The sequence below is a fragment of the Lygodium microphyllum genome, chromosome 7, assembly GCF_053477565.2.
Source record: "Lygodium microphyllum isolate KBCC chromosome 7, Lygodium_microphyllum_v1.1.10, whole genome shotgun sequence".
NCBI lineage: Eukaryota > Viridiplantae > Streptophyta > Polypodiopsida > Schizaeales > Lygodiaceae > Lygodium > Lygodium microphyllum.
In genome coordinates this window covers 152,879,819-153,023,997 of record NC_141141.1, presented here as the reverse complement: position 1 = coordinate 153,023,997, position 144,179 = coordinate 152,879,819, and the positions used below count along the sequence as shown (strand labels likewise).

The window sequence follows — 144,179 nt, the reverse complement described above, 5'->3', positions numbered from 1 at the left end:
TCCTGCTCACTAAGTTTCACTATAATCAGAGATTGTAGCCTTGCCAACCTTAGAAGCCTATGTTGAGAGTGGAAAAAGATTGAATTTTTGACTGATTTTTGTTGTTTTTGAGGTTTGAATGATTAATTTTTGATGGATTTAGAGTGATGTATGTTGTTAATGAAAGTATTTGAGAGTGTTTTGGATGATATTGATTATGTTTTGGAAGTTCATGATGATTCTCAATAGAGATATGAAGCTCTATGATGTTCTGATTGGTTCTGTATATCTTCTATATAGCTTCTGTTTTGTTCTAATTTTCTTCTGTATGAAGCATGTATTGATGATTGATGAAGATTGAGATCTTTTGGAAGCTTATTGAATAGTTTTTGATAGTTTGAAATGATTTGAGTATGAGTTATGAGGTTCTGATGACCTTCTGTAACCCTCTGTAAAGCCTCAGTCGCTGCTCAGTCTCTGTACTGCTCTGGTACTGTACTGTAACTGTTTTGTAGACCTTTTGTAAGTGTTTTTTAGAATGTATGTGTGACTTTGGGAAAGTTTTATAACTTTTGGAAAGGATGAATCTAAGTTCAAAAGAGCTAAAACAAGTGGAAGAAGCAGCTGCTGAAGACTGAAGAGAAGACTAAGTGACAATGACAGTAGTGAGTTATGAAAAGACACTGTAGTGGCTCTGGTGACTCTTCATATTAGACATACCTCTTGGGAGGTGCATCCACGACCTAAGAAGGATTATTGAGAGTTATTATAAGAGTATTGTAGTGAGGAGATGATGTACTATTGATGGAGAGAGAGAGAGAGAGCTAGAGATAGCCAATTCTATCAAAACAGTGTAACTGTATATGAGAGATTGAGAGAGAGAACTATAAAGACATTGAAGATGAATATTATGTGATTGATTTCCATTCAAAGATGGTTTATTCCTTTGTGTTCTTTGTTATATTGATGGATTTTATGAAGATGTTGAAGATTATGGTTGATTCTATCAAATCCGTGGGAGATATCTACTATGATGCTGCGTGAAGAATTGCTGTTTTCTTTGTTTTGGTCATCAAAAGAATGAAATAAAAGCTTGCTGATATTATAAGATAGATTTTCTTGCAAGAGAATTCCCTTTTCCTTGGTGTTCCTCTTGGAGCTCCATGTTTTTGGTGCGCAGCTGGGGAAACTTGCCATCAACAAGCATTAGAAGAGGCTGAAAATGAAGGAAATGGCATTGTCAAGAAGAGGAGAATTCAATGGATGTTTGCAAAGTTCCTTCTTCCACTAAAGAGTTGGAATTTCTCATTATCAAAGCCACTTTTCACAAGAAGTTCATCCCACAATGGTGGAAATATATCACCATCATGATGCATGCTCTATGTGGAGGACTGTTTCCTCTTCCTGTTGAAGCAGCAGAAACTTGCATCTTGGTGGCAAACTATTTGGGAACAAACTGAAGAGCAGAAACAGAGAGAATGACCATCCATGGAAGATTTGGCATTCATTGAGAAGTTTCCAGACATCATCAAGTGGGAGATTATGAAGAAGCTTCAGGAGTCTTGGTCTGTGGAGGTTCACGAAGACAAGAAGGAAAAGAGTGGGAATTTGTTCGTGGATGCTCAATAGCAAGATACATGGGATGCTTGGTGCACTGATAATCTTCTGTTTGTCCAATTAACAACCCACTGGAAGTTGGTAGACAGAGTGTTTTTCACAACATACACTGTTGAAACCCTCAGAAGCTGGCATTATTATAATGACTCAACAACAATCCTAAGAAGAATGAGTTTCGATACTTTCAGAACAGAATATCTTTCCCTCTGTAGTGGTTTGAAAGCTGAGTTCAGAAATGTTGAAAAGAAGTAGAAGAGATGTTGGCCAGAAAATCCCTCAGAGACTGAAGCCCTCTCTGATACTATCCTGTTGAGTCCAGACCAACTAGTTGAAGCCAACCCCCTGATGAATGACACAATAAAGAGGCAAGCATTAGAACGAGTCCAAAGGTACGTGAGAAGAGAGAAGGCAAAAATTAAAGCTGAGAACGAGCTTGCAACAGAAGCCTCCTTTGACGTCCTAAAAGCACTCTTTACAGAAGTCCCCATGGCGACTCAAGGTCCCCTTCCTAGTCAGATTCGTCCTAGAAATATTGATGATAGGTCAACAAATGTAGTCCCATTGCCAGTTTTTAAGGGAGAGTACAATGAAGACCCTGATCTTCATGTAGCAGAGTTCATAGTAGCATGTGTGGCTAACAATGCTAGAACCCCTGAGCATTGGTTAGCAATATTTCTCGCCACTTTTAAGGGCGCGGCATTTCAGTGGTATGAGAGACAAGGAGCAGGAACTGTTGGCACTTGGGACGATCTGAAGTTGGCCTTCCTCACTAAATTCAGGCGTGAAGGTTTTGAAGAGCGGATACGAGAGGAGTTCATGAACCTAAGTCAGTCCTCTAGAGAAAGAGTAGAAGCTTATGTCTCGCGAATGGAATCCATCCTGAAGAGATGGACTAACCATCATTGGATGAAGGAATCCAAAAAGGAGTGTTTCTTAGGGATTTACAACTAAAAGTTTGCAAATTCGTGGAATTGAGAAGACCAGTCAATCTGCAAGCTGCAGTGGAACGTGCAAGATTGTATGACGAAGTGAAGCAAGGCTGTCAATGACTCAGGAAGAGGAGTCTTACCTCCTCCCATGCCAGGAATAGTATACCCACCAAATGCAGTCCCAAGGACAGTTCCCTACCCCTATCCCCAGATGCAAATAGTGTCGCAGTATAATGCACCTAATCGAGTGTGGTCACCACAGACGATAGTGCCTCAAATGATGGTTCAACCACAACAACAGTGGCCTCAAACAGTTCCTCCAATGGCGACTCAACAATAGTGGAATCCTACCAACTGGAATCAACAATCCCAAGTCTTAGCAGGAGCTCTGAATCAGAGCCAGAACAGAGGACCTTCTGGATCGACCCAACCAGTGTATGCAGTAATTACAGACGCTTCCCAAAATCCCACTACACGTACTTCAGGAGGTGAAAATCTAAAGGACTACTTATCCAACTCAATTGCAAGTATCAAGAAAGAGCTTATGGATGTGATTATAGAGCAACTACAGACACTGAAGGTGAATACCGCCAATATATCCACTCTTGCCGGAGTTGGAAGAGATGTGATGCGCTTTAATACATGGTGTGAAAAGTGTCATCAAGCGGGACATTTAGCCATTGAAGGTACCCGAAAACCAACCATTCCTGGAGCCTGTTGTTCCTACTGTTTGCGCAAGAACCATACAGAGGATATTTGCTCTCTGAAAGAGATGCATGAACGAAGACAGAAGGATGAAAATGCAAGATTCAACTTGTTGGAATCCAAAATGACAACACAGGATATTGGACCAAAGCCTAGAGAGTTTGGTCCTAATTTCGATCCAAGGAGGTTTCCCTCTCAAAGTTACAGAGGATGACAGTCTGGCGGTGGTTAGAGATCAGAGGTGGAATGTTGTAAGTGTGGAGAAAAGGGACATATCTCTCCAAATTGTCCAAATCCTAGATGATTTGTGGATTACAAGCCCTTATGCAGTTAATACAAAGGTGAAGGCCACACTGCAAAGGACTGTCCAAGTCCAGCCCGTGTAAAGGCCAATGCCACTAATAGCCAATAGAAGGTACAAGAGCCTGCCTCCAACTTGGTAGAGTTGGAAGTTGTTGCTGTTATGCGCACCAAGAAGAAAGAAACAGTGGTTCAGGATGAAAATAACTCTCCTGCCAAGACCGTGAAGTTCAATCTGCCAATAGAGAGGCAGAGCAGTACAGAATAGAACAGTGCAGTACAAAGCACTGCAGTGCCATAGAGAGTTACAGAGACAGGACCAGAGGCCCAGGAGATAGATGATACAGAAGCACTTCCAGAAACAGACAAAGGACTGTCCAAGTCCAGCCCGTGTAAAGGCCAATGCCACTAATAGCCAACAGAAGGTACAAGAGTCTGCCTCCAACTTGGTAGACTTGGAAGTTACTGCTGTTACGCGCACCAAGAAGAAAGAAACAGTGGTTCAGGATGAAAATAACTCTCCTGCCAAGACTGTGAAGTTCAATCTACCAACAGAGGGATAGAGCAGTACAGAACAGAACAGTGCAGTACAGAGCACTGCAGTGTCACAGAGAGTTACAGAGACAGTTCTAGAGACAGGACCAAAGGCCCAGGAGATAGATGATACAGAAGCACTTCCAAAAATAGAAGAACTACCGATGCTGCAATTGTTAGAAGAAAAAGGAAAGATGAAAATGGGTGTAGCCCCTCCCAAACTTAACATTCCGACAGTTGTTGATGCTATCTCCCAGCTGTCGAAAGAAATTCAAAAGCATCTTAACAAGAAGACGTGAACTACGGATTGCTCCTTCAACAGTGACCAAGAGCAATAAGGCCCCAGAGCCTGTAAAGGAAGTAGATGTGGCTAATGCCTTCTGAGATCCTGGAACCCCAGAGATTAGTGTATGGATAGAAGGATGCTTTATTTCAGATGCATTGATTGATGGAGGCTCATCAGTAAACATAATGATGGATGTGACAATGAAGGACTTAGGGTTGCAAGGAATTCAACCTACACAGTGGCTTATCAGATTGACAGAACAAAGCAGAGTCAAGTCGTTGGGCATCCTCCCATACGTAAAAACAATCCTTGCAGGAAGAGACTATTGGCTAACATACCTGGTGGTCAAACCAAATTCTTATGGAACCTCATATCCTCTGCTGTTAGGAAGACCTTGGCTTTTTGAAGCAAGAGCCAGGACAGACTGGTTCAAAGAACCCTAACCCTAGGCAGAGGACCCAACAAAGAGGTGTTAAAGCTGTATGGATAGCAAAAAGGTAATGGATCCACATCCATTGAAGTCATAACTGACTCCTCTAGCAAGGTAACCGATGGTACATCAGGAGATGAAGAGGCTGTAAAGCAAATCTTTCCTAAGAAAATAGAGGCACAGTCCCTAACAGTGGGCACTGTCAGCCAACTGCCAAGGGAAGCAAAATCCTTATCCATGGGTAAATACCTCCTGCCTCAACTAGAATTAACTTCTGAAACCACCTCTGACAGTGAAATAGAAGCATGGATGTACTGTTCTCCCTGTTACATGACAGTCGTAGAGACAAAGTAGAGACAGTACAGTTACAGAGCAGAGATAGTACAGAGACAGTACAGTTACAGAGCAGAGTCAAAGTGTATACAGAGACAATTACAGAGACAGTAATAGATACAGAGCCAGAGCCAGAGCCAAAAGCAGAGTCAGAAGCTTTGACAAGAGCAGAAGCAAATGGAGAGATAGAAGATCTGTTCTTCTCCTACAGAACCTCTACAGAAACAGAGGCAGAGCCTCCAAAGGAAGAGGATGAAAATGATGAGGAAGAAAATGAAGCAGGTTATGAAAGTGCAGATGAAGAATAACTCTGATAGAGGATGATCTTGTTGATGTCCTTATAGAGACCTCAGAGGCCGAAGATCTCAAGGTGTTGGATGGAATGACTATGGTTCCGTTTGGGTTGATCAATGGACCACAAAGTATGCAGAATCTGTATAAGCAATGGATTAAAAGCATAAAAATTAAGTTCACCGATAGCTCTTGTCGCCCTAACTGTTCAGTCCAAAGAAAAGATGATGATGATACCCCCTGGCAACAGAAGCTAGAGCCATCAGTGCCTCGACCTCTAGCAAGTCCGTGCTATGTGACATTCCTGGACGCATCCTCTGAAGATGAATCCCTAAGTCCAGAAGAAATCATTACTCACACAGAAGCAGACAAAGCTCTGATACCCTTCCGACAATCTAAACAGACGAATGAGTCATCTATACAGAAGGAGGACACTGGTTCTAGTGGAACATCAGACAAGGATACTACTCTCCTGAAAGAGTCAAACCTCTACCCAGAAGCAATCCGTGGGACATTTATCCGCGAAGTGGAAGATGAAAGACAAGTAACATTCTTGGATACTGAGGTACTGAACGTCACCTGAAAGTGGGTCTCAATCTTCCAGAAGAAGAACTAGTGGTCCTGCGAGACCTACTCAAAGAGAACTTAGATGTGTTTGCTTGGTCCTATAAAGACCTAAAGGGGATTGATCCCACAGTATGCCAACATCACATTGATCTAGAGCTTGATGCCAAACTGGTAAGGCAAAGACAAAGGCGTATGAATCCTAATTACTCTGTTCTAGTGAATGCCGAATTATTGAAACTTCTTGAAGTAGGGTTCATTTATCCCGTGGCTAACAGTGAATGGGTTTCGCCCATTGTGGTAGTACCCAAGAAGAACGGGAAACTTCGAATATGCGTCGACTTTCAAAAGCTCAATTCGAAGACGAAGAAGGATCATTTTCCTATCCCTTTTACAAACCAACTGTTGGACACAGTGGCAGGCCATGAGCTGTATTCCCTCTTGGATGGATTCAGCGGATATAACCAAGTCCAAATCGCAGAAGAGGATCAATCTAAAACAACCTTCACCACAGAATGGGGGACCTATGCTTATAGAGTGATGCCATTTGGGCTTTGTAATGCTCTTGCCACCTTCCAATGAGTTATGATTGTTGCCTTCTAGAATCATTTGCATGATTTCATTGAGGTGTATCTTGATGACTTTTGTGTCTATAGCTTGATCCGTGAGCACTGGGACACCTAGAGCAATGTTTTGACAGATGTCGCGAGTATGGGATTTCTCTCAACCCCAACAAATGTGTCTTTGGCATCTCCTCGGGAGTTCTGTTGGGCCATATTGTCTCTGCACAAGGGATTGCAACAGACTTGGCAAAGATTGAAAAGATTGCCACCTTAATAGCACCAACAAACCTCAAGCAATTGAGAGGATTTCTTAGCCATGTGGGCTACTACAAAAGATTTATTGCACATTTTGCAACCAAGGTAGCCCCTCTGCACAAGCTCCTAAGGAAAGAGGTGGACTTCCTTTGGACTGATGATTATGAAGAAGCCTTTAATACCCTAAAATAGTGCCTGATCCAAGCACCTATTTTACAACCTTCTGACTGGATGAAGGAGTTCCATGTGCACACAGAGGCATCAGTTAAAGGGCTAGGTGCTGTCCTATGTCAAAAGGGCCCCTCTAAATTAGATCAACCAATATATTATACAAGCCAAAAAGTCACTGATAGAGAATGGAACTACATAGTGAACAGAGCTTTAGTGCTTGGCAATGGTGTTCGCACTAGAGAAGTTTTGACACTATCTATTGTCAACACATTTTAAGTTCTATGTGGATCATGAAGCCCTGTCATTCTTGATAAACAAAGCATATGTTAAAGGACGATTGATGAGATGGTTGCTACTATTCTAGGAGTTCGACTTCGAAGTGGTAAGTAAGCCTGGCCGTTCCCATGTCCTAGTTGATCATCTATCACGGATCCCTCAATCAGAAGCAAAGGAACATGAGGATCCAGACCTTCTTGATGCTTCCTTGTTTCTAGTTGAAACAGTTACCCCCTAGTATGCAGACATAGCCAACCTCTTGGCAACTCAATAGTATCCTCCTGGCATCTCAATCCGTGAGAAGAAGAAGCTTCCCTACACCTTGCTAGGCGGAGCCTTGTACAAGAAAAGCAAAGATAAAGTGCTGTGAAGATGTGTTGCAGAGGATGAAATCGGCATAGTATTGAAAGTATGCCATGACGAACCATGTGGTAGACACTTTGCAGGAGAAGCAACAGCCATGAAGGCTCTGTTAGCAGGATACTGGTGGCTGACCCTCCACATGCATGATTACTATAAAATATGTGATGCTTGTTAGCAAATGGGAAAACCCACCAAAACAAGTGCCATGCCATTGCAACCCATTCTTCCCCTAAAGCCGTTCGAGAAGTGGGGGATTGATTTTGTGGGTCCCATTGATCCACCTACTAGACGGAAGCAGACAGATACATCTTAGTATGTACGGATTATGTCACAAAGTGGTGTGAAGCTAAAGCCTTGAAGCGGGATGATGGTAACATCGTAGCCCTGTTCATGTATAGTGAGAATATTATCACCCATTTTGGCAGTCCCCTTGAGCTGGTAAGTGACAGAGGTACTCATTTCCTTAACAAAATTATGGAGGAGTTGACGGAGCTGTATAAGATCTGCCATCGCAAGTCCACTCCCTATTACCCTAGAGCCAACGGCCAAGTTGAAGTCAGCAATCGCATCCTTTGCTCGATTCTGATAAGAACGATTGCTGCACATCGTCGTGACTGGGACGATCGACTTATAGAGTCCCTCTGGGCGTACAGAACCTCCCATAAGGCAGCTACAGGACAGACCCCTTTCCATCTAGTGTATGGTATAGAAGTTGTCTTCCCTGTTGAGCTGGAATTGCCCTCTTTGCGAGTGGCAGTTAAAGAATGCTTGGGAGATGATGAGTCACTTCAATGTCGTCTCCTGCACTTGGAATGCTTGGATGAGATACGGCGAATGGCCTTACAGTGCATGGAAACCACTTAAGCGAGACGCAAAAGGAGTTCAAAGAAGGTGATCTTGTTCTAGCCTATGATTCAAGATTTGGCAAGTTTCCTGGCAAGCTCCAACAACGGTGGATGGGCCCGTACAAGGTACTGGCCGTTAATCCTAACGGCTCTGTTCAGGTACAGACTATTGATGCCTCTAATGATCCTTTCCTCATCAATGGCTATCGCCTGAAGAAGTACTTCCCTCCCTGGGATCTTGACAATCACAGTTGGCCTACCCCTTCCCTTTTGGGCATCGCACTGCCCTTCTTGTCATGCTTCTGATAGCCATCATGATTCTCCTCATGAGGGGGTTTCATTCTACTAGCCCCTCGCAGAAACATCTCAATCCGACATTGTTCTCTTCTCGTCTGATCCAACAACGGTGGCGAGGTTGGTCCTGACATATGGTATTTCTACCATTTTCTTTCTTAATGAGAAAAAAAAGAAAAAAAGAAAACAAAAGAAAACAAAAGAAAACAAAAGAAAAGAAAAGAAAAGAAAAGAAAAGAAAAGAAACAAACAAACTGTTATGGGAGAAAATGAAGAAATTTCCTGTCATAACAGGCCTCGTTCCAAGAAAAGATGGAAACACCCTTGGGCGGGAAGCTGACTGTGGAAAAGGTGGCAACACCCTACAGTTCAGGATAGCTGACTCACCAGCAGAATCTCTTCAGCAAATAATTTGAAGCCACCTCCCTTGGTGTGTTGTCTCTACAATATCAGTCCGTCTGCCCTTGTTAACAGATGACTCTTTTTACAAATCATTGAAGTATGAGATTTGTAGGCTGGCTCCCTGGGTATGCCTCGTCTTCAAGATCCTGACGACAACAACATCTGACATGACCTTCATCATCAACCCCTGGAGTGATGTGAGCTTTCATCCTAACAGGATAGGGATGTGTGTATGGGCTGCCCTCTGTATCTATCAAAGAGTGAGACAGAGAGTGGGGGGAGTGACCAGTTTTTCCCTTCCAATCAAATGAGAGGTGAGATGTGTGAACAGAGTGTTGCACCCATCTCAATGCACAAAGCACGATCTGTTTTGGTGCACTGCACTACAAGGCTCCCTGGCCTTCCTTCTTGCACTGTATGCCGGCACAGGGTGGGATACACAGTTGCACCATCAATTGCGTACAAGGCATACAGCCTCTGCACAAGTGACCGTGAGGATTACATCAATGGGTTTCAGGAATGGGCTGCCCCCTGTATCTTTTAATAGAGCGCCAGACAGAGGGTGGGCTGAGTGTGATTGGTGTTTCTTCAATCACTTATTGAGAGGTGAGGATTGAGAGATGTTACGATCTTTGGAGTTAGATACGTTCCTGTTTTCCTATGCACCCACGGGCTGGGTTTCTGCCATCATCACATGACACATCACTCTGTTCTATCCACTGCACTACAAGGCTCCCTGGCCTTCCTCCTTGCACTTATGCCAGACGGGGTTGGACGCACTGATGCACCATCAATTGTGCACCCTGGCATACTCTCTCTGCACCATTCCTTTGTTGATTTCTAAACCGGGTGTGAGCTATGGGTTTCATCATTATTTTCTCGAGTGATGTTAGTCATGGGGCGAGTGATTGCTCTTTCAATCCATTTGAGTGATCGTGAGTTGAGTGCAATATCCCTCGCCATCAATGAATTTCCTGTGATTCCTTCAACCAGCTACCTCCTTAGGTGTTGCTACGTGGTCCTTGCCACAAAGGACGTTGGACGAGTGCTGTAAAGATACCTTGTTACCTCCTGCAGCCGATGACGACGACAGACGCAACCTCAATAGTTAACATTCCTCCTCGGCAATATGGGCCAAGTTTTTCTAACCCTACACCTTTTGTTTCTCAGTCCGGTTATGTCTTAAGTGTGGGGACGTTGTGGTTGGTCTGATGTGAGGTACTAGGTTCTTGATGTTGGGTTTACCCTTCCTGTTAAGGTCTTAAGTGTGGGGACGCATCCCTGTGTGTCCAAGTTGCATTTCCCTATGCATATGCCCTGTTACGATCATGCATCTATGCCATGACTTCATTTTACCTTGACGGGATCCCTTCCCCACCCTTCCGTTCTATTTCACCCTGTCCCCGAGGTTTTTCCTTGACCATTTATTTGCCCTTATTCTTGGTTTTGCGCTTCTTTCATATAAACGGATCCTATGTTCACCAGAATCCCAATTCAACCTTACAGCCCTGTTCATCCCTTTGAATAGCCTATTTTTCCTTTTTATCGACCCCTGTTCCCACATACAGTTTTTAAGTTATTAATTTTTGAAACAATTCCCGTAAATGGGATGGTTTCCCATGTGAACACATCTTTATTGCTTCAGAACCCTGATTTGATGTGTCAGGTCTGTCCTACCCATTTCCCTTGATATTTTTTCTTTTTACTCCGTGTCCTTTTAATGCACGGTTGATCCGTTGTTAAATTTTACAGGTTTTCGGGCCTTTTTCGTGCTTATTTTTCATATTTTTCCATGTGAACTTGCCCTATTTTCACGGAAATTCCATTTTAATTTGACAGTCGTGTCTTGCCAGCTTTTTCCCCACTTTTTCCTTTTTCCTCCCCCCTCGTTCGACTATTGTATTTTTAGTTATTAATTTTTTCGAGTGTTTTTGGATATATTTTTCGTGTTTTTTTCCACGTGAAGCCATCCAACTTTCCCCCAAACTGAGTTTTAATGCGCCAACCCTGTGAATTCCTTTTTTTGGACATTTTTCCTTTTTACTGTCCTCTCTTTCGATGTACCATTTTTTCCATATTAATTTTTGAGTCCATTTTCGAGCCCATTTTTGGGGTTTTTTCCGATGTGAACGCGTTCTATCTCAATTGGAACTATCATTTGTCGTGATCAAGTTGTCGGACACATTATTCTGCACACTTTTCCTTCTTTTCACATTTCCTTCCGATGCGCGGATTTTCCGATATTAATACACATATGTGTTTTTGGGTTTTTTTTTGCGTTTTTTCCATGTGAACACCCTGATTTTTCCCGGGATCCCATCTTGCCTGTTTCCATCATTTTCCCCTCGTCTCTCAGCACATTTTTCCTTTTTATGGATTTTTGATCCGACGAACAGTTTGGATTTTATTAATTTTTCTTCATTTTCCCCCCGTGACCGTGTTTCTCGCCTCGCGCGTGAACGCATTTGTTTTCAGTTTTATGCGCCTCGGGATGCCCCCGCGGTGTTCGTGGCTTGTGCGTCACCGTCCCTACCCGTTTGACTCCGTCACTGCAAATTTTTTTACCCCTACCTGTGCATGCGCACGGGCCAGGGGTGTGTTTCCTGCCCCTCTAGTTTCCTTTTTCTTATTATGTATTTATTTTCCACTAAAAAATAAAAAACAAATACAACCACAAAAAAAAACCCAAAAAAAAACAACACACCAACACAACCTAATCCTTTAAAAAAAACACACAACAAACAGAAGAAAAAGAAAAAGAAAAAAGCAAAAGAAGAAGAAATAAAGAAAAAGAAAAGAGAAAAAAAAAAACCCTACCTGTGCCAATTGCAAACCGCCACCTCCTTCCAACTTCCCCCTCCTCCTCCTCCTCTCCTTCCTCCTTCCTTTCTCCTCCTCCCCTTTCTTTTTCTTCTCCTCCTCCTCATCCTTCTTCTCTCCCCCTGCCGTTGGATGCCGACCGCCGCCGCCGCTAAAGGGAGTTGACACCGCCCGTACTGCCTGCGACACCTCCTCCTCCAACCGCTTATGGCCACTGCCTCCTCCTCCAGCTGCTCCACTTCTTCCTCATCCCCACCCTCCCCTCGGATGCTACCTCCTCCTCCAACAGCCGCCTCTTTCATCCCCACCCTCCCCCTCCACCACCACCCCTTCCCGCGGCCGCCGCCTCTCCCCTCGGCCGCTTCCTCCACCTCTTCTTCCTCCTCCCCACCCTCCCCCTCCACCACCACCCCTTCCCTTGGCCGCCGCCTCTTCCATCCTCCCCCTCCACCTCTTTCTCCACCTCCTCCTCCTCCTCCTCCTGCCCCACCACCACCCTGGTTAGTCCATTACTCTAACCCTGGTTAGTTACTAATTAACTAGGGTTAGAATTAACAAGGTTTAGCTACTAATTAACTAGGGTTAGCTACTAGTTAACTAGGGTTAGTTCCTTAACCACTAACCTAACTAGGGTTAGTTCCCTAACCACTAATATAACTAGGGTTAGTTCCCTAACCACTAACCTAACTCGGGTTAGTTCCCTAACCACTAACCTAACTAGGGTTAGTTCCCACCACCACTAACCTCCCTAGGGTTAGTTGACCCCTAACCTTACCCCAGTTAGTTCACCCTACTAACTTAACCCCTAGTTAGTTTACGCCCCACTAACTGAACCATGGTTAGTTGACTACCCCCTAACTAACCTTGGTTAGTTAGTCTAATCACATCTAGTTAGAACTTGATTGACTACCCTGACTAGACTAACTAAACTAGACTAACCTAACTTACCTAAACTCACTAGACTAGACTAGACTAACTCAGACTAACCTAATCAACCCTGACTAACCTAACCAGACCATACTTGACTTACCCCAACTTAACTGACCTACCTAGACTAACCTGCCTTAATTGACCTGACTTGATCTCACTTAACCAACTACCTTGATTTACCTCATTTAATTGATTTAGTTTACTCCACAAATTCATTTAACATCAGAAAAAATTACAATTTTTTTGAAAATTTACCAACATTTTTTAAATTATTTGAAATATTTTTAAGGTGAAAATTAAAACAAATAAATTACAAAAAAATTTAAAATCTGAAAATTCATTCAAAATTACATGAAAAATGAGTAAAATTCATAAAAATTTATAAAATTCAGAAATAAATTAAAAAAATTCAAAAATTTTCACAAACCCCTACCCCTTTTTCACTAATTTCTCAATTAAAAATATATCCATAAAAGGTAAAAATATTCTTTGAAGCCAAAAAAACCCTAATTTTAATATTACACATCATAAAAATTTCATTTTAAATCCTACAAATCATATGAAAATCATGGTTGAATTAACATACATTGTGGACACTTCCTAAATAGCTGAAATTTCATTCTTCCACTTTATAACATCTCCCTATGTCATATATACTTATTTAATTATTATTAAAAAACAAACAAAAAACACACAACTGAATAACGAAAAAAATATATAATAACAAACCAAATTAACCAAACCAAACAATATACACAAAATAAACACACCTAAAATAAAAAACAAACAAAATACAAAATAATAAAATAAAATAAAAATAAACCACAAACACTAAGGTGCTTTATTTTTTGTTCAGTCAGTGGTCTTTGATTTTGTTTGATTGGATTCATTGCTTTTGGGGGGACTACTCCGTGTGCCATCAGTCCCTTGCATACACACCCCTACTAGGCATTTATTTTATGAGTTTTATTCATAATCATTACCCCTTAACCACAATTAATTGCTAAAATAAACTATTTATTCACCCACCTTTTCCAGGTGCATTCATGCTAAACACACAATTTAATAATTTTAAAATCAATCAGCTATTCACTTTGCACGCATTACGTGCGCTTAAGAGACACCTTAATTGTTAATAAAAATGAACCAGCCGTCACAAAAAAGCACGCGTTGGCAAAAAAGCGCCCCACACCACTATAAAGTTTTAATTAAGGAATTTGCATTTAGAGACCCAGTCTAGGAATTGTAGTCCGGGTTTCGATAAAGCACCGTTTCATCCTAATAATTTGTAAATAAAATTTTAAGAAGGAATCGCCGTTTTCTTATTAAGGTTTATAACCTAATATCACCCATTGTTAATAATTTCTTAACATGAACCCTTCATTAAAATAATTCCACCTCACTGCACTTTTTCTCCCTTTTTAATAAACACGCTTCGTGGGATGGGCGCGTACATGTCTTTTAGTTGAAACTAATGGGGTCAAGGTTATGGTTCGGTCTTCAAGTACATTTTTATGGTATTATGATTTGTCTATGTGCTACAATTACGGTACGCTGTGAAGTTCTTTCTTTCTTGCCTGATACGGGGATTTGGGTGCCTGTTTGTTGCATCGCATGAAGTTTTCAGTCGCATACGTGTAGAGGTCATGCCGATTTTTTTCTAGGATGTGGATTGTTTGGGGTGGTAAATGGGTTAGTTACGTCTATGTATGTATGTCCTTTTTTATTGATTTCTTTTTTATAGCCCTTTGGTTGTTTTGCAGGCATTCTTTGTGATTGTCTGTGTTGTAATGTGTGTGTTTACCATCTGAATGGCGCCTCACGCTCCTCCTCCTATCCACTATGTCCCGCTGGTTAGTAGGGATTACTCTTCCCTACTGGATTTTGAGCCTATAGAGAAAGCAGGACTTGCGACTTTCGTGGCTGCTTCATTCCCCTTGATTCCAGAAGATCCATCCATGTGTAATGAGTTCCTTGCCTCATACAGCAAGAAGTCGGGACTGGTCCATGGTGCTTCCATGACACTGACACCCTGAGGGTTAGGGAAGGCCCTGTCTCTTCCCTACAAAGGAGAGCCCTTTGTTACAACTAGACAATTATTCTCCACTGATGAGATTTTCAAGCTGTTACAGAAGCAGACCAAGGAAATTTTGGATGTCAAGAAAGTGATCAACACTTCAGGAGTCTCTTTTTCCATGATCACTGATCCTATGTGGAAGTTGGTCTGCCAATTTCTCCAAGACAGGTTTATGCCTACCAAAACACCATCCCATTACTTGTCAAAAGAGCTCTTTACAGCTTCTAGGATGGTGTTAAAAGGAGCGGCTATTGATTGCAGCACTTACCTACTCACAAAGATAGATCAACATTTCGTCAAAGTAACCAGAGGAAATGTCACAAACGTCACATATGGATCCTACTTGTATGCTTTCTTGACATACTCAGGCTTAAAGAAGGGTGTGCTACCACCTCCTCCATCTGATCCAGTATCTCCTCCACCACCTTCAGAAGAGTCAGAACCTATTGATATAGAGGATCTTGATTCTCCTCCTCCACTGGTCATTCAGTGAAAGCGCTTGAAGCGTGTGGCAGATAAAGCTCATTCAATTCTTCCTTCAGTTACAATTCCTGCTACATCTGGTAGTGACCTCCCTACTTATCTCACATATAACAACCTATTCAGAGCACATAGAGAGGGTTCCTTGGACATATCAGTCCCTTCATTGAACAGTCTAGTGTCGAGAGATGCCATTCCATTTCTCTGTAAAGATATCCAGAGTTGGATTGAGCTTTCAGTGACAGCTTGTACTCAACAGCTGTATGCTTCCTTTTATGAAGAACTGATGCAGTCTAAAGACCAGTTCCATAAGGCAACATCAGAGTTAGCCTCTGCTAAAGACACATTTGCAGATCTATTTAAGTAGATGGAGCAACAAACCCAAATGATTGAAACCCAAAGAGAAGAGATATCTTCTTTGAAGATTCACTTATTAATAGAGGCTCAATCAGAGGTCACTAAAATCTCAGAGGAGAAGGAGAGGATGTCCAAAGAAGCGCAAGAGTTTCAAACTCTTTTAGATGCAAAACTCTCAGCCTTACAGACTGCTCATGACACATGGAATCACAAGCTTTCCAAATCAAGCAGTTGCAAGACCAACTGACACAATTACGGTCTGTTCCTCCAAGCCCTAATGTTCCATTGATCCCTTCTCTCTCAAAGTAGGACTTGGCAGCTCTCCAGAGACAGGCTACCTTGTGTCCTTTATTCCAAGATAAAGTGGAAAGATTGCAGCCTAGAATGGATTTGCTATGGTCTACATTTGAGCATTACCAGGAATATGTTCCTCTGGACCATTCTTTCTTTGTCCACTATCAATTGCAAAAGTTTGCCTTTTACATGAAGCTTTCAACGATGGATCTTCCTCTTCCTGAGGATGGTTAGAGTGGGGCTTGGTCTCCTGAGTTACTGACAGAAGTGGTCCGTATGGTGCTTGAAGATTCTGTGACGACGGATACCATGTTGCTGTCATATATGTATCTCCGAGGTGATCTATTGATTCCAGATGAAGTAGATATGGCCTGGTATGTGGGGGATGTGGTTTACCAAGCTGTTTTATATGTCAACTATTTGGAGTTGCGGATAGATGACATGTTCCAGAGCTACTCTTCAAAAGTGGCTACTTGCCCTGATAATTCCTGGCACTCAATGATTGATTCTGTGGTCCTGAATCAACATCAGAACACAGCTTCTACCTATGTACAGAGCACTAACCAACTAAGGGTGAATCTCTTAGCTCACCTTTCTAAAAACCATCCATTTGATTCAACCTTTTTTGATACTTATCAAAGAAGATCTATCTTAGGTCCCTCTAGCCTACTGTACTACTAACAAATGGCTCACGGTTATGATACCTATTTTTTCCTTTATCAAACCAATTCAACCGCAATCTTACCCCTTCTCTTTCAACCTCAATGTTTTCCTAAAATTCCCATATTTACCTATTGTTCTTTTATCGAAGATAGAGTATTTTCTCCTTCTCCACCATGTCCTTCTCCATCTATCCATATACCTTCTACCTTTCCTATTTATCAATTGACACATTTCCTAACTAATTCCCTAAAATTTTCAGCCACTCTTTCTTTAACTTATTCCTTCTTTTATGATTTTGCCTACCCCTCTCTTCATCCACTTTTACTTATTCCACTTCCATCTCCTACCACTTCTATTTCTCAACCCCCTCAGTTGGTTAGTGAATATGAAGGGTTTGATCAACAAATTCCCAGAAGAAGAGGATGGAGCTCGACTGATTCTCTTACAGGACCTTAGATAAATTGGCCAATAATTCCAGGGGATTGGATAACTGCCAATCAAGCATACCATAACTACCTTCATTTTCCTCACCAATATTCACAATCTCTAGATCCTTCGGTGAGATTGACAACTCATTTTGCTTGGTATCTAGCATACATGCATAGGCATTCCCATAATGATCAAAAGGCCATTCCAAAGCTTTGTATGAATGTCAATGTGAACATTGACTCCCACCAGTTGGATGTCCTGTATTTTCATGCCCTATGTCTACCTAGCAGATACCTTGTTTTGCTAGAAAGGATGTGCTACCTGCAGTTTTTTCGAAATCCTCCAAAGACATTTGTAGATGAATCCTTCTCCATGGATCGTTTTCGAAACCACCAAGCCTTCAAAATGGATCATCTTCATTGATGTCTTTGCAATGTATCTTGGATGATTCTTAATGATATATCTCTTTTTGGAGGTGTCATTCAGATGGTTGTGTTTGTGTGTGTGTGTGTGTGTGTGTGTGTGTGTGTGTGTGTGTGTGTATTGTAATAATTGTATGTGATGAGTTCGTGCTGATTGAGAATAATTTGTTCGAGAGCTCTTTTCAAGATATTGATGGTGGATGGACAGCCTATGGTGGAAAGCTAACGAGAACCTCTCATATCCTTTACAAATTTGTTATGGCTTTTAAATGATTAATCAGATGAGTTAATGAATAACGAAAGTTTTACTTTAGCAGTTTTTTCTATCAGATACATGTAATAAGTTGGGGTCTTGGTTTGGCAAGATTATTGAAGATCCTACGAAAGATAAAATTGAGCTCTTTAATGAACTTATATTATTCTTTTCCTTAGGTCGCGAGGACGCTTCCTTTCTAAGTGTGGGGATATGTTGAGAGTGGAAAAAGACTGAATTTTTGACTGATTTTTGTTGTTTTTGAGGTCTAAATGATTGATTTTTGATGGATTTAGAGTGATGTATGGTTGTTAATGGAAGTATTTGAGAGTGTTTTGGATGATATTGATTATGTTTTGGAAGTTCATGATGATTCTCAATAGAGATATGAAGCTCTATGATGTTCTGATTGGTTCTATATATCTTCTGTATAGCTTCTATTTTGTTCTAATTTTCTTCTGTATGAAGCATGGATTGATGATTGATGAAGATTGAGATCTTTTGGAAGCTTATTGAATAGTTTTTGATAGTTTGAAATGATTTGAGTATGAGTTATGAGGTTCTGATGACCTTCTATAACCCTCTGTAGAGCCTCTGTCTCTGCTCTGTCTCTGTATTGTAACTGTACTGTAACTGCTCTGGTACTGTACTGTAACTGTTTTGTAGACCTTCTGTAAGTGTTTTGTAGAATGTATGTGTGAATTTGAAAAAGTTTTATAACTTTTGGAAAGGATGAATCTAAGTTCAAAAGAGCTAAAACAAGTGGAAGAAGCAGTTGCTGAAGACTGAAGAAAAGTAAGTGATAGTGACAGTAGTGAGCTGTGAAAAGACACTGTAGTGGCTCTGGTGACTCTTCATATCAGACATACCTCTTGGGAGGTGCATCCACGACCTAAGAAGGATTATTGAGAGTTATTATAAGAGTATTGTAGTGAGGAGATGATGTACTATTGATGGAGAGAGAGAGAGAGAGAGAGAGAGAGAGAGAGAGAGAGAGCCAGAGATAGCCAATTTTATCAAAATAGTGTAACTGTATATGAGAGATTGAGAGAGAGAACTATGAAGACATTGAAGATGAATATTATGTGATTGATTTCCATTCAAAGATGGTGTATTCCTTTGTGTTCTTTGTTATATTGATGGATTCTATGAAGATATTGAAGATTATGGTTGATTCTATCAAATCCGTGGGGGATATCTACTATGATGCTGCATGAAGAATTGCTGTTTTCTTTGTTTTGGTTATCAAAAGAGTGAAATAAAAGCTTGTTGATGTTACAAGATAGATTTTCCTGCAAGAGAATTCCCTTTTCCTTGGTGTTCCTCTTGGGGCTCCAACCTCCTACGGGCAAATCAAGCAAGGTGGAAGAGCTTTTTACCCATTGCTTGCTTTCATGTTCCAACACCTTTACCTCAGCCTTCAATCAATCTTTGCGTGGCCATGGGATGGCTCTGATATATAAAAATAGAGAAGAGGAGGGAGAGTAAAGCACCCAAGAGTACACATACGTACAAAATCAATTGAGACTTGAGAACATAGAGAGATAGGGGTGAAATCTTCTTTTTCCTATTTCTTCTTCTTCCACACAAAAGAACTAAGTCTATAACATGATAAAAGACTAATATGAAAGTACAATAATGTATGTATATGCAGTCATTAAGTGTGAATCCACTAGGAAAGAATAGGTGGCACAATAAATGTGCCATCACCAAGGATGGGCTACACAATCACTAATGTATCCTCATGTTGGTCAACTAACACTCTAGTGAAAAATATCATGCTACATCACCAAGGCACATAATGGATGCTAGCTCATATAAAGCTTGACATCTCAACAACACTCTCTCCCTCTCACTCTCGACAATGGAGAAAAGATGCCTAAATAGAATAAGTGAATGATTGCTCAATTTTTGCATTGATAGAACTTTTTGCATCAAATGACTAATTACAACAAAGGCTTTCCACATGTTAGAAGTATAGCATGAGAACCCTATGTAAGCAGGGGTGCATGAGGGAAGGTGAGGTATGAATAGACTAGAGGGATATGGGAAACCCTAACCCTAGCTCTTTCAGAGGCTATATACACATGACCAAAGGTCACTCTCAGTAGATAAGAGAGTGTACCAATTGTACTTTCATGAGCAACTGAATAAGCAAGATCTTCTTCTTGTACTTTGTGAGCTCTCTTCTCTCTCTTGTGTACACTCTTCCATGTTGCAATTCTGATATTTTAACTGATATCCGAGCCATCTCTAATTCATTGAACTTCCCCTAGCTTTATCTCAACCTAAGTGCACATGAGAGTTTCATTTTTCCTCTTATCCTCTCAACCTCCATAGCTAGTTCTATACCTGCAGACCTTGGAGAAATTAGTGTAGCCAAAGGAGGCATTTCAGCTTATGGTCTCTTCTAGAGTCTTCTTCTCTATCTTAGGGTGTAGCATTCTATCACCTAAAACCTTGGCATTGGCAATGTAGGAGCCCGACATTATGGGATTCATAGATTTAGCACAATTTGGAATAGCATGATACTTCTCTACTGCTCATGGCTTGGACAAGGCACAATAGTGGTAGCTACCATAGGACTTTGGTAGCCCCCCAAGAGGGCTAACTCGACCTCTAAGAGGATTTGCCAAAATTCCTTCTTTATTGCTCACACTATGTGAAACCCTAACTATCAATCTTCACAGCAACCATAGCCAAGAAGCTTCATGCTCACTTCTTTCAACCTTAATCATCCTGGTTGACACTAACAATGATTCTAGTCACTTATTAACCTTATCTAGAGTGCATTGAAAATCTAAAAGCTCCATCTCTAGACTAAATGCACTTGGTGGACATCATTATGCTAACATTTCACATCTTGAGTGAGGCATAAACTGTGAGATGAGTACTTGTAAGCACCAATGCTATATTTCTCAGTAATTACTTGTGATGAAATCTGAATGTTAAGTCTGAGATATGAACTCCATTTAGACCACCATTAAGTGCTTATCTCACTAAGTGACACTCTAAGGCTATGTGTAAGACTATAATGTCACTCCTCCTCTCCAAATGTTACCTTACTAATTTTTTAATCAAAATTTAAATCACTTTTAGCTTGTTACTTGTTTGATTTAAGCATCATTTCATTTGCTTTGCTCTTGTTGCTTGCTTTGTAAAGGATTAAACACTATCCTTTCCTTGTGCAATCGGTAATACCTTCTATCATAGCCTATGTTGATGTAAAATCTCAAATCTGCTAGTTTGATGGGAGAGATTTCCATCCATGGTAGGTTTTAGTGAAATATAAAATGATGGAGAGGGGTTATTGAACCTTTATTAAAGGAACCAAGTCCATTGACCCATCCAACCCTATAGATGTAGAAGATGATGAAAGAGCCCAAGCTTTAATAATGTTGTACCTAGATGAATCATTGATCCACCACATTTATCAACTTGCAAGTGCAAAGGAGAAGTGTGTTAACCCCAACACGAAGAAAGCAAAAGGAAATAAAAAAGACGTAGGGCAAAGGCGGAAAAAAGGTAGCTCGACTGAAGAAAGAAGATGAGAAAAGGCAAAAAGTGCAAGGGCAACCTTAAAAAGTCCAAGGCAAATGCAAAAGGGGAAATGTGCATTTTAAAATACAAAAGCACACCCTAAAATCTTGTAAAAGAGCACCGGGCTCTTACTCGTGCAATTTGTAAATGTAGACGGGCGATGGAAAGGAAGCTAGGAAGATAGAAGGACAATGGGAAAAAGGACCTAATCCGGCCATGTAAAAAAGGGGAAAAGGGGATGACCGCCCAAAACGGGATTTAGGGTTTTGTATATAAAGTTGAAAAGTGAATGAGAAGCTCATTCTGGTGTGTGGCCAAAAGTAGCTCTCCTCTTCTTCTTCTTCTTCTTCTTCTTGCTTGCTTGAGCTTGTGCTTGAGAGAGGGAGTGAGTGTGTGAGGGTAAAGGACCGGGGAGGAGAAGCTCTCCATCAAAGCTAAAACAAGGAAATAGGGGCACAGATCCTTGGAGTGCTGTTTGATTCGAGCACCATAGTGATTCCATGCATGTCTAGCATTCCCTTGTAGTGTCTTGCACCTATTTGGAAGGCGTTGGACGATTCGGTGTAGTAGACGTCAGCCTAGAGGGATCGCGTGCAACTCGCGGGCCATCGGCCGCATAGAACCAGCTCGTCCGAGCCCCAAAATCGGAACAGTCCATAATCAGACCAGTCCAAAATCGGAACAGTCCTAGAATCAGACCGTTCGACTACTAGAATCGGACCACCCTGTCCGATCCAATTCCCAAAATCATACCAGTCCCAGATTCGGACCGTCCGACTACTAAAATCGGACCATCCTGTCCGATCCGATTCCCAGAATCGAACCAGTTTCAGAATTGGATCGTCCGACTACTAAAATCAAACCACCCTGTCCGATCCGATTCTTAGAATCGGACCAGTCCCAGAATCGAACCGTCCGACTACTAAAATTAGACCACTTTTTCTATTCGATTCCCAGAATCGGACGTGACTAAAATCGGACCACTGGGTCGATCGGACCAACCCAAAATCGGACGTCCGATTTTGATAATCGAACTCCTGAAAATCGGACATCTGAGAATCGAACAAAAAACTGTCAAAACGTCCGATTTTGATAATCGAACTCCTGAAAATCGGACATCTGAGAATCGAACAAAAAACTGTCAAAATCGGACAGGTATCTAGAACACAAATTTTGACGCATCTAAACCCCGAAATCGACCCCAAAGGCTACGTAGAGCTAAAGGCACATCACAGATCTGTCATTGGGCTGAAACTTAGAGCAAATAGCTCAAAATTTGGCTATAAACGGTCCTCCAAATTGCACATAGTGTTTACCATAACGGCCCTGCGGGCCGGGGGGGACTGCCCCCCCGGACCCCCGCAGAGGGGGCTCTGCCCCCTTTGCACCTCCCCCAAGTAGGTTGAAGGAAAAACGCGCATCGTTGACAGGTCCTCCAAATTAGACCCTAGTGTAGTAATGGCTCTACATGAGTATGGATCCTCACTTGTAAAAGAGCAACCAAAAGCCCATACCCGAACAGAGAGAAACAGAGACCCTAGAACCTCAACGGGCCAATCTAGCCATCTAGGGAAAAAAGGCCACACCACAAGAACACATGTACATTGTGTTCAAACTACGTCTAGTCTAAGCAGAATGCAACATCATCAAGCTATCAATGCGAGGATGACTAGACATGACAGTCTTGACGATAGATGTACCTTGAGCAGCGCTGCACAAACGACCCAAGACCTCAATAGAGAATCCACGTCTGACTGTGCAGTTAGGGACTCTAAGGCATTTGTCAGAAGGCTTAAATTTACAAGCCAAGACCCGAAAGATGAAGACATAGTACCACCTACTTATCTTAGGGTCAAACTCATCGCGAAAAGAGAGCATACTATTGATGCTCTGATTGATGAAGGAGCAGATTTTAACATCTTGACCTATGAATCATGGACTCTAGTAGGCCAACCAGAGCTCACACCGACTAGTGTAACTCTTAGCCCTTATGGGGGACACCCAAAGCACTCATAGGGAAGTGCAAAATCCTTGCGACAATTGAAACGGAAAGCTTGCCTATCCTATTTCATGTTCCTCCAAATAGTACTAGCTGCGGGAAAGAAACCCTCCTAGGAAGACCCTTCAAAAGGGCGACCAAGTGTGAGGCTGACTATGTAGCACAGAGGATACACCTGACACTACAGGGTGTGAGGATAGTCACAACCTTTAGCAAGGGTGACCTCATCAAACCTCAAGCGAAAGGCTAGCAAGGTGCTGACATAACAGTCAAGCTTGCCGACGAGAGAAAGGACTTGTTGGAAGAGTTAATACAAGCACAGGTCGAACAACGAGAACCAGTGAGTGAGGCCATGCCTGAAACAAGAAGGTCAAGAGACAATGCCAAGGACGGGCTTTGGACTTACAAATATCGTAGAAGACCCCAAAAGAAGCCCAAGCCTTATAGACGAAGGCATCGATGGAGGGACAGCACAACGCCTCGATGGATATCCAAAGCGTTGCTACGTGCTCAAGGGTATTACGCAGGTAACCCATGGATTTGGGTACCAAAATCCCCTACTAAACCATCTCTATCAGCTGAAGGCAAGATTGCATCAAAAGCAACGAAGCACAGGAGGAAATCTAAGAGAAACTCTAGGTCTCGAGGCAAGAAACCAGACATGAGTGTTCGAAAGAAAGAGCCTCAGCCTAGCATGCTTAATAAGCAGATGTCATATGTAGCCATTGAGCATGCACAAAAATCATTAGTGCCCAAAGAGCCTTTGATTTCCCAAGGGGAGAACAAGCATCATAGGCACAACATTGCTCATGGCAAGGCTGCTTGCTCAACAAAGCAAATGGCACAATAGTCTAATAGTCTTGAGCAAATCATTCAGCTAGTGCCATGCCCACCTATGAGTCCTAGATCTCCTATGCCCTCTTTTCCCAAACAGACACAGGAAGCACTACAGCAGTTGTCAAGGGCGACTGCTCAATTCCAATCTCTATCTCCATCTAAGCTTCCAAATTTCCAAGAGGAGGGACATGATGCCATCTGTAGCTCTCGACCCAAGGATATGCCTGAGCAACCTAATGTGACTAGATCAACTCATGCTCGATCTACACAGATGAGTGCTCAAAGGGCAACAAAAGACACGACCACTTCCGATCGCCCCAGGGACTTGACACCGCAAACCACCAAGGGTAGCCAGCCCACTAAACTCTCTGCTACTACTTCCAATCAGGGATCACAGCAGTCACAGCCCTTGGCCGTGACAATGCCCCTTGTAGAACGTGTCCTTAGCAGTTTACCTGTGGAGGAGGTGTTGCAACCAACTTCATTGACAACTCCAACACTTCCAAAGCGCCTAAAGCCTAGGCTAGAGGAGTTAAACAGAAGGGAAGAGCTAGACTCTCCAAAAAGGGAGGCAGTTGTATCGTCACAATCTAGCGAGGCTATTCAGTAGGCCACGGCTATGTCCCATAAGGACACACTAGAGAAAGAGAATGCTGAGGCCCAACCAAGCACATCAATGGTTGACCGAGTCCAGGATCCTGAGTCATTGAGAGATGCACCTTCACTGACCAAGAAAAAGAGGAGAAAATAGCAAAAACAACAACAGTTGCAGGTGATTGTGGACCCCAAGAACATTGAGACGAAGAGCGCTGGAGAGCTGATGAATAAAGCATCGAGTCCATACACCAATGAACCCATTGATGCCTCTCCTAATAGTGGTGAAACCTCAGACACATCCTTGTGCTCTGAAAAATCAAAGCAGCCGTTGCCATCAATAGTTGCTTTCAACACTCGATCCATCGACAATAGAACTCGCGTCGACCAATCAAGAGTGGATACAACACTGTCACAACAGGATTCTAAGACCACACCGGTCACATCCGAGGAGAACCATGACACAACTACCATAAAGCCTCATGAGAAACATGAAAACCTCGAAGGCATAAGCAATCCTGGCATTAATCAATCTTGCTCATCTAGGCCTGAGCCCCCAGCTATGCTAAAGCCTAAGGAAACCCTTAGAACTTTGCATGAGATAGCAACCGAGCAAGCCCTCATAGAACATAGAGATGTCGTAGAGTGCTTGACCGAGTGGGACACTAAACTGAAATTATTCGCACGTGTCTATGTTCATGCAGACATGGGCACATTCCCTAGGGAGTAGCTTGAGGAATATTTGCCTTATCCGCTATCGTGGGAAGAGCAAGAATATCTTGACGAACATTATGACAAGATCTTACATGAACGCATGCGACTCATCTCTGATGAGGAGGCTGACGAACTACGCTTAACCGTGACATTTAATGAAATGCTTTGCTAGCCAAATCTCTTAAAGATAGAGCAACTAAAGCGACAATTAGAGGGTGGAAGCCAATTTGAAAAACGTTGGTTTGAAAACCGCGCTACAATGGCCGAACTTGGAGCCCAAATCATGACAGTCTCAGAGGAGCGACTGGCCAAATAGCGGTGGTCCCAAAGAGACCCGACCTATGTGGCACCAACTTCATTTCGAGTTCTAGCTATAGTTCAAGGTATGGACCTAGCTGGAATTAGCCTAGAGAGCCCTTTGATTGATAAAGTTCTCACTAACGAGGAGCTACATGTTTCCAGTAGACTCGGACAAGGCACCATGCTACTCGATGTTGCCAAATATTTATTATTGCTGAGTAGGCTACCACAGAAGCTAGATATGTGTGCCACACTCGAGTACAATCTTGATTTCTACAATTGGTTTTTATCCTCACGAAGTGACATGGTTTCATGAACATGTATATAAATAAACAACGTGTTTTGTGACTGTGTAAATAATACCAAAAGAAGCAAAGGCCAACACACCCCATGAGCAATGATGGGCACCTAGGGGTCCTGAAATTAGGTACATCCAGTGACCTTGGTTGGCTGGCTCCGTCCCTAATCCCCTAGCCCTTTGTACATCCCCCACAATTGTTCAGGGCACATTAAGGGCATGACATACCTAGGAGCTCGCCTCGCCTATGGTTAGACCTATCACCCTGAACCACTTGCACAATTCTTTTGCACTCCATCTCAATGCCATTACAATCAACAGTGGTAAGCAAGGCATGAAAGGCAATGGAAAAGTACACCATACTTTTCAAGCACTACAAGTAGCTACTAGCTACCAAAAGCTAAGACATCAAGGAGCTCAATTATGCTACATTGCCTTGACAAGACCATAATGATGTCTCAAGCAATCTTCAAGTGTACTCCCCGTCTTCATCAACAAATTTTTCCATCACCTTAGCCCCTTGCTTCACTGACCCATTGCTATACAAGGAACTAGGCCGACAGTCTTCTAACTAAGTAATACCTAAATACGCACGTGTACTCACTTAATATTCACACTATAACCTATACATGGTTTGGGTCCTCAAGTGCAGGACAATACTCCAGGCTTGCTGAGAGTTTGACCTATCTCCCAAACTAATCAAAATTGTCTTGTGCACAATAAAGAAGACTAGCACTACCCTTAGGGAGAGACCACATGGGAGGTTTTTCAATTGCAGGTATTGACGACTCCAATGAAGGTGCCGTTCGCTCTTCATCAACACTCAACTCTGAATTCCTATCCTTATCACCCTGTAAGCCTGCCAATAATCATCATACACTAAATCCCCAACAAACCGCACCTTGTACTCCGTCAGTGCAACCCCCCCAAAAGAACAGCCCTACCACCAACTCCCATTGCCCTCCCACCTACCACTTAACCCACCAACGTGCCTCCAACGACCTTCCTTCCTACCACTACCAACACTCTGCCATGGCAACCTTAGACGTCCTTGCCACCCACGTCTTTGGTGCATGCTAAAGCCTGCTACCTACGACGGTGAGTGCCATGGTAATGGCACTCATCTAGGAGGGGGGTAATGTTAACCCCAACACGAAGAAAGCAAAAGGAAATAAAAAAGACGCAGGGCAAAGGTGGAAAAAAGTTAGCTCGATTGAAGAAAGAAGAGGAGAAAAGGCCAAAAGTGCAAGGGCAATCTTAAAAAGTCCAAGGCAAATGCAAAAGGGAAAATGTGCATTTTAAAATACAAAGGCACACCCTGAAATCTTGTAAAAGAGCTCCGGGCTCTCACCCATGCAATTTGTAAATGTAGACGGTCGATGGAAAGGAAGCTAGGAAGATAGAAGAACAATGGGAAAAAGGGCCTAGTTCGGCCATGTAAAAAAGGGGATGACCGCCCAAAAAGGGATTTAGGGTTTTGTATATAAAGTTGAAAAGTGAATGAGAAGCTCATTCTAGTGTGTGGCCAAAAGTAGCTCTCCTCCTCCTCCTCTTCTTCTTCTTCTTCTTCTTCTTGTTCTTGCTTGCTTGAGCTTGTGCTTGAGAGAGGGAGTGTGAGAGTGTGAGGGAGTGAGTGTGTGAGGGTGAGGGACCGGGGAGGAGAAGCTATCCATCTTCTCCTTTCTTCTTCTCTTCTCTTCTCTTCTCTTATCTTGCTCGCGGCAATGGAGCTTGGAGCGTGGAGCTTGGGGATGGAGCTTGCTTGAAGCTTGCACTTGGATCGTGGAGCTACCGGAGTGCGCGAGAGAGGAGGTAACTCAATCGGCATGGAGGTAAGCTCACTACACCTGTAGATATGGATGGTGCATCGGCTACGTGAGAGGTAGCCATTAGTGCTCGGCTTGGAACGCTTGAACAATAAGCGGTCCGTGGGTCTCGGCAGTTGAGTGAAAGCTCCCACAAAGTGGGATGAGCTCTAGAAATTGTATGGTGCAAGAGGAAATAAATCAAAAATCTTCCTCAAAATGAAGTTCTTCAACTTGGAATACAAGCAAGGAGAAGACTTGGGAAAGTTCATTTCCCACATGAAGGGGCTAATGGCCCAACTAGCTTTAGTACAAGCTTAAGTTGCTGAAAAAGATGCCATTGCAATACTTTTAAAGACTGTAAGAAAAGTCTTAGCCAACTCTTGTAACTACTCTAGCAAATATACCAAATCCTATACTTGAAGGTATCATTCAGTCTTATGTGGATGAGGAGAAAAGAAATCAAAAGGAAGATAGCACTAGTTTAGCATCTACCTCAATAATCCATAATCAACTCTTAGTTCATACCATTACCACTAAATGTTTATTTTGCAATAAAAAGAGACATCCCAACAAGATGAAGTGCAACAAATGTAAGCAAACAGGATATATCACCAACAAATGTCCTAACTCCATTGAAGCTCTAAAAGAATTGGAGGCCAACTGTGTCTCCAAAGCACCGAATGACTATCTTTTCTAGTATTTTTGTATCATATTTCCATAAATATCATTGTAGCCTACTTTATAAAGGCATCCCACTGATTGATTGAGAGAGGAAACATTTCCATGTTATCTAATCCAATGCCACCTTGGCATTGTGGGGGGTGTTAGAAGTATAGCACGTGAACCCTATGTAAGCAAGGGTGCATGAGAAAAGGTGAGGCGTGAATAGATTAGAGGACAAGGAAAACTGTAACCCAATTCACTCAAAGGCTATATAAACATGGCCAAACATCACTCTAAGTAGATGAGAGTGTGTACTAATTATACTTTCATGAGCAGTTGAATAAGCAAGATCTTCTTCTTGTACAATATTGTGGGCTCTCTTCTCCCTCTTGTGCACACTCTTCCATGCTGCAACTCTAATATTTCAACACTAGCACTATATAGATCAATATTAGGTTATGGTTAATTTTCTTCTCCAAGATGGCACCCCATTTACATTTCAGTGTTCACACCCCTTTTGTGTTTTAGAGTTTGTCTTTCTTTTGCATTTTAGGATTTCCACAACTATGATTAGAATCTACACCATTTGTTGGGTACCCTATCCACTTTGTGGGCTATAGATTGATCATTTTTTGAAGGATGCTTGTGCCTTACCCTAAGTAGATCTAGCCAATAGTATTACAATTACATATTCATGTGCACAACCCACGCAAAAGTTGCAGATGCAACAAATACAACTACTAGAGATAATCCAAATTGTATAGATGTAGTGACAAAATAACACAATCAAAATAATGGTGTATCCATGAAGTACAAAGACCAATACAAGTGCCCAAAAATGTACTAAAGCACTCCAAAAAATAATATCCTTTTAGCATTGTTGTTCATAAAACTATAGTAAATGACCATACATCTATAGAAATGACCAAAGGAGTAAGCTCTAACTGCTAGGAATATTCGGGTAGCAACCGAGATATATAAATTGCAACTAGTAGTATAGCAACCAAGAATAAAAATTTGTCAAAAAATACAAGGTGTTAGATACATACATGCACACAACAATGAGTATCAAGCATGTATGCACCACTAACAATGATAGATATAAGGTATCAAAGCTCAAAAGCAAATCAACCCACAATCACAAATCTCTGCAATGAACAATGTAGCATAAATCAAAAGAGCATAAATAGTCTCCCATTGACTCAAAGAACCAAGTGATGCAATATAAATACAAGTGTGTCCCACAAGAAGTGAATTTGAAATTCCCAAGAGAGCACAACAAATCTTCAATACATCAAGCATATAACATCTAGGAAGCCTAAGCACATCAATGATATTTTGATGAGCATATGCATCCACTATGTCTTCAATTTGCAAGTGAAGAATCACTGAAGCAAATCGCTAACACCCAAATACATCCAATGAAGCTCAAATCCAAGCTTCAAAGTCACCATATACATATCTAGGTATAAAGATCAATGTTGAGAATTAGTATAAGCATATGGAAGACCTAAATAACATGTAGGCATGTAATACATAAAGCTTTGTAACATGTAAGCTTATTGTCCAAACCAAAATTATTTATTCTACGTAAAATAGAGAATTAAAGACTGTACAAAATCAACTATGTGAGTACTTAAACCCAAAGTTCTAATCACACTCTCTCATTCCTAGCTATAGGTTTTCTTTATCCGATATCATATACAAAAGGATGGTTAAAATATAAAACTGTTGTCAAGCTACTATAGCTATCCATGACTTCTATAGCATGCTCTATATCCACTCAAAAAATGATGGACTCGCTACATCTTAGCTAAGTAAGCACTCAACAAGGCTCAACTAAGCCATGTGAAGCTCCTCAACTAGGTTGGAATAAGTATTAAATGTAGAGAAGCTAATGCATGCCTCAAATGGACTCAAATAGGGTTGCCATGAAAGCTATAAGTCAAGCTCTCTTCTCAGGTTGAATGTAATATCAATCAATCTCCTCGAATACCCAATGTAATACCAATTGAAAGGTGGAGTAAGAGTGGAAGTAGAAGAAGAAGCAAAAAAGAAGCAAGAGCTATAGAGGTTCAAGCAAAAGAGAGTAAGACAGTATGTGGAAACTCCAATAGGTTGAATATGTGACTTACCTTCCCTTATTCTATTGTCATAGTAAAAATAAAGAATAAAGTGACAATGACGAGTGGTCATCACCTACAATATATAGGTGTGCAAGCAATAAATACAAATAAATGTAAGTGGCTAGGCATGGGTGGCCTTTAATTCCCATCACTTCATATGTCACTCAACCTCAAAAGAAACCATTCAAAGAAGAGGGCTTGCATGAAGTGATCATAAGCACCTAGAATTTATGGTTCTTGGGTGAGTCAAAAGACATATATAATGGCATAAGACATCATGATGTCTTATCCCAACCAACTAGCAACATGTATCTCTAGGGTCCTTCAAAATAATTTTTTTGCATAATGGATATTTTTAAGCTAGTTCAACAAAGTTTGAAACCATAGATAGTCACAAGAGTACTCTCACAGAGGTGGGGGCTACATATGTCGAATTATGTAGTAAAGTCCAAAGCATCTTTCTTTGCTCAACACTAGTCATTAGGTGATTGTTAATTCTAGCTATTAAACATCAGTTAGCATACCATTTTTGTTCAAATATACTTTGTTCTTCTCTTTGATTGCCTTGCAATGCTTGATGGAGAGTACGGGGATCAAATTAAGCTCTTCATTTTAATTTTGGGGATCTACTTTCATAACTTCTCCCATAGTTGTTGGATAATGTGAATAAAGATTCTATTGTTCTTCCTAGGTCAATGGCTTTCATAAGAGCTTCGTATGTGCTTTTGTTATTGTTCCCATCTTGGAATGTACATATGCACAAGCAAATGATATCATTGTGTCATCCAATTCCTAGTGGCATTTAATTAGTAATTGATCCACTTTTTATGCTCTATCTTGTGCCATCTCCACAAGGGATCTCTTGATCAACTTAGGCTTCAAATTCACTAAAGCTTTTGATCAAGAAGAACATGTCTTGTGAATCATCATATTCATTGTACTCTTTGTTGTAGAGCTCATATTTGATTATGATCCTAAAGTACTAGAGGCTTGTTCCTTAGTAGGAGTGATAGGCTTTGGTCACAAATCAAGGTTGTGAGTATGTGAATTCCACTTCAAAATTGGAAGTAGTAACTATTAATTTAGTGGATGGGTGAATTTTGGCAGTTGAAGGTGACTACACACTTGGATCCTTGGACTGATTTGAGGTAATCTCACTGTTAGCATTCCCAATTGTGTTTGTGGCAATGCTCTTAGAGGGAGGTCATTGATCCTTAGGAGTTTTCATGGTTATCCCTTGTGGATCCTTTTTCTTCAATTGAGCAATTGCTACTACATTGCTTATTTTATCTTAGGTGATAAAGGTTCTTTTCTTTTTAGATCATTTGGATGGACTAGCAACTTCCTTGGGTTGTTGCTTGTCAACACTTGATAGCTCTATTGTATTCTTCCTCCTTTGACCTTCCCTTTTAGCTTGATAGCTCTATTGTATTCTTCCTCCTTAGACCTTCCCTTTTAGCTTGAGTATCCTTACAAGGATGTGGCTGCTTCATGTCCTCCTCTTGGGTTAATGTCATTTTAGATACTACATGTTCCTCTTCTAGATTAACAAAACTGGATCAAGCTATTGCACTTCAGAGATTGTAGGCTTAAGTGCCTTTTTGTGATAGTCAAGTTTTGCTAGTTTAGCCTCTAAGACTAGCTTCTCAACATCTAAGTGGGCTGATTTTGTCTCTTCATTGGACTTGATAGTTAGAGAGACAGCAGTACAGAATAGAACAGTGTAGTACAGAGCACTGTAGTGCCACAGAGCGTCACAGAGACAATCCTAGAGACAGGACCAGATTGATACTACAGAAGCACCTCCAAAAACAAAGGAAGTGCCGATGTTGCAATTGCTAGAAAAAAAAAGGAAAGATGAAAATGGGTGTAGCCCCATTCCCCAGCTGGCTGGAGAAGCTTGTGGATCCTATCAAAGATTATGACTTGGTCAATGACCTAGATACCTTTAAACCAAACCTAACATTCCAGCAATTGTTGATGGTGTCTCCCAGCTGTCGAAAGAAATTCAAAAGCATCTTGACAAGAAGACGTGGACTAAGGATTGTTCCTTCAACAGTGACCAAGTCCAATAAGGCCCCAGATCTTGTAAAGGAAGTAGATGTGGCTAATGCCTTCCTAGATCTTGGAACCCCAGAGATTAGTGTATGGATAGAAGGATGCTTTATTGTAGATGCATTGATTGATGGAGGCTCATCAGTAAACATAATGACGGATGTGACAATGAAGGACTTAGGGTTGCAAGGAATTTAACCTACATAGTGGCTTATTAGATTGGCAGACCAAAGCAGAATTAAATCATTGGGCATCCTCCCATATGTAAAAACAACCCTTGCAGGAAGAGACTATTGGCTGATATATCCGGTGGTTAAACCAAATTCTTATGGGACCTCATACCCTCTGCTGTTGGGAAGACCTTGGCTTTTTGAAGCGAGGGCCAAGACAGACTGGTTCACAAAGGAACCCTAACCCTAGGCAGAGGACCCAACAGAGTGGTGTTAAAATTGTATGGATGGCAAAAAGGCAATGGATCCACATCCATCGAAGTCATAACTGACTCCTCCAATGAGGTAACAGATGGTACATCAGGAGATGAAGAGGCTATTAAATATATCCTTCCCAAGAAAACAGAGGCACAGTCCCTAACAGTGGGCACTGTAAGCCAACTACCAAGGGAAGCAAAGTCCTTGTCCATGGGAGAATACCTCCTGCGTCAACTAGAATTAACTTCTAAAATCACCTCTGACAATGAAATAGAAGCATGAATGTACTATTCTCCCTGTTACACAGCAGTTACAAAAGTAATAACAGAGACAATCACAGAGACAGTCACAGATATAGAGACAGAGCAGATACAAAGACAGAGTAGATACAGAACAGAGACAGAAGCAGGAGCAGAAGCAGATGCAAAGGCAAAAGATTTGTTCTCCTATAGAACCTCTACAGAAGTAGAGACAGAGCCTCCAGAGGAAGAGGATGAAAATGATGAGGAAGAAAACAAAGCAGGTTATGAAATTACATATGAAGAATTTCCTCTAATAGTGGATGATCTTGTTGATGTCCCTACAGAGACCTCAGAGGCCGAAGATCTTAGGGTGCTGGATGAAATAACCATGGTTACATTTGGGTTGATCAATGGACCACAAAGTATGCAAAATCTATACAAGCAATGGATTAAAAGCATAAAAATTAAGTTCACTAGTGGCTCCTGTCGCCCTGATTGTTCAGTCCAGAGAAAAGATGATGATGATGCCCCTTGTCAGTGAATGGGAAAACCCACCAAAACAAGTGCCATGCCACTGCAACCCATTCTTCTCCTAAAGTAGTTCGAGAAGTGGGGGATTGATTTTGTGGGTCCCATTGATCCACCCACTAGGCGGAAACAGAACAAATACATCTTAGTATGTACGTGCCCCTTGTCAGCGAATGGGAAAACCCACCAAAACAAGTTCCATGCCACTGCAACACATTCTTCCCCTAAAGCCGTTTGAGAAGTGGGAGATTGATTTTGTGGGTCCCATTGATCCACCCACCAGGCGGAAACAGAACATATACATCTTAGTATGTACGGATTATGTCACAAAGTGGTGTGAAGCTAAACCCCCTGAAGCGGGACGATGGTAACATCGTAGCCCCGTTCATGTACAAGAATATTATCCCCATTTTGGCAGTCCTCTCGAGCTGGTAATTGATAGAGGTACTCATTTTCTTAACGAAATCATGGAGGAGCTGACAGAGCTGTATAAGATCTGCCATCACAAGTCCACTCCATATTACCCCAGAGCCAATGGCCAAGTTGAAGTCACCAATCGCATCCTTTGCTCGATTGTGACAAGAACAATTGCCGCACATTGTCGCAACTGGGACGATCAACTTGCAGAGGCCCTCTGGGCATACAGAACCTCCTATAAGGTAGCTACAGGACATACCCCTTTCCAGTTAGTATATGGTATAGAAGCTGTCTTTCCTGTTGAACTGGAATTGCCCTCTTTGCGAGTGGCAGTTAAAGAACGCTTGGGAGATGATGAGTCACTACAATGCCACCTCCTGCACTTGGAATGCTTGGATGAGATACGGCGGATGGCCCTACAGTGCATGAAAACCACTCAAGCGCGACGCAAGGCCTATCATGATAGTTTCATCAAGCACAAGGAGTTTAAAGAAGGTGATCTTGTCCTAGCCTATGATTCGAGGTTTGACAAGTTTCCTAGCAAGCTTCAACAACGGTGGATGGGCCCGTACAAGGTACTTGCTGTCAATCCTAACGACTCTATTCAGGTGCAGACCATTGATGCCTCTGATGATCCTTTCTTGATCAATGGCTATCGTCTGAAAAAGTACTTCCCTCCCTGGGGATCTTGACAATCATAGTCGACTTACCCTTCCCCTTTTGGGAATTGCACTATCCTTCTCGTCGTGCTTCTGATCCCCCTTATGATTCTCCTCATGAGGCGGTCTCGTTCTGCTAGCCCCTCACAGATACATCTCAACCCGACCTTGTTCTCTTCTCGTCTGATCCAACAATAGTGGCAGGGTTGGTCTTGACACATGGTATTTCTACCATTCTCTTTCTTCACGGAAAAAAGAAAAGAAAAGAAAAAGAAAAAGAAAAACAAACAAACAATACTGTTATGGGAGAAAAGGAAGAAATGCCCTGTTATAACAGGCCTCGTTCCAAGAAAAGGTGGAAACACCCTTGGGCGGGAAGCTGACTGTGGAAAAGGTGGTAACACCCCGCAGTTCAAGATAGTTGATTCATCAACAGTACCTTTCCAGCAAGTAATTTGAAGCTACCTCCCTTGGCGCGCTGTCTCTACAATGTCAGTCCGTCTGTCCTTCCTAATAGATGATCTTTCTTACAAATCATTGAAGTATGAGATTTGTTGGCTGCCCCCCTGGGTACGCCTCGTCTTCAAGATCCTGATGACAACAGCCGACATGATCTTCATGACCAACCCCTTGAGTGATGTGAGCTTTCATCCTAACAGGATGGGAATATGAGTATGGGCTGCCCTTTGTATCTATCAATGAGCGTGAGACAGAGGGTGGGGTGAGTGACTAGTCTTTCCCTTCAAATCACATGAGAGGTGAGATGTGTGAATGAAGTGTTGCATGCACGGGATGGGCCTCTCAATGCACAATGTTCGATTTGTTCCTGTGCACTGCACTATAAGGCTCTCTGGCCTTCCTTCTTGCACTGTATGCCAGCACAAGGCGGGATGCATTGTTACACCATCAATTGCGCACAAGGCACACAAGCTCCGCACAAGTGATAGTGAGGATTACATTAATGGGTTTCAGGAATGGGTTGCCCTCTGTATCTTTCAAACAGAGCGTGAGACAGAGGGTGGACTGAGTGTGATTAGTGTTTCTTCAATCAATTATCGAGAGGTGAGGATTGAGGGATGTTACAACCATTGGAGTCAGGTACGCTCTTGTTTCCCTCTGCACCCACGGGATGGGTCTCTGCCATTAACACAGGACACGTCACTCTGTTCTGTACACTGCACTGCAAGGCTCCATGGCCTTTTTGCTTGCACCTATGCCAGACAGGTTGGACGCACTGATGCACCCTTAACTGTGCACCCTGGTATACTCTTTCTGCACCATTCCTTTGTCGATTCCTAAATTGGGTGTGAGATCTAGGTTCCATCATTATTTCCTTGAGTGATGTTAGTAATGGGGCAAGTGACTGCTCTTTCATTCCATTTAAGTGATCGTGAGTTGAGTGCCATATCCCTCGTCATCGACGAATTTCCTGTGATTCCTTTCACCAGCTACCTCCTTGGGTACTGCCGAGTGGTCCCTGCCACGAAGGACATTGGACATGTGCTGTGAAGACACATGGGTACCTCCTGCAGTCGACAATGATACAAGACGCAACCTCGATAGTCCACATTACTCCTTGGCAATATGAGCCAAGTTTTTCTAACCCTACACCTTCTGTTTCTTAGTGACGGTCATGTCTTAAGTGTGGGGACGTTCGTGGTTGGTCTGATGTGTGGTACTAGGTCTTTGATGTTCAGTTTACCCTTCCTGCTAAGGTTTTAAGTGTGGGGACGTGTCCCTGCGCGTCTATGTTGCATACCTCTATGCATATACCCTGCTATGATCATGCATCTATGCCATGACTTCATTTTAACCTGATGGGGTCCCTTCCCCACTCGTCCATTCTATTTCACTCTATCCCTGGAGTTGTTCCTTGACCGTTTGCCCTTATCCTTTGTTTTGCGATTTTTCCATGTGTACGCATCCTATGTTCATTGAGACTCGCATCCAACCTTACAGCCGTGTTTGTTCCTTTGAACTGCCCATTTTTTCTTTTTATCAACCCCTATTTTGACAGACGGTTCTTGAGTTATTAATTTTTGAAGTAATTCTCGTAAATTGGACGGTTTTCCATGTGAACGTGCCTTTGTTGCTTCAAACCACTGCTCTGACGTGCCAACCCTGCCCTACCCATTCCCCCTAACATTTTTTCTTTTTACTCCATGTCATTCCGATGCACGGTTCATCCATTATTAATTTTTGCAGGTTTTCAAGCCCTTTTCGTACCTATTTTTCACATTTTTCCATGTGAACATGCCCTCTTTGCACTGGAATTCCAGTTTAACTTGACAGTTGTGCCTTGCCAATCTTTCCTCCACTTTTTCCTTTTTCCTCCCCCCTCTTCCAACTACTGGATTTTTAGTTATTAATTTTTTCGACCGTTTTCGGGTGTGTTTTTTGTGTTTTTCCCATATGAATATCTCCCAATTTCCCCCAAACTGAGTTTTAATGCACCAGCCCTGTGTTTCCCTTTCTTCTGGACATTTTTCCTATCTATCGCACTTCGTTCCGGCCATTGGTTCTTCTTGTGTTAATTTTTGAGTCCATTTTCGGGCCCCATTTTGGTGTTTATCCTATGTGAACATGTCCTATCTCAATCAGAACCATGTGTTGACGTGATAGGGTTGTTGGAAACATTATTTTGCACATTTTTACTTCTTTCTACACTTCGTTCTGACGTATGAATTTTTCGATATTAATAACGTATGTGTTTTTGGGCTTGTTTCTTGTGTTTTTTCTCATGTGAACACCCTGATTTTGCCCTGGAACCCGCGTTGCATTTTTCTATTATTTTCCCCTTGTCTCCCCGCACATTTTTCCTTTTTATGGTTTTTTGATTTGACCTACGGTTTGAGTTTTATTAATTTTTCTTCCTTTTTGCCGTGTGGTCGCGTTTCTTGTGTCACGCGTGAACGCGCCTTTTTTTTGTTGTACTTGCCTCAGGATGCCCCCATGACCTCGATGCCTCGCGTTTCGCCGTCCTGCCCCCGTCTGATCCCACCGATGCGAATTTTTTTACCCTCGCTCGGCGCATGTGCGTGGAACGGGGGCGCACTCATTTTTCCTAACCATAATAAACATAAACCCAACAAAAAAAAAAAACAACAACAACAAAATCATAACAATTAAAACAATTTTAAAAAAAACCCCAACACAAATTAAAATTTAAAAAAACACAACCAACACAACAAAAAAATAAAATTAAAAAAAACACACACACACATACACAAAAATAAATAATTAATTAAACAACCAAAAAACAAACAAAAAAAACAATAAAACCACAAAGAAACACACGATTTTTTTTAAAAAAACAACAAAATCAAAAGAAAAAAAACAAACACAAACAAAAAATACACAGAAAAAGAGAGAGAAAAAAACCGAACGATGTTACCTACGCGCCGCGTGTCATTTCGCCCTCCTCCTCGTTTTCCCTCTCTCGCGTTGCGTGTAGTTCCTCCCACCTCCTCCTTCGACCCGTCCTTCCCTATGGCCTTCCTTCCCCCTGTCCTCCCTCGCTCGCAGCTACTCATGCCCCCGCCACTTCCTCCTATCGACCTCCTCCTTCCTCGGTCTCCTCCGCCTCCCTCTCCTCCAATGGCTCCTCCGACTCCACCCTCCCTCTCCCTCGACCTCCTCCTCGTCTTCCTTCTCCTCCCCCTGTGCGACCACGCCGCCTCCCTGCGCCTCCTCGCCTCCCCCACCCTCTCCGCACCTCCCCCACCCTCTTCGCGCTGCCACATCCGCCCTCCCTCCCTCTCTCCTGTGGCGCCCCTGCCACCTTCTCTTACTGCCTGCGGTTACTCCTACGTCCCCTCCCTCTCCTCGCCGCCCCTCCTGTGGGCCTCCTCCCCCCTGCCTGCCCGACTCCCTCTTGTGGGCCTTCCCCTTGCCCGCTCATTCCTCTTTGGGTCCCCCCCACGTTTTACCTTCCCCACCCCACATTTTACCTTCCCCACCCCACATTTCACCTTCCCGCCCCCCACATTTCACCTTCCCCACCCCACATTTTACCCTTTCCCCCCCCCCCCCCCCCCTTCCACCACTTTACCCTACCCCCCCATTTCACCCCACTTCCCTCTATTTACCCCACCCACCCGTACCCCGTGTTCCTGTGCTCATGCCTTTGCGTGGGCGCGTGACGTCATGCAAGAGCCCCTCTCGTGTTGGGTGCCTGGTTCGTACACGACTTTGTAGGACTTTTCCAGCGAGTGTTCACACACGAGGACGCGCATTCGACTGGTCCGTGTGGTGTGTATTGCAGTCAGCCATTCACACGCAGTCATTTTCAGCTATTCACACACAGCTTGGATACCGACTTTTAATTTCAAAACCAGAAAAACGCATTAAAAACACATAAAAATAAACATAAAACACAAAAAAACTTCAAAATTTCATTGAAAATTATTTAAAATCTAAATAAATTGCAAAAAAAAAATCCAAAAAATTTTTCAACATTGTTGAAATCATTTGCACTATTTTCTAAAGTGATAATTCAAGAAAATAAATTGCAAAAAATTCAAAACTTCAAAAATACATCCAAAATGAGCAAAATTCATTAAAAATTAGTAAAAATTCAAAAATATTTTCAAAAAAATCTCAAAAATTTTCACAAACCCCCTTGCCCCTTTTGCCAATAATTTCTCAATTGAAAATGTTTCCATAAATGGCTAAAGTATTATCTGAAGCCCAAATCTTAAATTTTATACTTCACCTCATGAAAATTTATTTTAAATTTCAAAAATCAGTTGAAAAATCATGGATAAATTCAAACACATTATTGAAACTTTTTGGATTGTTGAAATTTCACCCTTACACTTCACAACATATTCATGTGTCCTATATCCTGTTTTAATCATTTAAAAAAGAAAGAAAGAAAGAGAACGAAAAAAAAACAAAAACCAAACAATATACAAAATACAAACATGCCTAAATTATAATTTTAAAATAAAAAAATAAATAATAATAATAATAAATATAAATTAAAAGACACTAAGATGCTTTATTTTTTCCAGTCAGTGGTTTTTGCTTTTTTGATTGGATTCCTTGCATTTGGGACTACTCAGTGTACCTTCAGTCTTTTGCATACACACCTCTACCAGGCTTTTTTTTGTGCTTTATTTATTTTTTGTCATCCCTGAACCACAGTTAATTGTTAAAATGAACTTTATTCACCCACTTTTTCACGTGCGCTCGCGCTAAACACACATTTTTCTAATAATTAAAAAATCATTCAGCCGTTCACTTTACACGCGCTACGTGTGCTTCAAAGGCACCTTAATTTTTAATAAAAATGAACCAGCCGTCACAAAAAAGCACACGCTGGCAAAAAAGCGCTCAACATCACCATTAATTTTTAATTAATGAATTTGCATTTAGAGACCCCAGTCTGGGTATCGAAGTCCGGGTTTCGTTAAAGCACCGTTTTACCCTAATAAATTGTAATTAAAATTTTGAGAAGGAACTATCGTTTTCTTATTAAGGTTTATAATCTAATAAAATTTCAACCATTGTTAATAATTTCTTAAAATGAACCCTTCATTAAAATCATTCCCCTCACTGCACTTTTTTTTCCTTTTTAATAAACACGCTTCATGGGATGGGCACGTATAGTCCTCTCAGTTGAAATAGTTTGTCAAAGTTATGGTTAGGTCCTAATTAGGTTTTTAAGGTATTATGGTTTGCTTGTGTGATACGATTACGGGTGCAGTTTATAGTTTTTTTCTTTTTTGCATGATACGGAGTTTTGGGTGCCTGCTTGTTACATCGCATGAAATTTTCGGTCGCATATGTGTAGAGGTCATGTCAATTTTTTTCTAGGATGTGGGTTGTTTGGGGTGGTCAATTGGTTAGTTACGTTTGTGTGTGTACTTCTTTTGATTGATTTCTTTTTTATAGCTATTTGGTTGTTTTGTAGGCATTCTTTGTGATTGTCTGTGTTTGTGGTGTATGTGTTTTCCATCTGAATGGCGCCTCATGCTCCTCCTCCTATCCAGTATGTCCCGTTGATCAATAGAGATTATTCTTTCCTACTGGCTTTTAAGCCTATAGTGAAAGCAGGACTTGCAACTTTTGTGGTTGCTTCACTCCCATTGATTTTAGACGATCCATCTCTGTGTGATGAGTTTCTTGCATCATACAGTAAGAAATTGGGCTTGCTTCGTGGAACTTCCATGGTATTGGCATCTAGAGGGTTAGGGAAGGCTTTGTCTCTTCCTTACAAAGGAGAACCCTTTGTTACAGCCAGACAGTTATATGCTTCTTTCTATGAAGAATTGATGCAATCCAAAGACCAGTTGCATAAGGCAACCACAGAGTTAGCCTCTGCTAAAGACACTCTTGCCAATCTGTTTAAGCAGATGGAGAAGCAGACCCAAATGATTGAAACCCAGAGAGAAGAAATATCTTCTTTGAAGATTCAGTTAGTAGAAGCTCAGTTAGAGGTCACTAGAGTCTCGGAAGAGAAAGAGAGAATGTCCAAAGAAGCTCAAGAGTTTCAGACTCTTTTAGATACGAAACTGTCAACTTTGCAGACTGCTCATAATACAGTGGAATCACAAGCTTCCCAGATTAAGCAGTTGTAGGACCAACTGGCACAGTCACGGTCCATTCCTCCAAGCCCCAATGTTCCTATTATTCCTTCTATATCTCAGCAAGACTTGGCAATTCTCCAGAGACAAGCCACATTATGTCTGTTGTTTCAAGATAAAGTGGAAAGATTGCAGTCTAGGATGGATTTTTTATGGTCTACATTTGAGCACTTTCAGGAATATGTTCCTCCGGACCATTTCTTTTTTGTCCACTATCAGTTGCAGAAGTTGGCCTTCTATATGAAGCTTTCAACGATGGATCTCCCTCTTCCAGAGGATGGTTGGAGTGGGGCTTGGTCTTCTGATTTGCTGACAGAAGTTGTTCATATGGTTTTTGAAGATTTTGTGATGACGAATACCATGTTGCTGTCTTACATGTATCTAAGGGGTGATTTGTTGATTTCAGATGATGTAGATCTGGCTTGGTATTTGGGGGATGTGGTTTTGCAAGATGTCTTATATGTCAACTATTTGGAGTTTAGGATAGATGACATATTCTAGTGTTATTTTTCTAAAGTGGCTACTTGCCCTGGCACTTCATGGCATTCAATGATTGATTCTGTGGTCCTGAATCAACGTCAGAATATAGCTTTTATTTATGTGCAAAGCACTAACCAGCTGAGGGTGGATCTCCTAGCTTATCTTTCCAAGAACCATCCATTTGATTCATCCTTCTTTGATGCCTACCAAAGACGATCTGTTTTAGGTCCCTCTATTCCTAGCCTATTGTACTATCAACAAATGGCCCATCGCTATGATACTTATCTTTCCCTTTATCAATCCAACTCAGCAAGCTATCTTACCTCTCCTTTTCCAATCTCAGGGTTTTCCTCAAATTCCTATATTTACCTATTGTTCTTTCATTGAAGATCGTGTCTTTTTCCCTTCTCTGCCATGCCCTTCTCCATCTATTCATATACCTTCCACTTTTCCTGCTTATCAATTAACACATTTCCTAACTGATTCACTTAAATTTTCACCCACTCCTTCTTTAGCTTATTCCTCCTTTTATGATTTTGCCTACCCATCTCTTCATCCTCTTTTACTTATTCTACTTCCATCTCATGCCACTTCTATTTCTCAATCCCCTTAGTTGGTTAGTGGGTACGAAGGATTTGATCAGCAGATTCCAAGAATAAGAGGATGGAGCTCAACTAATTCTCTCACGAGACCATAGATTAACTAGCCATTGATTCCAGGGGACTGGACCACTGCTAGTCAAGCATACCAGAATTACCTCCATTTAATATTCACAATCTCTAGATCCTTCAGTGAGATTGACAGCTCATTTTGCTTGGTATATAGCGTATATGCATAGGCATTCCCATAACGATCAAAAGGCCATTCCAAAGCTTTGTATGAATGTCAATGTGAACACTGATTCCCAACAGTTGGATGTCCTATATTTTCATGCCCTTTGTCTACCTACCAGATACCTTGTTTTGCTAGAAAGGATGTGTTGCCTTCAATTCTTTCAAAATCCTCCCAAGACATTTGTGGATGAGTCCTTCTCCATGGATTGTTTTTGAAACCACCAAGCCTTCAAATGGGATCACCTTCATTGATGCCTTTGCAATGTATTTTGGATGATTCTTAATGATATATATCTCTTTTTGGAGGTGTCATTTAGATGGTTGTTTTTTGTCTAGATCTCTTGAGTAATGTGGTGCACAGATCGGATGCTGTACGCTCGCGTAGTGAATGCCGGAAGGTTTGTTTAGTGTTTGTGTTGTGGGTTAATTTTATGTGATGAGATCGTGGTGGTTGCCTATTCGATTTGCTTTCGAGAGATACATTTTTGGAGAATTGCAGTGATGGTGATGCTGGTTGGATAGTTCGAGATGATGGAGAAGAACCTCTTATATCATTTACAAATTTATTATGACTTTTTATTGATTATCAGATGAGTTAATGAATAACGAAGTTTTCCTTTAGTAGTATTTTTCTAGAGATACAGGTGTTAAGTTGGGGTCGTGATTTGGTGAGATCATTGAAGATACTGAAGAAGCTTAAATTGAGCTCTTTAGTGAACTTATATTCTTCTTTTCCTTAGGTCGCAAGGACACTTTCTTTCTAAGTGTGGGGATATGTTGAAAGTGAAAAAAGACTGAATTTTTGACTGATTTTTGTTGTTTTTGAGGTCTGAATGATTGATTTTTGATGGATTTAAAGTGATGCATGGTTGTTAATGGAAGTGTTTGAAAGTGTTTTGGATGATATTGATTATGTTTTGGAAGCTCATGATGATTTTTAGTGGAGATATGAAGCTCTGTGATGTTCTGATAGGTTCTGATTGGTTCTAATGCATTCTATATATCTTCTGTTTTGTTGTGATTTTCTTCTGTATGAAGCATGGATTGATGATTGATGAAGGTTGAAATATTTTGGAATCTTATTGAATAGTTTTGATAGTTTGGAATGGTTTTAGTATGAGTTATGAGGATTTGATGTTCTCTGATGACCTTCTGTAACCCTCTGTAAATCTTCTGTAGAGCCTCTATCTCTGCTTTGTATCTGTTCTGTATTTGCTATGTTCATGTACTGTACTGTTCTATAGGTCTTCTGTAAAAGTTTTGTAGAATGTATGTGTGACTTTGGAAAATCTTTCTAGCTTTTGGAAAGGATGAATCTAAGTTCAAAAGAGCTAAAACAAATGGAAGAAGCAGCTGCTGAAGACTGAAGAGAAGATTGAGTAACAGTGACAGTAGTGAGCTATGAAGAGACATTGTACTGGCTCTGGTGCCTCTTCACATCAGACATACCTCTTGGGAGGTACATCCACGACCTAAGAAGGATTATTGAGAGTCATTATTAGAGTATTGTAGTGAGGAGATGATGTACTATTGAGAGAGAGAGAGAGAGAGAGAGAGAGAGAGAGAGAGAGAGAGAGAGAGAGAGAGAGAGAGCCAAAGATAGTCAATTCTATCAAAACAATGTATCGGTATATGAGAGATTGAGAGAGAAAACTATGAAGATATGAAAGATGGATACTATGTGATTGATTTCCATTCAAAAATGGTGTATTCTTTTATGTTCTTTGTTCTATGGAAGGATTCTGTGAATATGTTGAAGATTATGGTTGATTTTATAAAATTCGTGGGAGATATCTACTATGATGCTGCGTGAAGAATTGTTGTTTTCTTTGTTTTGGTCATCAACAAAATGAAATAAAAGCTTGTTGATGTTACAAGATAGATTTTCTTGCAGTAGAATCCCCTTTTCCTTGGTGTTCCTCTTGGGGCTCCATCCTCTTTACTATTGAAGCCCCACCCTTGCTTCTCATGTGCTCTTCACTCCTCAAAGCCCCACGGGCTCTGATATCATATAGAAATTACACTGCACAATGGAGAGAATCTAAGCAAGAGTAGAGAACACACAATAAATATAAGAAGAATAGAGATTGCTTTAATTTCAAACAAACTAATACAAAGATGGCTTTGTCCACTCATGTGCTTTCTTTGTGAAGCTTAGATGGCGATCCAAATAGATGATAGGTGAAGAGCTTAAGGGTAGTTGGAAGAACTTTGACTAGGTGAAAGATAGATTAACGATGGCTTTAGAGGGGTCTTCCTTCATTAGCCTAAGAAGGTAGTCTGGTCAGCATGTCCAACCATATTATGAACCTTCCCTAGTTAACTAGGGAATAGGTAATATTCCATTCCTAGAATATTCCCTTTATCGTTGGATCGGGGACACTACCCCCAGACCTTCATCAGCAAGACATTCTGCTTTAAAGTTTCCTATGTTTGAACACAGATAGATTTCGCAAAGTACAGCTACGAAGCTAAGTGCGCTCAACCTTTTCCAATGAAATAAATCTCATTAGCATTCAGTTCGTAACCATACTAGAAAAATCTAATAAAAGGTGTTGGTCCCTAATGAGAAAGGTAAATGCTTTGAGCTTGAGAAGCCTCGAAGGGGTAGATGGCCCCCCCTGAGAGCCCCCCAGCCAGGGGCCACTTCTATGGCCCTCGGACCCCAAAATAGAGGTTCTTGTTAACTTCCACACCATGCAACTCGATTCGTTGTGCCTCAAGTTGCTACAAATATAACTATTCAATATAACCCAAAGGTTAGATCCACAAAGGTCATATTTTTGCCATCCAACCACGTAGACCTCATTTGACATACAAGTCAGGACCCAACCAATGTCCATGCTCACACATGGCTTCTCCTCATAATGGGGGCCTTATAACTTAGAGCACCATGGACCATTGGTGGCACCTTACAAGGGTAGGGCATTGAGCATAGCTAACATGAATGTCCAAAGCTGGTATGAGTGGAAATTATGGTCCACGAGAAGTCACCTCCAAGCAGAATGTGATGGTTCTTAGTTTTCTATGAGTTGCCATATTAGACCCATTTACAAATCAACCATTTGTTGGATCCCATGCCCATTTTCAAGAATATGCATGGGATCTCATGCCAATATTTTCAAGAATGTTGGCAACTTGTTGTGGGACCATATCACAGAAAAGAGAGACACTCTAGGGGCATGAATGGATTTGAAGGAGGTATGCAAGATGGATGTGCTTGAGCTCTAATGGTCATCTATATCTACCTCATGCTCCTTGGGTCCTATCCACTAAAGAGGAGTACATGGTAAAGCAAATTATTAGGTCTGTCTACATGCCGATGGGCATGATGTGTTGTCTCAGATCCGCATTTTCTAAAGATGACCAACTCACTAGACTAAAATCCCATGATTGGCATAAGATATGCCAAGTTTGTCCTAGCCTTAATAGTAAATACATCCAATATTTCATTACTTTGTGTCGATCTATAGTTTTTAGCGCATTAAATTTCTGGCAGTTCATATTACTAATCGTGATTCTAGGGTGTCTCACTCCAAAGATACATCTGGCAATTTATAAGTTGTTGAATTCGGTGCAGTGGATCTCGTAGAAGGAGATTAAGTCATCCTCCATTGAATCTGCAAGCCAGGTGTAGTGGAGATAGCCTGTCTCTTTGAGAAGTACTTACCCACGAGCATGCTCATGATACAAACTCACCTTCTAGGACATCTCATGGATAAAGTGGAGATCACAAGACTGATCCATATCATATGGATATTCTTCTTGGAGTGCTTCATAAAAACCCTAAAAGACTTGAGCTCATCTAGAGAGAAGCGTGGCTAAAGGTTGGCTAGTGTCAAAGGCATTTGTGTATATTTTGGAGTGGCTATTGACGATGGGTTCAAATTGCAGGATGTTGTGGACACTGAAGGATGACGATAGATTAATAGGAGATGTGGTGGTTGAAAATGGAATATAGAAGAGGATGGATGGTACCATGGACGAGAAAGTGAATCATTTTTGTATGTTGCACCATGCATCCATGGAGAAGTGACTTGGCCAAAACAGAATAGGAGGCAGTGCAATCAGAATTTCAGTGTAGTATATGCCAATGGCTAGTTCAATATCTCAAGGGCATGGAGGAGTTCTCATGATTCATGCCTATGAGATGATTGTATGATGCCTTGACCACAACTTTATGTGAAGAGGTGGAAGTTTTTGCGAAGGAGTGGGAGTTCTCAAGGGGATGCACATTGAAAGTAATTACATGCTTTCTTTGTCGTTGTATCTAGCATTTGTATATAGCAACTAACTTAGGCATTTCAATGTACAATACAAAATCTACAACAAAGCATGGTCATGTGGGTAACATTTCTGAGTTGAGCACATTAACACAAAATGCACTCCATAATGGATTATGGTGTCTTTGAGCAAGAAAGTCAATGGTAGGCCATAGATTTGAACATTATAGTAGATGAGATAGAGTATTTTGACAACTGCAAAGCATTATTTTAGTAAATTAATGTAGCTTCTCCACAATCATATTTGATATACAATGGTTTAAAGTGGTATTAGAAGGAGCATGGACAACCATTTAGTAAGGACCCTCTAAGTTCTTGGAGGTAGACTCTGAGAAAATATGAAACAATTTGTGTGACACGTTTGTCTTATTGGGTCACTTTGAACAAGTGCATGACCAAGTTTGTTAATTTTTCCATAGTACGAAACAACCACAAATGCTTTTTTGTTCTTTGTGGTAGGCTTTTATTTGATATTATTGAACAAGTAATCTTCTACCCAAACCAACCATAACCTTGTTGGTAGTATGTAGTGCTATCAATACCTTAGAGTGCTTAAGTATAGTATGTAGTGCTATCAATACCTTAGAGTGCTTAAGTATATGATGAAAACAATGTCTCTAGTGTACATGATGAGGAGAGTATGCAAGTAGAGGAGTTGTTGTTGTGGGGGGTGGAGGACAAGGAGGGCTTGCAACATACAGAGGAGACAATTATGTGCAATCTAGGTGAAGAGACTAGAGTACAAAAATGCTTTGAGAATGAAGTAAACTTCTCTTTCTGTGGAGACCTATGCATAGACATTCCATTGTATGCCAAGCTATGCCAAGAGCTTGTCATGGAGCTACAAGGTTGATCATATTTGCATCTACTTGTTGTCAAATTCATTGACTATTTGCTTATATTGGTACTTTATTATATGTTTTTTAACTAACATACTTCTTTACGAATATATATTATTGTGTTTTACCTTAACTCTTATATTGATTATGCTAACATCATTTTTTGGCTGTATAAGTCACTATAGATAATCAAGAGAATAGGATGAGCCGAGGGATGACAAATAAGGAGTTACATGAGATCTTTAGGCATATGTCTCTAGGTCAAATGGCACACTTCAAAGATATGGTAGACCAAGAGTTTTCTCAATCATCATCTTGGCATTCAATGTGTTCTACCTTGGCATGCTCTGATACGTTAATCTCCAACACATGGAGTCGATGCTCTAGTTTGGCCCATAGAGGGAGGCTTAGGGGCACCTCGCTTGACCGGTGGAGGTGGTGGTTGTGGTGGATGCCTTGGAGAGCTAGAGGATTCCTCTCCTCCTCATTCTAGGGATGGTTCTAAGGGGTGTTATGGAGATACAAATGTTGTGACCCGCAGTTGATTACTACTTCTCGCTCCCTCCTGTACCAGTTCTATAGTGTCTCCATCCTATCGATTGAGTGGACACTTATCACCTCTAGGATTCGCTACACCTATAAGGACATCTACTCCATTGACTTCAAGTTTTACTTAGCCATCCATAGGTGGCATCCTATGGGTGCTACTCTGAGAGATACCACCCCTATAGGTATGATAGATAGACAAAGGTCTCCTGGTTATACCCGAGAGCATGGTCTCGCATAGGAGAGAGCACATCTTAAATGCACCCCACAATGGTATGGATACTTAGTGGATGAGAAAACCAATGGCATGCTCATGAATGTTGAGGGGAGGAGAGTGATAGCATGCATGAGGAAGTTGTGATAAAAATTATTTAGACACAATGTTCTAGACCACTGAAAAAACATACTAGAGAGGGGCAAGGACTATGCGGTAGCATCTTTACACTAGGAGTTGGATGATGGACTATATTTGTGCATATATGTCACATAGACGGTCAAATGCATGCAAGGTAGTCAAGAGTGGTGCTCGAAAGTCTAGGTACTTTGATTTTAGAGGATTGGTGCAGACTTAAGAAGAAGGCCCCAAACTCTCCAAGATGATGGCAACAACAGTGAGAGGTGATGACGATATGTCTAGAGACAAGGGTCATGCATCATCTTGGGAGTGGTGGGCATAGAACTTATTTGGAGGATTTCATAAGTTTTCTTTTGATTATGTTTACTTTTTTATTTGGTATCCTACTTGTACTAATAACCTTATTACTAACAATGTTGCTTTGTTTTTCTTATAGCATTTGATCACAAACTATAATCCCACTGGTTTGGAGACTCAGTATGCAGAGAGGGCAGGGTCTCACTTCTCTCATCAATAGATTATATATGCATGGTGGTCCAATAAGTCATGCTTCTTTTCTATTTTCAATTTCTAGTTGTTTTGTGACGTATCATGTAATGTGGATTAATATTTGGTTATTATATATTGCAGAGTCCATTTGACACTCCATTGCACTAGGACAATGGTGAGGAGCTATAGCAGTCACTTCACTTCATGGAGTATGCATCCCTTTCATTTTTGGTCATATGTTCCATGCAAATTGTTTCTATATAAGCTTCCTTAGATATATTTCTCATCCTTTGTATGGACTCACATTTTGTAATATTTATTGATACATTTGACTATTTTGGATACTCCTCCCTATCAATCCATGTAGTTTTATGGGATGTCATTGTCAATATTGTACTTATTTGGAAATTGAATCAATGAACCCTTTCTTTCTAGCATCTAACAATGCATGTATTTTGATAACAACTGTCAATTCAATTTATAAACAATTTATGGACCATTATTTAGCTCATGTGGCTAGAAGGGTGGCAAGGTTGCATACCCTGCCACCTAATTTTTCCCTCCTCTACAATCATCACTATTAACATCGCAAATAAACCTACATGTGTCGCTATTTGTATCACTTTATACATCACAAATAACATTGCGTATAGCAATGTAGATGATGACGATTTCGTAGAGATGTGTATACTAATGGTTTTAGTGATGATGGGGGCAACTTTTTGGATGAATAATTTCGTTGCTTTAAACATTGATATATGGTATGTATCTTGTGGTGCATGCTTTTGCCATGCCTCTCTCTCTCTCTCTCTCTCTCTCTCTCTCTCTCTGATTGGGCGGGCCTACTATAGCTAGCCATGAACCACACCGTAGGTAATGAAGTCATCGGCTATGGTGAGTTGACATATGTGTGCCTTGATAGCTAATTCAACTTGGACCCAAAGCCTAAGGACTATGACATGTACAAGTATAGTCTGATAGAGCTCTTGGAGAGGGCTAGGTTGGGACCATGGACCATGAATACCAAGTGACCAAGTACACATTGGAGGTGCTATTTTGAGGGTCATGATATTGCCAACTACTTTGGCTACACAAATTAGCATGTTAAGGGGGTCATGATATTCCTAGCTACTTCACTGTGTAGATTAGCATGTTAAGAGGAAGCTATGGAGCAAGCAGTTCAACTGGATGGACAATAGGGTGGTGTGCAGTTTGAATAGGAGATGGTGAGGCTAAGAAAGATTGTGGTATATAGGAGAGCTTGGACAGTGAACAACATGGTGGTGTGTGTAGTTTGAGGAGAAGATGGCGAGGCTAGGGAGGAGGGACAATATCATAGTATATAGGAGATCTTGGATAGTGGCATCAATGGATTGGGTGGAGGACATCTATAACAAGCTCATGCCATGAGAGGCAAGCTAGGATACTCCTCACTCTGATGAGTATGATCATAATTCACATGGGAAATAGCATCTTATGAACACTATAGTTAGAGACAATGACCTCTTGCATGATGTGGAAAAGGATGTCAAGGTGGAGTGAGGCTTCCTTAGTGAGTACATGTCCATGAGCGGAGACTAACCTAGACTCAATTTGTTCATTTCTTGAGCTTCATGATCTCTCTCTCTCTCTCTCTCTCTCCCCCCCAACTTGCTTGTTGTGAGAGGTGTATGTAGCAAGGGTGTGCAATGAAGGAAAATGGGGCATGTGAGTAGGCGGCAAGAGAGTGAACTATGGGAAGTATAAAAACATGGAACTAGGACATGGCTTGAGGCGGAAGCTATGGAGGTTGGAAGAGAAAGAGCGATTTCATGAAGACACTGACATGATTGATTGTTACATAAGTGAATTAGGTTCCAAGCTGGAAGCTTGGACTCATAACACAATCTTGTGTATAGACTGACAATGACACAGAGACTTTACTGAAGGACAAAAGTACTATGACATTGCATTAGAAAAGAGAGCAAGTACAATGCTTTATATGAAACTGGATGGTAGCACTTCTCCTATTGTGCATATGGGATTCTAGTCCTGAGCCCATACTGCTCCATACAAAGAAGCTAAGTAGGTGTGATTGTAGAAATCTCAACACCCCTCCTCAATCAAAACTAGAAGTACAAAGCATATAGAGGCTTTAGTGAAAGAAACACATGCAAAGCGTGGGCACAACATATACATGGCAAAACACCAGAGGCTGTCGCAAAAAAGGCTAAGTGTGGGTACCACAAACATGGTGGACATCCATAGGCTGTAACAGGGGCCTCACAAAGTGTACAGAGGCTGTAGTACAAGGCTACATGAGGAGTTTACAAGTTTATGTCGGAAGCATTAGGGCTAGGCAATACAAGGCTAAAAAAGTCTATTCGAATAGAAGGACTAATGAGGTTTGTCCTTCTCTTGGTGGTCTTCTTCTTCTTCTTCTTCTTCCTTTGCTCCATAATCTTCTTCTTCTTTCACTGCAGCAAGATAGGCCTTTTGGGACCTTTTCTTGCCCTGGCAAAACTTCTCGTTGTGTCCGGTCCTTTTGCAAAACTCTCAAAAAAGCTTATCCTTCTTGCCTTTGTACCTATTGCCAACATATAATGCTTGTTCGTCTCTAGAGGTGCTTGGTTCTTCCTTAGTCTTTAGCTTCTTTTCCTCCTCTAACAGTGATGCCTAAATATCAACAAGCTGAAGGTTTGGCATATTGATTAGAGTTGTTTACACATTATTATATTCAGGAGGTAAACTTTTGAGCATAACACCAATGCAAACATCTTCTTCCATTTTAATGTTGATCGTGCAAGTTGGGTTTGAAGTCCTTCCATGTAATTTAGATGTGTGGCAAGTGATGTGCTGGACTTCATTTCAAGCCTAAAAAATTCAATCAAGAGACCATACTTTGATGACTTAGATTGTGCACCAAACAAAGTGTCAAGTCTCTTCCAAGTATCATGTGAAGTATCACAATTATCCACATGGTAGATATAGTTGTCATCTAGCTCTAGTTTGATAATGGCGCGAGCCTTATCATCATTCTTTTGCCAAGTGATTGCAAGGTCCGCATCACGAGGCTTCTTCTCTTTGCCACTAGTGATGGCCCAAAGACCCTGCTTCATTAGGATGAGCTTGATGTGGGTCTGCTAGGTGTGAAACCCGACCCCTTTGAAGCGAACGGTCGGAGAGTCCTTGCCCATGCTGGAGTTGGAGGATCAATAGCAAATCAACTTCAAAACTCTCATATTTCAATAGCAAAAGACTTGATCTTGAGTGTAGTTGATAAGCACATGCTAAAAGACACTAGATGAATAGTATCAAGAGATGCTGATGCTTGTGGCTCGAAGCTTGACACCTTTAGAATGACCTTCAGAATCTCCCCTCCTTGATTTGATGTTGAACAAAGTGTTGGACAACTTCAGATTCAGTGAATTAGAGTGGCAGAGGCTTGGTTTGAGTGTTAGGAGAGTGAAAATAATGAAAAGATGAAGCTTTGAGTTCTTGGCTATGGAAGTCACAGTTAGGGTTTGCAGGGCAGTTCGATTTTTCACAGATTGTAGGAGCTGTAGTGTATTCACAGATTGCAGGAGCTGTAGTGTATCATTTCCAAAACTTTTTTTATAGAAATGAAGCTTATCTCATGGGCTTCCAAAGCTCTATGGTGCTCGTCACGAATTGTGGACTGCAACCGCGGTGTCAGTAGTACGATAGCTGCAGGCGCATTTTGGATAGCGAACTGATTCAGGTGAAATGCTAGGCTCTATGACGAGTAATGCCAAACATTGATGGGCCAGTGAGGAGTGCCTCAACTTGAGGAAGATATCTCTAGAAGGATTTGTGATGAGATATGGCTTCTATGAAGAGATCCAAGTGCTAAAAGGAGACAGGGTGCAGGCTTGGCTATGGCTGCCACAAGCTTGATTGAAGATACAAGTGAAAATGGAGCTAGAAGTCAAGTCATGAGCTGACCAGAAGTGAAGAGAAGCTGAGAGAGAAGTGAGATGAGCTAGGCCATGCTCGATTGGGCTCTGATACCATGTAAAAATATGGATCTAGGACATGGCTTGAGGCGGAAGCTATGGAGGTTGGAAGAGAAAGAGTGAGTTCATGAAGACACTGACATGACAGATGGTTACACAAGTGAATTAGGTTCCAAGATGGAAGCTTGGACTCATAAACACAATCTTGTGTATAGGCTGACAATGACACAAAGACTTTACTGAAGGACAAAAGTACTATGACATTGCATTAGAAAAGAGAGCAACTACAATGCTTTATAGGAAACTGGATGGTAGCACTTCTCCTACTATGCATATCAGATTCTAGTCCTAAGCCCACACTGCTCCATACAAAGAGGTTAAGTAGGTGTGATTGTAGAAATCTCAATAGGAAGGACAACATATAGACAGGTGGCAAGTAGCATAGGGCTGGGAGTAGGTTGGTTGCACGCACGCACGCATGCACACACACACGCGCGCGCGCACACACACACACATTTTGATTATAGTTACGAGCATTATGTATATAATATTTAAGTACTATATGATAACTACAATAATGATTTTATTTGTGCTTTTTAATTGCCATTAATTACCAATTTAATTACAAATATAATATCATAAGTAATTTAACTATAGTACATATTACATTTTATACTATTAAAAACTATATGAATACCTATAACTTAATGATAACTTAATATCAGTGTTAATAATAACGACTATAAGTCATCCTAAGGACGTAATATGTCCATACATATGAATCTCTATATGTAAATGTATCAATTTTGTGTATGTGTGTGTGTGTGTGTGTGTGGAACATAACATACATAGACATCAATTAGGTATAAATATCTTTATTACTTATTGTTCAAAGCTTTGGTTTGGTGACTCCCAAAACCACGAAGAAGGTTGCCAAACATATGTAGCTGAAGGAGAGATGAGGAGAGGTTGGTTCATGGTGGGGCATGCTCTCTCACACTTGCAACAAAGGGTGTTCTTTATAATGCCACACATTTTATTTTTCATCACCTTCTTCTCTCTCTTCTTTTTCTTGTATGCACTGCATCTCTCTTTCTTTAGGCGATTAGGATTGCACACTTTTCTCTTGCACTTCATGCCTTGAGGCTCCTCCCCCCTCTCTCTCTCTTAGCTTGCCATGTGAGGATATGCAAGAGAGTCACGAACATTGTCTAATTAGTCTATGAAGGCCTATTGTACAAAGAGGAGAATAAGAAGTCATAGTTGGTGCTTCTACTTCTAAACAAGAAGACACTTTGTCTTGCTATTGTAGTTCACCTCACCTTTGCCACCTACATCTTCCTGATGAGCATGCAAGTGTATGAGTGGCATCCTCTTGGTGGATTGCTCAATGATGGCTTGGTAGAGTTGAGATGCCTAGTGGAAAGTGGGCGATCTAGCTATATCAAAGTTAGTAACTCGTTTTGCACCTTAGCCTAGCTCACCAAACCACTGTTCAATATGGATGGAAGCATGCACAAATGTAAGCCTACTTGCAAGTGGGTGTGGACACGAAAGCTTGGCACATACCAAGTCTCACACACTCTCTCTCTCTCTCTCTCTCTCTCTCTCTCTACACATGCAAACACCTAAACACACATATACCCCATTTGAGGAGGTGCAAAGAGGTACAGTGTTAGGCCATTGTGTTGAGGAGCTTCCTCCATAAGGGCCTTTTTGACACTTCTATTTGCCAATAGACTGGATTAAGGATGCCATCTCTCTCTATGTCTCAGAACTCTTCAAGCTACTCAAGGTGAACAATCAATCTTGGACCCTATGGAATGCTAGAAGTCTCCATGCTAATGGTTGACCTAATGAAAGACTGATTGAAGGAGGGGATTACTTGGCTATGACACAATGCAACCTTCGATTAAAGAGGAGGAAGCATGCTACAACATTTAACTAGCAATGTGCATATATAGTTGAATGTTCAAATGTTGGAACGATTTTAGATTTGAAACATCTATTAAGTTAAGTGCATGGAGAGAGAGCGAGTGTGTGTGTGTGTGTGTGACATCTTATCTTATTGATAGTATTGTAGTAGAGTTGATCCTTAAATAAGTTAATAATATTGAAGTTGAGATGGCTTTGCAAGCTTCTTAATATGGTAGTATAAGCTTATGCGGCAGGGCATAGTTGATTCCCAACAAATAAATGATATCAAATGGAAGAATAAAATTGATGTTACCGATAGCAATTTATTGACATTTATGAAGTGGTATTGCCAAAGAAAGCAAATGGTAAATAACGACCGACAGTTTCTCTGGAGCACGTCGTCGTGCAGCGTGCTTTTAATCATGGGGTTTGAACTTAATCCTCAGTCTTTGAAGAAGCTTTGCCGAGAATTGAAGCTGTAAGACTGTCATGAACACCATATAACCATTGTGTTTATTCGGGTTGTTGTTTTCTGAGTCGATGGAATTTAAACTCACATCCGACATCACTCAATCCAAGTGCGTGTCAGAGAAGTGATTTCGGAGACAAACATGTTAGGTAATTATCTTTGTTCGATCCAGAGGGCTTCGATCGAAGGATGTATTGTGGAACCAGTTGGGCCTTGGTCTGATAGATGGATTAATCAAGCACTGTTGTATGAATGGTCTCTAGGTGCTAGCTGTGTATAGATCCACAAGATTGGCAATGGACATGCAGCTGACACTTTCCTATAATGCAGTAATGTAAATGTTCCAGCCTGAGTGCTGGGTAAGTGGCTGACGACGTTTTGATACATAGACTTGAGTTGATGAGGGATCATGTGCACAATCAAGGGTGAACGCTTAGGGTTAAAATATAGAATTTTTCGAATGAAGGACTTAAGATGGGGACAGGTAGCTTTTAAGAGAGAGAATTGCTTTGCGATAAGATATGAGCTTGTAGTGATGGCAAGCCATGTTTGAATAGGAGACATAATGGGAGTACTATAGTTTACACAAGGTCCGACATCTTGTCTAATGCATGCTAGAGTTTGGCGTGAAATATGAATGCTAAGGGCAAAAGTTTACAATAGGTTTAAGAGAATGCTTGACATCATGCACCTAGGAACACTAGCTTGCAATGGATTGAGAGAGAGAGAGAGAGAGAGAGAGAGAGAGAGAGAGAGAGTGTGTGTGTGTGTGTGCGTGTGCGTGTGCGCGTTTTGCATGTGCAAAAATAACAGGTTAATGCGTTGTCTGCTGCATGCTATAGTTTGGTGTGAAATATGAATGCTAAGGGCAAAAGTTTAGAATAGATTTAAGAGAATGCTTGACATCATGCACCTAGGAATGCTAGCTTGCAATGAATTGAGAGAGAGAGAGAGAGAGAGAGTGAGAGAGTGAGAGTGAGGGAGTGTGTGTGTGGGGGGGGGGGGGGGAACATTTTGCATGTGCAAAAATAATAGGTTGATGTGGTCTAGGTTGGAGGAGAAAATTGTGCAGTATATTCTGCTTGCTATATATGAGGACTTTGAGCTTTGGCAAGATGGGCTGGGATGCATCAATTCTGATGATTTTTTGCAGCTTTCAGCAAATGTGATGCATGATATGATACATGATAATCAATGGTTATACAAAAGGCTAATAAGGTGTGGTCATGTAGAGATGGCTGTACAGAATGATAGGATTGTTATAGTTTAATGGAAGTCAAATATCTTGTACTAGGGCAAGATTTGCAAGGATACACTTAGGGTTTTGCAGGGAAATCACAGAGAGTATACAAACATGACTAATGAATGAACTTAGATTAGAGTTCAAATGAAAAGGAAAGAAAAAGTGCTAGGTGTGACACAACAGATGCTCGAAGCAGTCAGCAACCACTAAGTCTCCTGGGAGCTGGCTGAGGGATGTTGTAGGAGAGTGTCATCCTTCAGAATGGACTTAGAACGCAGCAAACCACCAATGCTTGATGTTGAAGGCTGAGGTAGAAGGATGCAGACTGCTGTGCACTCTGGTTGACAACAAAAACACAGATGTTCTGGCACTGTAGGATGATGTGGCAGGTAGTCCAGCAGTGCTGAACAGTAGAAAGGGTCTCTAGATGCTGGCGATGTGACTAGCAGCCTTGCTGTTGCAGAAAATGCACATATGCAGGCCCCAAAGATGTCACAGCAGGTTGGAGATGATGCGCTGGCTACAGAAGATTTCCTATAGCTGAAAATGCAGGTATAGGGTCCAATATGGGCACATGTACTGGGCTGAAGGGCTGGTGCAGCAGACTGAAGCTCCTCCAAGTCTGGTGATGAGGGGCATAAAAAGAATGGCAACACTGACCCGAATACAGTGTGGAGTGGGCAGGGTGTTAGCAATTATGGTGTGGAGCTGATAGAGAGCTAGCAAGTATGTGAGATGATAGGAGTAAATTATGGCAGTGCCCATGATTTCCTTTTATAGAACTTTTTGAACCAGTTGTCCTAAGAAAACTCTAGAAATTCGTGATTTCTTTTGATTTTGGTTTGGAATTCTTCTTGGGGCTGTACAAGAGCTGAAGAAAAGTGCCCACTAAAAGTGGCCTAAATCTGAGGTAACTTACGACCCCAGGTCAAGCCCAAAATGGGTGTCTAAGGGGGATGAATAGGTTCCCTGCCTGCCTTCAAGAGCTGCCACCCCTAACAGACAAAGGTATCGGACCACGTGTCAAAAACAAGCTATTGGAGATCCAAGCAGGAAAGGCGGTGAGTATCTTCTTTTGGATGACCCAACAAGTCCAACCTAGTGAAACCAAGTTATTGGACCAAGGGTGTCACAAAGAACTTCCCAAGGTCTATCATGCTTGCGAAGGCGATTTAGTACTCCTCTGGGACTTAGCTTTTTTATTGTTTTATTTCTTTTGCTTTGTTTTGTAAAAAATGTTTGATCTAGCTCAATAGTAGTTGTTGCTTGATACCTAGAGGTGAGCATGGAAACCCACAATTCTCTATGCGATGAGGGAAATCGGGAACATGCTACACCATGCATGGGTTTTCACTTTGAGAAATGCATGCAAATGTGGGATTTTCATTCTTCCAAGGGCCCAAAGCACACAATACAATTCTATACAAAGGGAATAAGATAAGAGGCATGCTCATGCAGTAGGGTTTCACTTGGATAGTGCCCTTGTGGGGGAATTTTTTACTCGTAGAATGGAAGAATCAAGGGGTAGAAATGGAAAAGAATGTTGATGTCAAAGACAATGAAGACAAGTTGAAACCTGAATGTACCATGTGGGGAATGCAATCCCTTGCAAATCATGCAGTTGATACCAAATGAGGAGGAGGAGCTGAAGTTGGCATGGGTGTTGAGAATCTGATGTAGAAGGAGAAGCATCACCTCAGCTGGAATTGCTATGAGGAGAAATGGCTGCTTTGATAGCATCAAAGGGTGCCCAAAACTTGGCCTTAGGAGGGAAAGTGTCCATGTATGTCGAAGAAACAAGGCTAAATTGGGAGAGTGTTAGCAGTACATGCCATATGTCATCTCTTAGTTGTGAGCCCTATTGTTGAGTTAGTGGGGGACATCATGGAGCTTTGACATTTGTTCCATTTGTGGTCAGTTTGGTTATTTTGTCCATTGTGGCCAGATGTGTTGTGGGTAGACACTTTGGTCCACCCGAACACTTAGGTCACACTTCAGGTTTTCTACATATAGGAACCTAGTGCTCTCTCTTTCTTGCCTTTGGCCAAGACACCACACTATGGGTTTGTCCCTCTCTCTCATCAACACCCTTACTCATGCATCTCACTCTTGCTTGGGGCTGTCATCTTGTATCTTGTTCATTGCTTGTACAATCAATGGAGTTTCTTCAATTTTTGCATTCATCTCTTGATTCCTTCTCAGTTGCCATTTTGGCTAGTGTTAGAGCTTAGGTACATCATCAACTTCATTGCAAGACAATTGCACATCATCTTTGCTAGTCTCTTCTTGTTGGGTTTGACTCATGCCTACGCACACAAAGGAGTGTTGATGATCCTCAGTAGGACAATGGGCACTTTTTACTCTCCTTACAAGAGGTTTTTTCCCCTAGTTTTATTCCCTTTTATTTTATGTGCCTATGTTACACAATTTACGTACTTATCAGGTTTTACACCTTTCGGGTGTAAACACACACTAGCAACCCTAAGGTGTCCTTGCACCTTACACTCTTTGATTATTGTATTGGGAGCCGTGCCTTCACTCTCACACACTCTCTTCACTGTCAACTGTACTCTCAGCCGAGCTTCGATCTCTATGCATTCTCTCACCTCTCACATTTGGTATCAGAGCTAGCCCTCAGCTTAGCTTAGCAAGTGGCCACTATCTCTAGCTGAGCTCCTCAGCTATTGACTTGTTGTTAGCTCCCTATGCAAAGCTGCTGCTCCAGTTGCTTGCACCTGAGCTGTCCACCACCTGGCTTGCAACGCTAGTGCTAGTAGCACCGCCCCGGCTCCCACCCTGCGCAACTGCCCCAAGTAGCACCTCTGCTTGTTCGCCCGCCAGTTGCTTGGAGTGCAACTACTAGCGCTTGCCAAATCCTGTAGCTCCCTGCACTCCTTCTTTGCTTGCCACCTCACAGGCGCACCATCAGTGACCACCACCTCAGCCACAGGTCCACTAGTGTCTGCCAAGTCCACCAGATTTGCCCGCCGAAGGTCCGCTTTGCTCTAGCTTTGCTTTGCTTAGTCAGCATTATTAGAGGTGAAAAGGGATTTTTTCTTCAAATGTTCAAAATTTTAATTTAGATTTCATCTTTTGGAAGGGGCTTGTTGTTACGAGGATGTGAAAATTTGATGCTTTGCTTATGTTTAATTGACATTTGATTAAAGGATTAATCAAATGTGCAATTAAAAGATGCACATGTGTTGTACATGTGAGGTGCAAGCTACTTTTTTACAGTTGAAGGTCGAAGGACCCTCTGCAAAAGATGGGTGTCAAAGGCAAAAGTTGTAACAAGTTACACTTGTTAGATTCTAGGTGAATTTTGGTGTTAGTTTGCCCCTAGGACCATTAATTGATCATTAAGTGTTAGTGATGACACTAGGGACTAGGCATTAATTAATGGATTAATGCTTGTCCAAGGGTCAATTAATGCATGGGACCACTTTGGGTTGCAAATGGCCTAGCCAATTAATTTTTGGATAGGCAAGGTCAATTTTTTGGGCATGGATTAAGGGCCGAATTAATTAATTCTGAAAATTAATTAAATGACTGAAAATTGCTGAAAATGGATTAAGAAAGCTGCCACTTGGTAAAACTTTCCCATGCAAGTGGGGAAAAGGCTAAATAGGGCTGAAGGGAGAGGGAAATCTCGTTTTTTCATTTTGGAGCTGTTGGAAAGAGGTGTTGGACTGTTGCTGCCAGCTTTTGGGGCCAATTCCCAGCCATTGGAGACCATTTTGGTGATGGAGATTGCATATTCTTGACCTTGGGAAGCTGGCAATTACTGCTGATGCACTTTCTCCTGAAGATCACAGTCTCTGATGCTCCTATTGTTGCTGGTGCATCCGTTTGGGGCTGGTACAGCAGGGCAGCTGATTTTGATTAGTTCTTCGCGACAAATCTCAGAATTTTCTCTCTCTACAGCATTCTCTCATCTCCTTCAGCCTTTGCTCAGCCATTCTCAGTAATTCTTAGCCATTCGGAGGAGATCTCAGCCATTTTTGGTGGGCTGATTTGTAATTTCTGCAGTAAACCCTAATTTACAGCAGAAATTAGGGTTTAGCAACCACCTTGGGATCCGTGCCAGAGATTGAAGGCTCAAGGGACTGAAATCAGCAGCTGATAATTGAAGATTATCAAGGGATTTCAGGAGCCAACCCATTCCAAATTGATTTGGGGCAGCATTTGGCCAGCCAAGGGTCAAATTGGAGAAGTAGTCCTGGGTGAATCAAGGGAAAAATAACCCAAAAGGCTTGTTGGTCATTTATGACAGCAAGAGCAATTGGTTAGCAGGAGGAGATTGGAGAATCTCAAGTTGTACTCCTTTCAATTGAATGAAGCTAAAGAAATACCGCAAGGGGTGTTAGTTTTGGGGCCAACAGGGAGTCTACTGCCCAAGAATGTTATGGTAAAGTGTATATTTCATTTTATGTGCATTTATTTATTACTGTAATTAACTCTTAATGAGGTTATCACCACCCATTCCAAGAAGGAAGGCTGGTTTCACTTGTGCTCGGGCAGTGTATCTCTGTTCTAGCAGTGTCTGGGACACATTTATTGCAAAGATTTTGTGCATTTCGAATAAAAAATTTGGAGCTTTTGATATTAACTAAGAGATTGGCAAATGTACATGAGTGATAGTTTGGAATAGACCGAATTTGTGCATTTTGGGACAAGAAATTTTGGGGCTTTTGCATTTTTTGTGTTGCTGAGCATTGTTTATGCCTTGGACAGCATGTACATCAGACAGTTTTTGACAATGTGATTAGATTTGCTAATTAGCAAAGTGCTTGCTGTAATTTTTGAAAATTCTTGGATTTCCAGGTTGGTCCAGCTTGAAGTATTGCTCTTGTGCTCCTTGATAGTGACATTTACCATGGCCGATCAAGGAGGTGATGTATTCACATATGTGTCCAAGGAGGATAGGTTGGATGGCAACAACTATTCTCTATGGTCTTTTATGATGAAAAATGTGCTGATTGCAAAGAATCTTTGGAATTATGTCAGTGGTGAAGAAGTTCGGCTTGGAGTTGTGCCTCCTGCTACACCTCCTCTAGGAGGACATTGACAAAGGGCAACTCAGCCCACTCAGCCCGCTCAGCCTATGCAGCCCGCTCCAGCTCAGTCACTTTTCCAAAGATCAGCAACATAAAAGGTATGGGATACACGGGATGCTCAAGTATTGTCGCTGATTGCATTGGCAATTTAGTGGTCTATCTTCCCCCACATTTGGTCTGTAACTTCTTCATGAGAAGCATGGTTGACCTTAGAGCAGATGTTTGCTGGAAAAATTGAGACACGTATCTCTTTCTTGAAGAAAGCACTTGAAATTGTGAAAGCACTTGAAATTGTGAAGATAGATGAGGGTGATTCTATATAGGATCATCTAAATAAAATTCAGGACTTGCATGAGCAGCTAATGAATGTAGATGAGTATTAGTCAGATGGACAATTGATCTCTACTACTTTGAATTCATTGCCACCCTCATATTTGACCTTTCATATGGCCTTGAACCTCACTATGAGGATTTTTCCACAGGCACTTACTTTCCTTTAGATGGTCAGTTTGCTCTTAGAGGAAGAGTAAATAAGAAAGAACAGTGGAGTGGATGTTATAGTCTCTAAGCAGGTTTTTATGGCAAGGTAGAAGGGCTAGGACGGCCAAGCTAAAAATGCTCTGCAAAGCTCTGGGACTTCAGGTACTTTACAGAGCAACAAGAAATAGAGGGGTACACAAGCCAAGAAGGGCAAGTGCCACTATTGCAAGAAGCCAGGTCTCTATATCATAGAATGTAGGAAGCGCATAGCCAAGGAGAAGGAGGAGTTAGGGATGTCTGTTTCTGATGCAACTTCTATTGTTATCGAGTCCTGTCTTTTGTTGCAGACTGTGACTATTGTTTCTACACATGCAGTTATGACTCTTTTTGGGTTGATAGAGCATTTAGCTCTACTGAGGATGCGAACACATGGTTCTTTGATAGTGGTGCTTCTAGGCATATCACATCCCGTAAGGATTTGTTTTTCTCCATTATTGCAGCTCGTGTTGGGAAGTCTGTGCAGTGCACAAACAATGCATCATACCCTATTAGAGGTATTGGGGAGAATATATTGACAACCATTGATGGATTTATTATCTGTTTGCAGGATGCATTATTTGTGCCAAGTATAAATAAGAATTTGTTGTCTATTTTTTCTTTGGCAAAGTGTGGTTTGCAAATCATCTTTGATGATGATAGATATATGGTCAAAGACAAAGAACATATGACTTTGGTTTTGACTGGCACTTTATGTCATGGGTTATATGAGTTGGATGCTTATTCAGTTGATTAGTCGATCTATCTAGCAGCTACTCTTACTTTTGCTATGTCACAGGTAGAGTTATGGCATGCTCACATGAGGCATATAAACTATGGTAGCTTAATGCTTATACAGTGTACACAAATGCTTGATGGTTTACCTCTCTTGGAGAGACCTCTTGAGCATATATGTAAGGGATTCATTTTGGAAAAAATGCATCATTTTTCATTTCCTCATGATGTTGCTTTTAGAGCAACTACCAGATTACAGATTGTGCACTCGGATGTATGTGGCCCTATGTAGACAAAATCATTGGGTGGCTGTTACTATTTTGTTACTTTTATTGATGACTTTGCTTGTTTCTGTTGGGTCTACTCTTTGGTGAAAAAGTCAGAAGTGTATGATGCATTTTTGGCTTTTGTAGCACTTGTTGAAAATCAATTTGGTTGCAGGATTAAAACTCTCTGTTCGGACCGAGGAGGGAAATACATGTCTTCTATGTTGAATTCTTTTTTGAAGTGGAAAGGCATTGTCCATCAATATACTACTGCTTATACTCCACAAGAGAATGGGTTGCAGAGAGGAAGAATGGGTCACTTATGGAGATGGCTAGATGTATGCTGAAAGCAAAGAGTTTACCACATGGTTTTTGGATGGAAGGAATTATGTGTGCTTGTTATATTTTGAACAGGCGTCCTACCAAGGCATTAAAGAATGTCACGGCTTTTGAGGCTTGGAACAGCCCCGGAAACCTTCTATTGGCCATTTTTGTACTTTTGGGTGTCTTGCGTATATACATATTCCCAAGGTACTAAGAAAGAAATTGGATAACAAGGTTGTTAAATGCATTTTTGTGGGGTAGATGTGGTTTTTGATGAAAAATCAGAATTATCCCTTGTTGTTTTTGATACATATTAGGTTGCCGATGATGTATTTGAAGGGCTGCTACCCATTTCTTTTGGTGATACAGCTGGAGCTTCAACAAGTGAACTTAATGTTCAGCCAGTTGCTCCATTGGGTAATGCAGAAAATCAGCCTATGGCTGATCTGAATATTCAGCAAGATGCTGAATTTGAAGTTCAGCAGGAGTTTGTACATAGTCAGGAAGCTAGGCAAATGCTGAATTTGAAGTTCAGTAGGAGCTTGTACACAGTCAGGAAGCTAGGCAGATGCGTAGATGGTATTTGCAGACTATGAAAGATAGTCATTTGGATGCTCTTATTGTTGGTCGTACTAGAAGGCAAGCTCGTATGCATGATGGTACACATACAATGGAGTTTGTTATGACAGTAGATACACTTGATGATGAGGAGCTTGAATGTTTTGGTGATGCACAACATAGTGTGCATTGGATGGTAGCAATGCAAGCTGAGTTTGATTCTATCATAAAAAATCAAACATGGGATTTAGTGTCCTTGCATATTGGGAAGAAAGCCATTGGTACAAAGTAGGTCTATAAGCTGAAAAGGAATGTAGATTGATCCATTGACAAATATAAGGCTAGGCTTGTGGCTAAAGGCTATGCATAGAAGAAAGGCATTGACTATAAGGAGACATTTGCTCCTACATTTCGCATGACTACCATTCAGTCTATGGTTGCTTTGGCTGCCCATTATGGATGGACTGTGTACCAACTTGACATAAAGATTGTATCTTTACATGGGGAACTTCAAAGAAGTGTATGTATAGCAGCCCATTGGTTTTGCAGTTGTGGGATCCAAACACTTGGTGTGTAAGCTGAAAAAGGCTTTGTATGGTTTGAAGCAAGCTTTGCTAACACCCTCTCTCCAATCATGGGTGATTTGATACAATACAATGATACAATGATAAATGACTCATCATAGTCCATACAACAGAGAACCACCAAGTAGAACCATGGATACCAAGGCAATGGGTGATCAAGCCACCACCAAGGTGCCTCAGAGAGAACCTGAGGTCGATGTCGATCGTACCAGCTCTTGAAAATAGAGAAGATCATAGCGACTCTCAATGTCTGTCAACAATGCCTTTGATGTAGCACACATGATCATCTTGTCACCAATGCTGCAGTGCGTAGATGACCATGGCTCCCCCTCCTTTGGCCAGATCGCCAAAGTGTCCCCTCATGTGAGCTCCAGATGAAAGCCACCCGCTCTCTGTCAAGTAACTAGCCCATCATGAACCTGGATGTTAATCCTAGCTCTAGGATTTGAACCTGCTAGACTTTGGTTGATGCGTCGGGGACTTCCCTCTCTGGATCCTGTGCATCTGTATAGAAATATAGATGAGGTGCGGCTGTCCCATCTCACCACCCTCTCACACTCCCTCTTTGGCACTGGAGAGTCACGAGGGATGACCTCATCACCACCACTAGAAAGCAGTTGAGGAAGGGGCCACCAAGCCCTTCCCATAATCCGAAGAAGCGGATCCCTTTCACGCATTGGACTTCGCCTTGGCTGGAGGATTTGAGTCGGAATTTGAGGCAGATGATGACTTGTTGGAGTCTGCATCCCGCTTCGTCTTTTGCTCCTTTTTCTTCCTAGAAGCCGCTAACTCTTTGCAGTTCTTCCACAAATGGCCCTTCTTTCCACAGCGGTAACACTGGGCCTTCAACTTCTTCGTCTTCGAACCCCTCTGAAGTTGCAAGAGCCTCACTTGAACCTCCATAATGTGACGGAAGCCACCCCTGTAGTCGCAAAGTTGCCTCATGCTCAAGCAGTATCGAGGACATATGAAGAAAACTGACAGGAGTCGTAGATGTCTGTGTCCTCAAAGCATTCGCCACTCCATTAAACTCCGGAGGAAGCTTGTAGAGTACCGTACCAACAAGATGTGCCTCTAATAGGGCAGATTGCATAGTCCGAAGTTGGTCCTGGATTTGGGTAACTCGAAGTAGGAATGATTGGATCGTATCTTTGGTTTCAAACTTCAGTTGTTGGAGCTGGCCATAGAGAGTAATGGCCCTCATGGTGGAAGAAGCCTCGTATATCAGCTACAACTTCGACCATACATCTGAAGCTGTCATGCAGGAGGTGACTGCTAGTAGGATTTCTTTTTGGAAATACACTAAAGTAACGCCGAGTAAGAATCCCATGTAAACATTGCTTCCTCATGGTTGTCTTCATCAAAATCAGCTAGAATAGGAGAAGGCCGTTGAGGACGTGCAATAGCTCTGCAAACCACATACCATAACTGCTTCTGGATGAACCAGGCCTTCATCACCACACTCCACGTGTGATAATCAGGTCCATGGAGCTTGTCATCAGTGGATGTGCATGGAGGAGCGATCTGTAGAGGATTTAGAAGAGAAGTAGAGAAAATAATGTATTTGGAGAGGAAACACATCCTAAACACGAGCAAAGACTACAAAAAGCAAAAGTTCACATCTAATATAACCCAAATCTGACCAAAACAAGAAGAAAATTGCTGTGAAAAGTTAAAAAAACAGCCAGAAACTGCTTGAAACAGCAAAAACGGCCTAATAATGCAAGTGTCCCAGCAAGGAGGAGATGTAGAGACACCAAAACGCAGGCTGAAATGGACACGCAAGCTGTGCGGATGCTGATGTCAGGAAAAAACGCAGGTAAAACAGGTCACCTGGTTGGAGCAGCAGTTGCTTGATCAGTAAGGAAGGCCTAGCCAATTTCATTCCAGATGGGCATGTTTAATTTTGGGCAGGGTCAAAAGGGCTGAAATTAATTTTCAGAATTAATTAATTCTGAAAATTTAATTTAATGGCTGAAAATGCATTAGGAAGGCTGCCACTTGGCAAAACTTTCCCATGCAACTAGGGAGAAGGCTGTTGGAGGGTGGTGAAAGCTAAATGGCAACCATTCGGAGCTTGGTGGAGGGAGAGGAGGTGATCAGATTTGGCCCTGAGAGGCGACGACGACTGATCGCGCGCCATGACAGGACAGGGGGTAGCAGGTTTTCTCTTCCGCCTCAAGAGAGGCAGTGGCAGGAGAGGAGGGCTCTCCAGCTGAGCTGGTGGAGCTGGTGTTTTACCCCCCTTTTGAAGCTGTTGGTGCCATCAGATTTGTCATCAGAGCTACGAATCAGAAGATACATTTCAGCTGATTTTCTCTCTTTCTACAGCATTCTCTCATCTCCTCCAATCTATGCTCAAGTATTCTCAACAATTCTCAGCCATGGGTAGCAGAGTACAGTCAAATTTGGTGGACAGCAAAGAGTTTACTGCTGTAAACCCTAAATTACAGTAGTAATTAGGGTTTAGCAGCCACCTTGGGACCCGTGCCATCAATCAAAGGCATTGTACACTGAAATCAGCACCGGAAATTCGTGGAATTGTGAGGATTTCAGATGCCAGCCCATCTATTGTGAATTTGGGGCAGCATTTGACTAGTTGGGGTTCCATTAGAGCAAGTCCTGGGTGAAAATCAAGGGGCAATTTGCCCGAATGCTTTGTTGATTATTGAAACAGCAAGGGGCTTTTGAATCAGCCAAGGAGATTGTGAAATCTCGGCTTGTAATTTATCCATCAGCAATTGAAATTAAAGAAATGCCGAAAGGGGCGCCAGTTTTGGGGCCAACAGGGTGTCCACTGTCCAAGTTTTTGAAGGTAAAGTGAGCATTTCAGTTTATGTTCATTTGCTAATTGCTGTAATTAAGTGCTTAATCAGGTTAAACCACCCTATCCGAGAAGGAAGGCTGGTTTCAGCAGGTGGAATACAAAACCCCATGTATAGTAATGTTGGCATGATGTCTGGGGCACAAAGTGGCATGTATGATAATGCATTTGCATCCCCTAGTGTGTATGGGACTCATCAAATGAATGCTAGTCATGCAAATGTTTCATACTGTGTTGGCCATGATGCAAATACAACAAATATACCCTTTTTGTAGCCGTTGGTTTAAGATAACTTGGCACCAAAGGGCAAAGCAAAAGACTATGATGAGGGTGGCAAAGGGGTGAAGTTTGAAGTGTTGGTGGTGTGCAAGATAGATTGAAAGCATTGACTTTCATTTAGTAGTTTGATGTAGCTTACTTAGGAGGGTAACTTCACCAAACCTTCTAAGATATGAAAGGTAACCGCATTTTTGAAAGGAAATGCAGTGCAACGATGGTCAACACTCTTGATGCAGGGTACAATATTGTCAACGTGGGTTCAATTTAAGTAATTGTTTGCTTCCATATGGTTGATGAGTACCTTTGAAGTAGATGTTGTGATTACTTGGCATAAGTTGGTTGGTTGCATTGCAATGCAAGAATCTTGAACAATACAAGAAGAAGTTTTGGGAGGTATTGCTGCTCGTTACTTATTCTTGTGCTGTCCCCCTTTCTGAGCAAAATGAGAAGTATTGTTGTGGTTTGCCCAAGGAAATTAGGGATTCTTGCATAAGACTGATGTGACGAACATGCGACAACTCATAAGAGATGACATGTACAGTCAATACTTTGCTGCATGGAAAGTCTATAAGCTTCAAGGATGATGATGAGAAGCCGTCTAAGAAGTCTTTCAAGGCTAAGAAAAGGGGCAAGTTTGAAAATACGGCTAAGAAAGGGCAAAACAACAAGGAAGAACTTGGAAAACAGTTGCTCAACACAAAGAATTGATGGTTGCAAATAAATGCTTTGTATATCAAGAGGAGAGGCACATGGCAAGGGACTATCCTAAAAGGCAACAAGCTGGTTATGATGAAAATAAGGGTAATCCTAAGGGAAAGAAGCCCAAAACCTTTGTTGATTTTGATTCTCAATGTGGTTAATGATCAACCCAATGATGATGCAATAGAACATTGCAAAGCATGGGGAAAGATTAGAGATCAGTATGCATTGAACTTCTTTGATAGCATGAGCAAACTCTCTCTATAGACATGGCTGCTTGTCTAGGCATTAAAGAGGATGAGATGGGTCCCATGGGAGAGATTGGTATGGCATGCAAGGGCCATGTAGAGCCAGTTACACCTCTTATTGGGAAGCTTTGCTTGCATATTTAAAGTTATGTGGACAAGAAGAGTTATTCATAGTACCATTTGAGGCTTGTGATATATTGCTTGGTATGCCTTGGTGTCATCATATGCTTGCAATGATTGATTTCCGTGGCAAAGTCATTGCTATATCTCCTTATTGTACTTTGCTACTTTTGGTGTAAAAGAAGGATGGTTCATGGCGGTGCATCAACTATCACACATTGAATAATATCATGATTAGGCCTTGGGTTTGGCTATAAATTCCAATGCAGGTGCCCTGCTTGTCTATTTGTCCTACTTGTCTTGTTTGGATGTGCAATAGTTCAACACCCAAGGCATAAGCTACTATGCATGGCACTGAACCAAGTTATTTCAACCCATTGGCACATACAGAATAGTAAGCTATTTGAAAAGGGGCAATCAACACTTCACACTTTGCCATGTTTCATTCTCAATAAGTTTTAGCCATTCTTTAAACTTGTCAAAAGCTTGAGCCTTGTCACAAAAGAAGTACACCCATATCTTCCTATTGTAGTCATCGATGATCAAGTATTGATTTTGATTTCTAGGATTGATGATATCATAGATAGATTGTAGGGGTTAGTCATTTTCAATCATATTGGTTTGAAAAGTTGGTGCGATCAAATATGTGTAAGGCTTGAGGATGTGCCAAAGATGGCTGTTGGAATCTTTTGGACTTTAAGTTTCTTGTCATGCCATTTGGGCTCCATCTGTGTTCAATTGGATGATGGATATAATCTTTAGAGCAAATAGAGCTCTTATGGGCACATTATTTGATGATGTGATAATGCATTCAAAGAATGAGGAGTACTTCTTTCATGATTGACCAACAAGCCTTTAAACCAATTTGCCGAAAAGCTTGAGCCTTTTTTTGTCGAAACTGACCAACAAGCCTTCAAACCAATTTGCCGAAAAGCTTGAGCCTTTTTTTGTCAAAACTGACCAACAAGCCTTCAAACCAATTTGCCCTTGGTTCGCTTGGGAATTGGCCTTACCCTACTTCTTGAAAGACAAATTAAGCCCCAAATCTAATATGGGCTGGCTGGCCTCTTGAATCTCCCTGAAATTTTTAAATTTAGTTTGTTGGAATTCAAATCCTAGGCCCCTAATTTTGAGCACACATGTTGAGATGGTTGTTAAACCCTAATTTTTGATGTAAATTAGGGTTTACAATAGAGATTCTCCAATATTTTCACCTCAGATGACTCAAATGACTGGATTTTGTTGAGATAACTTGAGAGATGGTTGTAGGATGAGAAAGAACGTTGTAGAGAGAGAAATTTCAGATTTTCATTGAGAAATAATATTGTAGAGAGAGAAATTTCAGATTTTCATTAAGAAAGGCTGAAAAATTGCTATTGTTGCCCCGCTTAAACAGCCATGGAAGCTGTTACCTACGGCTTAGGACCATTAAAAAGGCTGTTGCTTTCTCTTGTATGCTATCATCTGTATCAGAAGGACCTTGGGTTGCTATCATCTGCACATGGAGGGCTCCAAACTGCTGTCAAGCTGAGAGAGACGAAGAGAAGACTACTATAGTTGCTACAATAGTTGATAGATCATTTCCAGCTAGTAAGAGACCTTTCAAGAGCTGGTGACATGCCCTAGAGAGTACAACAGTAGATAATAGTAGTTTGAGGGCTGTTTTTGCCAAAGAACATCGTATTCAGTGTATTCCATTAGTGGAGACAGCTTTGATGGTTGTCTAGATAGGGCAGCAATTGATTCCTTCCATTTTTTGCGATTTCTCTTTTACATTCTCTCTCATCCTACTTCCATTTCTCAACTCCCTTAGCATTTTCCATGTGTTTGAGTCATGAGAGGTGGGGATATTGGAAAATCTCTGCTGTAAACCTTAATTTACAGCATAAATTAGGGTTTGATAGCCACCTCAAGATGTGTACTCAAAATTGAGGGCCTAAGACTTGAATTCCAGCAACTCAAATCAAATAATTTTAGAGAGATTCAAGAGGCCAGCCAATCAATGTCAATTTAGGGCTAAATTTATCTCGCAAAGAGTAGGGTGAAGGTTGATTTCCCAAACAAACCAAGGGGTAAATTGGTTTGAAGGCTTCTAGTCAGTTTTGACAGTAAGAGGCACTTGGATTAGTGGAGAGGATCAAAGAATCTTAGTTGTACTCCATCCATTTGCAATAAAAGCTAAAGAAATATTGCAAGGGGCACCAATTTTGGGGCTAATAAGCTGGCCATTATCCATGCACCTATAGGAATCGGAACAAACCAATTGCCAAATCCACCTATCATCGCTAGCGTAACCGAAAGGGATATCATCAAAAAGGCATGAGCGATTAACGCATTATAAAGTTGATGATTTCCACCAAGGATTTAATGGCCGGGTTATGCTAATTTCATACGGATTAATACTAAAAGGCATGTACCCATTACTCCAGCCATGGCACCAAAAATGAGATATAAAGTGCCTATATCTTTATGGTTTATTGAAAACAGCCATCTCATAACAAAACGGTTCATTCTTGCAAAAGCGTTTTTCTTACCTCACAAAATATTGATAGGTATTAGAAAATAGAGGTTGTGAAAATTAAATTGATAAAGTGTGCATTTCAATTTATGTGAATTAATTAGTTGCTGTAATTAGTGTGAAATTAGGTTAGTACCACCCTATTCAAGGAGGAAGGCCGGTTGCATGGTTCCATCACTGGGATATCATCAATTCCCTCGACTTGGTGGGTCCAAGGCTCTTGATTGAAGGCCATAAGTTTTGTTTAGGGATCAAGCAAGGATTATGCCTCTCAATCTGAAAATTCACAAAGTATTGGGGAAATGCAATGCCTAATCTTGGACAAGGCACGCAACATGGACAACAAGCTGATAATGTTGATTTAGACCAAAATGTGGATCCTGCTAGGCCTATAGAGGTTGATGACCAGAAAGAGGAAGAGGAATTTGATGACTTGTTTAAAGATCAATTGAGGATAGTAGCAGAAATGTTTGTGCAACACGCAAATGATTCTCAATTCATGTGCTTTTTGAATCCCTCAAAGGAGGGGAGTAAAGGCAAGAAGAGGAAATCCTCTTCAAGAGCTTTGGGACAACAAGATGCATCGAAGGAATAGCCAATACAGTAGCATGATGTTCCAAATGTGGGTAGTTAGCATAAGCAAATGATACCAGTGGGGCAATTGATGCATATGCAAGGCCACCTTGGTAGTGCCAATCTAATGGGTTTTGGATAGCAGGACATGCATGCCATTATGGGGTAGCCAGGCTACTTTGGTGGTGATACTAGTTTCCATGCTATGGTGGATCAGGGACTGCATATGAGGATGTATGGCATAACTCGTTATGGTATGTAGCAACCAACTGGTGGTGATACTAGTTTCCATGCTATGGTGGATCAGGGACTCCATATGGGGGTGTATGGCTTAATTCCTTATGGTATGTAGCAACCAACATGTGGTGTGTAAGGCCCGATGTATTTAGGTATGGTTGGTAATATGCATAAACCCATGTATAGCAATGTTGGCATGATGGTGGGGCATAAAGCGATAAGTTCGGCAATGCATATAATATGCAAATTTCAATGCAGAGTCACATTGCAATGGTTCAAAGTATGCAAATAAGAATTATCTAATGCACTTGGTACTCCTAGCATGTAAGTACATATGAGAGGCTAGTCAACTTGATGCGATGTTGTATATTAGTTAAGTTGGAATTGCAATAATGTGAAAGTATAAACTATCGCAATGTTCAAGAGGGAGAAAGTCCTAGAACCTAGTGGAGGTTTTGAGGCAAGTAAAGTTAGAGGTAAAGTTTCCATGTGCTTCTTGGTTTAAGTTCTAGCATTGTTTTACCTATGAAAGAATGCAACTGGATAGAGGAGGGTGACTTGGGAGATTGTCCTCAGTGATGCACTTTATCTTAATGTGTTTCAGTTAGAGCCAATTTTGAATTAGACTCTTTTAGGCTCAGTAGAGCATAGAAGGTCCAGAGTATTGCTTGATGCTCAAGGAGGAGGTTGTATGATTTACTTAGTGATGGACAGCTTTGTTATATAGTGGATCTCAAATGTACTTGGTTTGCATCCAAGGTATTGTATATTGATAGTATTTTTGCCATTGGGATCACTATTCAATATACTAGTCATTGTGAGTTGCTATATAGATGTATATGATTTGCACCTATACTTTGAAACAATACATTTGCAAGGCATGTATGAAATATATAGGATGTACATTTTGATGTGATATACATTTGCCAGGCATGTGTAGGATACGTGGATGGTATGTATTGTACATTTGCAGGTGATGCAAGAGAAGTACAATTGCATAAGTTACATGTGGTTTGTAGATGATGTATACTTTACATGAGTATCATGTAGTACATCATTGCATTGAGGCATTGGTTATCCTTAGTTTATGCATTACAATGCCTTTGGTGGTCAGAACAGTGTTGGGGTTTGGCATGTGGATGTATCCCTTATGGTTCTAATAGTGATTATGATTTATGCGTGCGGATTTTAACTCGTTTAAGTGATTGGAATTTTACATACAGAGGGCATGAGTATGGTTAAGCAATAGATACATATGTTGTTTGACTACAATGTTAGCATGTATGTCTAGTAGTGGCAATGGATGCTTTGGCACATTATAGTGTAATGGAGGATAATTGCAAAGATTTGAAGGGGGTGGTCTGTCCATGAGGACGTGAAGTTTTATTGCTTTGCTTAGCATTGATTATAATTTAACCAAATGTGCTAATGTAACTTGCATATGTGAGATGCAAGTTAATTATTTCACAGTGTGGGACTCAAGACCCAAGATACTAGTTGATTCTAAAGGCAATAGTTGTAATACATTATATTTGACAAGTATTAGGTGGTATCTGGTTTCAGATTTTGCTCTAGAGCAATTTATTGATCACTAATGTCAATGGTGACATTATAGAATAAGCATCAATTAATTAATTGATGCTAGTCTAGGGATCAATATATGCTCAAGGACACTTGGGAGACAAATTGGCCTAGCCAATTTAACTATTAGCTAGAGGAATTATTTTTCTGAGCACTAGAATAATTACTTTTCTGCCCATGTAAGTGGGAAAGACGTTTTTGAGGTTGGAGAGAGAGAGAGAGAGAGAGAGAGAGAGAGAGAGAGAGAGAGGGTTATTCTAGCCTTGTGGAAATTGAGAGAGACATAAAGAAGGTTGCTATAGTTGTGATAATAGCTAACAGGCCACTTTCAACAAACAAGAGACTTTCCAAGAGCTCGTGCCTTGAAGAGACTATAGCAGTAGGTGATAGTAGTTTGAGGGTTGTTTCAGCCAAACATCATATTCGGTGTGTTCCATCAATGGAGACAACTTTTAGCAACTGATTTCTTTCATTTTTTCGCGATGAAAGTATGAAATTCCTTTCTTTTTGACATTTTTTTTAATCGTACAGTCATTTCTCAACTCCCCTTAGCATTTTTTAGCAGTTTGAGTCATTAGACGTGGAGATTGGAAAATCTTTGCTGTAAGCCCTACTTTACAGTAGAAATTAGGGTTTGCCAACCACCTCGGGATGCGTGCTTAGAATTGAGGGCCTAGGACTTAAATCCAATAGTTGAAATTAAAGAATTTTAGTGAGATTCAAGAGGCCAACTAGCCAATGTCAATTTGGGGATGAATTTGTCTCACAAGAAGTAGGGTGAAGACCAATTTCCCAAGCAAACCAAAGGGCAAATTGGCTTGAACTAGTCTGTTTTGACAGCAAGAGACACTTAGATTAGCAGAGGGGATTAGAGAATCATAGTTATACTCCATCCATTTGTAATGAAAGCTAAAGAAATACCGCAAGGAGCGCTAGTTTTGGGGCCAACAAGTTGTCCATTGTCCAAGATTAAAGTGGTAAAGAATGCATTTCAATTTATGCGAATTAATTACTTATCGTAATTAGTGTTAAATTATGTTAGTACCCACCTATCCGAGGAGGAAGGTTGGTTGCATACTCATTGAAGAAGCCTAGACCCTTGATAAGAAAGCTCTATCTTCAGGAATAGGAATTATAGAGGGAAGATGATACCAAATACTTTTGCACAGACTCATCTCGGAGAAAGCATTCCTTATCCTATTATAATATCTAGGGTACTAAGTTAAGGCTGCGGATAGGTGGCGAAGGTTGGAATTAGGTGTGATGATAGTAGTAGATGGTTGGGGGAAGCTCTGATTGCGATGTCCTTCGCGAACATGGTGTGGGCAGCAGAGATACGGCTCTTAAAACCTGCAAAAATGAGATTGAGGAAGAGTGATGTGTTGCATGCCTATTTATAGAAAGTCTGGGGTACCCAAAATTAGGGTTTTGCATGTGGGACACAGTAACTCTCTAGGATCACGTTTCTGTTTAAAATAAGAGGTTTTTTTCATTTATGTATTTTGGGACTGTTTTAGTTAGGCTAATGCATTTTTAGCTCAATACCCTCTTAGGCTCAAAACTGAGCCATGAAAAATAAGCCCTGTATGTTTATTTTCTTTTATCCCAAGGCGTCCCACCCCAAAGCAGCCAGGGCATCAGGCAAAGGGTGCACATCGGTTGCCCGGTGACCTACTAAGACTACAGAGGTGATGATTATCTTACCAAGGGAGCCCAAGTGATTATCAGAGAGGCTAGGTCATCAGACCAAGGATGCGTGTCAGCTGCCCAGGGACCTACCAAGTCTTGCAAAGGCATATGGAATCAATAATGGACTTTTTGATTGATTTATTTATTTTGTGAGGGGTTGTGGTGTAATTTGTACAAAGATTTAGCATTAAGTGATGCTTTCAAATCAGTTTCCGTCCCATTGAGTCACTGTGCTCCGAAGTATGGAAAAATAAGGATAGAGAGCCCCACTAACTTCATAAAACAAGCAAAACAATCCCACACATGCTTGTGATGAGGATGATTGACCAATGCCCAAGTCCCATTGTGATCAATACTATTCAATTCCTTCTCCATGGCCTCATGCCACAGAGGATCCTAGAGAGTCTCCTACTAGCTCAGGATGTGCAATGTAATCAATTGTAAACAACAATGCATATGAAGCGTGAGGAGCAAGGCGAGCCAATCTTCTAGGGCCCTCCGGAGTGAAATCCGGTGGAAGGATCAGTGAATCTTGCATGGTCTACTGGTATCGGCGAGGTAAGTGGTCTTGCGGAGGAGGCCTAGGAGTTGAAGTATTTGTAGGAAGGTCAAGAGTGGGTAGTAGACCCGACTCAATAGGCACGATCTCAAATGATGTGAGCGGAGGTGAGGACGAAGAGTCTAGTGCAGAGGACTGCACTATGTCCCTCTTATCAAAGACGACATTGCTCCTAACGATCACCTTGTTCGTCTGAGGATTGAACAAACAATAGACTTTCGCTTTGGAAGAATAGCCCACAAAAATCAAGATATTAGCTTGAGGGGTGACTTAACTTTCCTATCTTGTCATCAGGAGTGTGCATATAAGCACGACTACTGAAAACTTTGAAGTGAGAAATAATAGGCCAAGAGCTAAAGAATGCTCGGTACGGAGTCTTTTTAGGGACTGCCGTAGTTAGGCATTGGTTGGGAGTTGTTTCCTATATGAACACTCCTAGTTACAGGGGCTCAGGAAATAAAAATGTTTGCTCTAGGAGTCATGTGGTGGGTAGCTCTATTGTTGATAATCCAAACATGTACTGAGTGCTTGGGTGTGACAAGTGGGCCTCTTCGGGCATCTCATTAGGAGACAATTGTAGATATGAATAAGACTTGCATCTGATGTCTCTAAGGAGACGATGTGGGCCTTTGCAGACGAGTCAGACAAACCTTGTAAAGTTGAGTAGTTCGTTGACTGTGGTGATTGACTAGTGGCAGTGTGGGTTTGGCCTTGCCACTGCCCTTGCTGAGGGTTGCCACCACCTTGCTTTCCTTGGTGGGGGTTACCCGATTGGGATGCAGGGATTTGAGTCTTGGATTTTGGATGTGTGCCTCTTGCCTTAGATTGGCAATCGTCGTTATAATGGCCAATGCTTGGATGCTAAGTTGAAATGCTGAAGTTGAAAGTGAAACTCAGGCAATAAGCCTTGCATAAGCTCGACAATAGCAGAGGCGTTACGAGTCTTCCATGAGTGAATGACCTTGTATGGAACAAGGGCGGAATCAAGTTGGGATTCCAACCCCTGCACTAAATCTATAGGTTCCGAGAGTCTAAGACAAGCCTCATCAAATTTGATCAAGTGGTATAGTTTGACCCATTGAAACGAGTCTTGTCATTAAATGCATACTTGGCAGATGAGGAGTTAGAACCATGAGGTGTCTGTGAAGATGGATAGATGAGATAAGATGGTGGTGGTGGGGGTGGATAAGGAGGAGGAGGGGATGATTGGATGGTCCACTAGGTAATGCCATAGAGGCAAGCTACGATACCAAACGATCCACAATAGAACTCCAAGAGAGAGAAAGTGTGTGTGGGAGGTTAATGTTGAGCTAAAACACACTTTTTAGCTGATTAGCATTCTTAAATAGCCCCAAAACACACTTAATTAATGAAAAACCCTAAAAAGGGGAGTGGTTTGAAAGAGTTTCAATGGTCTCCCAAAAACCCTAATTTTTGGGACACCCTTTCACATCTATAAATAGATAGGCTGCCCCCATTCAACATCATTCCGTCTGTGCAGGTTTCTCACTCCATGTGCAGATTTCAGCCATCAGCCTCCTTCCACGTGGCTGTTCAGTCCTCGAGATTGTTGCCACTCCATCCGTGTTTGCTCCTGCTGTGGGCGCCTTCATCCACTTTGTCACGAGGACGTGAAAAATTGATGCTTTGCTTATGTTTAATTGACATTTGATTAAAGGATTAATCAAATGTGCAATTAAAAGATGCACATGTGTTGCACATGTGAGGTGCAAGCTACTTTCTCACAGTTGAAGACCGAAGGACCCTGTGAAAAAGATGGGTGTCAAAGGCAAAAGTAGTAACAAGTTACACTTGTTAGATTCTAGGTGAATTTTGGTGTCAGTTTGCCCCTAGGATCATTAATTGGCCATTAAGTGTCAGTGGTGACACCAGGGACTAGGCATTAATTAATGGATTAATGCTTGTCCAAGGGTCAATTAATGCATGGGACCACTTTGGGTTGCAAATGGCCTAGCCAATTAATTTTTGGATGGGCAAGGTCAATAATCTGGGCATGGATTAAGGGCTGAATTAATTTTCAGAATTAATTAATTCTGAAAATTAATTAAATGGCTGAAAATTGCTGAAAATGGATCAAGAAAGCTGCCACTTGGCAAAACTTTCCCATGCAAGTGGGGGAAAGGTTAAAGGGGGCTGAAGGGAGAGGGAAATCTCGTTTTTTCATTTTGGAGCTGTTGAAAAGAGGTGTTGGACTGTTGGTGTCAGCTTTTGGGGCCAATTCCCAGCCATTGGAGACCATTTTGGTGATGGAGATTGCATGTTCTTGATCTTGGGAAGCTGACAATTGCTGCTGATACACTTTCTCCTGAAGATCACAGTCTCTGATGCTCCTATTGTTGTTGGTGCATCCGTTTGGGGCTGGTACAGCAAGGCAGCCAGCTGATTTTGATCAGTTCTTTGCGACAAATCTCGAAATTTTCTCTCTCTACAGCATTCTCTCATCTCCTTCAGCCTCCTATGCTCAGCCATTCTTAGCAATTCTCAGCCATTCGGAGGAGATCTCAGCCATTTTTGGTGGGCTGATCTGTAATTTCTGCAGTAAACCCTAATTCATAGCAGAAATTAGGGTTTAGCAGCCACCTTGGGATCTGTGCCAGAGATTAAAGGCTCAAGGGACTGAAATCAACAGCTGATAATTGAAAATTATCAAGGGATTTCAGGAGCTAGCCCATCCCGCATTGATTAGGGGCAGCATTTGGCCAGCCAAGGGTCAAATTGGAGAAGAAGTCCTGGGTGAAACAAGGGGCAAATGACCTAAAAGGCTTGCTGGACATTTATGACAGTAAGAGCAATTGGTTAGTAGGAGCAGATTGAAGAATCTCAAGTTGTACTCCTTCCAATTGAATGAAAGCTAAAGAAATACCGCAAGGGGCACCAATTTTTGGGCCAACAGGGTGTCTATTATCCAAGAATGTTATGGTAAAGTGTGTATTTCATTTTATGTGCATTTATTTATTGCTGTAATTAACTCTTAAATCAGGTTATCACCACCCATTCCAAGTAGGAAGGTTGGTTTCATGGTTCCATTGCCGGGATACATCAAATCTCTTGATTTGGTGGGCCCGAGGCACCTGATTGCAAGGCAAAGCTTTGTGCTAGTGCTAATTTTTGTGCTAGCTGAGAAATTACAGCAACATGTCTTCATACAGTGAGATGGAATCAAGCAGTGATGATGCCTCTCAGTATGGACATTCTCATGGGAATGAAGGAAATGCAAATGCAAGGCCATTATGGAAGTGCCAATCCAATGGATTTTGGACAGCTGGGCATGCATGCTATGATGGGGCAGTCACGATACGTTGGTGATAGTACGATTTTTCATGCAATGGTTGGCCAAGGGCCGCATATGGGAATACATGGCACAAATCCTTACGGTATGTAGCAGCCAATGCATGGTGTGCAAGGCCCATTGTATTCGGGTATGGCTGGAAATGTGCAAAACCCTATGTATGGTAGCATTGGCTTGATGGTTGGGGCACAAAGTGGAATGTTTGGCAATGCATCTGCACCCCCGAATGCTTATGGGGCTCAAGGAATGACTGCTGATCATCCAAATGCTTCATTTGGGCTTGGTCATGATGTAAATACAGCAAATGCACCCTTTTTGCAGTAGCCAGTGTATGATATGTTGACTCCCAAAGGGGAAGCAAAAGACTATGATGAGGGTGGAAAAGCAGTGAAGTTTGAGTCCTTTAGTGGTGCACAAGATAGGTTGAAAGCTTTGATATTCATTCAGCAGTTTGATGCAGCCTATTCAGGGGGAAACTTCACCGAATCCTCTAAGATTCGAAAGGCAGCCATTTTTTTGAAGGGGAATGCATTGCAGTGGTGGTCCACACTCTTGATGCAAGGTAGAACACTGTCAACATGGGTACAATTCATGCAAATGTTTGCATCGAATTGGTTGACTAGTATCTTTGAGGTGGACATTATGACAGCTTGGAACAAGCTTGATACAAAGGAATGCAAGAATTTAGAGCAATACAATAAGAAGTTTTGGGATGCATTGCTGCCCGTCACTTCTTATTGTGCCGTACCCCTTCATGAGCAAGTGGAAAAATATGTATGTGGACTGCCCAAAGGAATCAGGGATTTTTGCATAAAATCCACTGTGTCTAGCATGTCTCAGCTCATAGAGACTGCTGCTACAGCCGATGCTTTGCTGCTTGGAAAGGATTCGGGCTTCCAAGAGAGCGGCATGAAATCCACTTCTTGGGACATATTGTATCGGCTAATGGTATTTGTATGGACCCTGCTAAGGTTGAACCAATACGTTCATGGCCAGCTTTGAAGAATGTTCATGAGATCTGCGGCTTCTTGGGTTTATGTTCTTACTATAGGTAGTATGTACGCAGGTTTGTTGAAATTGCATCTCCATTGCATGCTTTGCAAAAGAAAGATGTACCATTTAGATGAACAACAGTGGAAATTTCAGCATTTGAAAAGTTGAAGGAAAAGATGACTTCAGATCCTGTGCTTGTGTTGCGTGATCTAAGGAAGTCATTTGTGGTTCAGTGTGATGCATGTGGTAACAGCATTGGGGCTGTTCTTATGCAAGATGGCCGAGTTGTGGCTTATGAGAGCCGAATTCTCCACGATGCAGAGAGGAATTTACAGGTTTATGAGAAAGAGCTCTTGGTTGTAATTCATGCACTGTCTATGTGGAAACATTATTTGTTGGGGGCTGATTTTACAGTGCAGACAAACCATCAGACTTTGAGGTACTTTCTGACGCAAATAGAGTTGTCAGAGAAGCATATGAGATGGGAAATTTTCTCTCTATGTTTCATTTTCAGATTGTAAACATTGATAGTAAAAAGAATGTTATGGCTGATGCACTGTCACGTAAGCCACAAATTTTAGCCGTCATTATGGTTTATTACACTGAGTTGGATGCCATGAAAGAGCAATATGCTGCAGATTCGGACTTTGCTAATGTTTATGATCAACTTTGCAGTGGCCAAAGACATGAGCATTTTATGCTAAGAGATGAATTTTTGTTGATGCATGGACGACTGTGTGTCACAAAGTAGTTGAGGCCTAGAGTGATCATTGAAAGTCATGCCCCTCCGTATGCGGGACACAGAGGTATTGATGCCATAGTCAAGGCAGTGGAGCATTTCTTTTATTGGCTAGCTTTGAGGCATGATGTAGAGCAGTATGTTAGGGCATGCATCATATGTCAGAAGGTAAAGCATGATAGGCAAAAGATGCCGGGCTTGTTGCAGCCCTTGCCTATTCCAGATAGGCCTTGGTAGAGCATTGCTATGGACTTTATCTTTGAGCTTCCTAGGACACCTACAGGGAATGATGGGATATGGACTATTATTTGTAGGTTTAGCAAACAAGCCCATTTCATTCCGGTGAGGAAGAAGATAAAGGCTGATCATATGGCACGATTATTTATGCAACACATTTTCAAGTATCATGGTATACTTGAGTCGATCATCAGTGATCGAGACCCTCGGATGACCAGTATATTCTGGAAGGGGTTGTTTGAGAATATGGGTACCACACTGAAATTCTCATCATCCTTCCATCTGTAGACAGATGGTCAGTCTGAGGAAGCAAATTCCACAGTGTTGGATCTTTTGAGGTGCTATGTTTCAGAACACAAAACACAGTGGGAGCAGTATTTGCCATTGGTTGAGTTTGCATACAATAATACGGTGCATAGTTCCACTGGCAAGGCTCGAGGGTGGCAAGAAGGTTCCACCTATTTTGCACACTAAGAATAAGATCTTTGAGGCTGATCGCTTTGTGGAAAGCTTGGATGCAGCCTATGCAAAGATAAAGTATGCACTTTAGAGATCACAGGAAAAGCAAAAGCGGGCAGCTGATTACCATAGACGTGCTTTACAGTTTGTAGAGGGTGATTATGTATTGCTGCGTTTCGAAAAGACAAGGCTGAAAAAGATGAAGGGAAGAGAGAGGTTGTATCCGAAGTTAAGCATGAGATACTATGGGCCCTTTCAAGTGTTGGAAAAGGTCAGTGATGTTGCATATCGGCTGAAATTACCTCCACATTGGCGGATACACAATGCCTTTCATGTCAGTTTGTTGAGACCTTTTCGTGGTGATGTGCCAGAAGATGTATCTGTTGAAATTCAGCCAGAGGTTGAGGAACTAGATGAGATTTTGGTACTTGAGCTGATTTTGGCACATAAGGAAAAGAGGTCAGAGGTAAAGTTTCCAAAAGATATTTGGTGAAGTTTCAAAATTATTCACCAATGGATGCAAAATGGATGGAAGAGGATGACTTGGCAGACCATCCTCAGTTGTTGCAACTTTATCTCGACGCCTTTCAGTTAGAGCCGACTTTGGATCGGGCTTACTCAGGTTCAGCAGAGCGGGCGTCCGGAGCATTGCCTGATGCTCAAGGGGGAGGTAGCACTTCCACTCCACCGGTTTTGAACAGCTCTCGTATGTAGTGGATCTCGGATGTATTCATCATGCATCCAAGGTACTGTGCTGACAGTATGTCTGCCATGAGGTCACTACTCGGTGTACTAGTCACTGTGAGATACATGTATATGAGTATGGTTGTCACCGCGGCTCTGAGACTATACTTATGCATGAGTTTTTGGACGAGTTTGGCATGAGTTTTTGCCTTAGTTTTGAGATCAATTTCTGATTAGTGTCAGCTCAGTTTTTGATCAGTTTGAGAACTGTTTATGATCACTTTGGGATCAGTTTTGCATCATTTCTGATCAGTTTTTTTTTACCATCAGCTTGTGATCAGTTTGGAGTCACATTTGTAGCCATTTGTGATCAGTTCTCATATCAGTCCATGATCAGTTTATGATCAGGTCATGCTCAGTTTTTAATAGTTTACAGCAAATTCCATGGATAGCCGCATGTAAACGAATGTCATTGACAATTCAGCCATAGTTTCGGCTCGGTTTATGCTTTACTATGGTTGTGTAGTTAGCACTGTTGAGAAACAAGAGTTTGGGATGCATCCGATGAGTTTCTGGCAATAGTTTTGGACTATTGTTGAGCTTTATGCTATGTTTATGCTGGCTGGAAATTTTCAGCAAATGGTAGGCATATGAGATAGTTAGTCAGCAGTGGCCAATGTTGTGTTGACTATGATGCCTTGTGAAAATTCCAGTGCAGTATTGTTTGCTTTGACACATTACAGTGCAATCGAGGACGATTGCAAGGATTTCAAGGGGGTGGTCTGTCACGAGGACATGAAAATTTCATGCTTTGCTTATGTTTAATTGACATTTGATTAAAGGATTAATCAAATGTGCAATTAAAAGATGCACATGTGTTGCACATGTGAGGTGCAAGTCACTTTCTCACAGTTGAAGACCGAAGGACCCTGTGAAAAAGATGGGTGTCAAAGGCAAAAGTAGTAACAAGTTACACTTTTTAGATTCTAGGTGAATTTTGGTGTCAGTTTTCCCCTAGGACCATTAATTGGCCATTAAGTGTCAATGGTGACACTAGGGAATAGGCATTAATTGATGGATTAATGCTTGTCCAAGGGTCAATTAATGCATTGGACCACTTTGGGTTGCAAATGGCCTAGCCAATTAATTTTTGGATGGGCAAGGTCAATTTTCTGGGCATGGATTAAGGGCCGAATTAATGAATTCTGAAAATTAATTAAATGGTTGGAAATTGCTGAAAATGGATTAACTAAGCTGCCACTTGGCAAAACTTTCCCATGCAAGTGGGGGAAAGGTTAAAGAGGGCTGAAGGGAGAGGGAAATCTCGTTTTTTCATTTTGGAGCTGTTGGAAAGAGGTGTTGAACTGTTGCTGCCAGCTTTTGGGGCCAATTCCCAGCCATTGGAGACCATTTTGGTGATGGAGATTGCATATTCTTGACCTTGGGAAGCTGACAATTGCTGCTGATGCACTTTCTCCTGAAGATCACAGTCTCTGATGCTCCTATTGTTGTTGATGTATCCGTTTGGGGCTGGTACAGCAGGGCAGCAGCTGATTTTGATCAGTTCTTTGCGACAAATCTCGAAATTTTCTCTCTCTACAGCATTCTCTCATCTCCTTCAGCCTCCTATGCTCAGCCATTCTTAGCAATTCTCAGCCATTCGGAGGAAATCTCAGCCATTTTTGGTGGGCTGATCTGTAATTTCTGCAGTAAACCCTAATTCATAGCAGAAATTAGGGTTTAGCAGCCACCTTGGGATCCGTGCCAGAGATTGAAGGCTCAAGGGACTGAAATCAACAGCTGATAATTGAAAATTATCAAGGGATTTTAGGAGCTAGCCCATCCCGAATTGATTAGGGGCAGCATTTGGCCAGCCAAGGGTCAAATTGGAGAAGAAGTCCTGGGTGAAACAAGGGGCAAATGACCTAAAAGGCTTGCTGGACATTTATGACAGCAAGAGCAATTGGTTAGCAGGAGGAGATTGAAGAATCTCAAGTTGTACTCCTTCCAATTGAAGGAAAGCTAAAGAAATACCGCAAGGGTTACCAATTTCGGGCCAACAGGTTGTCTACTATCCAAGAATGTTATGGTAAAGTGTGTATTTCATTTTATGTGCATTTATTTATTGCTGTAATTAACTCTTAAATCAGGTTATCACCACCCTTTCCAAGTAGGAAGGCTGGTTTCAAACGCTGACGTCAGTTTGCTGGCGACATCATCATCTGCTGCGATCTGATAATCTAGTCATCGCCAGCCACATTAGACACTGTTTTAGCTTGCATTTGCACCTGTGCAGGCTAGGCATCAGCTGTTCATCATCTTGCGGCAATTTCAGATCTACGTTTGCTGTTTGGGACAGCCGCCAGCCATCACACACACTCCTATTGTTTGTGTTTGCTGATCAACATCTGTTGTAACTTGCGTTTACAGCATCTACCTCCTCAGACACTCTGACTGGTGGTCACAGACTTGGGATCCATCTCCGGTGGGCGTCGCACTCCGACATTGCTTTGCCCTTGAGCACACTGTATACTCTTACATTCATTTACAACATTCATTCACTTTAGAGTTGTGTTCTCTCTCTCTCCCTTCTTCTGTTTGTGTTTGAGTTTCTGTGTTTGAGTTTTGAGTTTTGCATTTAGGGTTTGAGTTTTTGAGTTTTGTGTTTAGGGTTTGAGTTTTGCTCTCTGTGTCTACATCTGTCTCTTTGTGCTTCTGTCGTGGTCGTACACTTTGTGTGTCCTCAGTGCAAACCCTAGCAATTTTCTTCACATGGTATTAGAGCTGATGCTCTTGTAAAGAGTATCGTGCGGATATTGTGGAGAGCTAGTTCTTGTGCAAGGCACACAATACGACTCGTAACTGAATTATAATATCCCAGACACCTTCTCTAGTTCCTATGATGTCTTATTAGGATTCTCCATCATTGGAGGCCTTGAGATGGCATTATGGACTCGGTGAGGAGGACGACACTTCACTTTCACCTTCTTCGTCTACTTCTATTCTAGAATTCACTAACATGACAGAGGACTTTGAGGAGTACTATTGCAACAAGTACGGTGATGTCTACACCCCTCCTACTAGTTTTGCTACCACATTTGGACCGGTTGGTGAGACTGGCCACCTCTCCGATCATGGAGGATATACGCCATTCGGAACATCTGGTGATCCATCTTCATCATCTCGGCCAGGTCCAATGTCAGGTTTGTATAATTCTTTTGTGTTGCATGAATCGAAACCCTTGCATGTTTCTTCTTTTGAGGTACAGGATCTGGATGGCTTTGCGTATGTGAACTTCAATAGAGAGGGCTCACGAAGCATATGGAATTCAGGTATATCTATAGCTTTTGTTTCATTTGAGCATGTCACACACACTTTTCACTTCCCTCCCATCCCACCCTCTTCTATATCACACCTTGATTACCTCTCATCATCTTTCCAAAACCTTGGATTACACTCCACATTTGCATCACACACCCTAGGGGTTGGATATTCCATCTCCGCTCCTAGCACCTTTTCCTTCACCCCATTCTCTACCTCTTTGCACCATGGTACTTCGTTAGGGGGAATGCCACCCTTTTAACACAATGCCTCTCATCTTTCAGCAAATGAGCACACCCATAACTCCTGGGTCGACTGTGATGGGCATCCCCCTCACTATCCCCAGCTTCACATCTCACATGACCACTCCCACGCAGGGGTTTCCATCCTCAGCTTATGGTGCGTCTTCACACTCTCCTTGGGTTATACCTATGCAGGGATTCCCATCTTCTACTCCCCGTGTTCCCATCCCACCTCCTTGGGTTCCTCATGTGGCTACCATGCCTATGCCTAGTCAGCCCATCCCTACCTATGGATCCACCTTGCACACTATCTACATTCCTGGTGGGCACTCTGGAGCCTATTCCCAAGTGTACTCCACTCCCCCATCCTACCCACACTACACTTTTTCACACTATCCATCTCTGAGTACTACCACTTCTGTTGCAACGGCCAAGAATGCCTTCACGGATAAGACACGTTTTAACGGGTCAAATTTCACCACTTGGTCTAATTTCATGCAACAATTGCTTGAGTCTTAGGGTCTTTGGGACCTCGTCATTGGTCTGGAGTCTATGCCAGACCCTCCACTAGCTCACTCTGACTACATCCGTTAATGGAGAGCCCGCAATGCCACAGCCAATGTTGAGCTGATGTAGGGCTTGCTTCTTGAGTTTCACTCTCAATTGCAACACTTCCCACTTGTGTTAGAGCGTTGGAGTCACCTTCTCGACCGCTATGCGGCTTGTGATCATACTCGGCGCATCAATCTCGACTTTGAGCTTCAAGAGTTCTCTATTAAGGAAGGGGACGATCTGAAAGTCAAGCTGGCTGAATATAGGCGGTTACTTGCCGAGTTCACCACTACTGGCTCTCCAAAGCTAGATGACGATCAGGTTACATTCTTCTTGAATAAGTTGCCTGAAAAGTACTTCCATTTCATTCAACACATCATCTCCCAACCTCGATTGCCTACCTTCTACGAGTTTGAGTGCGAGTTCTTGTGTTATGGAAGGCAGCATGATCAAGTCCACAAGAAAACCTGATCCAGTCTTATTCAGAACAAAGGGGATTGGTTGCCTCTTCTTCGGGAGGGAAAACCACAAGTGGCAGAACTTGCAAGATGCGAAGGCAAGCCAATAAAAGGGCGACTCGTCTTCCTCAAATGGAACCAAAGAATCTAGATCTATTTGGCAGCAACTCCCTAAGAAAAACCGGTTTTACACACTCTGCTAGAGAGCAGGCCATGTGGACGAGGAGTGTCGCTCCAAGACCTAAGGTCTTCCACCTAAAAAGCCTCAGTAGACCACTGCGATTGCATAATCCAGTGGGGCTATGCCTTCCGCTCCTGCTTCATCTGCTCCTTTAGCACCCGTTGTTGCTGGACATGTGGCTGGAGTACAGCCTCAACAGGCCATCTGTTTTACTACCCCTGAGGGTTTGGCTGATTGGTCTGCAGGTTCCGACCACGTTGCACTTCATGCATCCATCTCACCTTCCTCTCCACCTCATCAGGCTTTCCCTTGGTAGAGCCTTGCTATTGGACGTATGTGATGGTGGTCACCTCCTTAGACTAGCATGTCTCTAGGTCCTTTCAGATACCCTAGGTTAGTCTAGCATTCATTTTTCGCACTCTTAGAGTCAGGCCTATAGGATTCATTGTCTTTAGCTTTTCCATTCTTTTGTCTTCCGTTGCATTTACTCACACACATGCACATTCATTGCATTTATTTTGAGTTAGATTTTCTTTCTGTTATGTTTTGCTTTGGAGCATCTCACCACTGACCTTTGTGTTTGCAGATTCTCATCTCTTTTGCAGGGTTTTGTCTTTCAGCATAGGGCTAACTTGCAGATTGCTTTGGTCCTACCTAGGCTAGAGACGTGGGGATGCACACCGTTTCTTTCATGGTTTCATCATCCTAGGAGTGCTTGCTCTTCTTCTAGCATGGCGGTTTTCCCTTTCGAGGCGGATCGTGCAGCATCTCTCTCAATGCTATCATGGAGATACTTCTACCTTGCTCTTCTAGCAGGGTGTTTCATCCACTTCATCTTCTTTCATTTCTTCTGGTTCTTGGCACCATATGAAGACCGACTCAGGCTCCTCTTCCTTCTTCGGCATCCACATCTAGGTTGAGACGGGGTTACTACCCTTCTTGGTATTCTACAGGCTTCAGCACTTTGTCTTCAACATCGGTTCCTTTCTCCTGTTGTACCTTACCCTTTGCATTGCATGATTTCATCATCTTTGTACTAGGGCGCTTGGGCAAGTGAACAATTTTCCCATGAGGGACATTGTCCAAGTGGCACGCTACATGAGCATTCTTCAGGATGTGGCATACTTTGCATCTCATTGTGTAGAGCACCACTTGAGCGGATCCTAAGCTGTTTCCACCGGCGGCTGTTGTTACCTCATCAACATCCTCGTTCATCACATATATACCTCATCACCTATTTTTCCTCCTCATTGATACCCCTGAGTGGATGGGTTAGCTTATTCTGTTTTGTGATGTGCTGGGTGTACCCTCCCTACTACTGCCGTCTTCTGGGTCACTATTACTCAATCGGCCGCATTCCATAAAATTTACCTCACTTATTTAAAAAAAAAACCATGTGGTTTCATTCGTCTTTGTAGGGCTTGGTAGGCCAGTGGGCAGCCGACGTGCACCCTTTGTCCGATGCCCTGTCCTCTCTAGGGTGACTACTTGGATTCCCTTGGTAAGATAACCATCACCTTTGTAGTCTTGGTAGGCCACTGGGTAGCCAATGTGCACCCTTTGTCCGATGCCCTGGGTGCTTTGGGGAGGGACACCTCGGGGTCAATAAACATCATAGTGGCTGGCCTAACCTTTCGGCTAAGTTTTGGGCCTGAGAGGGGGTGTTGAGCTAAAACACGCTTTTCAGCTGATTAGTATTCTTAAACAGCCCCAAAACACACTTAATTAATGAAAAACCCTAAAAAGGGGAGCGGTCCAAGAGAGTTTCAGTGGTCTCCCAAAAACCCTAATTTTTGGGGCAAATCATCCAGTCATCGCCAGCCACATCAGACACTGTTTTAGCTTGCGTTTGCACCTATGTAGCCTAGGCGTCAACTGTTCATCATCCTGCGGTAATTTCAGATTTGCGTTTGCTGTCTGGGATAGCGGCCAACCATCACATACACTCCTACTATTTGCATTTACTGATTAGCATCTGCTGTCACTTGCGTTTACAGCATCTACCTCCTTAGACACTTCGACCGGTGGTCACAGACTTGGGATCCATCTTCGGTGGATGTCACACTCCGACATTGCTTTGCCCTTGAGCACACTGTACACTCTTACATTCATTTACAGCATTCATTCACTTCAGAGTTGTGTTCTCTCTCTCCCTTCTTTTGCTTGTGTTTGAGTTTTGAGTTTTGCGTTTAGGGTTTGAGTTTTTGAGTTTTGCGTTTAGGGTTTGAGTTTTGCTCTCTATGTCTACGTCTGTCTCTGTGTGTTTCTGTCGTGGTCGTATACTCTGTGTGTCCTCAGTGCAAATCCTAGTAGTTTTCTTCATAGTCAAGTCTCAGTCACACGTACACCACCCGGAAGTGGGTATATATAGGTCCTATAGGTTGTGCGTAAATATGCAGAACCCTCCGGTGTGGTTGGATAATGTGGTACACTTAATGGAAGCAGAAAGGAAGGTGTAGCGGAAGATGAGGGAGAGATGGGTGCCAGTCCAAATGGATTTGTGATGGATGTTGTTGTGGGAAATATGTTTGGTTCCTTTTGTCCATTAATGCATTAGATGAAGATACACCTACTTCATATTGACCATGAGAAATAAAATCATTCAAAGGAAAAGGAAGGGATGGAATACTTACAAGTTCTTCTCTTAGCTTCTTACCTAGTTTTGAGTTCATAAAAAAGTACTTGTCTTCCTCATTACTCACACACCAAAGCTTGTTTTGAAGAGTCCTTTCTTGACGAGCATCTCCCGATTCAACACAAAATACAGAATCAGTTGGTATAGAGTTAGAAATAATAGGGTTCGTACCTGGCATTAGAGAAAATAAGTACTGTGTAAGTGATGTGTAATCCGAGCCAGGTTCCACTTACAGGTGGCTAGTTTGTAGTGGAGATTTCGAAGAACTTGCAAGATCATTAGTTCTGTGCACCGAATCTAAAGGAGAAAACTCAAGCTTACCTTCAACCTCTTGTTGAGCCCTATGCATAAGCATGAGATCATACTCAGTGGTAGAAATTTGAAATGGTTTGTGGACTCCATGGTAGTCTGATGGTTCTCTGTGCATGTTAGATCAGATAGTAGCAGGCTGAGAGGCCCACTCCTGATTGGTTCGGTCAATGTTTGGTTGTGGAGACTGGAGCGGTATTGTGAATGCGTTCGAAGTCATCTTCTGATCCTTCTATTGTTTCTGCTTTGGCAGATGAGCTTTCTAATCAAACGCAAAAGTTTCTTAGAGAGTACCTAGCTTTGATACCATGTGAATAAATGCTCTAAATGCAGAATACACAAAACCAATCATACGACAAAGCATGGACTGATAAACATAGAACACAGTTAGGGTTAGGATTAGGGTAACTTAGAGACAGTGAACACAATGAATAATAAAATGAATGAATAATGAATATACAATGCTCATGTAACAAACACACTATGCAGTGAATATTGAATCTCGAACTCTCGTATCTCAGGGATTGAGGAAGAGGTCATGAGCTGTAGAGTGTGTTGTACTGCGAAGAGATCTTGAATCATAGCCAAAGGCAAACTTGTATATTGATAGTAGAAAATGCAGCCAAGGAAGGTTGGATTTGATGCAGACGGCAGTGCAAGAGAGAGAAATACTAAAACGAAGGTACTTGAGGAGAGAGAAAAACTGGGCGATAGCTGTTAGGTTCAAATGCAGCCTATGGAGGAGAGAGAAGATCAGGGCGAGAGTTTTAGATTGCTGGTGATAGCACTAGATGCTGACATCAGTCTCAAACGCAACACTCAGGCAATAGAGGCGATAGCTCCAAGGTACCAGGCGAAGGCTGCAGACAGGTGGTGAAGATTGGAATCAGGTGCCAGATGGTAGTAGATGGTTAGAGGAAGCTTTGACTAAGATGTTCTCCGCGAACGGGGTGTGGGCAGCAGAGGTATAGATCCTGAAACCTGCAAAAACGAGATTGAGGGAGAGTGGATGTCTATTTATAGAAAGTTTGGGGCACTCAAATTAAGGTTTTGCATGTGGGACACAGTAACTCTCTAGGATCACGTTTCTTTTTAAATAAGAGGTTTTCTTTGTTAATTAAGCGTGTTTTGGGGCTGTTTAAGTCAGGCTAATGGATTTTTAGCTCAACAATACCTTCCCTTGCTTACCTAGGTGTAGACTAGTTGATATCACAATTTGCTATCATGACAATTCTTAGTAGACCATATAGTTATGCTGCTGTGCCTTAACCGACAATTGAATACGGTTTGAGAGTCCCTATGCCTGCACAAGTAATTGTGGGTTCCTCTCCATCTATTTCTATCTACCCACCCTATTTCCCTCTCTATCCTTACTTCCCCTTGTTCTCAGACATGTAGAGCTAAAAATTCATTCCATACTAATTAGCTCTTTAAAACAGCCTCCAAAATATGCAAATTACCAAAAGTACCATTAAATGCAAAGCGATTCTAGAGAATTTACAGCTCTAGACTTGGTGGTAGACTGATCTCCACCTAGTGACTATATCAGCCTATGTTTTTGGAGCTGCTATGGTTCCTCTTTGTATTATCCTTCACTTCCTCTACTGTTGCTTGGGTCTCCTATTGCCTTGGTGATCCGCGTTTTGCAATTTTCCACACTCTGATATCTCCAATTGGTATTTATAGCACTCGGTATCTGTCTCGGATGGATGTCACACTCCGACACTCTCTAGCTCTACCCTTGAACATTTTGTATACTCTTACATTCATTTATATCATTCATTCACTTCATAGTTCTCCTCTCTCTCTGTTTGTGTTTGTTTCTATATTTGAGTTTTGAGTTTTGTGTTTAGGGTTTGAGTTTTGCATGTCACTGTTTGAGTTTTTGTGTTTCAGTTGTGGTTGTATTTTTTGTATTTTCTTAGTGCAAACCCTAGTATATCTTCATATGGTATCAGAGCCGGTGCTCTTGTAAAGAGTATCCTATAGATATTGCGGAGGCTTGGTTTTGTGCGAAATACATGAACAGCACATAACCAACTCACAATGTCTCAAACTCCTTCTTGGAATCCCACGATGTCTTTTTAGGCCTCTCCATCACTAGAGGCCCCGAGAAGGCATTATGGACTCGATGGGAAAGACGACACTTCACCTTCACCTTTACTTTCTGTTCCTTTTCTTGACTTCATGACAGATGAGGACTTTGAAGAATTCATGCACAACAAGTATGATTCAAATTACTCTCTCCTACCAACTTTTCTACTACATCCGGACAGGTTGGTGAGGTTGGCAACCTCTTTGATCAAGGTGGACATATGGCATTTGGGACGACTGGGAAACCATCTTCTTTGTCTTAGCTAGGCTAAGTATTAGATTTGTATAACCCTTTTGAGTTCTATGACTCAAAACTCTTCCATGTTTCTCCTATTGTGCAAAATCCAAATTAATTTTAGTACTTTAGTCAATTTAATTATGGATGGGCACATTTAATTTTGGGTAGGGTTAGAAGGGCTAAAATTATTTTTAAGGATTATTTAATTCTAAAAGTGAATTAAATGATTGGATAATACTAAAAAATGGGTTTAGAAGGCTGCCACACTTGGCAAAAAATTGAGTAAACATTTTTGGGGGCTGGGTCTCAGCCATTCAGTTAGTTTATAGCCCGGGAGAGAAAGAGGGAGTTGTTGGTCCATTTTCTAATTAGAGAACAACAATTTATTGTAGAAGATAGCCATTTGGGGACCTTAGCAGACAGGGGAGAGCAGGAAGACACCTTCTAGGGGCTGACAACAACATTGCTGATTAGATGACAGCATTTTGGAGGTGCTTGGTAGTAGGGGACTACATTAAATGCAGGTTGGAGCAGACAACAGACAGATGTTAGAGTTTTATTGCAAAGAAAATCAGATTTTTCTCTCATCTTGGCTTTCTCTCACCTTCTCCACTAATTTCTCAAAAGATCTCAGTACTTCTCAGCCATTCTTAGCAGATTTCAGCCAGATTCGGCGAACAGTAGGAGGATTTATATTGTAAACCCTAAATTTCTGTTGAGACTAGGATTTGATAGCCACCTTGGGGCCTGTGCCAATAGGAGAAGGCATCGTACATTGAAAGCAGCACTTGAAATTTGTGAAATTGACAGGGATTTCAAATGCGCCCATCTATTGTAAATTGGGGTATCATTTGGCCAGTTGGTGGTTCCATTTGTGCAAGTCTTGGGTGAAAATCAAGGGGCAATTGACCCAAATTACTTGGTGATTGTATGTTTAGAAAGGGGCTTTTGGATCAGCAAAGGAGATTGTGGAATCTCAACTTGTACAATGTCCATTAACAATCAAAGTTAAAGAAATACTGAAAGGGGCGCAAGTTTTGGGGCCAACCGGGTGTCTATTATTCAAGATTGTTAAGGTAATGTGTTTATTTTAGTTTATGCTCAGTTATTAATTGCTATAATGAAGTGCTTGATTAGGTTTTGCCACCCTATCCCAAGAGAAAGGCCGGTTTCAACTAGCTCATCGAAGTTAGATAATGAGTCATTGCCCCAATTGCCAACCTTCTATGAGTTCAAATATTAGTTCTTGTGTTACACGAGGCTGCATCATGAAGTCCACAAGAAGTCCTCCCCACATTCTTATTTAGAGAGCGGTTTGGTTGCCTCTTCTTTGTAAGGGAAAATTGGAGGTAGCAACAACTCACAAGATGTGAAGGCAACTCAAAACAAGGTTGATACCCCTTCCTCCGACGGAACCAAAGAAACTAAACCCATTTGGCAACAACTCCCTAAAAAGAATAGGTTTTGCATACATTGCTAGAGATCGGGTCATGTGGACGAGGAGTGTTATACCAAGGCCCAAGGTCTCCCACCTCAAAAACCTCGGCAGACTGTTGCGACTGCCTCCACTCTTGCTTAACAATCTAGTGGGGCTACGTCTCTTGTAGTAGCCCCATTTGCTCCTTATAGTGACCGTTGGACATGTGGCACACAGATAGCCTTGGAAGCCCATATCTTTCACTATTTTTGAAGGATTAGCTTGGTGGTTTGCTGGTTTTTCACCCATTGGACTATTTCCATCCCTTTTGGGGTCTTCTCTTGCACCCCATCCTAGGCCCACTTCCCCATCTCGTCATGCATTTCATTGGTAGAGATTTGCTCATGAAAGATAGCAATGGGGGGTACATCCTTAGTCTTTCCTTCTTTAGTCTTCCGTTGCATTCACTCATACACACCACTCGTTGCATATCTTTCATTTAGCTTTACTTTTTGTTTTGCTTTGGAGTATCTGCCTACCAATCTTTGTTTTTTTGATTTTGATCTCTCACACCATAGAGATTGTCCACTTGAGGGGCTTCCTGGCAGTGCTTCACTTTTCATATAATTCACGGATTGTTCTCAATTGCGACAACTAGAGTGCCATTGCACCGGTTGGTAACCCCATCATCAGTCAGCGGACGCAACACATTGGTGTCCACTTCTACCTCACCAGAGAGTAGGTTGAGCTAGACACTATTCGCTTAAAATTTGTTTCTTTATTTGAAAATTTTGCAAATATTTTGACCAAGGTGGTCAATTGTTTGGTTCTTTAGTACTTGCTATCTAGGATTGGCATGGTTGCACTCTCCCCTACTTGTGATTGACAAGTGAGGGTGATTTCCTCTCGCTTTTCCTTCCACTTTGAGAGGGGCAGCCTTATTCTCTTGAGGGTGACAAGATTTTGGTTCATTATTACTTCATAGATATTTATTATTTGTACATTGTGTCATTATTCACATCCTCTGGATGAGTAAGATTTTAAAAGGACACTTGGGCAAGTGAACAATTCCCCTGTGAAGGGACTGTCCAAGTAGCACTGTTGTAAAGCATTTTGCATTTTGTATGATGATTTACATTGTCTCTTGCGTAAATCCATGCATTGACATTCTATCCTTATAATCACGCATTTATGTGCATTTATCCCTTTTCGATCAAAGAGTTGTCGGCTTTGGATCCATGGTATTTGTGATAGCTCACATGGCGGTCTCCTAGGGCAGTCTCCCTTTTGCTTCCATCTATATTTTTTGCTTCAGCACATACCCTCCATAGGTTTCTTTGTCATCGATACCCAGTGATGGTCGGGATAGCTTGTCTACTTTGTTTCTAGAGGAGAATAAAGGGATCTAACCGTTCCTTATAGGAACACAAATTACTCAATAGGACAAACATTGATTGAAAACCTATACTTAATGTTAAATCAAATCAAAGGTTAAAGCCCTTTAAAAGAAAAAAAGAGAAAAAAAATAAAAAAGCAAAGTCAACTGTGGTTTCATCCACCTTTGCACGTCCTAGTAGGCCATTGGCCAATTGACCAACACCCTTTGTCCAATGCCTTGGGTGATCACTAGGGCTCCCTTCGTAAGATAACTATCGCCTCTATAGTCTTGGTAGGCCATTGGGTAGCCAACATGTACCCTTTATCCAATGCCTTGGGAAAAATAAAAATATGTAGGCTTGTGCTAGTATAGTCCCATTCTGGTTCTAGTTTTGGGCTTGACAGGAAATGTTCAGCTAAAAATCCATTACATGTTGATCAGCCACATTAAATATGTCCAAAAATTTCATTAACCAAATCACCAAACTCTCATTAAAAAGAAATGCGATCCTAGAGAGTGTTAGTGTCCTAGAAGCCAAATGCTAATTTGGGAGGATCCAGTTATCTATAAATAGATAGGCTGCTCAACACTCGGCCTCAATCTCATTTTTGTAGCTTGCAAATCCCTTCTCTCTACTAGTTTCGTCATCTCTTCTTCCACCACATCAACATTGACTTGGTAGAAGGAGGATTGCCTCTTCTCCATTGTGCTTTCCATATTTAGTTTGTTTTTTGTGTATATCTCTTCACAGACTTCTCCTTGTGTTTGTACATGGATGACTCATATTTATTGTAAAAGGGAACTTGTTGCGCATGACCCCTCCATGGGCATTGCTCAAGTGACCTTGTTGCATGATTGTGCATGTTCTAGGGTGGTAAATAACGTGATTAAATACTTAATTATAGCAATTAACAAATGCACACTTTACTATACAATCTTGGACATTGGATAACCTGTTGGCCCCAAAACTGGTGCCCCTCAAAACTGGCGCCCCTTGCGGTATTTCTTTAACTTTTATTGTAAATGGATGAAGTACAACTAAGATCCTGTGATCTCCTTCACTAATCCAAGTGCCTCTTCCTATCAAAATTAACTAACAAGCTTCCAAACCAATTTGGCCCTTGGTTTGCTTAGGGATTGGCCTTCAGCAGCCTGCTTCTTGAAAGACAAATTTAGCCTCAAATTTGATATTGATTGGCTAGTCTCTTGAATCTTCCTCAAATTCCTCAATTTCAACTATTGGAATTCAAGTTCTAGACCCTCAATTTTGAGCATCCTAAGGCGTTGTTAAAACCCTAATTTTTATTGTAGATTGGGGTTTACAACAAAGATTGACTAAATTCTTTTCCTCCGATGGCTCAAACTCTTGAAAAATACTGAGACGACTTGAGAGAGAATGCTGTAGAGAGAGAAATTTCAGAGTTGCATCGCGAGAAACATTCAAAAACCACCGTTGTCCTTCTCAAACAACTATGGAAGTTGTCACCTATAGCTTAGGACTACTAGAAAGATTAGTGCTCCATCCTATATACTATCATTTGCCCTAGAAGGAGCTTGGGCTATTGTCACTTGCTCCTGGAGGGCTCCAAACTGTTGTCACATGTTGTAGGACTAATCTTTGGTGACTGCAAATCACATCAGTAGTCTCTCCTTGCTCTCTAATAGCCTCCTTCTCTTTGACAATGGATAGAATACACTTCCACCAGCCCCTAAAAACGTTTTTCACACTTGCATGGGTAAGTTTTGCCAAATAGCAACCTTCTAATCCGATTTTTCAGCATTATCCAGCTTATTAAATGAATTTTTAAAATATTAATTCTGAAAATTAATTTAATAATCATTCTAGTGCTCCAAAAAATTAATCCCACTAGCCAATAATTAAATTGGCTAGGCCAATTTGTCTTCCATTTATCCTTGAGAGTAGTTATTGACTCTTAAAGTGGCATTAATTAATTTATTAATGCCTAGTCTCTAATGTCACCATTGACATTAGTGGCCAATAAATTGGTCTAGGCCTAGATTTGACACCGAGTACCACCTAGTACCTGTTAGACATAACTTATTACCACTTTTATCCTTGATATCCACTGCATCCTCGAGGTCCTTGGCCTGTTACCATGAAATAATTGCCATGTGCATCACTTGTGCTAAACAACCTTGCACATTTGATTAATACCTTAATCAAATGTTATTGGCAAGATTAGAGCATCTCAAAATTTCATATCCATGTGACATTGAGCCCCTTGTTAAGTAAAACACTAGGCATTGCGCAACATGCTTTACTCTTTACACCTTTGAATGGAGATCCCAAGTGCTATCGATTGATCTCATGCCACTACCTTCACCATTTCATTCCCCATCTTCAACACCCTTGCGGTTGGTTGGATACTTCTCCCTATTGACAAGCATGTGAACTAACCATCCCTTTCAACAATAGGTACTCACTTCCTAAACAAAGCTGCGGAATAGAAAATCAAAAGAAAAGAAACAAACAAGCCTACAAAAGATAAAATACTTGGTCTCCCAAGGGTAATTCCTCATTATCTTTACAATCTTTGTAAGCCATCAGGCAGCCGATGTGCACCTTTTGTTTGATACTCTGGCTACTTTGGGGTGAGACCTCTTGAGCGTGCTATGCTTTGTGGTCCCTCTTAAGCTTGAGTTTTTGGGTTGAGAGGGGGTGCTAAGCAACAAATGGGTTGATTGACATTAATCATGCTTTTTCAGCTCATTAGATATCTCTGAAACTTAAATATTAAATGCACCTAAAGTGTTCATGCGCAGTCCAAAGGTGCAACTTGAGAGAGCATTTGGTTGGCTCATGTGTTTATAAATAGGGCATGTGTCCAGTCACTTCACATCCCTCACAGTCACAGTCTTGAGAGCTTCACCACTCAGACTCTCCACTTGCTAACACAGCTTGGTGCCCTCTTCATTGAGTGTGGCGACTATCATTCAGCTGCAGGCAACCATCTCCACAGTTGGCACCATCATCAACAGCCTGATGAACATCCTCCTCAGCTGGTGACATTAGAGCAGCTGATCTGTTTTCTGTGTTTTCAGTCAGCTGGCTGGCCTCCGCCCAGGAATTGTGTGTGCTCCCTCAACCAGCAGCTGATCTGTGGCAGCTGTGTTTGATCAGCTGACAACATATTCTGGACCATTGTTCACTGTTCAGCCCATTCACCTAGCTTCTTCCAGCCTGTCTACACCTGCATTTGCAGCTCAGTGGTCCCTCTGACAGTTGGCGACATCATCCTCTGCATGCTTATCCTCTTACTGCTGTGTTTGGTGGATGGCTGATCTTCAGCACAAAAATCTTTGCATTGTTCTCCTTTAGTTGGCTGCCCAACAATTGCCTTGATAGCAACCTTCATTTTGAGAGATTTCAGCATCTTCTTCATCACCACTAGCTCTTGAGGACTTTGATTTGTTCCCTCTAGTGCTGCCCTTCATTATTTGGTGTCTTCTCTGATCTCCTTGCTCGCAGGACTCTGTTTCACTCCCTCCACAAAGCATTCCTTCATAGGTAGTACTGTTTGATCAGCCAAGACTGTGCAGTCATCTTTGAGCTTTGATTGGCACCATTGACTCAACTCTACGCACCTCAGTTTGGTTCTAGAGACAACACCTTGAGGCTCGCATCATTGCATCGGCATTCAGCATGATTCATTGTTCATGATTCATTACTTCTTTCTTCTTATGTGTTTTCTAAGTTTTGTGTCACAATGTGTTCCTCCCTGCAAACCCTATTGTTTCTTGACAAACGTCTATTGCTAGTAGCGTCCCATATTGCCCTGTTTGAGATGGAAGTGAATCCATTAAGTAGAGATTATCATGGTCTTGTGATGAGCAACAATGGTTTTGTGCATGTCTTGTGTTAGAGGGTAGGTTCGCACTCTAGTACCAATGAAACATCTCCCTAGGATTGTTCACGATTCATTACTTCTTTCTTCTTATGTGTTTTCTAAGTTTTGTGTCACGATGTGTTCCTCCCTGTAAACCCTATTGTTTCTTGACATATGCCTACCACTGGTTGTTGAAAAACCACTTCTTCAGTTTACACACTTCATTTAGGGTTTGCATTGACAACCGCAAAAAGGGTTGGTGTCCATATTTTGGCCACTTTTTCAATGGGTGCCCACATAGTGGTGCGCCACCCTAGACAGTTTACGCTTATAAATAGGCAGTCACTTTATTCATTCATCACCACCTTCTTTGGTCACCACCACCACCCTCTTTAGTCATTCTTCTTCCCATCTGGCGTCACCTTGGTATCTGCGCTTGGCAGTTTGGAGGGCTTCACACATTCTAGTATCATCATTCTCCTGCTTGGCGTTAGGTTTCCTACATAGGCGTTAGTCTCTATTTGTTGGCGTCAACATTCATATTTGTGTTTGGCAGTCAAGAGGCATTTGACATTTGCATTTTGCATTCTGGCTCTCTCCCTGGTATCTGAGGATTGCAGTTCCTCGGATAGTTGGTGATCATCTTCCTCATCTCCGATGGCATTTGAGGATTTCAGTTCGCTCCCTTGATTGCTATCCTTCACCTTCCAATGATTACTTCGATAGTCCACTGCGCGAAGGATTGCATTTCGCTTCCTTCAGTTGCAGATTCCCATAGGTGCTGCTACCTAATTCAAGTTGTAGTCATCTTTTGAGCTGCGGCTCCGTTATATCAGTGTTTCTTCTCATAGCATGATTCAGTGTATCATCATTGTGTTCTTGTTTTTTTGAGTTTCTCTTCTCTCTTAGTGTTTGCCGTACACACTTTGTGTTTTTCCCTGTAGACCCTATTGTCTCTCTACACTGTCGCACATTTCGACACTAGTAGCATCCCATTTTGCCCTATTTGAGATGGAAGTGAACTTGTCAAGCAAAGATTATCATGGTCTTGTGAGCAACAATGGTTTTATGCATATAATTGAATCTTGTATTAGAGAGTAGGTTGTCAAGCAAAGATTATCATGGTCTTGTGAGCAACAATGGTTTTATGCATGTAATTGAATCTTGTGTTAGAGAGTAGGTTGACACTTTGGTACCAATGAAACATCTTCTAGGATCCAACCTCCCATAGACGCAACACAAGCCATATCCACACCATAGAAACTGTAAGGGAAATGGATTTTAGACACACCTCCTAGCCATAGAGCCAAATGGGATCACCTCCGAGCTGCTAGTAGTATATTGGGCCACACTTGCTCTTAGGTGTTAATCCACGTTATTGTGGTTCGGAAATAGAATTGTTTGGAGTGGTGCATTTGAAACTAGAGGGGACATCAGTCCCATCCCTAATAAGTGATGGCCATGCTTTCCCCCAGCAAGGACAGAGAGAAAGTTGAGGGAGGACTATTCACATGGCCTCCCTCATAACATAGACACACACATACATTCTTTTTTTTTCGTAAAAGGTAATTGTATTAATTACGAAAAAGGTACAAGATTACATGATTACATGATTACAAGAGACACGAGGGCCCTAGGCCAACGTGTGGGAAATCCCCGTACTAATGCACTAAAAAAGGTTACACCAATCATGGCAACGACCCAGAGTACACACATACATTCTCTCTCTCTCTCTCTCTCTCTAACACACACACACACACACACACACACACACACACACACACATCTCAGATCTAACCTCCCATAGACACAACACAAGTCATGTCCACACCATAGAAATTATAAGGGAAATGGAGATTAGACACACCTCCTAGCCATAGTTTTTCGCATTCTTTTTGACTCTTGAGGCTTGATGCTTCTTCTAAGTTCTATCATCTATGTATTTACTATTTTCTATGATCTATGATATGATCATAGTGCATTGGTACTGTACTACCGTGCACTATGGAGTTTGCTTTTTCTAGCAGCCCTTTTTGTGTACTCAAAGACTGTTGAGTACTTAGCCCACTTCTCTGGATCAGCATATTGTTTTGGACTGTTTTAGGTTAAGTTCTTTTCTGTTCTTTGGATCTGATGTCTACAGGCTTACACAATGTGGCTCAGCTATGTCAAGTTTTCACATTGTAATGTGTGTTTTAAAATGTATAAGTGTCATGAGAAAATGTGGTTAATTAAATGTATACCAGTAGAAAAGTATGTTAAATTTTCAGGTCACGTATGATTCAAATTTTGTCAAGTTTTCACATTATAATGTGTGTTTTAAAATGTGTATGTGCCATGGGAAAATGTGGTTAATGAAATGTATACTAGTAGAAAAGTATGTCAAATTTTCAAGTCACGTATGACTCAAACACTACTGGTGAAACACACTATTTTCATACTTTCATACCTGTATGTGTATGCATATGAAAAACGTATGAGAAAACTATGCTCCCAGCCATAGAGCCAAATGGGATCACCTCCGAGCTGCCAGCAGTATATTGGGCCACACTTGCTTTTAGGTGTTAATCCACATTGTTGTGGTCCTGAAATAGAATGGTCTGGAGTGGTGCATCTGAAACTAGAGGGGACATTTGTCCCATCCCTAATAATTGATGCCCCATGCTTCCCCCCAAGCAGGCACAGAGGGAAAGTTGTTAGGGAGGGCTGTTCACATGGCCCCCTTCATGACATAGATACACACACACACTTTCTCTCTCTTTTTAAAGTTTACAAGTATTGTTGTTTGTACACTATATCTAGGAGTGTATGAATTCTTAGAACAGTTATTAATATTTGCTTTTTTTTGTATCTTTGTATGCAACATTCCATGGCTGTCCCTGTTTCCTTGGGGTTGGTTATCCCCCATCCCCATTCCCGCTTCTGTGCCCAAATTGATGAATCCAAGCAAAAATGTTCACATACTTGACTGATTTCTCTGGTCAATTAGTTTCCCAAATAAATTTCACTTGTGGTCTGCTTTTCTTACTGCATTGCCATCCCTATCTATATTCAGGATGATGCTTATAAATGTAATAAACGTGTTCTCACAGCAAATCAAATAATTGGAAATTCATGAAATACACCATTCTTGCAAAGAAATACAAGAAATACACCATGTTTGTAAGGTAACCATAGCCAAGGTAGCTAAGATAATATTGCCATGGAAGGCTGAGAATCATAGATGTAAGCTGCAACATGAATACTCACCTCATGTCAAGGTGGGGACATGGTATGAACTCCATATCTTGGTGGCTAAGAGCATTCACCCTCTTAGTTGGTGGGAGGAAGGAACCTCAAAACATGTATTGTTTGAAAATGGCAAAAAGATCCCTCACAAGTTACATCTCCACCTTTTATACTTAACCCTAGCCTACTCTAGACTAAGGTGACTTATGCGTTATTACAAGCCATCCCGGCCTAAAAGAGCTTTGTCCTCAAAGCTGAATTGGGAAAAAATTACAAGGATGATTACAAAGATAGCTTGAAGCATTTGGAATCATGCTGAAATAAAGCTCCATGGTGATGAAGATCAGAAAAGTTGATGAAGATGGACCAAATAAATGAAACAGGTTGCTGTAAACTTTCTAAAACAGGCTGTAGTACAAAATGGGCAATATCTTGAGCTAGAAGTGGCCGATTTCCATGTGCGAGATATAGAAATGTAGAGGACAACATGTAGTATCCAGCCACACCCTCAAAATCAAAATTTGAAGCCAATATGACAATTTACTTTCTCACAGAAATTTAATATAGCAAGTTGTTCATGTGATAAGGTATTAAACAAGAATACGGTTCCTTAGAACCTTCTCCCGCTTGCCAATAATCTTCTCAGGCTCATAGATGATTAAACCATCATTATCCAAGGGAGATAGTTCTTCAAGAACTTGAATTTGAGGTCCCACATACTTTTTAAGCTGAGACACATGAAAGACATTATGGATTCTTGTGTTTGAAGGTAAGTCTAGTTGATAAGCAAGATTCCCAACTCGCTTGACAATACAATAAGGACCATAAAACCTATGAGCAAGTTTGTTGTGCCCTCCCTTAAGAGAAGCATAACGTGATTTAGGAACCTTCAAAAATACCCATTCATCTTCCTCAAACTCCACGTCTTCTTTTCTCATCCGCATAGACCTTCATTGTCTCTTGAGCTTTATGAATGTTGTCCTTGCATTGCTTCATAAGGGCCTCCATCTTTTCCAACTTCTTACGTGCTTGTGGATTTACATCTTCATGAAACAATGTGAAGGGTACTTGTACTTTGTAGCCATATAAAGCTTCAAAAGGAGACATTCCAATTCTCATATGATAAGTATTGTTGTAACAAAACTCCGCAAGATGGAGCGAGGAGGAAGACATAGCCCTTGCAACGCGCAGGTCCATTAAGCAATAGTCTAGGCAAAACCGGAGCCCGCAAGCCCGCTTAGAGATGAAGGGCCAAGCTCAAGTGCCCACGCGATAGAGTTTGTGCCACCTTCAGTGCGAGAAGGCAAGGGCAAGGCCCCAATCACCCCCATTCCTACTCTCCTGGTGCCCATCACCACCGCCGCCATGTCCACACCTAGTTCTATGACCCAGGTGAATGCTAACAACCTAATGGCTTATGTCTAGTACTTTGTGAATAAAGAAATGAGCCAAGGAGCAGGAGAAGGAAACCCTTTGGCAGGAATCAAAAGACCAACAATAATAGACGCCAAGCCAAGACCTAGAGTGGCAAAAGGTTTTGTGTCTCATGGAAAAAGTACCTTAAATAAACCTCTAGCCATTTGTTAACTCTTTCCGTTTGTCCATCCGTTTGCGGGTGATATGTAGTATTAGGAGTCAAAAGAGTCCCCATTGAAGAGAACAAACTCCTCCAAAAGCTGCCCATAAACTTAGTGTCGCGATCGGACACAAACTTCATTGGCAAATCATGAAGCTTGAAAATACATTCCATGAATTGTTGAGCCACTTGCTTTGCTGTAAATTGGGCCTTAGTAGGGATGAAATGGGCTGATTTAGTTAGCTGATCAACTACTACATAAATGCTATTCCACCCATGCTTAGATGTAGGCAATCCCACTATAAAATCCGTAGAGATATTAGTCCACTTGCCTTGAGGAATAGGAAGTGGCTGAAGTAAGCTGTCGGGTAGAAGAGACGAGTCTTTATTTTGTTGACACGGAAGACATTACATTACATAATCCTTAACATCCTGCCAAATGTTCTTTCAATAGAAGCTCTTATGGATGTTGTCAAATGTTTTGAACAGCCCATGATGACCTGCTAAAGGTGAAGAATGTATCTTATGCAAAATACGGTCTTTGAAAGAGGATTATGGTGTCAAGGAGACTCTACCATGATACCATAAAAGATTGTTGTGCTAATTAAAATTGGGATACTCTTCTCCTTTTCCTTGTTGAAATTTCTTCATCATCTTTGATGCTTGTTCATCAAGCAAATATTCTTCTTAGATGTCATGAATCCAATCCTTATGTATGATTGAAATTGAAGATAAAGAACATGTCCATATATGTGATAAAGCATCCGCCACAACATTATCTTTTCTAGCCATGTAGGATATTTCAAAATCATAGCTTTGAAAAGTAGCTAACCACCTTCTTTGTTTAGGGGATAAATTTAGTTGGGAAAGGAAGTATTTTAGCACACGATGATCGCTCTTCACCTTGAAATGGCTGCCATATATATAGTGATACCACTTTTTGATAGCATGCAAAATTGCCAACATCTCTTGTTCATAGACATGTAGTTGACGTTCCTTGTCATCAAGCTTGCGACTTTTATAGGCTATAACTCCATGGTCTTGATACAAAACAGCCCCAACTCCTCGTCCACTAGCATCCGCACATATAATGAATTCCTTAGAGAAATCCGGGCATACAAGAACAGGTGCTGAAACTAATAGAGATTTCAGCTCATTGAAACTCTTGTCGGCTATGGAGTGCCAAAAGAAAGGTTCTTTCTTCAGCCTCTCAATCAAACGAGCTGCCACATGGGCATAATTTTTGATAAATCTCCTATAGAATGAAGATAATCCAAGGAAACCTCTCAAAGAAGTAGAATTCGTAGGAGTAGGCCACTCTCTAACACATTTCACCTTGTTAGGATCCACATGAATGCCTTTCTCTCCCACAATGTGATCCAAGTATTCCACTTCATATTCCATGTAAGAACACTTTGACATTTTGGCAAAGAGTGTATGTCTTCTTAATGTGTCAAGACCTCTCGAACATGCATCAAATGCTCAACCTTGGATTTACTATAAATGAGGATATCATCAAAGAATACAATGATTGTTTTGAATAAGAAAGGCTACAATATCTTATTCATAAGTGCTTGAAAAGTAACGGACGCATTTGAAAGTCCAAATGGCATAACCAAGAAGTGATATAACCCTCTTTCAGTCCTAAAGGCTGTTTTATATTCATCCCCTTCCTTCATTCGAATTTGATGATAACCCGAACGAAGATCAATCTTGGTGAAGACCTTTGTATCTTTGAGCTCATCCAAGAGGTCATCAATGCGAGGAATCGGGTATCTATTTTTCACCGTGGACTTGTTAAGCTCCCTATAATCAATGCACATTCGAAAAGATCCATATTTCTTCTTTACCAAGAGCACAGGAGAGGTAAATGGAGATTAACTTGGCTGAATTAAACCCATTTGTAGTAACTCTTTAACTTGTCTTTCCATCTCTTTCCTTTCAAACTTTAACAAGCAATAGGGAGGTTTGTTGATGGGTTTTGTTATTTCCTTCATCTTCGTCTTGTATTTCTTCAACCATAGGATTTGCTTCAACTTGAAATACATTCCCCTCTTCAGTTTCATCCTCATCCGGCTCATCGATGATGACAAAGTTAAGCTTGCTATTTTTGGATTTGCATTTCAGCCTATGGTCTTGTGTCCACTTTTCTCCACACTTGAAACATAACCCTTTTGCGAGGATGTCTCTAATTTGTTCATTTGAAATAACTTTGCTGTAAGTGCTGTTTTGAAATCCCTTTTGTGCATTTTCAGCCCTTGCAAAGCTTTGTTTTGCTTCAGCCATTGGTCTATAACCATGTCCTCCACTTGGTTTTGATCCATAGACCGTTGGATATGTAGGAAACTTCTTGTAATTACTACTGTAGTTACTAGTTCCCTTGCTTTATTGCCTATAAACATCCCTTTGCTAGAGCTGAAATGTGCTCCAACCTTTGAAGGCTGATTAGGTAATGAATACCCTGCACTTTTTGGATGAACTCCCATTGAATCTCTTCTATATTTCTGCCCATACCTTTTAGCATATAAAATGGCTTCATGAATTGTCTTGGGCTGCATTGCACCTACTTCTGAAGAGAGGGCTGAATCTAGACCAAATATATATTTGTTTAATTTGGCCAAATTATCAATTCCTTCAATGTAAATAGAAAGATTAAGGAACATGTTAGAGTAATCACGAACGGACATGCCTCTTTGTTGAAGACCATACCATTTTCTTTGCAATCTTTCTTTTTCCATTGGAGAGACAAACACTTCCAATTGGAAATTGTTGGAGTGCTGCCCAAAATATGATTATCTCAAAAAATCTCTATTCATTGAATCTCTTCCAAATGAAATTGGTCTAGGATTATTACCACCATGATTCGGTTGTCCCAATCCAAAAGAATGATGCTGTCCATTAGTGGGCTGACCATAAAATGATTTATCTTTGTTGGTGATATCATGAAATGACCTTCTTTCATCAAATCTTCCACTTTTATCATGAAAGTCCAATTCTTTTTACTTGATGGTAGATTGAGAGGGAAAAGATTTGTAGAAGGAGTCACATCCATGAAACTCCTCATTCTCCTCTTCTGTTATATCCTCCTCTTCTTCATAAGTAGCCTCATGTCTTGGATTGAATTGAGGACGGCCAGGGTGCTTTGATGATATTGGTGGCTGGTAATGAGTACTCGTCAATGTAGATGGCTCTCCTTTCTCAAAGGTTGACATAATAGGCTAATCAATCCCCTTTCCTTTCATATTGGAGGGCTGAACTGAAGTATTTTCAGTATGAATAGTGGGTTCATTTGGTGTAGAAGATGTGGGTTGAGTCTTCAAATCTTTGATAGCTGCTATTACATCCTCAAATCCAGTCTTCATGAACTTGACCAGCTGCTGAAGCCCTTCATTTACTTTGTTGGATGTATTCTCAATCCTTCCCAATGATTTGGAAAGTTGCTCAAATTGATCATGCATTCCAATGTTCAACATACGCATCTCTCTTGAAAACATGTGCTCTTCAAAAAGTTCGTGAGACAAGGGATTTCCATCATTACCCAACTGTGCACTATGGGCATTACCAATGCTTACATCATCATCTTGTTGGTCATGATTGAGGGCTTCATTAGTGTTGTTTTGATCGTTGATGTATTCTCTGATATCTTCTTGAATGGTCTCCATGACTTGATCTTTTCTCTTGTGTTTGGCCATTAAGGATAGGTGCTGTCAAAATGACTGTGGAGAAGAAAGCTGTCAATAACCTGCTTAGTATTGCACCAATGCCAATGGTTTATTGATCCAAATGAAGCTTATATATCAGGGATACTCCAGATTTAGTAATATCTCAGCTTGAAGAGGTATACGGGTAGAATGAACTTAAACAGTGCACCCATGTCAGCCTGTCTAGGTGCAGTCCACTAGACCCCTTGTCAGTAAATTAGCCATAACTTTTGCTCCCGATGTTCGATTACTAAAATTTTTGATTCAAATGAAAGCTTAACATCCCCTCTTCAAATCAAACTATTAAGATCCTAAATCAGATCATGATAGAATTTTCTGGAATAGGAACTGTGTACCTGTCCAGAGAATTCCTGCAACTTGTGAACACCCTGTAGGAGCCGCATTTAATCCTGAAATGAATCCTGTATTACTTGTAGACATTCAAAGCAATTAATAGACCTGTGATGGGCTGTAAGACACGTGTAAGTATCCAGTAAACACCTGCAACTGATAGGTACCTGTGTGGAAAGGCTTATAAATCTGCCTAAGGATGTCACAAACTGCCCTGTTCGGTACCCCTAGTCTTCAAATCTTCATCCACTCTTTCCCAAGTGGTCTTCTGTGGTCCACCACTTGTGATGAGGGATAAAACGGTAGGAGGGGCACCTAAATGGGCTCTGAAACTCCGGAAGGTGTGCAAAGTTCCTTTCAGGCCAGGTTATGCACCCCTACGGAGTCTTAAATAGCAAGGGAGGGTCACCTCTCTTTTGTCTTGCTATCTCGTCCGGCTTCGACCTTTTTCCTCGGTCGGAATATACATGGCAGATCTAGTATTCTATCAATCAAAGTATGATATGCATGGCTGAATCAAGATCTTGCCATTTTATGATATGTAAGAACAAAATGGAATAGGACTAAATTGAAATGGATATGGGTAAGAAATACCTACAGCAGTGACTCACTACTTTACAATTCTATTCCACTTACTGATTGATTCTTATTTTCAGCCATATTGCATTCCATCACAACAAGCAATTCAAGGTTAGGATTAACACAATTTTTCCAACAAATGGAAGGGATTAGCAACAATTGGCTATTGATTTTTATTGGGTAAAATGAAAAGAATTCAGCATGACATCATTTAGCCCTAAGTTGGGTCTACATACAATCAAATTGTAATTCTTAAATGAAATTACTTTTAATTATCCCTTTTCAACAAATGGATGGCTTAAGCAATTGAATTTTAAAGGGATTAAGAGCAAAATTAAGAAATACCTCTTATATTGTTGAAGTAGATAATTATGGAAGCTTCAATATCTGTATGAGACTTGAGATTCTTGAACTCCCGCTTGATGTAGCCAAAAATATTCTCAAAGGACAATCCCCATGATGAATATGTAGGTTATAGATTTCAATTTCTCTTTAAGGAAGCTCCAATATCCAAAAGCTTGATAGAAATGATCATTGTAGCCCAAATGTGGCTGGAAATTTGTAAGAGAGTCAATGATAAGCATCAAAAGGGGTGGAAGACTTCAATCCTTGATAGAGGACTCTTCCATTGTAGCACATAAGCTTGCATATGCTGCCCATACACTTGTAATGCCAAGAAGAAGCCCTATTCTTGCAATATTGATGCAAGACCATGAATTCTTGATATAATCCCGTGCATAGAAGCTTTAGGATGCATAAAGAACCAAAAGCCCCATGATAACATGCTTCAAATATCAAAAATTCTGAGAATTCAAGTGGTTTCCCTATTTTGACTCATTTCAAGAGTAGAAATGCTCTAATCTTGTAAGAAATCTTCAATGTCGGTTCAATGAGTGCTAAAGAAGCTCAAGGATGCTTGTTAAAACAAAAGCTCTTTGACATTTTGAAGAAATTTAAGAAAAAACTCACTGTTGTCTTGAATCTGCCATAGCCAGGGTTCGAAAGCTCAAGAATGATCAGGGATGATCCAGGAAGTGTGAAGAAACCATGTATGCTTGCTGAAGACCTTCCATAATGATTGTTTAAACTTGTTATGCCTTGGCTTCAGCCTGACATGAATGATTTCGTGAGGAAGAGAGACTGGGAATTCAGTGCGAATTTCACTAGCTGCTCCTTCTGTCCTGGAAGATCAGGCTCACCAAGGTTAAGTGATATGCTACTCTACATGAAGCTCATAGCACAAGGAGTCAAGCTTTGATGTCTCCTTAGTGGGAAATGGTCATTGAAAGAAGATTGAAGTAGTAGAAGCCATGGATTCTTGGAGAAAAGCTTGAGAGGAAGAAGAGAGAGAAACTGGTCCCCAAAAAGTAATCTTAGTTTAACCTTTGTAACCCCAATTAGACTCCAGTTAGGGTAAAAAACCTTCAAAATGGACCTCCATTTGACCATGTCCTGCTATTTCGGCCAAGAACCTCCATCTTCCTCAAGATCTTCTTCAAGAAACCTCCAAAATTAGTCCCGACTTGTTGCAGAGAACTGACTAGTCACGGTTTGAACTGTATCAAACCTTGTGACCAAATCTTGGTACTCCAATTAACTAGTTCCTGTCCCTGTGACTAAATTTTCCAAGAAAATGACTCTTCCCATGGATCAAAGTCCATGCTCTGATACCAATGTAATAAACCAGTTCTCACAGCAAATCAAATAATTGAAAATTCATGAAATACACCATTCTTGCAAAGAAATACACCATGTTTGCAAGGTAGCCATAGCCAAGGTAGCTAAGCTTGAAATAATATTGCCATGGAAGGCTGAGAATCATAGATGTAAGCTGCAACATGAATACTCACCTCATGTCAAGGTGGGACATGGTATGCACCCCATATCTTGGTGGCTAAGAGCATGCACCCTCTTAGTTGGTGGGAGAAAGGAACCTCAAAACATGTATTGTTTGAAAATGGCAAAAAAGATCCCTCATAAGTTACATCTCCACCTTTTATACTTAACCTAGCCTACTCTAGACTAAGGTGACTTATGCTTTATTACAATAAAATAATATTGATGGTACAGACGAAGTGTTTGACAGTAGTTGATTTGGTGGCCATTGAATAACAAAAATTTCTAATCTTCTTAGCATTTTGTCTACATGTCTATCATGGCTGACGGATCTTTATGAGCTAAAGCATTTATATGCATGGCAACAACTTTTACCAAGATCTTGTTTTAATTATATGATACGTTGCATAGGTATGCAAGTTGTCCAGAGTTGAATGAAGTTTTATACTTGCATCAGAAGGTCAGCTTTGTACTTTGGGATTTTTAATTCTAATATTGAATACAATCTAGGTCATAACCTGTGAAACTGGTTTCCCTTACTTTGAAACTGTGCAGGGAATTGTGAAACTTCAGCATCTAGATACATATACGGGCTTGCGGAGTCTACATTTGGAGTGTAATGGTACCAATATGATGCATTGAACTTGGGAAATTCACTTGCATTTGAAAGTTTGCATTAACTTACAGAGAGAAACAGTTTGGCTCCCAACTTTGAAGCACTCCGTCATTATATAGAAAATTTCTGGAGTAAAAATGTTCTGTTTGCAGAAGCTGTTCTTTGCATTTCAAGCATGGATGTCAAACACTACTTTCATTCCACCTTGTTGCATGCATAGAAAATATCACATGCTAGAAGCAAGAATTGGGTTGATCATGCCGGTATTGAATGTTATTATAGAATGAAAATAAAGATCAAAGGGATAGTACCTATTCCAATAGCAAGTATCAAACTTTGAGTATCCATCTATAAGGATAAAACACATAGACCTGGGTCTGAGAAAGCCTGTAGGAGTAAGGAACTGAACATCTCAATCTACCCTTTCATAGGCCTTTCTCCAGCGAAGTACCAATTTGGTTGCATGATTTTGCATTCTTATGAAATAGGTCACTTGCATGGCATATAATTATGAGTCTAGGAATTTTGTAAGAAGATGACCAAAATTAAACTTCAGCTTGAAAAGTAACAGCTGAAGGCTAGCCGAGTAATTTTACTAGTGGTGATTCTAGTGGGGTCTGTAATATGGAATACAAAGGAAAAACTGACATTCCTAATGTGAACAAAATTCGTACTCTCTCAGCAGCCTTACAGACCCTTGCAGCCAATAGAGTATGCACAATTTCTAAGCTATGCAGATGGAATGACTTGGAAATATTCATTCAAAATAACCTTGAAATTGTTCTATTCCTTATGTTCTTGCTGTCCATATCTCCCAGGTTGCTGGTGTTCACTACTTTGGATTGTGGGGTGCCAAGATTTTCATGTGATTATTTGCTCCATGGTCTAAAACTTGTGCTAGCATTAGTCCACTACTTCTGCTTAGAAACTTTGTAAGCCTAATTAGCTCCATGACTCTGTAAAGTGAAGAACGATAATTGACCTGCTTCTAGTTATGTAGATCTTTTCCGTACAAAAATGTCATTGTGAAGTTGACACCCTCCTCAACAGATATGTAGATCTTGGTTGGGCCGAATGCATAGATGGCACCTACATGATTGCTATCTTGCTCCACGGTCCAAAACTTGTGCTAGCACTAGTCCACTACTTGAGCTTAGAAGCATTGTTAGCCCAATTAGCTCCATGACTCTGTATAGTGAAGAATGATAATTGACCTGCTTCTAGTTATACGGAGCTTTTCCATACAAAAATGTCATTGTAAAGTTGACACCCTCCTCGACAAATATGCAGATCTTGGTTGGGCTGAATGCATAGATGGCAACTACATGATGACTATCTACACATGTTATTCAAATTTTCATGTACCCTCAGCTTATAGATGGACCCTCACACGAGGTCTAGATATATTCAACTGTGGAAGTGCGATTATGGCACCATTCGTTTCCTATGTTGATGCACTATCAAGGCCATAGTTGATGCTGAGAACCTAGGACGGCATGAGCTAGGACATCATAGCAGCTCCTTTGGAGTACCACAAGGCCATGTATGATTCTTCTGAGCTTCTTTATGCTCTCGCTGCTCAGAGTGTTGTATATGCCCAAAGAGAACACCTCTCCCGACTAGCACCGTTGTCCCTATAAATGAGCAATGCTGGGAAAAAGCAAATGATAGAAAAACAGGAAATGAAAAATTTGTCTCAGTTTTGAATTATTTGCCTGCTCCTAGCATGCACAATTATGCTTCATTTCTTTTAAAGAGCTCATTTTGAAGCTTAGAAAACCTGGAAAATGTAGTTGGACTTGCAATGCCAAAGAATATACTTGTACTAATACAAGTTTCAGTCATTAGTCCCACCATCCATCCTAAAAAACTTGGGGTCCTCTCTCTTGCTCTTCTCTCTCATGCCATGTAACCATGGCAGAGAACCGAAATGGATCACTTGCACTGAAATCCTATGGAACCGTCTTTCTTTTCGGAGTTCTTTTGATATTTTCAAGACAATCAATTTCAAGAACCTGGAATACAAAAAGCAGTGCTTGTGAGATTCTCTCTCTTGCTCTTCCTCTCTTATACAATGCAGTTGTAATAATTACTAGAACAGAGCAATGTCATTGAGATTTTATCGAATCTTCTTCCTTCTGGGGTGGCTTTGATATTGTCAAGGCTGACTGAGTTTGAGAATCTGGAAGATTATAAAAAACAGCAAACATAAAGAAAACACAGCAAAACAGTAAACATAAAGAAAACACAGCAAATTCTGACCTAACTAGTGGAAGACAGACATCTATTAGGTGTAGACACAGGTGTCACCCAACCACGATGATCTAGACTCGATCATCCCCATCGTCAACCACAGGCCAAGGCAACATTGCATCTTTGCAGATTTGGCCTATGTTTGACTTGCTTAGCTCCTAAATTCCACTAGCTCACATGCTTGGACTCCATCCAATTCTAGACGTGCTTAAAAGAGAATGCCTCAGCCCTCTCCCCTACCCCAATTCTAGAAAACAAAACAGCATGGTCATCATCTCCCTTCTTCTCTCAGATGATCCTTGGAATTTCTCGGTCCTTTTAAAGACAACCACTATGTCATCCCCTAGGGAATGGTTTTGGTGTGTTCCACAGGATAGGCCAAATTACTTAGGCGTTCCTTTCTTGCTATTGTACTCATTTGAGTAGGTGCATTTTATTTGTCCTATCAGCTCATGCCCTTGTAGCACGATCCCATTGGTAGTCTAAGCACCTGTTGATTTTGTGCCCCAGTTATGGTGGCGACTTTGGGACAGATTCCAACCTGGTAAAGTGATTCTCTTCTGCTGGTTGGTGGCTTGTTGTAGTCTTGAGATTCATCCTTGCTTTGCATAGACTACCTTCTTGCTAGTTTTTTGATGATTTATTAAAGTCACAGTTTATGGGATTGCTTGTTTGGTGAGCAGGTCTGGCTATGTATCTTTCAAGAAATATTTCTTGGCACACGGTGAATTCATATCTTTATGTGGTGTATCTAATGGGGAGCTTTCTGTTGGCAAGCAGTCAGCTAGGGCCGTCACCTTCTGTATGAGGCCGGGATGTAGGACACGATATTCATTATCGAGGCAGGGTCATACGCAGTAGTTGGTTTGGAGGCTCTGATTGTGTACTGTATCCTCATTTGGCATTACTTGGGTCTCTAATTCTCAGGTTTTTGCCTAGTTTCCTCTTGCACCATCTTCTAGATTGGATCTGCTAGCCAGACTTACGGCAGGAACATTTGGACTGACTGATGTCATGCAGTGGTTGAACAGCAGCATATCAGTTCAGTGAATACTATGTGCTGGATATGGTAAAATCTTATTCAAACTCTTTGGTGTCATCAGGACAATACATAAGGAATATCACATTGTGCTAAGAAGTGGTCGACAGCCTTCCTTGCTGCCTGGACATTGAGCCTAGGATGGCCACTTTTTCAAACGGTACTATCAGACAAGTGAATTGATTGTGTGATTTTAACTATTGTGACCTGTAGATATATAGGCAATACTCTGGTTGAATGCATGTGATATAGATATCTTATGAAGAGTTACTGCCTGGGCCGCTGAGCCCTTTCTTGATGGAACATAATTCAAGCATTTCTTAGGACTATTGTTGTTTTTGGCAGCTAATTCCTTCCTCTCTTCTTGGTTCATAGCCTTCGTGCTTTTGTATATATTTTGGCTATCCTTCTCAGGCACCGTCTACGGTGGAAGATTTTAGGGTATCATATTGTCTGCTTTTAACTAGTAGAACACCTGTTTTGGAAACAAATAGCAAAAGTGAAAACAGGAACTGTCTCCCTACTGTGCACATGACATGTATACCCCTTTTTGCACTCTTCTCCTTTGCAAGCTATAGCAATTGCTAAACCACTACTTACATGATGTTTGTGTAAACATTTAATTGTTCATGTTAATAGTTCTAGTTTGTTGTCATGAGCAATGGATTTAAAAAGATGTAGAATGCACGAAAAGTTTCTTTCAGGACTTCTATATCCATTCCATGCAACTTAGTTGATGCTCACCTTCAGAGCCCTTTTTTAAGTGTGAAATATCATTCTCTTCTTTATGTGGTGTTTCAGCTATCTCAGAAATTGAGGGACTAGAGAATTGCGTGGAGCTTTCTTGTCTATATTTGAATCAAGTAAAATATCTAGTCCCTTGTTCAAGATTTTCTGTTTCAATGTTAAAACTTTGAAGTGTTTGTTTGGACACAAAAGGTATATTTGGATAGTAGTGTAACAGGATGTGGTAAAACAAAATAAAGAGCCACATAGTGCAGGCTATTTTGCATCTATACAAAAGGCATGGATTTTACCTCAGTACTTTACCTTGCAGTTACACAAAAGGCAATATAGTGGTTCTGTTGTCCGAAGCTTGGAAAAAACGATTTTGTCATGCATAGAGCACATGAGAACGTGCCTATTCATTGTATATTTCAGTTTGCTGTGCAGGACTGAAATGCACTAAAAAATTATAATTTGATTCCAGAGCTTTCGAATAGTGCCTTCCAAAACATGTAGAGTGAACTTGGGATTCCTTTATGATGTGATGGTCCAAGAAGACCACAAATGGGATACAAAATGCTTGATAAGAGGCACATTTTTTGTTTTGTTTTGGTCATCTCCTGGTGTGAAATCAATGGGTCCACTATAGTCAAATGTTAGTGTTGAATGGGTCCAAAGGTCCATGATGATGTCCCGAAATGGTCTTTTCCGAACAAGGAGAGATTGTGACAAACTTTTGATTCTTATGTTTGACCATTGCCTTTTGAAAAGGTAGGCTTGACAAAGATAAATACATATTGTCACATCCTTGGACATCTAAGATGGGCTTGCAACATGAACGATGGGTCACTTAGTTACTAGGTGTGAGTGTGCCCTAAAGCTAGAGCAAATTAAAAGGTAATCAAGGACTCAGTTTTGTCACATTTGGTGTTATCATACTTGGATTGGAGGTGCATAGGCCATCTCTTCTGCACCCAAGTTGGTGTGGACCGGTAGTATGGGATGCTAGTGCGGCGGGAGCTGTCTGTTTGACTTGATGTTGTCAGATGAGCCTGATATCCATTTCCTTTATGTTTCTTTTCTGTGCTTGTATGGTTGGTTGGCTTATATTGTGTCCATAACCATCTATTTTAAGTTTCTTTCCTATGGCTGTACAGCGGTAAACACTTCATGACTCAGTTTGATTACTCAAGAGTCGCTTCCATGACTTTGTTACCAAGCATATTGCTGAGGATAATGCTGAGGATAATAGTCGTTCATAAGTAGGGATGTGTTACATCCTTGGACCTTTATGATGGGTGCCCTTCATCATGTGAAGCTGGCCTTGAGAAATCCAATGGGCAGTAATTATAAAGTTAATTTGCAAAATACTTAATCATGGAATCAGCAATGTAACAGTTAACACACTTAACAAACACAAGTGAGTTAGAGTGCTTCTACTTAGAGATGCAAAACAAAGATTTTCCCCAAAGCTTGGCGTTCTTGTGGTATTTCTTTAAGATTGTTAGAGTTGCTCGAACTGAGGACAAATAACCCAATTTTTGCTCTGAAACCTTGTTTTGAGCCACTACTAGACTCTATTCAGCATCTTGTTCCAATTAACCAGATCTGCCTAGAAAACTTAGCTTGGTGTTCCTTGTGGTATTTCTTTAAGATTGTTAGAGTCACTTGAACTGAGGACAAATAACCCAATCTTTTTCTCTGAAACCTTATTTTGAGCCATTACTAGACTCTGTTCAGCATCTTGTTCTAATTGACCAGATTTGCCTAGAAAACTTAACTTTCTACGGAGTATCTTCAACAAGCACTGTTGGTGCTTTGTTTTCACTATGAGACCTATTGGTGCTGTGTTTTTAACTTTCCGGAGTTCTGGAAGCTGCATTTCTCAGTCCTTGGCTGTGTGAGCTGAGGTGGACATCCCCTTCGGCTGGACTGATTGCATTTGGTGGACAATTCTTTCTGTCTTCAGGTGTGGCTAGTGTTTGTGCAACACTGCAGCAACATAGCCAACATCTGAGGACTTGCTTGTGTCCAGAGCTGCTGCATATGCAGGGCAACAGCAAGTCCACAGGTGCACTTTTACTTTTGGGAACAAGCACGGACCCTCATGGACCTATCCACACTCTAGACATTTCGATTGGGTTTGTTGACAGCGTGGACATTTGGCGTTTCTCTTTGCAGCTTCTTCTCGGCATTGACATCCTCTATTGACATGATTGCTGTTTCTGATTTTTGTATCGTGTGCTGCCATCTTGTATCTTGCTCATTGCTTCTACCATCTATGGAGATTCTTCGACTTCTAAGATCATTTCTTCATTCCTTCTTTTGTTGCTATTCTGACAAGCTCTAGCTGGAAATACAAGCTTGTGTGTTGTAACTTAGACACATGTACCGAAATGCAAGGTGTGGTAGCAAATGATGGGTGAGACGATGCTGGTCATTCCATTGCATGATGGAGGGAGGGAGTTGCTTCTAGGTGTTGTATGGTAGAACCTATGAGTCTAAGCTATGGGTGCAATACAAAATAACGGGTGCCCAGGATAAGCTGTGGAGGGAAAACATTGAATGTCCAGCTTGTCAAGGTATCTCATTGAGATTGAGAACACATTTGTGGCACACCTAGGCAGAAAAACGTGGGTTTTCCTGCCATGGCAACATCAAGATGCCAACATGCAATTGCTGTGGAAAGTCCATGATTGTGTGAGAGTGTGCAATGGAAGAGAAACATGAAAACAAGGAGAGAAAAAAAGAGAGAGATGGAAGTGAACATTAGAAAACAAGGAATAGACTGGTTTGATTTGAAAATGAATGCTGAATACAAGTGTACTGATCAGTCCCTGCATGCAGCCTAATGCGTTACTGAAGGCAATGGATCAGGTTGATGAGAAAGAAAGATGGCAGGCTAAACAGGAGAGAGAGATAGTGGCAGGTTGATAATTGAATGTATGTAGTAGAAGAGGGGGCTGCTATAAGTAGAGCCAACCTGCACAACAGGCTGGCCAGCCCTTGTGCCAACCAGTCCAGTTAGTAGCATTTAATGCTGGCTGACTGGTCAAAAAACTGCTGCCACCTTGTCCCAGTGTGAATGCAGCTAGTAAGTGGCTCAAAACTGAAATGCACTTGAGCTGGATCACTTTCTGGCTGAAACCAGCCTTCCTTCTTGGCAAGGGTGGTGATAACCTGATTTAACTCAAATTACAGCAAGTGCTAAATACACATACCTAATCTAAACTTTGGGACTTCATGCCTTCAATGCCAATTCCCAACAAAAGAAATAAAAATCTCCACATATACACATAGCCATTCAGCATAAAGGGAAAGAACTTATAAAGGAAGGAGATCACCTGGACTTGGCCACAACAAGCATCAATGCAGCATGAGGCTCACTCTAGGCACTTTGTTAGACTTGTTTGGTACAACACTAGAACAGAAAACCATTAAATGTACTCCCACCAAGCAGATATAGGGCCCTCTTGGCCTAATGTAATATAACATTTTACAACAAACGAGCTGGCCCACAGCCAACACCCGATTGGCCCCAACAAACTGGCACCCCTTGTGGTATTTCTTTATCTTGTATTGCTCTAAGGTTGAAGTATAATGAGATATAGCTGATCCCGTTGAATCTTCAATACACTGGCTGTCATAAAATGACCAGCAAGCAGGCACAATTTGCTCCTTGATTGTACAACAATCCGGGCTCAAATTGGGTTTTCAATCCCTTGCATGTGGGCCACAATAATTGGTGAATGATGTTGTGTGCCTTTTACGTTGATGCTCATTCTGGTAGGGATTGGAGGTTTTTGTGTTCATATTCCATCTTAATCATTAAGATACTTTGATATTATTAGCTTATAAAACCTTTCTTGATCATCCTAAGCTAGACAAGATTAATGATAAGCAATACTATTATTTTTTCTCGGCTGTTTGTGATCTATCTGCATACTGGAGACCCTTCAAAAGAAGAGATCCTCTATGTTTCCAAACTGTACCTGGGTTTGCCTTTTCAATGTTCCATTGATGGTATGGACTGGGATTCCTGACGACATTGCAAAGGGATCTATTTAAACAGGATTCAGCATATCTTATAGGTGGAAATTGTTGTGTGTGAAACATGAGAATTTAAAACAAAAAAATCATAGCCATATAGATGCTCACATGTTCTTAGCTTGTAGAGCTTTAGTTCGAAAATCTCTCTATGATTCTCTTAAACTAGACTAGATCAATAAGTAGCACTATAATTTGTATTTCAACTGTTTGTAGTTCGTACACATGTTAATAAAAGGCACAATGGTTATATGAAAAAAGGAGCTTGCAATTATGTTGTTCCTGAAAAGGTATCATGGTACACCTATAGAGTTTTCCACTGCTGGTAGAGACCATGATGTTGCAAAAAGCTTATTATCTCTATCTTTCTAAAGCTGGCTCATACAACTTTTTAGATGGAATTTGTGTGTGTTGGAGGATGAGAAATGATTCTTGATGCTCTTGAATACTGTTTAAGAGTGTTTTTATGTAATTTTTTCCAATATATTTGTAAGATCATAAGAGCACGATTGATAAATTTACTTGTGAAAACTCAAAGTGGGTATTGGTAAAATTTTTACTTTGATTAATTCACAGAATCTTATTGAGCATGTAAAGGGGCTGGATCATCTCAAGTGTTTGGACACAATAGACTTGTCAGACAACCAGGTTTTCATATAAAAAATATGTTTGTTTCAATTTGCATTGGAAGTTTGCTCCTATGCGAGATGATCTTAATTTTATATTTTCTGCATAAAGGTGCACAAGAACAAGATATGTTTGTGTATAGAGATGGATTGACTGGTAGGGAAATTTCTGACTGCAATGACATTTTGGCAGATAAAACAAATTACAGGATTGTCCTGCTGTCCTTTATTGCGACAGTTAAACATTTCTGGCAACTGCATCCGAACAGAAGAGGATGTGTCTCATCTATCTGTGAGATTTCTAGTCATAGATACAAGACCTGCATTCTTTTTGAGTCTTATTGCATCTTATTGTGGTTATTGACAGCTTACAACAACGGTATTTTGCAGGAGTGTAAAAGTCTTCAATCGCTTGATATTTCCAAGAACAAGATAGATGACGAAGATGCTCTAAAGGTACTTTCAGAATGTTGAATTTTTGCTCTATACAAACATATCATTTGAGCTGGAAGTCCCAGGAAGATAGAGGTATAATCAACTTTTCAGCTCAGCTAATTGTATAGTGTAAATGTGTCAAACTTCAGGCCTTGCTTCCTATTATTGGTTATATAGTGATGTAGGTACTGCTAAGGTTAATTCCCAAAACTTTAGGTGAATTTAATATAAAACAGTTGAAATACACCTTATTAGAATACGATCCTTTCCCCTTAGGGGCTTGTGAAGATATGCTAGGGTTTGCACAGAGAAAACACAGAATATACTAATATGACAAAAACACAATAACTCAGATAATAACACAATAAATACAAACCCTAAACACAAAATGCAAAATGCAAAAAACACAAACACAAATAGAGGAGAGAGAGAACTCTAAAGTTAATGAATGAATGTTGTAAATGAAGGAGAGAATGTATAGAATGCTCAAGGGTAGAGCTATCCAACAGCCGGTGGCTCTTAGTGGGAGAGGGCTGAGGGAGGTGTCTATGTGTGTCGTCCATTGGAGACGGATCCTGAGTGCAGTAACCACTAGTCAGAGTAGAGGGTGATGAAGAAAAGTGCTGAAAACACAAAAATGACCTACTAAAGATGATGGCAGGTGATCACAAGAAATAGTGGGAGGCTGGATGACAGTGTAGGCCATGTAGCAACGGTCGTTGGGGGTTGGACAGCTAGTGGAAGAGGGTAATGGCTGAAACCTACAAGACAAGGATGGGGCTGAATGGTGGGCAGCCTGTCTATTTATAGATGCAAAAGGATCCTCCCAAATTAGTGTTTTGCATGTAGGACATAGAAACTCTCTAGAACCACTTGCCATTTAATGACACTTTTGGTAATTTACACGTTTTGGGGCTGTTTTAAAGAGCTAATCAATATATAATGAATTTTTAGCTCAACACCCCTCTTAGGTTTGAAACTGAAACCAGAAAGGAATTGGAAGAAAAGCCCGAGCCCTTTTTACCCCAAGGTATCTGATAGATGGCTTCGGGAAAGACAGAGAGAAAAACGATGAAAACCTTGAGCACGAGTGAGTATTCTCCTCCCAACCACGCCTAGATAAGTGCTGGCACCTCTCTCCCCGTTTCCTCTGCCAGCCGTCAACTTTTCTTGAGTCCTACTATTCTTGGACTCTCTTACTCTCTAGGCTCCCCTTAACCTCATTCGGGCGCCCAAGAGCCCGGACGGTCATTCTCGTGCATGTTCCCCTAGATTTACCTTAACATTACATTAAATGTCACTTTAATGTCACATTCAATATTTGTGACCTTAATGTCACATTAAATATCACTTTAATGTCACATTAATGTCACAGTATCCCTTGCCAAAGCAGAAAGGAATTGGAAGAAAAGCTCGAGCCCTTTTTTACCCCAAGGTGTCCCCCACCAAGGCAGCTAGGACATTAGACAAAGGATGCACACCGGTTACTCAATAGCCTACCAAGTCTATAGAGATGATGGTTATCTTACCAAGGGAGTCCAAGTCATTGGACAAAAGGTGCTTGTTGGTTGTCTAGTGGCCTACCAACAAAGGCAAATGGAACCACATTGAACCTTTTTTTTTTGTAAAAAGATATGGTTTGCATCTTGTCAAGTAGTTGTGACCCAAGGGAAGAATGAAAAGGGATGGTTAGATCCAACACATAAAAAACAAACCAGTTGACCTAACTACTTGTGTGTATTGATGACGAGGGAAAGTGATGGAAAAGTAGTAATGTGGTGAAAAAGGATGCTAGCATGGTGGTAAAGAGCTACTGGTGGAGACAACTCAGAATCCACTCGAGGGTGTTCTGCACAATGAGATGCGTAGAGTAATGCTACATGGTGAGAATGTACATGCAGAAGGTGTCACTTGGATAGTGTCCCTCATGGGAAAATTGTTAATTTGCCCAAGCTATCTTGTACAAAGATGATGATGATCATGCAATGCAAAGGTGAGGTACAAGAGGGAAGGGAGGCCGGTTGAAGACAAGTGCCAAATCCTATAGAATACCGAGAAGGTAGAAACGCCTCTCAACAATGGATGTTGATGTTGAAGAAGGAAGAGGAACCTAATGTCGGTCTTCATGTGGTGCAGAGAACCATGATGATAGATGAAGATAAGGATGAAGTGCTTTGATTGGAAGAGTAAGTAGAAGTCACTGCCATGACAGCATCAAGAAAGATACTGCATGATTCACCTTGGGAGGGGAAGCTTCCATACTAGTAGAAGAAAAAATCTCCTAGAAAGATGAAGCGACAAAATAATAGTGCACATCCCATGTCTCTAGCCGAGGAAGGATCGATGTAAACCTGCCTATTAGCCCTACACTAAAATACAAAAATCTTGCAAGAGAGATTAGAATTTGCAAAATGGAGATTAGTAGTGGGATGCTCCAAAGCAAAACAAAACAGAAAAGTAAAGCTAAATGAAAGAAGTTCAATGAGTGTGTATATGAGTGAATGGGGTAGAAGTCTAAAGAAGGAAAAAACTAAGGATGTGGGCACCATTGCATTCTTCCATCGATAGGTTGGTGCCAATGAAACGAATGACGAGGTGGGGAAGTTTGCCTAGGGCGGGATACAAGAGGATACCCCGAAACGGATGCAAAGAGTGCAATGGGAGAGGAACTAGTAGACCAATCACTTAATCCTTTAGGTGTAGTGAATGGTATGGGTTGCCAAGTTTATCCCTGTTTCACATGTTCAATGCCAATTGTGCTAGAAGGAGCAGATGGGGCGATAATGGGAGATATATCCCCAATGGAATGTCCATTAGGAGTGGAGGGAGTTGTAGTGGTCTGTTGTGATTTCTTAGGTGGGAGACTATGGGTCTTGGTATGACACTCTTTGTTAACATGACCTGATCTTTGGCAATGTTTGCAAAACCGATTCTTTTTAGAGAGTTGGTGTTAGATGGGTTTAGTTTCTTTGGTTCCGTCTGGGGTGTCACCCTTATTTTGAGTTGCCTTTGCATCTTGAGAGTTCTTGCCACCTCTAGTTTTCCCTTGTGAAGAAGAGGTAACCAGATCCCTCTCTAAATAAGAATGTGGAGAGGACTTTTGGGCTTGATCATGTAGCCTTGCATAATATGTGGAGGACTTGTGGGCTTGATCATGTAGCCTTGCATAATGCAAAAACTAGCATCTGAACTCATAGAAGGTTGGCAATCGGGATAGCAAGGAGATGTGTTGGATGAAGTGGAATTCCTTTTCAGGAAGCTTGTTCAAAAGAATGTAACTTGATGTCATCTAACTTTGGTGAGCCAATAGTGGCAAACTTAGTGTGAGTAACCATTGATATTCGGTCAACTTGACTTTTGGATCATCCCCTTCCTTAATGGAAAACTCTTAAAGCTCAAAGCGAGATTGATACATTGAGTGCAATCTTGCGCTGCATAGTGGTCCATGAGATGATTCCAACGCTTAGATGCAAGGAAAAAATGTTGTAACTGAGATTGGAACTTAGGAAGCAACCTGTGCATTAGTTCCACATTGGCTGTGGCATTGTGGGTTCTCCATTGACAGATGTAATCAGGGTGAAAAAGACTGCTAGGTGCATGTTAAGAACATATTTGTCCACTCCCCATTTTCTTGAGCAGCTCCTGAAAACAAGTCATGGATTTGTATTTCTTTGTATATATAATTGTTCAAACCATTAATGTATGTATGAAGCACTACCACAAGTACATAATTATGATTACCTTTTTTAATACCTCTTCATCAGTGTTTTAAATTGCATTGACTCCTACTATCAATCTGGTATTATGTTACTGATAGCAGTTTCTCGTAGTGTACTCTTATGTGAATTCTTTCTCTGTGCTGTTATGGCAGGTAATTAGATCTCTATCACTCAATCTACTGCGGTTGAGTGGGAATCCAATAGTTAGTAAGACAAGATACTATCGAAAGTTGACAGTTACATGCATGCAAACAGTATGTTATCAACTCGAAATTTTTTCTCGCTTCATTCTTTTTGTCCTTGCAGTAGAGCTGGTGATTGACATTGTGTTGTCCAAAAAAGCTTCTTGAGACATCCAGAAAGATAAAGTCTGATCTAGATGACTATAAATCCATTGAGCATTTCTTCTCCTAGATTCCTGTCTTTGGTTGTGAATTGCCACACTCAACAAGAAAAGTCTCTCCCAACAAGCTCTTTTCAGACTATTTACACCAGTCTCTTGTTCTTCTTCCATGTATTGTTTTTATTATCTATCAAATGTGCCACTGCTTTAAACATTTGGGGTCATGAAAGTGACGTGTTAAAAAAGCTTTGTATTTATGGTCTTGACTGAGCAACAGCAACATATGAATAGGACCACATGTAGCATACCTCTCACTTGGCCCCTTCACTTTCATATGATATTTCTTTCTATCCAAGTGTTAATGGAGAATTATGATCAGTCTATTGACTTTTCAATCCAATTGCAGAGTCTGTCTTATATCTGAGCCAACAGTCAATGTAGTATGTATATCTGTTGCAAGCAAATAGATAGTTAGTAGCAAATAGAATGGCCACCTATCTCTATGTTTTGAGAGATAACCTTAGGCAATTGGTCCATAAGATGCACAATTGCATTCCAACAGTGAACCTTAAAACTTATTTCTTGTACTGAATGAAAAGGGTCTGCAAATTGTTAAGTTTGGCTAGTAACTACATCTAAGTTTGTGCCATGTTGGGACTTTTGTATCTAAGGTGAGGATAGATGAGAGTGGTATCTATCACTCTTTTGTCAGCCACTTTAGGGGCATTGACAAAGATCATTAGCAATAGACTCTAGCCTTTGCTTCCAAATACCATTCGTTATTCGCAGTCAGGTTATCACTGATTGTCAGTGAGTAGCAGGGTGATCATAGAAAGTAGATGGGCCAGGAGTTTCCCTTGAAGAATCACTCTTACATCCGCATGGTCTCACTGTTTGTGGGAACAGTTGCTTACTTTGTGTCAGGAGCAAGGTGGAGTCATATGTGTGGATGATATGCTCCATGTGTGGATGCCGACAATGTCCTTAGGACATCGTTTATCTTGAGTTTGTTTATGATGCAACCCAAAGCCAGGTCACCTTCGACCTGGCTGGGCTCCCATTTCCTCTTGACTAAATAAAATCCTAGATGAGATATTTCACCTAGCCGATCTGTGATCTGCCCAACTGGAAGTGATGTAGCACATGGTTGCAAGAAACAACCACCACTGCCCTAGCAAAAGAAAGTCTCGTGGGGCTCCAATAAAGGCACTTTTTCCTGATGCTTGAGAGTAGAGGTGCCAGCTACCATTGCTCTGAGTTAATATTAATCCCCATATGACATCCAATATATGTCACTGCAGACCCACGTGGTACCAAAGTCCACTCCTCATGGGGTCTCCAATCTGGTTTTCTAGTGCCCCAAATCCAAAAAATCCGTATAACTTTTGCCAATTAATGAGAGTGCATGAAGCCATGTTGAAAATCTGCATGGCTGCAATAAAGGCTCTAAAGTTATCTGCATCTAGATACACAACTGTGTCATCTGCAAACTGCATGTCAAAAAGCTCATGAAACTCTGGGATAAGCAGCTTGATCCCTCTAATACCTATAGACTTATCCCAAGGAGCTAATGAGAGCGCCTGCAGCTCTGCGGAAAATCTCCATGTTTGCAATAAAGGTTCTAAAGTTACCTGGATCTAGATGAACAACTATGTCATCTGCAAAGTCTGTCAAGAAGAAGCTAATAGCCTTTGCTATAACAACACGAAGGGGGCAACTGGACAACCATGTCTCACTGATTTCTGAATGCTGAACCTACCTCCTCTAGGCTCTCCCTAACAAGGACTGCAACACCTGTGATCCACTGCATTGGAAATTCAATCCTCAACGTATGCCCTCTATAGGAACTTCCAATCTAGATGGTCATGTCTTCTCAAAATCGAGAAGCAATGCAATGAAGTTCTGGTTCTTGCAATCGGCAAGCATGGTTTTTGTAATTGGGATCATCTTAATCTTATAAGCAATGTCCCAAACCGCCCAGCCAATAACAATGACTCTAATCCTATAAATGCTAATTAAGAAGCCCAACCCCATTGCTTTAAGTGTAACTAGCCACACCACTTTTGAGCCTAGTTTCCTGTCATGGCAAACAATGCCAATGCAAACCCTCCTCACAACCCTCCAACAAGGGGTAATTTCAATAATCAAGGGCAAGGAGGAGGAGAACTGGGACAAGGTGCAAGTGGTTGAGTTTCAGCTAACTCTGCTGCCTTGTCTATTAGAGGGATATTTTCAAAGTCCAATGAATCATCTGACTCATCTATCTAGTGAGACTTGAATGTATCATCGTCCTCCTAAGAAGGAATCACTACCCTTGCCTGTTGGGTAGCAGGGACATTTGAAGATAGTATTGTGGGGTGAATCCTCTGGAGCGTATATAGGGAGTTATGATCGTCATATGAATGACAATTTGGGCGAGAGTGCTAGAGAACGTTTCCCATGGTTAAAAGAAGATGAGGAGATTCTCGAATATTATAAGTAAAAGTCCTTGAGATCCACAAGGTGGGGAATGTGTTCATTCCTACTTATAGGGATTAATATGGAGGCTATGAGAAATCCATTGAACCTTTGCAAAGGAGGAAGTGAGCAAAAGAGAACAACTGATTTTGCGAACCGTTATGTTCTACAATCAACTAATGCTTAATACCCTGCTCATCGCAAAACTATTCAAAAGCTTTCAAGACATACTCACCCCCATCATTAGATCTTTGTGGTTTTTGTTCTTTTTTTGGCAAAAGTGAGACTAGTGTTAGAATAGCTGCACAAAAATCTAGCTAGTGACACAGGAGGCACTATGGATTATCCTTACATTGATATTCTCAAAAATTGATGCAGCCATCTCTCATGGTTTTCTTCTGCCTGGAGGAGCTTATTGGGTGGCACAATTCTCAGTTGTGGGGTGCTGCTTCAGGCAGTTGGAGTGTTGAGTGCTTTCTTCACAATTCAAAATAATAGTAGGCTTCCTTTGGGTAGGGAATGCGATCCTGAGGTGCTGACCATGCACCTTGATGAAGAATTAAGAGAGAAATTTTACTTACCTTGGATAAAGAGAAATTTTACTTGTCTTGGTGGAGGATTAAGAGAGAAATTTTAATTAGTACATAAAACCAAGTTCTAGCTGAAATTCAGGAAGATAATACTCAAGGTTAAAGCATGCAAGCTTCTTTTTCCACGTCTTTGTAAGTGGCTTCTTAACAGAACAAAGTCTGTGTGTGTGTGTGTGTGTGTGTGTGATGTTGTCCATCTATAGCTGTAGTTAAGACTCTATAAGCTGCAATAATGCCTTTCTCTATCTTGGCTATTGTGTCCATCTATAGCTGTTGATAAGAGTCAAATATTTAGCTGTTGTATTTGTTCTTTTGCGTAACAAGTTGATTTGCCAAACAGCTCAACTACCTTGATGACTTACCTGTTTTTGAGAAAGAAAGACGATTAGCAGAAGCATGGTTACAAGGAGGAGTTGAGGTGCTATTGATCCACAGATGCTTTTTCTTCATGCTTGATTAATGTTGTAAGCTGCATTGAAGTAACAAACATAGTCTTCTTATGCAGGCTGAGAAGGCCATGCGGGACACCATTAAACTAGAAGAAGCCTCAGAACGTGAGAAACACAGGAGAGGTAAAAAGAAAGTTCAATCAAATTTCTTGTTAATTTTATCACTGACTTATATATTATAAATGCTTACTAAAGATTTGTCATCTCGTTTGTAACTTTGCATAGTCATGGTGCCTCTCTTTCTGGTCCTGTTGCATAGCAAAGTAACTGACAAAAATGTCGTTGGCTTACTTTCCAACTTCATATAGGTACAAAAAAGCAAGAAAGACACACACAAAATGTGTGCTAGAGGCCAAATTGGCTTATAAGCAGTATCATGGAAAACTGAAAAGAATTTTCAGTTTTCTACTCAAATGCATCCCATGTAAGGTCCCTTTCTAGCATGCTATAAGAGTATGGTTATGGCTTAGCCTCTTCTACCCTTTTGTCGTCATCCTGTTCATCACCTAATACTGCCCCAAATTTCTTGCACACAAGCCAATACTTTTATTTTCCAATGAGGCTAGTTAATCCCATCAAAATGTCTTAAGGATTTTACATAAAGATTTTGTAGGTAATGAAGGGCCAGTATACAGGGCAAATGTGGTTTCTAGTCCAAATAATCTCAAGAAAACTGTGTTGAGAACATACTGCAGGCTTTTAAAAATAACCCTGAAAAGCAATAATGTTGATGAGTGCCGATGCCAGGGATCAAGAGATGTCTTTCCTACTTCCTTTAGGTGATGTCTGAGCTTCCGGTCATGTAGTTTTGCATTCAGAGGAACTCTCATAAGCATGGATGAGGTAATGTTTGAGCTGCCAGTCGTGTAGGTTTTTGTGTCCAGGGGAACTCTTTGAGCGTGGATGATGCCTTTAGACTGACAATGCAAGCAATGCAGACCTCAAGTATAATGGAGGCAAAAAAAAAGATCATGCAACACTAAACACGTATATTCCAGACCCTACAGCATGCATTCTTGGAGAATGCACACCTGCAGGCAAGGAGAAAAACATCTGCAGGTGTAGATACAGACAAGCATGAAAAAGAATGAAGCCAAACTCCACTTCAAGGCCATTGTGCTATCATACCATGCTGGAACATGGAAGGATAATGGGCTCATGTTCAAAAGGCAGAGACTGATAAATGTACAAGACAGCTCACACCAGTTATTCAACATGACAATGCAAAACATGCAAAGAGAATGGAGGGAAGAGCAACCCCATTACTCAAGCACAAGGGTTCACTGAATTGAGCCACCAATTGTCCTATCATAGCTGGAAAACACAAAGGAAACAAGCACCAGTCATGTATATAATGAATGTGGAAAGGAATGCTTCTTATTTAAGCAGCAGTAGGTCAAGTAGGCAACCAGGTCACCGAGTACATGTTTTAGTCAGCCATTTAGGGTGATGAGATCCTCTTAGAGTCTGAAGACAAGCAATCTAAATTACTTCATTGAGTAGCATTATTTTGTAAAACACAAAGAGCTTACTGATAATACCTTTGAGTTTAATCATTTTCTGTCTGAAAAGCTGAGATATTCAGATGAGCTAGAGTTGTTCATCCTCAACGTGATAGACATGCTTGCTCTACTTAATGCATGCAGCAGTTATGCGTAAACATTTAAGGTTCGGATTCTTGGTCTACCTAACATATGCAGTGGTTAGGCACTGCATAAACATAAATGTTGAGACTTGTAGTATTGTTTGTGCTCTACATTAAGATTCGGAGGGCTTAGATTGAAGTCTCTTTTAATTTTAAGACTTCTGCTTTGAAGTACTCACTGCTGATGTTGTACTAATGAACTCTTGTATTAGCATTCGAAGAAATGATGTCAAATGCAAAAGCAAAATATGCAAATGAAGTTGCAATCTTCGAAAATGAAACAAGTGTACGAGATGTAGGTGTTTGTGACATGGAGATTTAGATGAGAAGTTATGCTCAATCAAGAAGACTACCCAGCAGCATTTAGAGCAGCCGATAATGCATTTTTTTGTGTGTAGTGTGAGAAGCCATATTCAATTCCGAGGGATGAACTTGAGGATTTCTAGCTCTACTCATCTGGGGTGATGTGAAAATAACCAAATAAACTGCCAAAAATGGCACTGCATTAAAAGCAGAAAAGGAAGAAAACTATCATATGCTCAAGTTGACCATCTTGCCACGAATCAACATGTCACCAACAAAAACATTAGAGTTATTTTGAAGTGCTTGATCTTGCAACAATGAGGACCTTTTATTAGTCACACAAGAAATCAGTGGTTTGTAATGTTCAAGACTTTCTAAGAATTGTTTTCTTTTGGGTTTTACATACAACATCTTTTGGTTCATAGAACTTAGTAGCCACTGCACATGAAGCCTTAACATTCTCATGAATGGAACATTTAAATAAGTGCTCTATATTTCATAAAAATCATCCTGTCACAGTTTTTATCATGTTGCATGTGTACATGTTGGATCAGTTTGAGGCATATGAACATAATGATTTCTTCCATTACTCATGTAGATGCTGAGAAATTATGGATACCTTCTATCCTAAAAGACTTATATGCTTTGATTTCTAGATTATCTAGAATTATTTTAAGAAAAATTGGGGTATTGTAATGAGACAGTGTAGATTGGTTCTTCCTGTCATGCACATTTTTAAGTATTATGGGTAATAAAATACTATTTCTGATGTTCTAATGGTTAATAGAAAGCTCAAGGAGATAGAGGTGATTAGTTTGAAGTGGGGAATTTGTGCTAATGAATTAGAACATTTCCATAGAGAAACTTTCTAACAGAGGGGGCTAAGAAGCTGTAATGCCTTAGATGGTATGAATAAACCATGTTTCCTATATATGGAGGAGATCTCTATGCTTTGATGGAAGAGGCATTCTTGATCAAATATGGTATTTGTCATTGGTGTTAGCTAGTGTAAAGTATTGGATTACAATAAGTTAACAATCAATTCAAACCACACCTATTGGGTTTTTTAAAAAACTTGTCTTAAAGGACATTTTGACATCTATATCAATGGTAGATATTGGACAATTGAAAGAACTATGTGGGGCTCTAGTTTCAATGAATTGTGTTGGTTCCCTGAGAGATAGGAGTCAAACGCCCTTGCTATCTCATCTTCGATACACTGTTTCCCCCACTTGTTCTGGATAACTACTACAGAGTCATGTCTCTGTTGGTCTTTTAGCGTGTCAAAGAAGAATTTATTTGGCCCCTCCCCCTTAACAGTCCACCTTGCTTTCAGTTGGCTTCTTGTTGCCTCAATCTTCTGGGTATTGTGCCAGGCCAGGTAGTCCTTAATGTCCCTGAGGTGTTCTGCAGGAGGATGTCATTAGGGGCTTCTTCCAGCACCCGCAGAGTTGCAAGTTTGTAACCCTGACCAATCAGAGGAAGTCAAGCAGAAGATGCACATGATGCTAGGCTACATAGACAAGGTCTCTGTCGAGTGCAGATTGTTACTTGACCATCTCTTCTCTACTCAGGAAATTGAAGGAGTTGTCAAGCTCCTTAAAGGCAATAAATCTTCTGGCCTGGATGGAATTCCGGCAGAGTTTTACCAGAGGTTCTGGGGCATCATAGCGGATGACCTTTGCAGGTTGCTAAATGCCTTTTATCTACATGGGAAGATGCCAGATGGATATGATCAATTATCAGGCCCTACTTAAAGGTGTTCCCAAGCCTGTGCATAGATCTCTTCCTGTGGCCTGGCATCCCCTAACCATGCTAAACACCTCCTACATGGTGATGGAGGAGGCTTTAGCTTGTCACATCAAATTCCTATTGCCTGACCTGGTCCACCTTCAACAGTGCCGTTTTGTCCATGGCAGGAGAATCCAGGACCCAATCTTGAACCTGCCTACTGATGGATTTTGCTCTGCAGAAAAAGGAAAAGTTTGTGGTGATAAACATGGACTTTGAAAAAGCCTATGATAGGTTATCCTGGGAATTCCTCACAGGAGTCATCCAAGCCATGGGTTTCGTCCCCAATTCTGCAGAATGGTCAAGTCCTTTTCTCCAACGCATTGGCGAAGGTGGCCATCAATGGAGTGCTGCCGCACAGGGCTTCAACCTGAGGAGGTTGGTCTGACAAGGGTGTCGGGTGCCCATTGGCACCTTTGCTGTTTGCAGCGGCAACCCAACCCCTCCTGCAGATGCTCCAGGTGCAAACAGAGAGAGGTCTGATAAGAGGCATCAGGCTTCCTGATGACACAGTATTCACAGCTCAACTATTCACGGATGACAATACTAACACGGTGGAGGCAACACAGAACTCCATAAACGACCTGCTCACAGTAGTCTATAACGACTTCTCTACCGCTTCTGGATCCAAAATAAGCGAGGCCAAAACAGAGCTCCTGTATCTAGCCTGGGAGCCCCCGTCCAGAGTGGCTATCAAGCATGGGCTTCAAGCACTTTTCAGTTGGCCAAATGCTGTGGTACCTAGGATGCCCAGTGGGCATAGGCGCTACGCTTAACCAAACGTTTCATTGGCTTTTGGAGAGGCTTACTAGCAAACTTCAGAAATGTGAAGGCTTAAAATGGGGATCTCCGGGAGGGCCACAATCATCCAGATCTTCTTTTCCTTCTATACCCTGTTTGTGGGAGCAATCTTCCCGTTCTGCAAGTCTAACTGGAACTATATAGAAAAGATATTCTGGGCTTTTCTGCGGAGCAGGGGAAAAGAAGAAAGGACATGCAGTCAGCTGGACATAGATTACAGCACAGAAGGTCGGGGGGCTTGTGCCTCTTGCCTCCAAAATCAAGAGACTTGGTTTCAAACTGCTACAGAGAGTTGAATGGACACAGCCATGGCACATAGTCCTACATTACTTTGTGACCCCAAGCGGAAGGTACCTTGGCCTTTAAGGACCTGGGGTTTGCTGATCGCCTCACCTGTCCAGGGTTCAAGGTCCAAAAGAAGGGCTCCAACATATCAAGGGCTATTTTCCTAGGATGGAGAGAGGTGTTGGGTCAAGCTGAATGGAAAGGCAACATCAGGGGTGATCCTGCAATGTTGCAATCCATCTGGCTCCAACCCGCGGCTTATGAGGACGGCTTCATGCCAGGCTCTAGTCAGCTTCTCTCACAGAGAATCTTCAAAATGAGCCTCAACAAATGGCTGCATTTGTGGGATTTTGAGAGGGGCACTTGGAAATCATGGCTGTCAGTTCAGGGGGAATTTCAGCTCAACAACAGGGAGCTTAACTGGCTTGTAGAACTCTTTAGCAAAGAAGGAACAAGTGGTCCATGTTACACATATCGAGAGAGGGCCCTCTCCTTAAGTTTTGGGTTTCACAGCTGCAGTAACTCTGGACAGGGTAAGGAGCAAGAAAGGCCTGAAGAAACCAAGCTTGGAATTTATAAGAGACTCGCCATGCCTAGGTGTGTCACTTGACCTTGCATGGTTGTGGCTTAGAAAGAAATACTCTGGACAGGGTAAGGAGCAAGAAAGGCCTGAGGAAACCAAGCTTGGAATTTATAAGAGACTTGCCATGCCTAGGTGTGTCACTTGACCTAGCATGGTTGTGGCTTAGAAAGAAATATGGACACACACAAGTCTGTTTTTTTGGGTCATAGATAGGTTTGACTGGCAGCAACCCATCTTCCTCAAGTCTCACACTCTCATTCCGCTTTTCTCATGCAAGCGACGTGCTGGATAGACCACTTGATTGTCACGTGGCGGTCAAGCGGGCTAAGAACTCCTAAGTTGCTCTAACGTGATAGTCAAGTGGGCTAAGCACTCCTAAGTTGCTCCAAAAATGGATTGGCTTCTTGGACTGCATGAAGTCCCACAACTTTTGGGGTCAAGTCTGGGAGGTGCAATCTATGCCTAGTGGGCCATGACTCTTGAGACCACACCCAGGTCTTGAGACCCAAGCATGGCCTGGCTCTAAGAAGGCTACAGCCAGTGTTCACAAAAAACATTTTTCGTAGCAGATACAAAAACGTCTAACTCAAAATTTTGCAGGGATTTTTGAATCAAATTACATATATTTGCCATTTTTATAACTAAAAATTTTCAAATGTTCGAGGTTTAAAACCTTCTTCTTTAAATTTTGAAGGTTTTTTTTAAAAATTGCAATTCACTTTACATTAAACCTCAGTTTTTCGTGAACATTGGCTATAGCTGAGCTGGGTGAGTAGATGCCCTAATGACACTCTGTACGGGTGTGGAAGAGGAGAGCTAAATGCACATGGAAGGCAAAAGGCCACTCCTTATTATAAGAAAAAAACGGGGAGTTTCAAGACCCAATGGAGTGAATGTTGCCCTGAGCGTACGACGACATTCTTCACAAATACCCTTATTTTGTTTCAAAAATTTAACATGGACCATATTCCCACATGCAAACTTGATGCTGTGGCGAGTCCTATTTCAAAAGCTGACAACTACAAACCGCATAGGGAAGCTCAAAGACGCCATCCCTCTATCCTTGATTTGTAGGAGGAAGGGGACATCCCCCAGCTTTTCTTTGAATGCCCATCAATCTGCAAAGCATGGAAGAAGATGGAGAAGATTATGTTTTAGCTCGAATTCCATAGCTCGATCACCTTTAAGCAGGCAATATTAGGAGATAGAAGGCTCATGATTGAGGATGCGTGGCTAATGTGAGCCCTAATAAGGACAGTTCAACAAAGGGCAGTTATGTTGAAGGATATATGGAGACCGAGGAATGCACTCTTACATGGAGCATTGAGGTACTGTAAGGATGATATTGAGGGTCTTGTAGAAAGATGCACAAAGGATGTGAAGAGCTTGTTTAGGCTATTTAGGAAGGAAGCCCATGTAAGATTGCCTCAAAAGCCTTTAGTAGGTTGTAACATTTTATATACCTCTCTTTTTAGTAGTTGTAAGGGCCTACTAAAGCCTTGAACTCACTCTTGGATGTTGTACATCTTTACTCATATAAATAAATCTCATTACATGGTCAGATTAAATGAATGTGTTGGCTCTTGGCATACGCTCAAGGATTGGTGCTTCATTAAAGCTCTACCCATAAAATAAGTATTAAAGATGACACAACTCACAAAGTGGTTGAATCACCTCATTAATCTGTCATCCATCTACAATATATAGATGAGTGAATCTTTCTGCATGAATTGCAATGTGAGAATACATGGCTTGTGTTGATTAAGCACCAATGAACCAATGGAAATAGTAACAATGTGAAATTATTAGTGAACTTTGTTTTGTGTTCTACTCTAAAAGTTCCTTGTTGCTATTTCACCAAGCTTGAAAGTACCATAAACTTCACGATACAAGTTGTAGCTATAAGAAATTGGATGCTTGGATGTTGTGTGAGCACATGCAATGGTTGTGACCTCCAAAAGTTGGACATTTGTGCTGACCAAGTATTAAGAACAAGTAACTTATAAAACATTATTAATTTCTTTGAAGATATAGAAGCATGAACACTTTAAAGTTGCCAAGACAATTCCATTTTACCTTAACTCCACACAATTTCTCTATTTCAATGTTGGATATTGTGGAGTTAATTGCATTGTCTTGACATGGATATAAAATAGCAAAAGTGCGAGTCTTCTTGAAATAATACATATAAATATGGTGCATAGATTGTAAGAGGAAATCTCTACAATTCTATCAATTGGCTATATTAATCACTGTCTCTTGGCTAGTTAGCATATTTTGTTGTCCATTTTCTAATTGTCCTTTCACTATTATATTTATGTCAACGAGTAGGTGTGCAAGTGTAACCTTGAAAATCTTTGGCTACAAGCTATTGTTGTTGTTAATGATAGGATTGCATTTGCCTTTGTCTATGGCCTCAAACTTTTGCATTGTGACTATAATGGCATGTGGAATCTATAGAATCTTGTACTTGGTCCCCTTGACTAGTAGTGTGCTTGTAACATTGTACTATGTTAGTATGTTGGCAAAAGTTTGTCAAGCCTATCATAGAACGGTGCCCTCTTGGTGGCATGATCAACTAGGAACTTTACCTCCTTTTCGGTATCCTCTTGGGAGTAAATTCCCCTAAACTTCTTGTGGCTCTAGAGGAAGCATGTTCAAACAAAGCCTTTGCCTTGTCATGCATGCAACACATCCAAAAATAAAAAGTTATCAAATTAGCCAAAGCACTGGTTCTATGTTCACAACTACTTGCACAACCTCTCCAAAATGTGCTTATGGGCTTCATTAGTTGGAAGTACGGAGGAATATCTAAACCTTTTTCACTTGTATTGATGTTGGGAGAACTCCATTGAGATCTAGAATGAGGGCTAGCTTGACCTCAAAGCCAAGGTGTGCTAGGTTTTCCCACCATCTGTGATTATTGTACCTTTCATCCAATTCCACCTTTATTTCACAAGTTTTACCTTGTACTTTATTCTCTCTATCTAGAGAAGGATGCACCCCAAATGTAACCCATGATATTATGGCCATCTACATCCTATTCATGTACTATATTCTTCTTAAATGAGCATCCATAGGCCAACCCTTAGCATTTCTAAATTTCTTGCAACTTTTGGCTCTTCCTCATCTATAGTATTTCCCTCATCCATATTAATGAAGCCATGGTGTCCTTCATTTGTAGTTACATATTGCCCCTTAACTACATTTGCACCCTTAGATATAGGCAGCTCACCCACCACTCCAAGGATGTCCCACTTGTCATAAAACACCTACCACCTTCCTCATTTGTATCCGCATGTACAATCTAGTTGATGCACTTTCCTTTTATCCAATGGGTTGGAACCCCTTGTATCTTCCTTTACAACTATACCACTTCCACACGATCTACATACCCATATTCCATGTCATGCATCAATAGATTTAATACATCCACAAATAGCACTTTAAAATAATAATTCCATAGACAAATTGAGTTGAGTGACAACATACACAAATACAAAAGACCAAGCTTACAAGAATAAAAAATAGAGAAAAAGAGACACACAATATGAAATGAACTTGCTTTGATATTTCCTTTCATTACTAAGATGACATTGTAAAGGTCATGTGACTTATGAAGTTCAAAGACTAGTATAACATGGTGTTAGGCCGAAAAGGGTGCATTCATATGCATACTTTGAAGATGTGTATTAAAAAAAATGGGGGAGTAAGGTTAGGTGATGGGTTTCTTGCATGCATATTGCATATTCTAGATGAAGTAAGAGCAACACACTACATCCTTTTACCAATTGTAAGGTTTTTTCTCCTCCATTCTTCCTCCCATCTCCTACCTTTGGCTTTAGTTGTGGATTTGCACACATGCATCAACATTAGGCCTTATTCACCCTAAATATATTTGCCTCATCTCTCATGTGTTAACTCTCACACAATGATTAATGGAATAAAATATAACTACATATTAAGGATGGATATTGCTTAAGTTAATATGTTGAAACTTGAATAGTAACCCAATTCCAAAAAATATTTTGGCACTTGTCTTGCATGCTTCTTTGCTTTCAATACTTATTTTCTTTTAAGGGTTAACATTACTAAGACATTATTTCTCTCCTAAATGAGTGCCATTTCCTTGGTAATCAACATCAATGGTTAACAACAATCATGATTGTTGAGGTCCTATTGGAGGAGTGGTTTAAGGACTAAGGGGTTAGGTGTGTGGAGCTAGCCAATCGAGGCAACTTGACATGCCTAAGTTGAGGACCCCTAGGTGTAGTGCGATCATGCAATTTGCTTATTTAAGTTAGAGTTTTTTCTCTCTTTTATTTCCCCTTTTATTTTTGTCTTCTTTTTCTTTTTCTTTTTCTTTTGGTGGTTATTTTATTATTTAGAGAGTGGCTACAAGGTGTGATTGAGACATCCCTTGTTGAGCAAGCATGTAGTCTTTTATAGCTTCTCTTAACTTGATGGAGGACTCCATGTAAATTGGATGGGTACAAAAGGCAAACTAGCTATCCACCATGTCTTCTAGCAATGCCACACAATATGACAAAAGAAGTACAGTGTGTAGGTGTAACATGTAGGTGCAGCGGAATCATGGCTACCGTGTCTATACCTACATTGATGTTGAAAAATAGTGGTGGTAGCCCATCTTCATATGGCATTGCCAATTGCTCCAACAATTAGTCAAAGGTAATTACAAGTGGTGATGAATGTAGGGTTAGGGAAGTTGGAGGTCTCGCAGTTGGAACAAGTACAACTTGTCACCGATGTTGAGATATTGGAGTGGTCATACTAGCCATGGTGTTGTTGATCATAGATCCTATGTTACCTAAGATAAGGGCAATAACATACATAAGCTCTTTCATGCCTCCCTACATAGTAGAATGTTGATCTTGCAATGCCATCATACTCTAGGATAGCATATCACCATTTTGGCTAAAGTTCCTAGGCTTCCTCTGGCTTTAGGGTCAAGTCTTCACTTTAGATCTTGTCTTTTCTAAGTTGATAAGGCTTCCCAAAGAGAGTCTCCATCCTTCTATTCTATCCATTTATTGGTGATGCTCTTCCCTACCTTGATCAATGTCTCTACTATGTTGGGGATAGATCATTTCAACGTTTCTTTTCTTCAAAAACCTTGAAGTCAAATATTATAATAGTCTCTCTTGCTTTCTCTTGGCATCTCTTCACCACTTCTTCTAAATCTTCTCATTGCATTGCGCACCCTCAGTAGTCAAGAGGAATCAAACACCTCTGGAAAGGGGTCTGTGATGCACTAAATAGTTTTATGTAGCACTCTTGTATCTTTGTTGGTGCCATCTCTATAATTAGTTGTAAATCTTGTGGCATGTCACCAATGCTCTCCCTTTGCTCCTCAAATTATTGTGGTTCCACATAGTCTGACATGGAGGACATGATCTTGAGTGGCTCTATGGGTAGGAATTGTTCTGATTGTGAAGGCTTTGGTTCTTTGAGTCATCCTTTAGCTTTACACTTCTGATGCCCTTAGCCTATACCCTTCAGATGATGCATAAGAGCCTCTCTTGTTGGGGCTAGGGTCAAAAGTTTGGGTTCTTGGCCCAAACTTAGTGAGATGTATTGGTTAAGATCAATTGTGTCTTCAAATTGGAGGTGGAAACTGTTTGTGTGGCCTTTCTATAGAGCTCATGCTACTCTGTAATCATGTATGCGTAAACATCCAAATGCATCCTAAGTTGAATTTATTTATATAGTGAGGTTGTTCATTTGTTCGTCAACTTTGTTAATGCCTCTACATAGGTTCTTCTTACTTCATCATCGGTCCAAGTGATGGCTCTTGTCAAACTTGTAGCAATAGTCTATTGAAAACTAGTTCAAGTCACTTTGAGCTATTCCTAGGCCTACTAGTTCTCTTGGATTTCTTTTTCATGAAGGGATATTTTGGCTTTCTCTTTCTCTAATTAGACAATGAGGTCTGCTACCTAGGTTTGCAATCCATCTTGCCTCTTATGTAGCTTTTTTATCTCTCGAGTTTTTGACTTTCATGGCAAGACTATGTTTCCTTAATTGTGTTTTGAAGTCCTATATTTGATTATTGGTATGAATTATAAAATTTCTATAGGCCTCTTAAGTACTGTCTAACTTAGTCTTGAGATCTTGTTTTGCTTAGAGCGATTATGTTTTATCCCTTTAGAGTCCTTTTGCATAGCAACTCTAGGGTGCCTAGGTTTCCTCCTACACTAGTACTAGATTGCACTCTTATGGACTCAACCTAGCATTGTTTGTCACCTTGTGAGGTAGTTTTGAGCTTCTTTATGGTTTTTACCTTCTCTAGCTTTGTGATTTTCATTTGCGAATTCTATATTTGCATCATCAATTGTTGCTAGAGAACTGCTTAATCAACACTTTGTGAGATCTCACTTGCCTTTTCCTTTCCTTTGCTAGACATGCCTTCACCTCTCCATGTCATGAGTGCCTCTACTTGTTGTATAGAACCATTTGACTCAGTTGTGTTGCATGAGAGTTTGTTTGATGTATTCTATATGCTTCATCATCATGGCTTCTAGCTTCCTTGCTTCCTTTTTACATTTTCTTTTGGTAGCATGACTTGTAGCTTGCTCTTTGGGTGTATCTTCTTCATCACAATATGAGGTAGATGACATGTCAACTCTCTAAGCTAGGGCTACAGTCAAGCTAATGCTCAATAGTAAAGAAAAAACAATCTTCGCGGCTAGAAGCCACTTTTCTAGCCATTTGCACACATCCTCCATCAAGTTGGTTAGCATTTCAACTTTCTTTCATTCAACAAGCTTCTTCACAATTAGAGATGTTCTTGAAGGATTCCAAACACACTTATATTTGCTGTCACTGATTAGTAACATGCTTGTAGGACTATAAGTAGGTGGTCTTTCTAAAAACTGTCAAGGTTCTTATAGAAAATTGACATACCTCCATGCAAAATATCTACATTGAAATGATCCTCTTCATGGCAATCCTCTTATGAGTGGCCCTTTTTAAACATTGTATGTTGATTTGGAAAACATGCTTGAAGTAGCTTGTTTTCCTTTTCCTTTCTGCAATAGGTCGAGGAAAACACATCAAGCACTGAAGGCATAACAAGATCCACTCCTTTGGGGTCCCAATGACACTTCTTCATCAGTTGGGTGCAATCTCTCATCAACCCCTATTTATTATTGTACAATCCATCGAGATCCAAAATGAGGGTTGGTTTGTTTTCAAACAAACTCCCAATATCAATACCCTAGCCTACACATAATAGAATGTTCCAATGCATCATGTATTTTCTCATTTGCATGCTTAACCACATCAGCATGTGCCACAACATGTCCATGTTAGCATGTTCCACATTAGCATTTGGTGAATTAACATGTTCCAGTATATGAGCATGTTCTAGTGCATCATGCAATTTATTAGCTACATACTCAACCACATTAGCATGTTCCACACAACAAGTTCCACATCAGCATGTTCTAGTACAACATCCAATATCTCAGCTACATGCTCAACCACATTAGCATGTCCCATATGATGTTCCACATCAGCATGTTCCAATACATCATGCAATTTCTCAACTATATGCTCAACCACATCAACATGTTCCACATCGGCATGTGCACAACCTTAGTCTTCTTCTTTGTGTGCTCCCACAATTTCATGTGACTCAATTACCTTGGTGCCACCATCCCTTTGCATAGTGTCCATGCCTTGCACATGAGCTATATCAACTATGTTATCTATTTCTTTTTGGGAAGCTACATTGGCTCTTACATTTGCATTTTGCTTTCATGTCTTCTTAACCTTCTTCTTGGATGACATTTATGGCTACTTGACTGCTACATTGAAGTGTAGAAACAGTATTTCTTTGCTACTTCCAATATGTGCTCATTGCAATCTAGTTCAGTGCATTGGTCCCCCCTTCCAACACAACATACCAAAACAATATATATGATAAGGATGCTTGCAAGACATCATGCATATTCCTACCATATCATTGTTGGCAAACACCTAGCTGCCACAAGCTAAGCATTATGTAGCTTGAAATATCAACATTGTTGTGGTAGCCACTTTTTGTGCAGGTGGAGAATGGCCTGCAATCACTTAGATGGGTTAAGAAATGAACTTGCCCTTGTAACCTAGCTAGTTATTCCTCTTTTTTTAAAAGCTCATCTTGCATTGAAAATATACCATATTAGGATTCTATTTGTACCTTCTTGACATGAGCATGCATGCACTAACATATTAACACTACTATGCTTAGGTTGTACCTAAGCATTGGAAACATGCTATCGAGCATTTTCATCTTTGACATCCTCTTCAATCTCACCAAGTTGTTCCTTGCGAGCTTCAATCTAGCACATGATATTCAATCTAGACGACTCATCTATAGTCATTTCCAAGGTCTCCTCAAGATTTGCTAGCTTAAGTCGCTTGTGCACTACCTTTAAGAAACCCTCATTGGCATACCAATTGTCTTGTACCTTTTCATAAGCTTCTTTTGCCATCATGATCCATTTTTGCACTAGTTGCATCCTCTCCATTGTCCTCAAGGGGTTTACTCATAAATATGTAAGTATATCATGTGGATTCAGAGAAATGAATTTTTAGACTACCAATTTTACACATTATTTACATATAGAGGGGTCCCACAGAAAGGGCTTATCCACAGATCAAATAGAAAAGGGTGTATTTTGGTTAGGAAAAATCAATAGATAATGATATTTTTAAATAAGCCTTGAATGCACGTGATATAGAGGATATATATATGTACGCAATAAAAGGTGAGAAGGATCGAAGCTTGCTTGGAAGTGAGCTATGGCGAAGAGCAAGAGCAAGAAGAGAGAGAGACACAAATGGGAACTCCAACAGTCACAATGTGTGACGGGGCCTTTCTTTATTCAAACTATCACTAAAAGAATAAAGAATAAAGTGATGGTGACGGGCGCCCGCCACCTGCAGTGTGCAGTGGCGGGTACTGTCAGTGTAGTAATACACGGGCAGCAAGGCAGAGGTGTCTTTACCCCCAATAACCTCCCACTTAAAGGTGAATCTGCCCCAGTGAGGAGTGAAATGTCATCTCATCCAACGCCCATCAATCTCTTGAGGAAGGCAAAGTGCTTAGTAGTGAGGCTTTTCGTAAATTGCAGGATTTTTGTCAGTGGAGATCTTGACAAGGTCAATCGACTTGTCCTCCACGACCCCACGTATGAAGTGATACCTCACCTCAATGTGTTTCATTTTCACATGGAAGACCGGATTCTTGGCTAGCTGAATAACACTCATAGAATCCGAATGCAGCGTAGGTATAGTATCAATCCCAAGGTCATGAACCAAACGGCCCAACCATATGGCCCACTTGCAAGCTTCAGTGGCCACAACATACTCGGCCTCAGTGGTAGAGAGAGCCGTATACTTCTGAACCCTGGACATCTAAGAAATAGCACCTCCAGCATAGATAAAGACATAGCCGAAAGTGGACTTCCTACTATCTGCATGTCTTGCATGATTGGAGTCTATGTAGCCCACAACTTCTATATCCTAGCTGCCCTAGCAAATACACATATCTGTTGTGCCCTTTAGGTATCTCATGATACCCTTTACGGCATCCCAATGCTTTTTTTTCAGGTGTAGCCATATAGTATGCCACAATACCAACTGCAAAGGCAATATCTGGACGAGTGGCTATCATGGCATACATCAAACTGCCCATGGCTGATGCATAAGGGATCTTGACCATCTCGGCCCTCTGCTCATCCATCTGCGGACAATCGGCCTATGAAACCTTCACATAAGAAGGTAATGGACAGCCAATAGGATTTACGTCCTACATGCGGAAACGCTCAAGGACTTTATGAATGTACTCCCTCTATGAGAGGTAGAGTAGTCCCTGATGCCTGTCGCGCTTAATGCGCATAGCAAGAATGTGAGAGGGCTGTCCAAAATCCTTCATCTCAAAGCTCTTCTTCAGCTGAGATTTAAGAGCATCCAACTCATCATGAGCTTTCCTTGCTATCAGCATATCATCCACATAAAGTACCAAAATAAGCAATGAGCCATCACGGGCTTTCTTCGTGTAAAGACACGGATCCATAGCACTTCTATTTAGCCCTGTGACTGCATAAAGGCATCAAACTTATGATACCACTCCCTAGGTGTCTGCTTCAAGCCATAAAGACTTTTCTTCAACTTGCACACTAGGTGCTCCCTGCCAGGTTCTGCAAAGCCCTTAGGCTGCTCCATGTATATCTCATCATGAAAATCCCCATGCAAGAATACAATCTTGACATCCATCTGGTACAAGTCCAAGTCAAGCTGCGCGACTAAGGCCAAAACCAAGCATAGGGTGGTCATCTTGACCACATGAGAAAAGACTTCATCAAAGTCAACTCCATGCTCTTGTTTAAAACCCTTAGTGACAAATCTTGCCTTATAAGCTGGCTTGGGGTTTCTACGGGTACTTGTTTGCTTGTACACCCATTTGCATGGGAAGGCCTTCTTGCCCTGAGGCAATGCAACTAGATACCAAGTCATATTCTTGTGCAAGGAGTCTATCTCAAACTGCATAGCCCTCTCCTAGGAGTGATTATCACACATGCGCATAGCCTCATCATAGGTGAGAGGCTCTCCTGCATCTGTAATCAAGACATAATGCATCGAGGGCTCAAATCTATCAGG

At 41.1% G+C, this 144,179-nt stretch overlaps 1 protein-coding gene across 7 annotated transcripts; it reads left to right on the top strand.

The window, feature by feature from the left end:
• The first annotated feature begins 55,688 nt into the window (after positions 1 to 55,688).
• On the top strand, positions 55,689 to 130,552 carry LOC148034095 (leucine-rich repeat-containing protein ODA7-like). Of its 7 annotated transcripts, none has more exons than XM_087682087.1 (12): positions 55,689 to 55,836; positions 111,215 to 111,263; positions 111,359 to 111,425; positions 115,513 to 115,574; positions 120,061 to 120,132; positions 120,304 to 120,402; positions 120,501 to 120,566; positions 124,417 to 124,518; positions 127,995 to 128,072; positions 128,160 to 128,226; positions 129,961 to 130,043; positions 130,147 to 130,549. In XM_087682087.1, exons 1-12 carry the CDS (start codon positions 55,694 to 55,696, stop codon positions 130,192 to 130,194), a joined length of 936 nt encoding a protein of 311 aa, XP_087538213.1. In that variant the 5' UTR covers positions 55,689 to 55,693; the 3' UTR covers positions 130,195 to 130,549. The 7 variants fall into 7 exon arrangements, with proteins under 7 accessions (XP_087538213.1, XP_087538217.1, XP_087538214.1 ...); XM_087682089.1 differs by having other exon boundaries at positions 55,705 to 55,785; positions 130,147 to 130,552; XM_087682091.1 differs by lacking the exon at positions 124,417 to 124,518 and having other exon boundaries at positions 130,147 to 130,552.
• The last annotated feature ends 13,627 nt before the right edge of the window (positions 130,553 to 144,179 follow it).

What these genes read in the sequence shown, in the direction of transcription:
- LOC148034095 (XM_087682087.1), top strand. Translation starts at nt 55,694, where the DNA reads ATGAAGTGGTATTGCCAAAGAAAGCAAATGGTAAATAACGACCGACAG. An exon ending in CTTTGCCGAGAATTGAAGCT is followed by an intron (nt 55,837 to 111,214) that starts GTAAGACTGTCA and finishes TACGTTGCATAG; the next exon opens with GTATGCAAGTTGTCCAGAGT. An exon ending in ACGTGAGAAACACAGGAGAG is followed by an intron (nt 128,227 to 129,960) that starts GTAAAAAGAAAG and finishes CTCTTGTATTAG; the next exon opens with CATTCGAAGAAATGATGTCA.